Below are 144,179 nucleotides of genomic sequence, written 5' to 3'. Positions count from 1 at the left end.
ATAAAAAGGTGCCTGTGATCTCTCAAATCAACAAAATATGTTGGGAACACCGCACAGTACACGTCAGGACCCATCACGTGGATAAGCGTTGACTTCACCCCTCCGTTCTTCCTGGAAATGAGAAGCAGACAAGTTTTATAGCGCGAGGACTTGGGCTCCGGTTGTAGGTGGATGACGTTGTTCAGAAGGAGCTTTCTGACAGTGTCCTAAAGTATTCATCATCCAGGAGCTGCGTAACAGGCATGACACCGATCTGCTGCACTGGATGTCCTACCATACCAGAGAAGGTCCAGGACATCATTCTGCTCGAAGAACTTCACAGGAATACTTGTGACGTGAATTCGGTTTTTCCATACGTAGTACATGGACCTGTTTCTTGTCTGTGTGACGTCGCCATGTCTGTCATACACTGTGGCCAAAATTATGTAGACGTCCTTCAGGCGGTGCATGAAACTTCTGCTCTGCCCCAGTCACCTATGACCGGGCATGGGGGCACGTAGGCGCCTGAGTCTCACACTGCCAAACTTTGACTCTTCTGGATGAAATCCTACAGCAAGGTGAGCAGTGAATGTAAACCCCTCGCTGTGGCCATACATCCCAGCGGTGGGCTCCAAAGTGATCCGACAGTTATCACGATTTTACCAGTGGATAGGTGGCAGCCTGATAGAAAATCAGTTTGACAGAAGCCAGGAGAATCCTACATCCCGAAATACACAGCCTTAATGACAGTGAAGGGTTAATGTTAGAGAGGTTTTCCATCAAAAAATGTTGTTTTTTCCAATCCAGGTTAAATAAAACCGGCGGTTACTCTTTAACCCCTTCACCACATTGGGGTTTTTCCATTCTTGCCTTTTAGTTTTTTTTGCTCCCCTTCTCAGAACCATAACTTTTTTTCTTTTTTTTCCCATCAATATGAACGTCTAAGGACTTGTTTTTTGCGGGATGAGTTGTACTTTTGAATGACACCATTGGTTTTATCATATCTTGTACTGGAAAACGGGGAAAAAATTCAAAGTGCGGTGAAATTGCAAAAAAAGTGCAATTCCACAGGTTTTTTTTTTTCCTTTACCACGTTCACTAAATGCTAAAACTGCCCTTCCATTATGATTCTCCAGGTCATTACGAGTTTGTAGATACCAAACATGTATAGGTTCTTTTTCATTTATGTGGTGAAAAATCCAAAGTTTGTTAAAAAGAAAACCAAGCGTCTTCATTTTTTCGGGATCTGGGGACGGGTGAGGGCTTATTTTTTTTGCACACTGAGCTGACGTTTTTATTGATAGGATTTTGGGGTAGATCCGATGTTTTGATCGCCTTTATTGCAATATTCCAAAAAAACCTTAATTTTGGCGTTTTGATCTTTTTTCTCGTTATGCCGTTTACTGATTGGATTAATTCTTTTTTAATTTTGATCGGGCGATTCTGAACGCGGCGATACCAAATATTTTTTACATTTTTTTTTTTTTTTTTTTTTTTTTTTTTAATTTTGAATGGGGCAAAAGGAGGGTGACTTGAACTTATATATTTTTTTAATATTATTTAATTTTTTTTTCTTTTTACATGCTTCAATAGTCTCCTTAGCCCTGATATGTATTGCAGAAATGCTCATCTGCTATGAGCGCCGCCCCGCGATCATGTGATGGGCGCACCAATAAACGGGTCTTGTGACGCGCTTCTAGATCGGCTATTTAAATGCCGCTATCGGAGATTCTGAGCGGCATTTAATAAGTTAATAGTTGTGGGTGGATCGCGATTCCACCTGCAGCTGTTAGGGGCACATGACAGCTGATCAGATCGGCTGTCACGTGCCTGAAAAGGTACGGGTTCAGCGCCAGAGCCTGCACTAAAGAGGGGGAGGCGATCTATGACGTACCTATACGTTACAGGTCGTAAAGGGGTTGAGCTTGATCATTTTTATTTAATAAATTAATAGTAGACTAAATATGAAAATAAGCAGCTTTGCAATATATCAGAGAAATCAGCTTATTTCTCCTCCTGGACTGATGTTTCATTCTCAAATCCTGGGTACAATCTGTTTTCACTGAGGACACCTTTTCCCATTGCTGAGATAAAAGAATGACAGTTGGTGCCATAAAGATCTATAGAGAATTGTAAGGCTGTGTACACACTTTGCATTTTTTTTTTTCCCCCCCACACAGATTTGGTGCGGAAAATACGCAGCACTTTACAATAGCAGCAAAGTGAATGAGATTCCTGAAGTCTCGTGCACATGTTGCTCATTTTTTTTTTCTTGAAGATTTGCAGCAGATTCAAATCTACAGCATGTCGGTTCTTGCATCATTTTTGCAGCGTATTTCATTGGGATAAGTAAAAAAAAAAAAAAGTGCATACTTTACACATCGGGATTTCCAGCAGAAAATTCTACTTGCAATCCTGATGTGTTGGCAGGAAAAACACTAAATCCAGAACAACGTGCACATTGCCTTACTGTCCTTTTCAGGAAAACTGAAATGTCTGTGTCTTCCGCTAGCTCCTCCCTCCTCCATAAAATTTTAAAAGCACCAACTGCCATCTCCTATCTCAGTAATGGGAAAATCTGTCTTCACTGAAAACAGGTTTTACAGGAGGAGATGGAAGCAAATTTCTCTGATTTAATATTACAAAGTTAAAAATGTAAAATGATAGGCAACTTAAAAAGTAACCATCTACAGCTCTGGCAAAAATTGAGACCACTGCAAAATTTTCATTTTCTCTGATTTTCCTTTTTATAGGTCTATAATTTTTGAGAAAAATATACATTGGTGTTTTATTCTATAAACTACTGACAACTTGTCTCTGAAATTCAAAACTAAAAATTTTGTATTTATTTGCAGTAAATGAGAAATCGACAAAATAATAAAAAAGAAACCGTGCTTTCAGACCTCAAATAATGCAAAGAAAAGAAGTTCTTATTCATTTAGAAACAACAATACTCATGTTGTAACTCAGGAAGAGTTCAGAAATCATTATTTGGTGGAATAACCATGATTTTAATCACAGCTTTCAGGCGTCTTGGCTGCTTTCCACCAGTCTTTCTCTCTGTTTTTGGGTGATCTTATGCCACTCCTGGCACAAAAATGTAAGCAGTTCTTCTTTGTTTGATGGCTTGTGACTTTCCATCTTCCTCCTGATTACATTCCAAATGTTTTCAATGGGGTTCAGGTCTGGAGATTGGGTTGGCCATGACAGGGTCTTGATGTGGTGCTCCTTCATCCACACATTGATTGACCTAGCTGTGTGGCATGTGGCATTGTTGATTGACCTAGCTGTGTGGCATGGGGCATTGTCCTGCTGGAAAAAAACAGTCCTCAGAGTTGGGGAACATTGCCTGAGCAGAAGGAAGCAAGTGTTTTTCAAGGGTAACCTTGTATGCGGCTTGATTCATACATCCTTCGCAAAGATTAACCTGCCCAATTCCAGCCTTGCTGAAGCATCACCAGATCATCACCGATCCTCCACCAAATTTCACAGTGGGTGCAAGACACTGTGGCTTGTATGCCTCTCCAGGTCTCCGTCTAACCATTAGACGACCAGGTGTTGGGCAAAGCTGAAAATTAGACTCATCAGAGAAGATTACCTTACTCCAGTCCTCTATGGTCCAATCCTTATGGTCTTTGGCAAACTTCAGCCTGGCTCGCCTTAGCTTCTCATTGATGAAGGGCTTTTTTCTAGCTTTACATGACTTGAGGCCTCTAGGAGCCTGTTACCAACTGTTCTTGCCGTGCACTTCACCCAGTTGCCATTTGCCTTTTCTTTTGTAGGTCACTTGATGTCATCCTGCGGTTTGAGTGACATTCGAATAAGACGACGGTTATCCCGGTCAGTGGAGAGTCGCTTTCGCCCTCTGCCGGTCTGTAGCTTTGTTGTCCCCAATGTCTGCTGCTTGACCTTGTTGTAATGGACTGCCATCTTCAAAATTTTAAGGATGGAGGCAACATGACGCTCACTGTATCCCTCTGCTAGTAAAGCCAGAATTGAGCCCTTCTTTTCCTCACTCAAGACTTTTCTTTTCAACTCCTTTGGCATGGTTAAGTTATTTTTTCATAAAAATGACTTTGGGGCTATTCCTAGCACTTGTTTTGCCATCCAGCTTGTCCTATTGCAAGAGGATTGTGAAGACCACAGCAGTGTTTTTTTATACTTTCCCTCGTTACATAAGATTTGGTTCAGGTGATCACCTAATCAGAAGCACATTAAGTAGAATGAGGTGGACGGTGGTTGGAATTCAACTGACACTGGAATGGAATGGCTGTCAGACATGTAGAGATGGGGATTTGTCGAAAACTGTGCAGTGGTCTCTTAATTTTTGCCAGAGCTGTATGCTGATGCCTGTTAGCCGCAGCCCTTTGTCTTGACGGGGTGACGAAGGCGGTCAATCACTTGGCCACAGTAGTGTGAGCAGCCTCTTCTTACCTCAGCACCCCTTGTATTACCATTATTAGATCAGATAGACAGGGTGGACAGCAGCGTGAGCAGCCTCTTCTTGCCTCAGGACCCCTGGTATCTCCAGTATTAGATCAGATAGACAGGAGGACAGCAGTGTGAGCAGACTCTTCTTACCTCAGCACTGCTGGTATCTCCAGTGTTAGATCAGATAGACAGGGAGGACAGCAGTGTGAGCAGCCTCTTGTTACCTCAGCACCCCTGGTATCTCCAGGATTAGATCAGATAATCATGATGGACAGCAGTGTGAGCAGTCTCATTAAATCAGAATATCCACTGGGAGCACATATTCCTACACATGTAGAGAAGGGGGCAGAGCTTCTCTGCACATGCTCAAATGCTTCTGTCCTATCATCAATCTAAGATGTGGTCACAGGGTGCTGAGGGTTTCCATGTCTACCTGAGGCCAAATAATGGCCTCAGTGTCTGACAGCTATGATGGCCTGTTAAACACTTTTTATGGCAGGGGCTAACAGGCTCTATGTCAAGGTAAAACTGACAGGTCTAATGCACTGCAATACGTGAATATGGCCTTGTACTAAAGCAGCGATCAAAGAGTAATATTTTCAATTCCTATTGTGTGGGACTAAGTAAAAAAAAAAAGTTCAATAAAATGAGTAAAAATGTAAAAAAAAAACAACAACAACCCACAATTGTTATCGCTGCTTTCATCACAAGCTGAGCAATAAAATGGTCAAATTATTTAACCAGTTCAGTGAACACAGTAAAAATAAACAGTGAAATTCTGTTTTTTCATCATAAAGATGCAGTAAAAATGGCATACCAAGTCATAATAATACACACTAAAATAATATAATTAAAAGCATCAAGTTATTCTGTATAAACAAAGCCTCACACACCGTATAATCCAAAAAAAGACTCCATAAATTCCCAGTCCCTATCTGATGTGAGGAGACCCTTTAGCACCTTGACGTGTTTTTTTTTCCCCCACTGTTGTCTGGAGCTGCCAGGGGGTCAAAGTAAATTGTCCGATGGCTCTTGCTGTGCGTGAGTCGGCTCAGTGCAATACTTCCGTGTCCTAAACCCAGCGCCGCCTGTCCCCAATGGTGAGGTTCCCATACAAGCCATTTCCACAACATTTTTCTGCAACTGTGTTCTCTTGATTCCTCTGCGATAGGGCAGTGTTTTTGTTTAAATTATCATTCCCCAAAATTAGTTATCCCCTCCCCAGCCATAAGATAGTGGATAACTTGCTGATTGCTGGGGGTTTGAAGTCTTGGAGCCGCAAAGATACCGAGAAATGGACTCTTCAGCAGCATCCTTAATAGAGTGGAGGTGCATATGTCCACTCATTGTCTATGGGACTTTCTTGTACAGCACTCTGCTGTTTCCATCAGTCCCATAGACAATAAAAGGAGCGCCGGCCGCACATTCGCACCTCTGCTCCATTTGCAGCCCCGATCTCAAGACCAACCACTATGGACAAGGGTATATCTTGTTTTTAGGGGAGAACTAACCCATAATAAAGGTATGAATTCACTTATATACCTTATACGCACACGTAGATGGTTTGATGGGGATTAGAATGAGATGACAGATTGTCTTTCAAATAATGCAGGATTTACCCTATTCGTTTAGATCATGATTGCAGCACATCAGAGCATGATGAGAGTTGTAGTTTTACAAAACTAGAGAGCCACAGGTCAGGGACCACTGGAATAGCCTAAGGGTATAAGACAGCGAAGGGCAGAATTTTGAGTACTAATAATACTTCTGAACTTCTTTAAATGTCGGCTGCTCTGCTCTCATAGCTGCAGGAGGGGAAAAGTGACAACCAGGCACTCTATAGAGAAAACAGATGATTTATTACAGTTTCTGACTTTCCAGACTTGTTTATTCCTATGTAAAATATGGTTTTGTAGTTAGGAAGTATAAAATAATATGTCTAGTACTAATGTATTCTATGTTACATAGCGCCATATAGTGGCCATCCATGGTTCTGCATGTAGAAAAGCAAGGATACATTTATAGTTAAGAGTGTTAAAAATGCCTCTAAATATTCAAATAACTTAACAATCTAAAACTAATTCTGAATATCGCAGTCAGACTGCGGACTACGACGCACGGACTGATCTGAACTCCACAGTCTCGTATGTGCACTAATGTGGTTATCTAGTTCAGGACACACGATCAGTCTGTGAATCGCGATCAGTACTCGGATGATGATATACGGACATCTGAATTTGGCCTTAGTCTGTATTTTAACACTACTTACTGTTACTTCAGTATCTAAAGTTAGAGGGATTGTCCACTACTCACACAACTCCTTAATTCCAGGAGAGGCTACATTTACCCATTCGTGTGAAATGTCCATATGCTGACAATTTTTTTAATCTAACAGCACATGGACCAATAAAGTTTTAAAGAGCTGTTCACATATATCTGTGAAATTCACGAATCCAACTCTGAAGTCCTACTCAAGGGGTCTGTATGCTGTCCGAGAAAAAATTGGGCGGCCAACCGACACTTCACACGGATGCATGAATATTGCCTTTGGCCTCCTTCACACATCAGTGTCTCCAGTAGATGTGGTGACAGTTTTCACACGTACTGGAGACACTTATACAGGTAAACCCATTCAAACGCATGTCAGGTTATTTCCACGGACCATGTGTTCGTGGGCAAAACACGCTGACATGTCCGTTTTTTTGCACGCAGCAGGCAAAACATCTCGCACACGTGCACACTGATGACACATGGATGATGTCCATGTGTCATCAGACACTTACCGGCACCTTGGAAACAGCGGTATCATTCACACTGTTCCCTAGTGCCGGGTGTTGAATGCAGCGCACATCATTGTCGCCTGGTCTCCCTGAGATCAGCGCGAGCAGGCGACAATGATGGGAATTGTATTCAACACCTGCAGTGTACATTGTGTGTAAAATCAAGAAATAAAAAACAGTGCTCCCACCAATTTTTCTAAACCAGCAGAAAGCAGCCTCCTGCGGGCTGATATTGCCAGCTAGGGAAAGGGGCCATTAGCCCAAAATGTTCCCTGGCGATTAATAACAGCTTACAGCTGCTTGATTAGCATTTACTGGCTAGTTTACAAGGGGACCCCAGAAAATATCTGACATAGGGTCACATGAAATTTCTCATGGTGAACGGTCGTGACCTCAATGAGCTCAGCGCTAGCACCGTGAGAGAATTTCTCATGGTGCTAGTGGTGATCTCAGCGAGGTCACCGCAGTTCACCATGAGAAAATTCTCACGGTGCTTGAGTGGAGCTCAGTGAGGTCACAGCTTCTTGTGGGCACCACAGCTTCACTGACCTGCGGTAACCTGAATGACATCACCGCAGTGAAGCGGTCCCCACGGGCAGCTTAGTGTCTGCCTAGATTCATGATTGAGTGGTTGCATCTTGCTACTGCTCAGTCATGATTTACAGATGTCCCACAAATGGGTTATGACGTTAGACCTATGGTTTTCCATTTGGATTAGCTTCTCATGAGACAGCTGAAGAATGATTGTTTTTTTATTTTTTGTCTTTTACAGGTGACATTGGCTTCAATAGATTATCTTCTAGTGAGTATAAGTTTGCTTTTTTATTTTTCCTTTTTCCTAAATAAAGTGGAAAAAGAGGGATGAGGAGTTTTTCAATAAAGGAGTCAGTGTCATTATTTCAAATAAAGGTCTTTATTCTGTGTTTTTTTTTACTTACAATCTGACTATGGGGCTAGTAATGGGGGCGTCTTATAGAGGCCTCTCCATTACCAACTCCTGGGCTTGATGTCAGCTGGAAATACAAAGCTGACATCAACCCCAATCCTATTACCCCACTTGCCACCGAACCAGGGCAAGTGGGAAGAGCAAGGCTAAGTGCCAGAATTGGAGCATCTTATTGATGCGCCATTTCTGGGGTCACAGAGGGCTGATGTTATTAGCCTCCAGGGGGCCAATATCCATATCTCCTTCCCTGGTTATTAATATTAGCCCACAGCTGTCTTTTTAGCCTTTGCTTGTTAGAATTTATAGGGGATCCCTATGTCAATTTTTTCCTAGTATCCCCCCCTGTAACCTAGCCAGTAAACGCTAATCAAACAGCTGTGAGCTGTTATTAATAACCAGAGAACGTTTTGGGCTAATGGCCCCATTCCCTGGCTAGTAATATCAGCCCTCTGCTGGTTTTGAATAATTGGCAGGAGCCCACTCTGGGTTTTTTTTTAATTTAATTCTTGATTTTAAACACAATGTACACTGTGGGTGCTGATCACAACTCCCAATCTTTGTCACCTGGTCGCGTTGATCTCAGGGAGACCAGATGACAATGATGTGAGCTGCACTTAGTACCGGGCACCTGAGAACACTGCGAACTGTGCTAGCTTTTCTCAGGTGCCGGTACGTGTGATAATGATGCAGCACCCGTACAAAACACACGAACACGGACATTTCCGGTACTAGTTTTTCCAGTACCGGAAATATAAGGCCGTGTGAAAGAGGCTTTATGTATAGTGCCGTCCTTTAGTATATAGTGCACTCACTTATGTATAGTGCCGTCCCTTAGTATATAGTGTACTCACTTATTATGTACAGTGCCGTCCTTTAGTATGTAGTGTACTTTCTTGTTATGTCTAGCTCTGTCCTTAATTACAGTTTCCTCTCTTATTCCTGTCTTTCTCTCAAATCCGCAACATGTCAATTTCTTTTGCAGGTACGCAAAGTTTTATGTGCAGATTTTCACCATAGAGTTGCATTACATGCGGTAAATCCGCAGGTAAAAAATGCATGTGCATTTTTAGGGCATTTCCGTGGCGGAATCTCATGGAGTACGCATGTGATCCACACAGGACTGCATAAATATATTTTTGTCAGAGCCAAATACCAGGGAGTATCAATTACATAGCAGCTTTATTCAAGACATGACATATCAACAAGAGAAAAAATACACAAAGTCAAAAACCGGATAAATGCGCAAGTAACCTAATTTACTTAATAGGTGCATGAATGCTGCAGAAATTGTGCAACATCAAAACTCAGCAAAAGCTCATCGTGGGAACCTATCCTACATTGGTATAAAAATCATCATTCTCGGCACCACATCGTCCTGTGTAACCAGCTGCTGTGCAGCCAATAACAATATTATCTGAGCACAGAACATTCGTATTAAACATCGTTCTGTGCACATAGTGCGGTCGTCTGGTCTAAAGAAGACATTAAACATCCACCGATCATCTTTCATGTTGTCTAATGGGTGCAATTGTTCCGTGTAAACCTGACATTAGAACAGGTCATCATACAAGATGGAGATAGACGTGGGGAGATGGGTCACGTGAGTACAAGCAATACTCGCGTCTAAAGGCATCCCAGCTACACACGCCACATTAGTAGGTAATAAATATTACAGCATTTTACACACAATGTCTAAATATGGTAAAACCTGTTGAATTATTGAGTTCCCTGGATATTAGGTATGGCAGCTACAGACCACCAAAGTTGTATCATGTAACCTTGAGTCTAGGCAGGAGATCTGGAAAATTAAGCGGCACATAACCAAATAATTTTGGATTTGAAAGCAAAATGATGATGAAAAAGGGATGAGATTAAGGCCAAGATGTGAAAAATCATCTGATCTTCATCCGTTTTGTCACCCTAGTGTCTATATTTGTTTTTTACCGTCCATCTAGGAACCGTATGTATACATCAACAGTTTAAAATATACATGACAAATTACGGTTTCCTATTAATTGTAATGTGTTTGTTTTTTCTTGCGCCTCCATAGACTTGAACAGGCAATTCTCATCCGAAATATGGAAGAGAGTAGTGCATGCTGTGATTTTTTTTCCAGACGGAGCGAGTGTCATCTGAACAGTCCTATTGAATAACATTGGTCAGTTTGCTGTTTTACTCGGACAGCACACGTCTGTAAGGGCTTGTGCAGATGACTGTTTTAATTGGAAGAATGCTATCCGTCATTTTCACAGATAGCACTCATACCCATTTTAGTCTATAGGGCACATGTCTTGTTTTTTTTTCCTCGGACCGAGTGATCCAAGAAAAAAAACTGCAGCAAGCACAATTTGCCTCTGAGAATCGGATGGCACTCGCCCATTCATGTCTTGTCACGGGTGTGTCAAAAGTGACAGACAGTCGCCTTGCAGTTGGTTGCAAGAGATCTCTAAGTTTGGCATTACAGACATCATCTTAGCGGCTGTCTCTAGGACCCGGCGGCTACCTCCCTGTGGCTAATTAACTCCCTGGCCTGGGTGTATAAATACCTGGTGTGTTCTAGGTTGAGGTGCCGGCGATATTCATTACTACCTGTGAAGGCTTTAGCAAGAGTAGTACTTTGCCCTCCCTGGAGCCTGAGAACGCGTGCACATTTGTCTGGAGTCGTCTAAAGCTAAGCTATTTCCCCCTGTTTGTCCTTCCTTGTCTATAGTGTTTAGTGGAGATCAACTAGTGCTCATCTCCTCCCTTCTCTAGCCTGAGCCAAACGTCAGGGAAAGACAGGGCGAGGTACGCATGCGGCGATTTGTGAAGAGAGCCAATACAGGGACGTCAGGGGAGACAGGGTGATGCTAGATCAACCTAGGAGGTCTTCACTCCCCCCCCCCTTTCCCTAGAGTCTGGGCTCCCTTTCCCTATTCTCTTTGTGTTGCACTACGTCTTTCCCACACCTTGCGTGACAGTCTATAAAGATAAAAAATGGCTCAATATTAAATCAGTAACCAATAGTAAGGTTAAAACCATTAATATACAAGTACAGTAGTAAATGTTGCACAAAAAATAGGGATCAAAAGTCAACAATGCAAATATCCAAATACCAAAAATAATGAAGATAGAATCATAAGCTGATATTGCAAAAAGGGTGAGAAGGATCAAGAAATGCAAGGAAAAAGACCCAACAAGTTACTTTGACCCATGACTCAATGGTGCCCTATCCCCAACTTAAAAAAAATGAATTGTCTATGTTAATTGAGATTTTATGCTCTTCAGGGCCCCACAATGTTAGCATGACTCTAAAGCCACATTTACAAGATCAGTATTTGGTCAGTTTTTACCTCAGTATTTGTAAGCCAAAACCAGGAGTGGTTGATAAATACAGAAGTGGTGACGTGTTTCTATTATACTTTTCCTCTGATTGTTCTACTCCTGATTTTGGCTTACAAATACTGATGTAAAATACAGATCAAATACTGAACGTGTGAACATGGCCTAAAAGTCCAGGTTACAAAAGTGTGGCCGCCTCAGTTCTACGAAAGTAGATTCTGGACACTGTGGGACACCTTTCCTCGGCATCTATTCCTATCTTTCCTGGCGACTTCATATATCACCAAGTAAGTACATTATGTTCAGGGCTCATTGTCTATACTTTGTGAGGAGCTATCCTTGTTCTAAGACTATTGAACCAATGGAAGTAGAGCGGACTCTGCGGCTCTAAGGGATGCAGACTTTTTCCACCATGGAGCACTGGTTCCGTCTATCTTATTATTGAGTTTTATTAGTGATTTACTTGTTATGTTTTATTACAGTTCTGCTTGCTCATCAGTATGTGCACTAATTTCACTTGTAAAGTGTCCAGCATTCCAGTAATCTTGTTAGTATCTCAGGAGCGTCAAGCCATTGTTCTAACAGTCACTAGTCACATTGTGTGTACAAGGAAAATAGACCCACCAGAGCCTTCACCACAGGGGTTCTCACATGCAGTCACCAGTGATGGGCTTCTGAAAGATTTTTCATTCTTGCAGCTAAAAAGCAAAGGGGGAGGGTGTGAACACTTCTGCTCATCTAGGGGACTGATACCAGGAAGGGAGAGCAATAAGCCACATGTTTTAGTTAGAGAGTTGGTGGAATGACGTAGAAAGGAGAGGATCTAGGCTGAGGACCTGGAGCCACAGATGGATGGGCTATGGAAATCGGTGGCCGGATGGGCTGGACACACGTGCTACAATTGTGGGGTTTGTCATCTGGATTTGATAAACTTTCTTAAAAACTATGGCTGCTCGATAAATGGGCTTCGGTCATGTTATTTGTCATCTGGAGAAGCGTGGGATGTGGCTACAGACTATACTGGCGTGAAATACAAAATCTGTGGGTTAACCAAAAGTTGGGAGACTGAGTATCGCCTGGTACGGGGACAGTGAGACTACCGATCCCAGGCTGGGATATTGTGTGACTGAGAGCATTGTATTTTGGCCATTTTACCTGGAATTGTTATTGTTGCATCATTAACCTGCCTAGGTGATTATTACAACCCCCAACCTTAGATCTTCACAACTTTATCCATGGTTTTTGTACTCAACTTCTTTGTGCAATCACTGTTATCATTTTATGGTCGTTTATTTACGCACATTAGCAGACCGCTCATTTAGCAGCTTATTTGCACAAGTGGAAGTTCCGGTGCATATCTCATTGAATGAATAAAATGATATCTTGATATCTGTGATCTGATGTCTTATTCCTGAGAAATCAATGTTTTTCATATATGCAAATGAGGTCACTGGAGGCAGATTCTCAGGGAGATCTATGTCCGGCCCATAGATCTTAACAGCTCATTTGCATTTAAGAAACATGTGATTTTTTTCTGGAATAAGACCTCAAATTGCATATATCAAGGTATCATTTAATTCAACTTCCTATGACCTACATGCCCCTATATATGGCTTGGGAGGGTCGATCCAATTGACAGAGTACCTTTAAATGACGTGTCCCAATACTTTTGTCCATATAGTGTATATTTGGAAGCAATGTACTTCTAACTCATAGAAGCAGCAATAAGTATTGGGTCTTGATAAGGGTGTTTGTATAATAAACAAAAGTAGAAAGTTGATTGAGAAGATAATTATTAAATTATCATATTGCTTTATTAATAACTAATAGACAATATTACAGTCTATCCCTTTGATGGTATATATGTATCCTACTTGTAATTCCGGCTAATTTACTAAAAGATATTTTCCATATAATATACTGCAGGTCTACAGTGTAATCAATGATAACGTGTTCCCTGGTTGTCTCCTATGGAAGGAGTCGACTACTGAAGGTCAGTCTAAGGGTACTTTCAGATGAATGTATTTTCGGTGTGTGTGCTGTCTGTGTGGAAAACGGACCACAAATGGACTCAATCTTAGCCTATGTGGGCTATTATTTCCTTTGATCTTAGGTTGATTTACAGAGTAGACAGGTGCATGTATTTAGTGGCAGGACCGGCACTCCTCTGCTTTGTGGACTGGCACACAGAGCTGCATATGGAGCTAGTATGGTCCGAAATGTGCGGACTGGTCTTACTTTTTCATCGGCCGTATATAATCCTTGTAAAAAAGTTGCTGCTATAGGTGTTTATTTTTTATTTGTTGGCCAATATTTTGAAAGAGACTAATTAATGATAGCCTTAAAGAAGTTGTCCACTACTTCGACAACCCTTTCTCATACCCCACGCTTGTCCTCAATAAAATAAAAAAGCTTATACTCACCTCCCGTGCTGGCGCCATTCCAGCAGGCTCACTTGTCACAACAATCACACGGGAGCCACGGGTCCGCGAATGGCGATAACATTGGAACGGGAAGTGTGTATAGGCTTTTTTATTTTATAGGTGTCAAATATTTTGTTATAATTGTATTTTTCAACAAGACAATGACCCCAAACACACCTCCAGGCTGTGTAAGGGCTATTTGACCAAGAAGGAGAGTGATGGGGTGCTACGCCAGATGACCTGGCCTCCACAGTCACCAGACCTGAACCCAATCGAGATGGTTTGGGGTAAGCTGGACCGCAGAGTGAAGGCAAAAGGGCCAACAAGTGCTAAGCATCTCTGGGAACTCCTTCAAGATTGTTGGAAGACCATTTCCGGTGACTACCTCTTGAAACTCATCAAGAGAATTCCAAGAGTGTGCAAAGCAGTCATCAAAGCAAAAGGTGGCTACTTTGAAGAACCTAGAATATAAGACATATTTTCAGTTGTTTCACACTTTTTTGGTAGTATATAATTCCACATGTGTTAATTCATAGTTTTGATGCCTTCAGTGTGAATGTACAATTTTCATAGTCATGAAAATACAGAAAAATCTTTAAATGAGAAGGTGTGTCCAAACTTTTAATATATACTGTATATATATATATTAGACTCAGTGAACTAATTATTATCTCTAAGTGAACATCTGTGGGTTTGTTGTTGAATTCTTTTCTAGTTAGCTGATTTCTTTGCTCTCTCGTTAAAATACAGTAATTAGAAGTTACATCCAGTTGCACCTTTGTTTTTACCTATATAACTGCCATGGAATGAAATGAGGGTAGACATTTCGATGGTGTTCATTCTGTCTCCATGCTAAATGATCAATAAATAACAGATTATTTTACGAATTCAGGTGTAGACGATTTCTAAGGTGTGAAGCAAATTCCACTGACACATTTAGATCAAGAAGAGGTTGTCCTAGTAGTGGACAACCCCTTTAAATTTAGTTTAAATGGGTTCCCCGCTACTATAAAAAATAATCCTTTCTGCTCCAATGTCTGTCTTCGTCAGACATTATGATTTTCCTGTCCTGCTCCTATGTCTATGTTGGTGTATTTGTTCTGATCAGTATGGCGTACAACCAGCAAATAGTGCAGGTTGTACTCTTTCTGTTTCTCTGGAGGCCATGTGTTTTGAAAAATCTGAAACAAATTGGATTGGAAAGAGTTAAAGTTTAAGGGGTTGCCCAGGCTTGGAGTTAAAGTTCACAGTTACTCTATGTGACGGCAGACTTCTGAATCCTCATAGCGCACGCCCAGTCAGGATTCTCCGGCACGGAGAGCAGTTGGGCGCATGACCGCAAGTATGCAATTTACATACATGCAGTCACATGCCAACTAGATGTGCGCGGGACGTCTAGTTGGAATGTGGATGGAAGTATATAGGTACCAGAGAATCCTGACAGCTCACACTGTGCACACTGAGGATTCACAAGTCTGCATAAAGTGACTGCAGCCTGGACAACCCATTTCATGACCTAGGGTAGTATAAGACACTTATGGAGTATGAAGGGGCATATATTTTTTTCTGGGCCTATTAACTTTTATAGTAGTAGAGGACCCCTTTAAAAGATTATTCCCATTTGTGCCTTTCATGGCCAAGTTGGGAATAACTGCTTCTGTAGTTAGACACCTTATTTCTCCATGTCTACAGCATGGACTGGCTCTTCTTGTCATGAGCGGCAGATGTCTGTCCCAGGAATTCAAAGCAATTTATAAGAAAATTTGGCGTTAAATTATAGTATTTTTCTGCCACCACTAGAGGGAGCTCACTGCACATGAAATGTATTATTGAGTGCAACACTATCTGTGAAATGTAAATCTCTGTGATGAGCACATTGTAGTGGCACATTGTAAGGTGTCTTGCAGTAAGAAAGCAATGGGGGAATTTTTACATGGAGCCCGGTGGTTATTTGTTACACCTCTAATTAAAAAAAATAGTAATGAGTCTGCTTGTCCATGGAAACAGGCGGAGAGTGCATGTATTACTTCAATTTTCATAAAATACACTGTGTGCAGAATTATTAGTTGTAATTATTACAAGTTGTATTTTAGAGGATTATTTTTATTATTGATCGACAACTATGTTCTCAATCAACCGAAAAGACTCATAAATCTCCAAGCTTTATATTTTTGGAAGTTGGAGTGGTTTTTTTTTTAGATTTGGCTGTCTTAGGAGGATATCTGTTTGTGCATGTAACTATTACTGTGCAAAATTATTAGGCAACTTAATAAAAACCAAATATAATCCCATCTCACTTGTTTATTTTCACCAGGTAAACCAATATCAGTGCACAAAATGTAGAAATAAATAGTGATGAGTGAGCATGCTCGCTACTGCTCGGTGCCCGGCGCTTGCCGAGTATTTCCGGGATTGCTCGGGCGGGAACTCTGGTACCCTCCCTGCATGTTTGGCCCTCTTTAGAGAGCCAATGAACATGCAGTTTTTGCCTGCCATGCACTGTAATGCCGTAGCCATGTTGGTTGTGGGCATTACAGTGATTGGCTGGCCGTACAGCGTCATCGGGTCTATATCAGACCTGGCGCCGCCATGCTCGTCACAGTCACTCCGGATCAGACAGTGTAGGGAGAGCTGCTGCTGTGTCAGGGAGAGATTTGCTTGTGTATTAGGTAGTGTAGGGAGAAAAACCGTACATTACACATACCCATCTTAACAAACAGTCCTTCTGAGGACTAATCTATCTGCAGAGATATCAGGCAGGCAGGGTATATAGCAGACTGCAGTGCATATAGCACAAGAGGCTCCATTACAATTCTGCCTTCTGCTGCTGTTAGATATTTCTATACAAAGGCCCAGGTCTCAGCGGCCAGGAATACTTTTCTTTGGATATTAATCCTCATTATTTGCTTAAAAAGCAATCCAGAGAACACCATTTTTCTGCGCCATTTGCTTGTTGGCACTGCAGAATACAGCCAGATCCTTTCCATATTACAGCGCTAGAAATCCAGCTATTTAAAACTGTGTTTTCTCCGTCAAACTGATCACATATACGTTTTCAGAAAATACTGCCATTTCTGGCCTCCATTAAAAATTTCCTTTAGTGTGTCAGTGAAGCAATTCACAGCAGTTTGCTGTTCAAACTAGTTACCTACAGGCCAGGTATTTAAAACTCTGTTTTCTCCGTCACACGGATCACATACAGTACAGACCAAAAGTTTGGACACACCTTCTCATTTAAAGATTTTTCTGTATTTTCATGACTTTGAAAATTGGACATTCACACTGAAGGCATCAAAACTATGAATTAACACATGTGGAATTATATACTTAACAAAAAAGTGTGAAACAACTGAAAATATGTCTTGTATTCTAGGTTCTTCAAAGTAGCTACCTTTTGCTTTCATGACTGCTTTGCAGACTCTTGGCGTTCTCTTGATGAGCTTCAAGTGGTAGTCTCTGGAAATGGTTTTCACTTCACAGGTGTGCCCTGTCAGGTTTAATAAGTGGGATTTCTTGCCTTATAAATGGGGTTGGGACCATCAGTTGTGTTGTGCAGAAGTCAGGTGGATACACAGCTGATAGTCCTACTGAATAGACTGTTAGAATTTGTATTATGGCAAGAAAAAAGCAGCTAAGTAAAGAAAAACGAGTGGCCATCATTACTTTAAGAAATGAAGGTCAGTCAGTCCGAAAAATTGGGCAAACTTTGAAAGTGTCCCCAAGTGCAGTTGCAAAAACCATCAAGCGCTACAAAGAAACTGGCTCACATGAGGACCGCCCCAGGAAAGGAAGACCAAGAGTCACCTCTGCTTCTGAGGATAAGTTTATCCGAGTCACCAGCCTCAGAAAACGCAGGTTAACAGCAGCTCAGATTAGAGACCAGGTCAATGCCACACAGAGTTCTAGCAGCAGACTCATCTCTACAACAACTGTTAAGAGGAGACTTTGTGCAGCTGGCCTTCATGGTAAAATAGCTGCTGGGAAACCACTTCTAAGGACAGGCAACAAGCAGAAGAGACTTGTTTGGGCTAAAGAACACAAGGAATGGACATTAGACCAGTGGAAATCTGTGCTTGGTCTGATGAGTCCAAATTTGAGATCTTTGGTTCCAACCACCGTGTCTTTGTTCGACGCAGAAAAGGTGAACGGATGGACTCTACATGCCTGGTTCCTACCGTAAAGCATGGAGGAGGAGGTGTGATGGTGTGGGGGTGCTTTGCTGGTGACACTGTTGGGGATTTATTCAAAATTGAAGGCATACTGAACCAGCATGGCAACCATAGCATCTTGCAGCGGCATGCTATTCCATCCGGTTTGCGTTTAGTGGGACCATCATTTATTTTTCAACAGGACAATGACCCCAAACACACCTCCAGGCTGTATAAGGGCTATTTGACCAAGAAGGAGAGTGATGGGGTGCTACGCCAGATGACCTGGCCTCCACAGTCACCAGACCTGAACCCAATCGAGATGGTTTGGGGTGAGCTGGACCGCAGAGTGAAGGCAAAAGGGCAAACAAGTGCTAAGCATCTCTGGGAACTCCTTCAAAATTGTTGGAAGACCATTTCCGGTGACTACCACTTGAAGCTCATCAAGGGAATGCCAAGAGTGTGCAAAGCAGTCATCAAAGCAAAAGGTGGCTACTTTGAACAACCTAGAATATAAGACATATTTTCAGTTGTTTCACACTTTTTTGTTAAGTATATAATTCCACATGTGTTAATTCATAGTTTTGATGCCTTCAGTGTGAATGTACAATTTTCATTGTCATGAAAATACTGAAAAATCTTTAAATGAGAAGATGTGTCCAAACTTTTGGTCTGTACTGTATAAGTTCGCTCCAAACTCAGTCATTTGTAGTGAGCGTGGAAGATACTGTCCTCCATTTAAAATGGGCAAGAGACGTGGCAAGGGATGGGAAACTGGACGTGATGGTAATGGTGCTTGCAGAGGCCGAGCACAAGGCCTTGGGCAAGCTGAAATTGTGCCACAACAAACACCCACATCTTCTCACCTGACCTTCCTGTCCCAATTTCTAGGGGACCGCAGCACACCACTATTGAACCCAGAGCAGTGTCAAAAGGTTGTTGGTTGGATAGCGGATAATGCTTCCAGTCACTTAGCCACCACCACCACCACCCTGTCTTCCACACGGTCAAGTCTCAGTAGCCGTGATTCTGGACCGCATATTCCTCACCCTGATCCTCCTTCCTCCTACCATGCCGAGTACCAAGAGACGACTAATCCCACACTTGGACACTCTGAAGAGCTGTTCACTTTTCTATTTATAGATTCGGGCCTCTAGCCCGGTCCACTTGAACCGGGGCAAGAGGAGATTGCGTGTAGCGATGCCCAAATATTTGAGCAGCCACGGTCACACGAAGGCGACGGTGGGAAAGTGTCACAAGAGGTGGACGATATTGAGACACAATTGCCAGAAAGTCAGGAGGAGGACCAGGGTGCGGAAGTGGAAGACGAGTTGGTGGATGATATAGTAACTGACCCAACCAGGTAGGAGGACATGCAGAGCGAGGACAGCAGCACACAGGGGGAGGGAGGCAGAGCACCCCAACAGGCAGGAAGAAGCAGTGTGGTGACCGCAGACAGAAGGCAGGCAACCGTTCCCAGTAACACCAACACGAAGGAAGTTGCCAGTACAACTGTTAGGTCTTCCCGAGTCTGGTTGTTTTTTAAAGACTCTGCCGATAACCCCAAAAAGGCCATTTGCACCACCTGCCAGGCCAGCATCAGCAGGGGTGGAAACACGACCAACCTGACCACCACCAGCATGATCAGGCACATGGCAGCAAAGTACCCGACTTTGTGGGCCGAACCCCAGGGTCCAGGAACAGTGTCTGCGGGTGGCACCATTGCTTCTTCCGCTGTTGTGGATGCAAGCCAATCCCCTGTCCATGGTGCATGCGAAGACGCCTCCTGCCCTGCACATGTCGTTGCACACTCTCAAGTAGCAGCATCAGGAAGCACATCCATGTCCTTGTCCTAGCGCAGCGTTCAGTTGTCCATACCCCTGTTCTTGGAACGCAAGTGCAAATATGCAGCCAACGCCCCACAGGCCACATTACTAAATTCTCACATTTCATGACTGCTTGCGCTCGAAATGTTGCCTTTTAAGCTCGTGGAGACGGAAGCATTCCGCAACCTGATGGCGGCGGCCGTCCCTCGGTACTCGGTCCCCAGCCACCACTATTTCTCCCGGTGTGCCGTCCCCGCATTACACAAGCACGTGTCCCAAAACATTAGCCGTGCTCTCAACAACGCAGTTACCGGTAAAGTACACCTAACCACGGACACGTGGACAAGTGCTTGTGGGCAGTGACAGTACATCTTGCTGACCGCACACTGTGGAAGCCGGGACATGGTCGGACCTTGGGACGGAACACGTCCTCCCGACGCCAAGGATTGCGGGCCCTAGGTCAATCAGGGTTGCCCCCCACAGTCTACAGCTCCTGCACCTCATCCTCCTCAGCCTCCTCCTCTTCAGCCTCCATCTCGGAAATGACCACATCAGTCACAAGCTGGAAGCACTGCAGCACTGCCTCGGCCAAGCGGCAACAGGCTGTGCTGAAGCTAATATGCTTAGGTGAAAAACTGCACAATGCTGAAGAGTTGTGGACAGCTCTGAAAGAGCAGGCAGATCTGTGGCTCATACCGCTGAACCTACAGCCAGGCATGTTCATGTGTGACAATGGCTGGAACCTGGTGGCGGCTCTGAGGTGAGGCGAGCTCACACACATACCATATCTGGCCCATGGGCTTAACTTCGTGGTTCAGCGGTTTCTCAAATCCTACCCAGAGCTGCCGGATCTGCTTGTTAAAGTACGCCGCCAGTGTGCCCATTTTAGAAAGTCAGCTACAGCTTCTGCCGCCCTTGCAGTGTTTTAGCAGCATTTGCAGCTTCCGGCTCAGACTGGTGTGTGATGTCCCCACGCGTTGGAACTCTACACTGCAGATGTTTGAAAGGATTTGTGAGCAGAAGAGGGCAGTTGTTGAATACCAGCATCAACAAGGCCGTCGGTATTCAGTTCAGACTCCACACATAAGACCTCAGGAGTGGACATGGATGTCAGACATATGTACCATCCTCCAAAACTATGAGGACTCCACCAAGATGGTGAACGGCGATGACGCCATAATTAGCGTCACCATCCCGCTTCTCTGTCTTCTGAAACGCTCTCTGCTCACAATCAAAGAGGATGCATTGCTGGCGGAGCACGATGAGATGGAGCAAGGAACCATACAGGCTGATTACACACAGCCAAGCCTCATCTCATCCCAACGTGGATTGGGTGACAATGAGGAAGAGGAGGAGGAAGGACAGGAGCTAGTTTCATGCACTATAGACGGTATTACCTGCACAGCTGTCATACCGTCTATTCAGCGTGGATGGCCAGAGGACAGAGAGGAGGAGGAGGAGGAGGAGAGCATGGTCAGTCATCCTCTTGGTGAGGACACAGAAGTCCTGCCTGTTAGTAGTCTGGCACGCATGGCTGAGTTTATGTTATGCTGCCTCAAAATTTTGGGTGACAGTCATTACTGGTTGGTGACACTTCTAGACCCATGCTACAAGGAGAACTTTATATCTCTTATTCCTGAGGCGGACAGGTCTACAAAAATGGGGCAGTACCAGAAGGCCCTTGTTGCGGAACTATTAAAAAAATTCCCATCTGAAAATGCTGGCGGCAGAGGGCACACTTCGTTGGACAACCAAGGAGTACAGGCGAGAGAGACACAACTTTAATCCAGCAGAGGCAGGGCAACACTGTCAAAGTTCTGGGTGAGTTTTCTCAGACCCTCCCATCGCACAGGCCCTGAGGCGCGGGGTACTCTCACAAGGAGTGCAAAGTTTGGGAAGATGCTGATGGAGTACCTTGCCGACCGTACCAACGTCCTCCGTGATTCCTCTGTGCCTTATAATTATTGGGTATCCAAGCTGGGCATGTGGAATGAACTGGCTCTCTATGCCTTGGAGGTCCTGGCCTGCCCTGCCGCCAGCGTTTTATCAGAGCAGGTTTTTAGTGCCGCTGGTGGAATTATAACTGATAAGCGCATCCGCCTGTCAACTGAAAATGCTGACAGGCTGACTCTTATAAAAATGAACAAGGGCTGGATTGGGCCAGACTTCTCAACACCACCAAATGATAGCAGCGTAACATAAACTCAAATCCAGTGTCTTTTCTTGGGAGGTGTACTCCCATGCACCTTTTCACACCCACACATGGGTATACACTTCCTGATTTTGGCTATTTGCTCTTGATCTCCTCCATCTCCTCATCCTCCACCACCATATCACCAGGGTGACCGTGATGCAACACCCACATAAATTTTTTAAAGGGTGTTTATGATGCCTGTGAAAATTTTTTTTTATACAGTATGTTCATGTATACCCCCCAGGGGTAAATGTTTGTCAGCCCATACACTTAGTGCATGGGCATTACAAGTATAGGAGGCCCGCTCCTTTCTAATGGGAACATTTTTTTATGAGGCCCTCCTCCACGTCTCTTCCAAGGGGCATTGAAGTGCCTCCAAATTTTTGGCAGCCCTTGCATTCACTGCATAGGCCAACACTATGGGAGACTTTCTCCTTTCTAATGGGAATTTGTCGTTACTGTGGCCCTGCTCTGTGTGTCTTTAAATTCTTAGTGGGGTTTTTCCTAAAATTGGTCAGCCATTGGACTCACTGCATATCCTATAACTGTATAGCAGACTCTCTCCTTTCTAATGGGAACATGTCGTACTTGTTACTGTGGCCCTGCTCTCTGTATCTTTAAATTCTTAGAGGGGTTTTTCCTAAAATTGGTCAGCCTTTGGACTCACTGCATACCCTATAACTGTATAGCAGACTCTCTCCTTTCTAATGGGAACATGTCGTACCTTGTTACTGTGGCCCTGCTCTGTGTGTCTTTAAATTCTTAGTGGGGTTTTTCCTAAAATTGGTCAGCCTTTGGACTCACTGAATACCCTATAACTGTATAGCAGACCCTCTCCTTTCTAATGGGAACATGTCGTACTTGTTACTGTGGCCCTGCTCTATGTGTCTTTAAATTCTTAGTGGGGTTTTTCCCAAATTTTGGCAGCCCTTGCAGTCACAGCATGGGCATTACCACTATTGGAGACCCGCTCTTTTATAATGGGAAAATTTTTCTTTACTGAGACCCTCCTCTATGTCTCTTCAAAGGGGTATTGGGTTGCGTCCAAATTTTTGGCAGCCCTTGCAGTCACCGGATACGCAATAACAGGATAGAAGACCCACTTGTTAATAATGGGAACAACAAAGCATAGCCGGCTGATGGCTCTCTAACAATAGCTACAGCCAACTGCTGGCCTTTTAAGAATAGTAAAGGCCGTCTGATGTCCCTGTAAAAATAGGCTTTATGACTTTGAGTCCCTCCATCATAAATAAAAAAGAATGTGTCACACACCACACTGCCAGATAAGGTTGTAAAATGTTAAAATTACATTTCCCGGTGAATGTGACGCGCCCCCTGGGCCGTGTGTGGGGGAATACCCGGAGCCGGGTCTCTGTGTAATGCTGGGGGTATGTAGTCTCCGTGGCGGCGACCCGGTCCCGTGGCTCAGGGTGGATTGCGGTCACTGAGAACCGCTGAGGTTGATGTTGTGTGCGCAGCAGAGGGTAGTATAACTCCCCATGGAAGGAGTATAGCCTCAGGGCCGCGTGTGTAGATGGTGGGGGTGATGGTGCGCGGGAGCAACAGTAATGACTCAGAGTCCAGTGATGCAGTCCAGGGTCTTTACTAGCAGTTTTACAATCCAAGCCACTTCTGCAGGTAATGGCTGCCCACGTCGTACTGTGCTCACCAGGTGAGGGGCTCGGCCAACTCCCAGGTACCTTTGGAGTGCTTTTCAGGACCCACTTCGTGTGTCCTTTCTCTGGCCCGTTGTACCCCACAATTGACCACATTTCTGTCCAGCTGCCTTGGGCCTTGGCGGGCAAACGTATGTTCCGTTTCCCTGGGCCCTATGTGGTGCCTTCCTAACGGGTGTAGTGAGGGGCCGTAACATGTGCAATGCCACGGCCTCCGGTTACTAGCTGAGGGTAGTTGCTCTCCTCCACTAGATCCGGTTCCCTTTCTTGGCCTGACCCCCCTACTCTAGTAGCGGCGGGCGTACGGTGGCGATTGGCCGGTCCGCACCCCTGGAGTCCCTTCACTCCAGTCCTGGAGCCTCCTCCGTTCCTCTCCTTTCTGTTTTCTCTCTCCAGGCTCAGGCCTTGAGACTTGGCCTACCTGCGGAGCAGAGCCCGTGCAGAGTCCCTGCTCCCAGCCTTCTTCTCTCTCTGCTCTCTTTTCTCAGTCCTGGGAGGGCCTCACAGGCTAGGCCCGCCTCCGGAGCAGAGCTCCACAGAGGCCCTGCTCTGTCACTTCTTCCCTCTGACTGAACACTGTCTCTAAGATGGCTCCCACCTTTTATACCTCTCTCATCAGTGCACCCTGGATCTACTCTCCCCACCCACACACTACAGGGACAGTTGTGCTCACTCTTGGGAGCATTGTCGCTCTGCCCCCCCGGAAATGTGGTGTAGTGCATGTGGGTGTTAGGGTCCTGAGCCACACTCCATCTTTACCTGGAAGTGAGATATCACACCTCTGGGTGAGATGCAATACCTCTGTAGCGACCGAACCCTCGGGGCACTACAAATGCATTTGTCTTAAAAAATAACATAAAAAAACCCAAAACAATAGGATCTTTCTTTACAGTAGTATAAAAAACTGCATCACCAATTTAACCTCAATTTAATCACATTGTTCAGCTCATGCACCTCCTCCTCCATCTCCGAAATGATCACATCAGTCACAAGATGACAGCACTGCAGCACTGCCTTGGCCAAGCGCCGACAGGCTGTGCTGAAGATAACATGCTTAATGCTTAATTGACAAACCGCCCAGCGCTGCAGAGTTGTTGAAAGCTGTAACAAAGCAGCCTGATCTGTGGCTCTCACCGCTGAACATACAGCCAGGCATGGTCGTGTGTGACAATGGGCGGAACCTGGTGACGGAGAAATGACAGCCGGGGTAGATAAGGTTTCCCTCTATGCCAGTCCTTTCACTGAGCTAAAAAATATGGCTGTGGTGAAATACAACTCCCACTGAGAAGCTGTTTCAGATTGAAAAACATTGTGCCCACCAGAGGATTTGATTCTGAGGGCTAACCTTTCTCACCCGCTCAAGAGCCCCATAGCAGCTGCAAAGTTAGTGCTATCATGAACTCTCCTGAGGTAGAAGCCAAGGCACACCAGAGGATTCTCTGGTGGGACCATCCAACCCTGCTGAGAGGCAGTCCTGGCTAATAAAAGTGTGTGGGAAGGTTCCCTGACACTCTATGGCTGCTTTTTTACTGAAGAGGAAACACACGCAAACACGGGGAGAACATACAAAGTCTTTGCAGATGTTGTCCTTGCTGGGATTTGAACCCAGGATACCAGTGCTGCAAGGCTTCAGTGCTAACCACTGATCCAATGTGCTGCCGTTCCACCTCTAATATCTAACAGGCTGGAGAAACTTGCACCTACTGCCACTCTATCTTCAGCTCCTTTGTGAGAAAATATATTTGAGCAGCCACTCAGTCTACCAAATAAAATTCCTGAGAAGGAAATTGGGGATGGCTTCGCTAGTGGTACTGGGAGCAGTGCTAATACCATGGCGTCGTACCATAGTTTGCTGGAAATATTCCAGGCTGGTAGGGGGCAAGCAAATTCCCACAGAAAAGTACCAGCAGTAATGTTCAGGCCACATTTCAAGTGCAAGCAGCTTTAGAGGACTTCCTGGGAGAAATGACACGCAGGGTAGATACGGTTTCCCTCTATGCCAGTCCTTTCACCGAGCTAAATACAACTCTCAGCCAAAAAAGTCGAGGACTGACTCCGTACTGTCCCTGGCCACATTCACCTGTCCACGTGTTTGTGGTTAGGCGGTCCTTCCCAGTAAGTGCACTGGGGAGGGCACGGGTAATGTTGTGGGACCTGTGCTTGTGGAAGGCGGAGGCGATACTGGGAAATATAGTGGCGGCTGGGGACCGAGTATGGACACCCGGCCGCCGCCGGCATGAGGTTGTGAAAAGCTTCCGCCTCCATGAGCTTAACCCTCCGTCACATACAATAGGCCTGACAGGCACATCTCTTTTACTTTAATTTCTCCTTCCTCACCAGATTGTGTGGAAATCCCCTCCCTCCAGGTAGTCTCCTGTCTCTAGCAGCTCTGTGAAACCTCATACCACAGTTGGATTGCAGAGCTTCAGGAGGACAGATATAACTGTGCTAATCTCTCAGGCTCATTGTATGTGAACATGTCACACTCAATAAGGTTGGTATTTTATGTTTTTATTCATCACAATTGTTTATTTAGCTTGTTTTATGAATGTATAGCACAAAGTGCGAGGATATTTCATAGAAATAAGGCAGATTAAAAAAGAAAGTGTGCTGCTCAGGCATATACAGTAGTTCCCTAACATATATTCCTTCTCTTGCTTCAGATTATCTGCTGAAATGGAGAGGAAAATGTACAATTTATCAAAAAACCTTGATGTTGAGGAAGTAACAAACATGCTGTTAGATGATGCAGACCCCACACTGAATGAGGATTTAGGAGAGGAAAGTGAGATTGATTCTCATGATGAGGTGGAAGTATGTGAAGTGGATTCTGAAACAGAGCAAGATGGTGACAGTGATGAGGATGAAGATGTAGAATCTTATTATATGGGAAAAGATAAAAAAAAACAATGGAACAAGAAGCCACTCCAGAAAAAACGTAGGGAACCTCAAAACATTATTACTCACCTTCCTGCAGTTATAGGAACTGCAAGTAATGCAAAAACTGCAGTTGAATGCTGGAATAGTTTATTCACAGATGACATTCTGGACTCTATTGTCACATATACCAACCAATATATAGACATTATAAAGGACAAGTTCATCTGCAACAGAACCATCAAGGCCACAGATGAAATAGAACTGCATGCTTTTTTTGGATTATTATACCTTGCAGGAGCTTATAGGGCAAATAGACAAAGTTTGGAGGAACTTTGGAGTAAAGATGGGGATGGAGTTGAAAAATTTGGCCTTGTTATGTCCATAAACAGATTCAAGCTTCTAATTCGTTGCCTTCGGTTCGACGACAGAGCTACCCGAACCGAACGTAAAACACATGACCGACTTGCTCCAATTCGTGATATATTCCAAAAATTTGCTGAAAACTGTAAAAAAAGCTATTGCCCTGGGGAGAATCTCACTATTGACGAAATGCTCCCTGGTTTTCGTGGTAAATGTGCCTTTCGTCAATATATTCCATCAAAGCCTAACAAATATGGAATAAAAATGTATGCCCTTGTTGATGCCAGTAAGACCTACACTTACAACCTGGAAGTTTATGCAGGAAAACAACCAGAAGGTACTTACTGTGTCAGCAACAAACCCAGTGATGTTGTAAAAAGACTGGCTGAGCCCTTATTTGGATCGGGTTGCAATATAACAGCTGACAATTGGTTTTCAAATTGTGATCTGATTGATTATCTGAAAATGCAGAAGCTTTCATATGTCGGAACTGTAAGAAAAAATAAAAAAGAATTGCCTACACAGTTTGTAAGTGTGAAAGGGAGACAACAGTACAGCAGTATGTTTGCATTCCATAATGGAAAGGTTTTGGTTTCCTATGTACCACAAGCAAAAGAAATTGTACTTCTTCTATCAACACTTCATGATGATGATGCCATCGATCCTGGGACTGAGGCACAAAAAAAAACGGAGATAATTACATTTTATAATGCAACCAAAGGGGGTGTTGATACAGCTGATCAGATGTGCTCAACTTTCAACGTCAGCAGAAACACCAAACGCTGGCCAATGGTCATATTTTTTGCTATGTTGAATTTGGCTGGTATAAATTCACAAGACATTTACCTTGAAAACAAGCTTGAACCACTCCGTAGACGATTCTATCTGAAAAAATTGGCCCATGAACTAATGCTTGGAGAGCTACGCAGGAGAAGTATGAAAACAATCGGTATCCCCTCTCGCCTTCAAGTTCAGCTCAAAAGATTCCGCCCAGAAGATGATAGTGAAAATTCACCACCTGCACCACCTCCCAAAAGAAGGAGATGCACCACGGAAAGCGGAATCAGAAGGCTTTCTAATTATGAATGTCACAAATGTCATAATGCAATCTGCCTGACACATGCAAAAATGATGTGTAATTCTTGCTCTTTGCTCTGCAAGTGTAATTTTTCTGGGGAAACTTCAGGATCTAATTCTGATTGAATATGTGTTTAATAGTACTTAAGGTACCTTAAAATTAAGTTTGTTTCCATAAATTTTCTTTGTAGAGTTTTTTGACAGAGTCGAACTGGAGACTATTTGGCGGGAGTTTTGAAATGTTTGTATTTCAGAGTTATTAGTTTTATGTTAAGTAAATGGGTTTTTTTTGCACCTGATTATGTGTAGTCTCTTTTATTACATCCCTATGAAGGTCACTGATCACTTCTAGAGCACTGAAATTGCAAACATTAGATATTATAGGTATTTTTCTAGCCTGCGCCTGACAGTCACATTGTATGTGAACTCGTTAGAACCGATATTGTATGTGACGGAGGGTTAAAAGGCCATATTTCAAGTGCAAAGAGCTGCCCAGAAATCTGGCAGTTTAGTGTTGCGGCCAGTGGATGGGTGGGTGGCTGGCTGGCTGCATACTTGCACTTGCATTCCAAGTAACAGAAAACTAAGCAGATGGTGGCCTCTATCATCAGCATGGCCTCACCTCGGCACTATGAACTCTCCTGAAGGAGAAGCAAGGCCCGCCGGAGTCTCCGGTTCTCTGGTGAGCCCGTCCAACCCTGCCGAAAAGCAGCCCTGGCTAAGAAAAGTGTGAGGGAAGGTTCCCGGACACTCTATGGCTGCTTTTTTAATGTGGATCAGCCATGCTTATGCTTGTTATTTCTCAAAACGCATTACAGATCAGGCCATTGTCCAACTCTATATTCCAGAAATTAAATGCGCAAAGAAAGATGTGTGTGTGTGTCAAAGCACCACCGACAAGGACGAGTTGATGTTGGACGGGCTGCCTTTGTTTCAGCAACAAGCTCAATTACAGGACTTCCTGGGAGAAATGACATGCAGGGTAGATACGGTTTCCCTCTATGCCAGTCCTTTCACGGAGCTAAATACAACTCTTAGCAAAAAAAGTTGTGGACTGGCTCCATACCGTCCCTGGCCACATTCGCCTCTCCACGTGTTTGTGGTTAGGCGGTCCTTCCCAGTAAGTGCACTGGGGAGGGCACGGGTAATGTTGTGGGACCTGTGCTTGTGGAAGGCGGAGGCGATACCGGGAAATATAGTGGCGACTGGGGACCGAGTATGGACACTCAGCCGCCGCCGGCATGAGGTTGTGAAAAGCTTCCGCCTCCACGAGCCTAAAAGGCCACATTTCAAGTGCAAGCAGCTGTCAAAAATTTGGCAGTATAGTATTGCAGCCTGTGGGTGGGTGGGTGGCTGTCTGCATACTTGCGCTTGCATTCCAAGGAATGGGGTAGGGACAACTGAACGCTGCAGTGGGACAAGGACGTGGACGGTGATGGCTGCAAGTCTGCAACGACAGGTGCATGGTGGGAGGCATCTTCGCATGCGCCAAGGATCACTTATGATGGGCACACTTTTAAGCAGTGACCTGGGAGTCAGAGATGCTTCCAGAGGCCTTCCCCATGCTGTTCCCATGTCTTTTCAGCACTGTATGCATGTGTCTGATGATGTGTCACACACCACATGGCCAGATAAGGTTGTAAAATGTTAAAATGACATTTCCTGGTGAATGCATTTGTATTGGTTGAAAGCAATTCAAAAGTGCAAAAACGCATCAAAAACGCTACGTGTGAACATAGCCCAAGTTGTGGAGGAGTATTTTTGTTTTTCGTTATTTATTTTGCCTGATATACAAGTCATTACCCTGGAAAGGATGTTCCTTAACATATTTCCCAGGAAAATCCATTTTGGTTTAGTTTTTGTATGTTTTATTGTGAGTCCGCAAAAGTGGTGTAATACTCTGACCACGTTGCTGACAGCAGTGACCTGGGAGTCAGAGATGCTTCCAGGGGTCTTCCCCATGCTGTTCCCATGTCATTTGAGCACTATTCCCATCGATTTGGGCAATTTTTAGGTCCTCTGCAGACCGTTGGGGGGAGTCGCCTGAAAAATGCTCGAGTTTCCCATAGACTTACATTGGGCTCATTGCTCGGGTCGAGCACCCAAGTATTCCAATTTGCTCGACCCGAGCAACGAGTGCCCAAGCATTTTAGTGCTCACTCATCACTAGAAATAAACATTTCTGACATGCAAAAACAAAACCCAAAAGAATTAGTGATCAATATAGCCACCTTTCTTTATGATGACACTCAACAGCCTTCCATCCATATATTCTGTCAGTTGCTTGATCTGTTTTCGGTCAACATTGCATGCAGCAGCCACCACAGCCTCCCAGACACTGTTCCTCCTAGAGGTGTACTGTTTTCCCTCCCTGCAGATCTCACATTTTATGATGGACCACAGGTTCTCTATGGGGTTCAGATCAGGTGAACAAGGGGGCCATGTCATTATTTTTTCTTCTTTTAGACCTTTACTGGCCGCCACGCTGTGGAGTAGTTGGATGCATGTGATGGAGCATTGTCCTGCATGAAAATCATGTTTTTCTTTAACGATGCCGACTTCTTCCTGTACCACTGCTTGAAGAAGTTGTCTTCCAGAAACTGGCAGTAGGTCTGGGAGTTGAGCTTCAATCCATCCTCAACCTGAAAAGGTCCCACAAGTTCATCTTTGATGATACCTGTAGCATCGGCGTCTCTGCCCCTTGCTAGGCAGAGACGCCGTCCCACTCACCTCCCCGCTCCTGGCGCGGCGTCCTCCAGCGCTTCTCTCCCCGCTGCTGCCGGCGCGCGCTCTTTCCCCGGCAGTGTGCTTAGGGCGCGTGCGCGCTCCACCTCTCTTAAAGGGACCGCGCGCGCCGTCCTAAGGAATCCCCGGCCAATTGCCGGAGGACCTCCCATATATAAGTCACCTCCTCCAAAATGGAGGTGCCCCAGCAAAGTTGTTGCAAAGCATACTCACCTCTGCTTCAGCCCTCAGGTCCCCTTTCCAGCCTGACTACCAGTCCTGTCTGCCTGCTTGCCTTCCCTTCAGCCCGACAGTCTGTCTCCTGTATCCGCCAGTCTGTCTATGGGCAAGTCCACCTGCGGACCAGGAAGCACCTGTCAGTTACCTGCCTGCTACCTGCCGTACTTGCTAGCCCGCTTACCTGGGAGCGCTCACCTGCTACCCGCCTGCTAGCCTACCTGGAGGCTCCGCTGTCACTTGTCGTGACCACCTGCCTGCCAGCCAAGAGACTCTTACCCGCTCAGCCGTCACTTGCCGTGGCCACCTGTTACCTGCCAGTTACCTGCCTCGTCTGTCTGCCGGCTCACCTGGAAGCGCCCACCAGTTACCCGCCAGGTACCCGCCTCGTCTGTCTGCCCGCTCACCTGGGAGCACCTGCCTGTTTCCTGCCAGCCTGCCAGGAGACCCGGCCGTCACTTGCTGTGACCACTTCCTGGTAAACCTAAAGACTGCTACTTGCCCTGCTTCCTCGAACTGTGACCACCTGTCTGCTACCAGAGACTTCCGCCTGCTTGCCGTGTCCATCCGCCATACCGGTCAGTCCCAGCCATCTGACCCGTGGGAGCCACCTGCTCTCTTACAAGGTCGTCCCCAGAGTAGCACCTGGTCCCTCAGCCCGGATCCTCCCTGGTCACGGTGTCGTTAGCTGCCGTACGACCAGGGTCGGTTCGGGTGGATACTTAGTCACGCCCCTCTGGGTCCCTCCTTGCACCTTGGCACAGAGGTTCCACCATCCGGACCCGTAACAATACCAGCCCATACCAGTACCCCACCTCCACAATGCTGGCTTCTGAGTCGGAGTGGAGCTCTCTGCCCTTTACTGATCCAGCCTCTGGCCCATCCATCTGGCCCATCAAGAGTCACTCTCATTTCATCAGTCCATAAAACCTTTGAAAAATCAGTCTTCAGATATTTCTTGGCCCATTCTTGACGTTTTATCTTATGTTTCTTGTTCAAAGGTGGTCGTTTTTCAGCCTTCCTTACCTTGGCTATGTCCTGAGTATCGCACACCTTGTGCTTTTTGTAACTCCAGTAACGTTGCAGTTCTGAAATATGGCAAAACTGGTGGCGAATGGCATCTTGGCAGCTTCCCGCTTGATTTTCCTCAATTCATGGGCAGTTATTTTGTGCCTTTTTTGGCCAACACGCTTCTTGCGACCCTGTTGGCTCTTTGCCATGAAACGCTTGATTGTTCGGTGATCACGCTTCAAAAGTTTGGAAATTTCAAGACTGCTGCATCCCTCTGCAAGACATCTCACAATTTTGGACTTTTCAGAGCCCGTCATATCTCTCTTCTGACCCATTTTGCCAAAGGAAAGGAAGTTGCCTAATAATTAAGCACACCTTATGTAGGGTGTTGATGTCATTAGACAACACCCCTCCTCATTACAGAGATGCACATCACCAGATTTACTTAATTGGTAGTTGGCTCTCAAGCCTATGCCGCTTGGAGTAGGACAACATGTATAAAAAGTATCAAAGTGATCAAAATATGCATTTGCCTAATAATTCTGCACACAGTGTATATCATTTATTTATTAGAACATTCTACAAGTTTGGCACACAAAGAATTTCATTCCCATACAAAGGATGGCCCCATCCGGTTTTATTTTCTTATCACACTACAAAATAATTCACACCACAGAATCAAATAAAATCCCATCAGCCTCCTCCGGATAGGAAAGCTTTCCCATATACAGTGTTTATTTTCATTGGGGGAGGCTGATTGTCACAGGCAAGGAAATCTGTGCCGTCTGCGAGGGCGGCTCTTCACAAAGGAGGAGATCGGTGCTGAACGTGTAATACCAATGTATTACTGCCACAAAATCACGTCCCTAAAGCACTTGTGAAAATATAGGTAAATAGGACAACCCTTTTAAAGAGTATTCATCACCAGGTTAAAAGTGTCAAGGTCTTGCTCATATTTTATTCCCGCTGTTCTCCTGAGTATTCTGTTTTTTATTTTTTTAAAATCCACCATACGGTTCTAGAGATACGCGGCCTTTTTATGGTCTTTACTAAGGGGGCGTGGCTCACAGGACTCTTTGGGGCGTATCTTTAGGCTCTGCATTATTACCCTGTGAGCCACACCCCCTTAGTAAAGAACATAAAATTTAGCACTAAATAAAAAGGTCCATATCTCTGGAACCGTATGGAGGATTTTAAGAAAACAAAACAAGGAATACTCAGGGGATCAGCGGGAATAAAATAAGAGCAAAAACTGACCACTTTTCATGTGGCATCAGGTCCCCTTTAAGTAGACATTTCTGCTTGCTCCTGATGAAGCCATTTTAAACAGTCCAGGATTCAGATAGCCTGGATGGAGTGGGAGGCCGCCATCCTCTTCCCAATCTTGCCTCCAGACTTTATTTCAGTTTTTTTTTTTAAAGTAGATCTATTCACATTCTTCATTCAGATGCAGAGTACCAGAGGATCCTCTGGTGGCCCAGGCTATGACACAATCAAGGGTCCCAAAAGTAGCAGAAGAAGACACCATTTGGTGGTGACTTTGAAGCCAATCACTTGTCACTAAGGTCTATTTTTTCTGGATTGAGACACAAATAACCAAATATACCTTATTGATGATAGGTCCTTTATGTACAGAGGTAATAATGAAGGTTACGATGCAAGTTAAAGCTGGTGTAGATGGTGGGTGGGCACTCAAATTCATGGCGTCTGTTTGTCCAAATCCAACACTGCCATCTTCACTATCGTGGTGCCGGCAGGGAGGAGGTGCCCTGAGGTCTCCATATTGTTCATTTGGGGCTCTGTGCGCTTGATGGTGAAATACATTTTGATATAGGGAAGGGAACATGAGGAGTCCATTAGTTCTCAGCATTTCTTCTCCACATCACGCACGTCGTCTTCTTTTGATGCCTCAGATACTTGACTCTGTGAAAATGTTATAATGCATTACTTGGTGATCTGAGTTACTACTACTACTATATTCATAATAATGTAAAATGTATTATAGCCTGGGGGGGCGTCTCTCCAAAATATTATTAGACTATACAGGACAGCTGACTCTACAGATATATATAATTAGTTGTCAGCACCGGACATCTCTTTTAATAAATGATTTTATTCCACATAAAATAATAATGTATTTTCTAAGAAATCCGCCTTATGTGTTCCTCTCTTATTCCTCTTATAAATGTTTGAATGTATTCACAGCTGTCACCATTCCCAATTTTCAATAGTGTGTAACCTACACAGCCTGACACTGTCACCACTGATTGGAACATGTCTCTTTAGGGAGACAAGAGTCGCACTCCATTTTCAATGTATTCATACATTACCAGTAGTAATAGCAAAACTACAAGTTACCACAGTGTTATAAGAAATGAAACATTAATATTGTTACTTAAAGGGAATCTGTCAGCAGGTTTTTGCTATGTAATCTGAGGACAGCATGAGGTTGGGGCTGAGGCACAGATTTCTGGGATATGTCACTTATTAAGCTGTGTGCTGTTCTTTCAATACAATGAATGTTTTATCACCAGGATTTTATCACTGCCTGGACTACAATACTTCTTTTGGGATTTCAGGATATCAGATAATATGACCTCAATACATCGCTCACAATGGCTGTCATCAAGCTTTTTTGTGATTTTTGAACATCTTAATGTCTACACTGGCACAAAATCACAATGCTTTTACCCCTTCCAAAACTTTGATAGAACTGTATGTCAAAAACTGAAGCAACGTCCAGCACCTTCTGGTACAACCACATAATGGAGATGTTGCAGGCTCAGGAGCTGTGCCAGCATCATCTGTAGTATGAGCAGACTGTATTATACAGCGAGGCTCCGACAAAACTGCAAGAGGGAAAATGGCACCAATGGAAACTACAGCAAATCCCACAAAAAACAAGTCCTCATATACAGTGGCATGTAAAAGTTTGGGCACCCCTGATAAAAATTGCTGCTATTGTGAACAGTTACACAAGTTGAAGATGAAATGATCTCTAAAAGGGCTAAAGTTAAAGATGACACATTTCCTTTGTATTTTAGGCAAAAAAAAAATATATATATACATATACATATATATATATATATATATATATATATATATATATACACACATATATAATGTCATTTTTTACATTTTAAAAATGACAAAAAGGAAAATGGGCCAATGAGAAAGTTTGGGCACCCTTGGAGATTTGTGTATGACCAAGGTTTCAGACCTTAATTAGCCTGTTATGGTTACGGCTTGTTCGCTATCATCGTTAAGAGAGGCCAAGTGATGCAAATTTCCCAGCTTTATAAAAACTCAGCCTCCTCTAACCTTGTGCCAAAAAACAGCAGCCATTGGTTCTTCTAAGCAGCTGCCTAGCATTCTGAAAATGAAAATAATGGAGGCCCACAAAGCAGGAGAGGACTATAAGAAGATAGCAAAGTGTTTTCAAGTTGCCCTTTCTTAAGTTTGAAATGTAATTAAGAAATAACAGTTATCAGGAACAGTGGAGGTCAAGATAAGGTCTGGAAGACCAAGCAAAATTTCAGTGAGAGCTGCTTGCAGGATTGCTAGAGAGGCAAATCAGAACCCCCGCTTGACTACAAAAGACCTTCAGAAAGATTTAGCAGACTCTGGAGTTGTGGTGCATTGTTCTACTGTTCAGAGATACCTGCACAAATATGGCCTTCATGGAAGAGTCATCAGAAGAAAACCTCTCTTGTGTCCTCATCATAACATTCAGTGTCAGAAGTATGCAAAAGAACATCTAAACAAGCCTGATGCATTATGGAAACAAGTCCTGTGGACGTTGAGGTTAAAATAAAACTCTTTGGCCACAATGATCAAGGTATGTGTGTAGAAAAAAGGACACAGAATTTCAGGAAAAGAACATCTTGCCAATCATTAAGCATGGGGGTGGATCAATCATGCTTTGGGGTTGTGTTGCAGCCAATAGCACGGGGAACATTTCACAGGTAGAGTGAAGAATGGATTCAATAAAATGGCAGCAAATTCTTGATGCAAACATAACACCATCTGTAAAAAAGCTGAAGTTAAAAAGACTCGGCAAGAGAAAATAAACTCTAGTTGGCACTGCTCCATAGTATAACATTGGAGCGAGTGCTATCCTATGCAGTCTGAGTTACATGCTGGCTACTCACCAGTGTGAGCAAGCCCAAAAAGTGATTAAAAAGTTGTGGTTGATGGGGGAAAAAGTAAAAACAAAAGTTATGGCTTTCAGAATGTGGTGACGCAAAATATAATATTAAAAAAGGGATTTTTTTCTGTATTAAAGTAGTAGGATAGAAATGATGTACAATAAAAAATGATATTGTGGTACTGTCTTAAGTCAGAATAAGAATATTAAAAGTAGACCAGTTATATAAAAAAACACATTCTTGTTATCAAAATGTTAAAATATCTGTTCCCCCAGCTACCAATAAAGGGCATTCTATGCTCCATCAGGAGTTTCATATCCAAAAAAACATAGCTAATTAATTTAATTTGCAAATGAAATTATTTATCAAATGTAGAAAAATGCAGTATTTTAAAAATAATATATTAATATATAACCGGTCTCCCTTTCTTATTTAGTGTGCTACTTTTATTTCTGTTTTACTGTATATATATTGTTTATATACGCCAGAAAAGCAACAAAGGATTTACTATTTTGATTGACATATATTAGATTTATCAGTGGAGTGAAAAAGTGTTTGCTCCCTTCCTGATTTCTTACTCTTTTGCATGTTTTTCACACTTAAATGTTTCAGATCACAAAACAAATTTAAATTTTAAACAAAGATAACACAAGTAATCACAAACTGCAGATTTACATGAAGATCTTTATTATGTGAAAAAGAAATCCAAACCTACAGGCCCCTGTGTGAAAAAGTGATTGCCCCCTAAGCCTAATAACTGGTTGGGCCGCCCTTACCAGCATCAACTGCAATCAAGCGTTTGCGATAACTGGCAATGAGTCTTTTACAAAGCTCTGGAAGAATTTTGGCCACTCATCTTTGCAAAATTGTTATAATTCATGGCATATTTTATTTAATGATAGTGGTAAAATTTGTTCTCTATGACTTGCCTTTATTTGTGAACATTTCGGAAATTTAGCAACATTTTTTAACATTTTGCAATTTTCAAACTTTTAATTTTATGCCCTTACATCAGAGAGTTATGTCACACAAAATAGTTAATAAATAACATTTACCACATGTATACTTTACATGAGCATAATTTTTTAAACAACATTTTTCTTGTTAAGACGTTAGAAGGGTTAAAAGTTGATCATAAATTTCTTATTTTTCCAACAAAATTTCCAAAACCATTTTTTTAGGAAGAACATCACATTTGAAGTGACTGAGTGTCTTATAGTAAAGAAAATACCAAAAAATGACACTGTTCTAAAAATTGCACCTCTAGCTGCTCAAAACCACATTCAAGAAGTTTTAAACCTTTAGGTGCTTCACAAGAATTAAAGCAATGTGGAAAGAAAAAATGAACATTTTACTTTTTTCACAAAAATGTTACTTTAGCCCCATTTTTTTATTTTCACAAGAGTAACAGGAGAAAATAGACCCCAAACTTTGTTTTGCAATTTTTCCTGAGTACTCCGATATCCTATATGTGGTGGAAAACTAATTTTTGGGTGCAAGGCAGGACTTCGGAAGGGAAGGAGCACTGTTTAAAATTAGCTGGAATCGAGAGCGGGCCCCTGATGTGCCTAAACAGTGGAAACACCCACAAATTACTCCATGTTGGAATCTAGATCCCTCAACGAATTTATCTAGATGTGTGGTAAGCTCCATGAACCCACAGGTGCTTCACAGAATGTTATCATGTTGAACCGTAAAAAAGAAAAAAATTGATTTTCCCACAAAAATGTTGCTTTAGCCTCATATTTTTCATTTTTACAAGGGTAGCAATAGAAAACTGACTCTAAAATTTGTTGTGCAATTTCTCCTGAGTACGCCGATACTCTATATGTGGTGGAAAACTACAATTTAGGGCACGGCTCGAAAGGGAAGGCGCACCGTTTGAATTTTTGAAAGCAAAATTGTCTTGAATCAAGAGCGGATGCCATGTCACGTTTGGAGAGCCCCTGATGTGCCTAAACAGTGGAAATACCCACAAGTAACTCCATTTTGGAAATTAGACCCCTCAAGGAATGTATATAGATGTGTGTAATCCCCAGGAGCTTCACGGAATTTTATAACGTTGAGCCGAGAAAATAAAAAATCGCATTTTCCCACAAAAATGTTGTATAGCCCCAAATTTTTTATGTCTTTAAAGTTAACAGGAGAAAATGTACCACACAATTTGTTGTGCAATTTCACCTGAATACACTGATACCCTATATGTGGTGGAAAACTATTGTTTGGGCGCACGGCAAGGCTCCGAAGGGAAGGAGCACCGTTTGACTTTAGAATACAAAATTAGCTGAAATTGAGAGTGGATGCCATGTCGTGTTTGGAGAGCCCTTGATGTGTCCAAACAAAAGAAACCCCCCAAAGTGACCCTGTTTTGGAAACTAGACCTCTCAAGGAATTTATTTAGATGTGTAGTGAGCACCATGAACCCACAGGTGCTTCACACAATTTTATCACGTTGAACCGTAAAAAAGAAAAAAACTTGATTTTCCCATAAAAATGTTGCTTTAGCCCAAGGGTAGCAAAAGATAATTAACTCCAAATTTGTTGTGCAATTTCTCCTGAGTACGCTGATACTCCATATGTGGTGGAAGACTACTGTTTTGGCACACGGCAGGGTTCAGAAGAAAAAGAGTGATGTTTTCGAGCTCAGACTTTGAGGAATAGTCTGCAGGCTCCATGTTGCGTTTGGAGAGCCACTGATGTGCCTAAACAGTGCAAACCCCCCATAACTTATCGAATTATTGGAAACTACACTCCTCAAGAAATTATCTAGTGGCATAGGTATAGTAATGATAATAATGCTTTTGATTTTACTGGTGTTTGAATTTATAATGTGGTGGTATTTGTTAGTTGTGCGGAGTGCATAAGATTCTAAAAGTGTGTTGTGTCATCAGGGTAAAGCCAAATTTTATTAATTTATGGATTTAATCAATCCTTAATACAAGGGCCAGGTTTCTCTGGGCAGGTTTCACAATTGTGTCCTTTCGTATTCCCCTCTTGGAGAATACAGTGCTAGCCACCATTATTGGCACCCCTTAATTTTATTCATAGACGGTACAATTAGTGATGAGCGAGTTTGTTTGGTTAACACTTTCGGTGAGTATACTCGGGCAAGTAGCGAGCATCTTCAGCGTACTCGGTGATATATTTGAATCACTCTCGTGTGCATGATTTGCGACTGATTAACAGCGTTAATACATGTGAGGAATGCAAAAGAAACAAGCATTCCTCACATGTATTAAAGCTGTCAAACAGTCGCAAATCATGCTCATGGGAGTGATTCAAACATATTACCGAGTACGCTGAAGATACTCGGTACTCGCCCAAGTATACTCGCCGAAAGGGTTAACAGAACATGCTCGCTTATCACTAGGTAAAATATCTTTAGAAATAAATGAAAATGTACCAAAGTTCTATCCTCAGGATTTTTTAATTAGTGGTCCAAAGCAATACAACAATAAAACATTGTTTTTCAACTTCTATGTTGCAATTTCAAAGAAGAAACTGAATAAACAGCATGTGCAGCAATAAAGGCACCCCTAATTAATACTTGGGTGCACACCCTTTGGCATGGCAGCCTCCAAACATTTCTTGTAGCCATCTATAAGCTTCTTGCACTTCTTAGCTGGAATTTTCTCCCACTCTTCCTTTGCAGTTTATTCAAGCTCTTGAATGTTTGCAGGGTTCTTTTTCCCAATGGCAGATTTCAGCTCACCCCAAAGATTTTCAATAGGATTGAGGTCAGGACTCATTGCTAGACATTTTAAAAAAGTCCAGTTTTTCTTTTTCAACCACTTCTGTGTACTTTTGAATGTGTGCTTTGGGTCATTGTTTTGCTGGAGAACCCAAGTTTTCTTTCACTGAGTAAGACATTTCACTCTAAAATCTCTTGATAATTCTCTGATTTAATGATTCCCATGATACGGTCAAGGCCTCAGTACCAGACGCAGCAAAGCAACTCCACAACATTATGGATCCTCCACCATGCTTAACTGTTGGTAAGGTGTTCTTTACCTTATAAGCTTCATTGCATCATCTGAAAACAAACTGTTGCTTTGCATTGCCAAAAAGCTCTAGTTTTGTTTCATCTGTCCACAGAACATTTTCCCAGAAGGATTGTGGTTTGTTAAGGAACTCTTTGGCAAAGATCAGTTGTTCTTTTTATGTATTTTCTTCAGCAATGGGTTCTTCCTTGGCCTTTGCCCATAAAGCTCTGCTTGGTTTAGTGTGTGGTATATGGTGCTTGTTGAAACCATGACCCCAGAGTTTTCCAGGTTGGCCATTGGGTCTTTGGATGTTTGACGTGGTGTTTTTTCCACCATTCGCACCAACCATCAAAGACATATCTTGCTTAACATTGCACACTGTTGAAACTGGGATACCAAGGTCTTTGGTTTTGGCCTTATACCCTTTGGAAGTCTTGTGTTTGCTAATAATAGCAGTTCTGATGTCCTCAGACAGCTCCTTTGTATTCACCATTGTGACAAAGGAACAGGGCCTACCATGTGGCTTTTAAAATAGTGAAGTCATCATTCATTGGCTAATTCATGTCACATGGGCACTGAAAATTAATCACAGGAGAATCTCTTTTGTGATTTACCACATGCGAGTCAACATGGGTTTCCATACTAAATTAATGTAAAGGGCGCCAATTCCAGTGTCACAGCTAGCTTTAGGTTTTTCTATTTTCTATTTTTCCCTTCCATTGTTTTTGGTCTTAAATTATTGTTTATCATTTGCTCTTTTGTATTTAACATGAGTGCTCTATACAAAAAAACTGATTCATTTCTTTCAGGAGATATTCCACATTATGTACTTAAACTTCATGGGTGCCAATAACGATGAGCAGGACTGTACTCTGCACCTTTTTGTGTTCTTCCCTTCTTTGCTCACTGGGAAAATGTTAACCTGGTATGTTACGGACACCATGTCTTTCAGAAGTACTGGGACCCTCACCTTCCTGAGTGCCAAACATTAGTGCCCTTATGACTACCTCCTGATACTGAAGGAAGGTACCCGTATTGCCTGCACATCAAAACAGCACAAAAGCATTGTACAGTACCATCTTTACAATTTGCACGGCCAACTTTTTGAACCATACTTTAGCTTTTCATATGGCATTGTATGGTTTGAGTACATGATCTGACAGATCTACACTCCCCATTAACTTATTATAATCCAGGATGCAATCTGGTTTTGTGACTTCTGTTGTGGTACCTCGGACAGTGACAGTGGAGCTGTGGTCACGGTGTATGGTGGTCAAAATAAGGATATCCCTTTTGTCCTTATACTTGACCACAAGCATGCTTTTGCTGCATTGGGCTCTGCTGTCGTCCTTTCTAAGCAGTTATTCAATTAGCAACTTAGGGAGGCCTCTCTGATTTCTTCGCAAGGTGCCGCATGCAACTGTACCTCTGACAGAGAGAGTCTTGAAGAGTGGAATGCTGGTGTAAAAGCTATCTATGTAGAGGTGATGACCCTTATCCAGCAGTGGGTGCAGCAATTCCCACACAATTTTCCCACTCACCCCAGGACAGAGGGACGTTCAGGTGGGCTAATCTGGGTGTCTCTCCATTGGTAGACCCTAAATCTGTGGGTGTACCCTGAGGTACTCTCGCACAGCTTGTACAGTTTATTTTCATACCTGGCTCTCTTACTGGGGAGGTACTGTTGTAATTTAAGCCTCCCTTTGAAATGAACCAGAGATTCATCTATACAGATATCCCTTTGGGGGTTGTATGTCTCATCAAATTTTCTGCTGAAGTTTTCAATTACTGGCCGAATTTTATATAGATGATCCACGTTAGGATTGTTTAGGGGAGGATACTGCATATTATTACTATAATGAAAAATTTTTGGAATTCTCAAATTGTGTCCTTTTCAAGGTCATACAGAAATCTGGTGTGCTATATAGTAGATCAGTACTCCAGTATTGCTGATGCTCTAATTTTTTGACTATGCTATATGCACTACAATGCCCCAAAATGTCATAATTTCTCCAGAATTTACAGGGGTCCTTCTGGAGCGTGATGACATGAGATTTTGTGTGAAAAATTGATGGGCATACAAATTTGTCTGGGACTCCATGAGGACTGCCTCACTTGAGCATCTAAATCGGACGAGTGCAATGCCAGAAAACATCGCATTGCACTCTGACCAATGTTAGTAAGTGAGTCAGTGATCATCTGCGATCTCGAATCGGACTGAGAAAAAAATCACAGCATGCTGCGATTGTCTGCAAAAATCGGATCGCACTCGCCAATGCAAGGCAATGGGTGCAAGAAAAAAAATCTCACAGCACATGGACCATGCGTGTGCCGTCTGATTTTTACGCACACATCTCAAAGGAAACCAAACATTTCATCAACTAAGTACAGTAAATTCACAGCCCGAACAGTCAGAACAGAATAGATAGAATAAATATTTAGATAAATGTGATAGATAGAAATATGTCAGTGAGATGTATAATCAGTACTTTGTATGTGTAGTTTTCTGTACTTGTATTTAGCTAATAAATGAAAAAAATGGCTTGGGGTTCCCCTATTTTTAATAGACAGCTAAGAGAAAGCAGATAGCTGTGAGCTGGTCTTATTATTCTGGGTAGGGCCCAATAACCACTGAGCTTCCCAGCCTATTAATGTCCGCTCACAGCTGTCTACTTATCTGTCACGCTGTCTCTGTATACTGGAGGTAGGGGGCCTAAGCTGACCCTAAGCTGGGGCCCTGACTAATCCCTCAACCTGAAGGTACTGTTAAAGGTACAGAGGTCCAGGCCGCCAGCGTAACCCCTACCTCCTGAGGATCCCTGCACCTAAGTAATCTAGTCCTGAGAAGGACCCCGATCACAACAAAAGGGGACAAGTAATAATATGCCCACACACAGTACTTAGACGAACGAGACAGTACAAGGGAAAAACCAAAACCACCTTGCATACAAAAACTACACAACTACAACAGAGGGAACACCAACGGGAAAGGAGATAAATGATAAAGCGAGGAAGGGAAAAAACACTCCAAATACACTTATCTCTGAAACTCCAAATACCACGATCCGCTCTGTTAGTCTGCATGAAATGCTTTCACCGACACTTCCCTAACAGACCAGCAGGCATTTGAAGGAGTCTCACTACAGCAGCATTGATTGCAGCTGGGCGAGGCTGGACCTCGTCTAGCACAGAGAGAGAGAGAATTAACTCCCTCACTGCCGAAAAACACAAAGCACCAAAAAGTCAGCTGCGAGAAGTCAGGCTGTGTAATCGTGACGATCTTCGTGGCGACACACCCGTGACAGTACCCCCCCTTCTACGAGGGGCCTCCGGACCCTCAGGGCCAGGTTTATCCGGGTGAGTCGTGTGGAAGGCCCGAACTAATCGGTCTGCGTTAATATCCGACGCAGGAACCCACATCCTCTCCTCAGGACCATACCCTTTCCAATGAACCAGGTACTGAAGGGACCGGCGATTAAAGCGTGAATCGATGACCCTCGATACCTGGAACTCCAAGTTACCCTTGACCACCACTGGAGGGGGAGGTAAAGGTGACGGTACCACCGGTGCCACATACCTCTTAAGCAACGATCTGTGGAACACGTTGTGAATTTTAAACGTAGGGGGGAGGTCAAGACGGAATGCCACCGGATTAATAATAGAACTGATTCTGTACGGCCCGATGAACCTGGGACCCAGTTTCCAGGAGGGAACCTTAAGTTTTATATTCCTGGTAGACAACCATACCCGATCGTTCACACTTAGGTCCGGACCAGACACTCTCCTCCTATCAGCCATACGTTTGTATCGGTTCCCCATAGTATTCAGATTCTTCAGCACCCCTCTCCATACTGAAGCGAGTGATGAGGAAAATCGTTCCTCCTCAGGAACCCCCAAAGAGCCCCCCCTACTGAAAGTACAAAACTGGGGGTGAAAACCATATGCCCCAAAAAACGGGGACTTACCAGTGGACTCGCTCCGCCTATTATTAAGAGCAAACTCTGCCAGAGGTAAGAAAGAAGCCCAGTCCTCCTGGTTCTCCGACACAAAACACCGGAGATATGTCTCCAAGCTCTGGTTCATACGTTCCGTCTGACCATTGGTCTGAGGATGAAAAGCCGATGAGAACGACAAATGCATCCCCCGCCGTGCACAAAACGCCTTCCAGAACTTGGACACAAACTGAGACCCCCGATCAGACACCACCTCGGAGGGTACCCCGTGCAGCCTCACAATCTCCCCAATGAACACCTGCGCAAGAGTTTTAGTATTAGGGAGAGCCGGAAGAGCGATAAAATGTGCCATCTTGCTGAACCTGTCCACTACAACGAGTATGACCGTTTTACCCGAAGACGGAGGGAGGTCCGTAATAAAGTCCATAGACAGTTGAGTCCAAGGACGCTCCGGGATCTTCAAAGGTAAGAGGGCCCCAGACGGACGGGTATGTGAGGTCTTAGAGCGCGCACAAACCCCACAGGACGCGACAAAAGTTACCACCTCCTTATGTAAGTTAGGCCACCAAAACCGACGCGAGAGGAGATCCACAGTTGCTCTACTCCCCGGGTGTCCTGCAAAAACTGAGTTATGGTGTGCCTCGATCACCTTTTGTCGCAACTGATCTGGAACAAACAGTCTCCCCGGAGGTCCAACAGGGGCGTCCCCCTGAGCCTCCAATACCTCCTCCTCCAGCTCAGAGCATACTGCCGAAACCACCACCCCCTCCTGAAGGATAGGAATCGGGTCGTCCGTATTCCCGGCCCCAGGGAAACTACGAGATAAGGCATCCGCCTTTACATTTTTTGACCCAGGACGATATGTAACGACAAAATTAAACCTGGTAAAAAACAATGACCACCTAGCTTGTCTGGGATTCAGACGTTTCGCGGACTCCAGATATAGCAGGTTCTTGTGATCGGTGATGACGGTGACCGGATGGACTGCCCCCTCCAAAAAATGGCGCCACTCCTCAAAAGCTAACTTAATGGCCAAGAGTTCCCTATTGCCGACATCGTAATTCCTCTCAGCGGACGACAATTTTTTAGAGAAAAAGGCGCACGGATGCCACTTACCAGGGGACGAACCTTGTGACAATACTGCTCCCACCCCTACCTCGGAAGCGTCTACCTCTACAATGAATGGCTGTGACGCATCAGGTTGAATGAGTATGGGTGCCGAGGCAAAACATTTTTTCAAGGAGGAGAATGCTTGACAAGCCTTGTCAGACCACCTAGAAAAATCCGTCCCCTTTTTAGTCATGTCTGTGAGAGGCTTAACCATGGATGAGAAATTACGAATGAACTTCCGGTAATAATTAGCAAACCCCAGGAAACTTTGTAGTGCCTTAAGATTCTCAGGCCGATCCCACTCAAGAACTGCCCGCACTTTCCCAGGGTCCATACGAAAACCGGACGCTGAAACCAGGAAGCCTAAAAACTGGAGTTCCTGTACGGCGAACACACACTTTTCCCATTTGGCATACAGTTTATTATCCCGCAAGATCTGTAACACCTGCCTAACGTGCTCCTGATGAGACACCAGATCCGACGAGTAAATTAAGATATCATCCAGATATATGACAACAAACTGTCCCACCAGGCGGCGAAAAATGTCATTAACAAAGTGTTGGAACACCGCCGGGGCATTAGTCAGACCGAATGGCATGACAAGGTTCTCATAATGCCCCTCCGGAGTGTTAAACGCAGTCTTCCACTCATCCCCCTCCTTCATCCTAATCAGATTGTACGCCCCCCTGAGATCCAACTTAGAGAACCATTTGGCGCCCACGATCTGATTAAAGAGATCGGGAATAAGTGGGAGCGGATACGGACCGTAATCCGATTAAGTTCACGGAAATCCAGGCAAGGGCGTAGGCCTCCATCTTTCTTCTTAACAAAGAAGAACCCCGCAGCCACCGGTGAAGATGAAGGTCTAATATGCCCCTTAGCCAGACTTTCTGAAATATAATCCTTCATGGCCTGCCTCTCAGGACCAGAAAGGTTATACAACCTAGCTTTATGTAACTTGGCCTCAGGGAGCAGTTTTACAGAACAGTCATACTCGCGATGAGGAGGTAGTTCCTGGCACCCTTTCTCCGAGAATACATCCTCAAAGTCCGCCAGAAATGGAGGTAAGACCCAAGGAGTAACCGCACCGATGACCGTGTTCATGCAGTTTTTATTACAGAATTTACTCCATTGGCTTATCTCTCTGGTTTGCCAATTAATAACCGGGTTATGCTTAGTTAACCAAGGAAGGCCCAACACTATAGGAGTGGGAAGACCCTCCAACACGTAGCAAGACAACAGTTCTTTATGTATCGCCCCCACTTGAAGTTTTACGTCATGCACAGCTTGCAAAAAACTTCCCTGACCGAGAGGCCTGGCATCGATCGAGAATATGGGGATGGGTTTAGCCAACTCACTCAATCGCATACCTTGAACCCGGGCAAACCGAGCATCAACCAGATTAGCCCCGGCCCCACTATCCAGAAGAACAGATATCCTCTCAGTTCTCGTACCCACCACCTCCGCCGGTACAAGAAACTGAGACGAACCTAGGGACGAAATACCTACTCCCAGATTGCCGTCCACCACACAACCTGGGATCAACAGTTTTCCGACGACTCTTCACTCTGCAAGGGACGGGATAGACACCCCCCAATAAAATGTCCCTTTCTCCCGCAGAAGAAACACCTTCCTGTCTTATGGCGCACCACCGGTCCCCTCCCCCGAAATGATGTCCCTCCTAATTGCATAGGCTCCTCTGGACTGACCAGGGGAACCACCATATGAGGGGACCTTGTAGGAGGTGGAGTCATCACAGGGGATAGAGTTATCCCGCACCTCTCCCGAAGCCGTCTGTCAACGCGAATAGCAAGGGCCATAGCGGCTTCCAGTGACGCGGGAGAGTCATACTGTGCCAATACATCCTGTAATTTGTCGGATAAACCTTGACAAAACTGGCTCCTAAGAGCCGGGTCATTCCACTGGGTGTCCGTGGCCCACCTACGGAACTCCGAACAGAATTCCTCCGCCGGACGATCTCCCTGCTGGATCCTACGTAACTTAGATTCAGCAAGGGAGATCCGATCTGGGTCATCATATACGAGTCCCAGAGCAGCGAAAAACCTATCCACTGACTGGAGAGCCGGGGAGCCCGGGGGAAGAGAGAACGCCCAAGATTGTGGGTCCCCTTGTAGGAGCGAGATGACAATTCCCACCCTTTGTTCTTCACTCCCCGATGACCGAGGCCACAGCCGAAAGTACAACTTGCATGCCTCCCGGAAAACAAAAAACTTGACCCGCCCCCCAGTGAACCTGTCAGGGAGAGTTACTTTAGGTTCTGGTCCGGCTTGCTCCTGAGGATACAAAACCTTGGACCTAACGTCCGCCAGCTCCATGGACAAACTCTGCAACTGCCGAGCTAGACCGGCTACTGGATCCATGGTAGCTGGAGAAAAACTAAGTGGTCGGTGAAAATGTCACGCTGTCTCTGTATACTGGAGGTAGGAGGCCTAAGCTGACCCTAAGCTGGGGCCCTGACTAATCCCTCAACCTGAAGGTACTGTTAAAGGTACAGAGGTCCAGGCCGCCAGCGTAACCCCTACCTCCTGAGGATCCCTGCACCTAAGTAATCTAGTCCTGAGAAGGACCCCGATCACAACAAAAGGGGACAAGTAATAATATGCCCACACACAGTACTTAGACGAACGAGACAGTACAAGGGAAAAACCAAAACCACCTTGCATACAAAAACTACACAACTACAACAGAGGGAACACCAACGGGAAAGGAGATAAATGATAAAGCGAGGAAGGGAAAAAACACTCCAAATACACTTATCTCTGAAACTCCAAATACCACAATCCGCTCTGTTAGTCTGCATGAAATGCTTTCACCGACACTTCCCTAACAGACCAGCAGGCATTTGAAGGAGTCTCACTACAGCAGCATTGATTGCAGCTGGGCGAGGCTGGACCTCGTCTAGCACAGAGAGAGAGAGAATTAACTCCCTCACTGCCGAAAAACACAAAGCACCAAAAAGTCAGCTGCGAGAAGTCAGGCTGTGTAATCGTGACGATCTTCGTGGCGACACACCCGTGACATTATCCTTTACTGGTTATTAAAATGGGGGAACCCCCAAAAAATGATGTGCAAATAACTAGCAAAGGCTAAGCAGACAGCTGCGGACTGATATTAATAGGGTGGGAAGGTCAATGGATATTAGCCCCTTCCCAGCCTAATAAGACTAGCTCTCAACCACCCCAGAAATGGCGCATCCATTACATGTGTCAGGAATTCCAACACACAGGCGAGATGACAACAGGGAGATCACGCAATACCTCGCCGTTGCCGCCACGTCATCCGTCTTTCGTCCGGAGTCACGAGCACATGATCCAGACTACTCGCTACATGGATATCGGCAAGTGACCAGTGAGCATAGGGCGCTACACCTCGGGGATTCCAAAGCCTGGAATCCGTGTTTAACGCCTTCCGTACGGTCACTGTCAGCTTCGCGATAGCCCAATTATTATTAATATTCACTGCCACCACCGGCTGAGTTTGAAATATAATACAGGCCTGGCCGGACGCCTGCGTTTTGGTAGTGTATATGGCTTTGGGGGAGGGAACGATTACAGAACAAAAGAAACAGAACTATTAAATTTTATATTTATTTCAAAAGGGAGGCAGTGTTTAGGAAAAATATATACAAGGATGTTACAAAGGAGACATTAAAATACATAGGCAGCTACATAAAATAAACAGGGTAAAAAGAAGATAACTTACTCTATACGATCGCGGAGACGATTCAATATAGGTGGAGGAGGGCCTCCCCAGTTGGATCATGCTGTTATTGAACAGTACCCGTTGCTTATAATTCTTATTCCCCTCTGGCAATGAGTTCCCCTATCTTCTCCATGGGTTCTCTTATACCTAAGGGGAGATCTGCCAACACGCCCCTGGTGGTGACATCATGTGGGCCGGTCTCCAGCCTGTACATTTTTATTAAAAACGCTAACTTCTGCGATAACTCATCACTCGTTGATCGCAGAAGCTTGCAATCTACGCCATTTTTTCCCTTATGATTTTATCTTTATTTAGAGACCACAAATCGCATAGCTGCAGTCTGCTATTCTGGTGTTTTTGTGCTACAGCTCCCTAATTTTGCTTACAGCCCTGGAAAACTACATATACATTCCTGGGCTGATTTGGTCACTACACATATGGGTCCCGTTACTGCAAATTTTCCTTTGAGGCTCAGGAAGCAGCCTCACAGTTACACGCAAGTTAGGGCAAGCCAGCGTTTTAATTACCTCCTGCGTATTTCAGAGACAAGATGCTTGCTTCCTAACAAAGTTATAACACTCCTTGGCTGGCATTATTTGCATAAGCTATTTCTCAGGCGTGTGCTAATTGGGGCTTTTGTGCTGAGGAAAATGGGACAGCTCGGTGCTGACAAGTCGTGAGGGGAGTAAGGGAGGGGGGTGAACATCTATGTCAGGCAAATATGGAAGAACATTTTACTGACATTAATATTTTCCTGACAACATGCGTCAACTCGGTTGCTTTGTCAATTGGGGTGATGGTTTTAGAGTTGATGTCAGCTGTGTAATGTCCGCTGACATCAAACCCAAGGGTTAGTAATGGAGAGGCATCTATCAGACACCCCCATTTCAGACCCATAGTCAAAAGAAAGAAACATACATGCAAAAGTCGTTTATTTGTAAAAAGCACTCTCTGACAATTTCCATTTTTCCCCCATTTATTGCCAAAAAAAAGTAATCCACAGGGTCCGCCGCAATGCATATGGCAGTCCCACAATGATCCCTGTCTTCTCGTCCAGTGTATAGAGCCCTATTCAGAGAACAAAGCTTCACAGACTGGAGCAACAGCCACTACCGTATCTCACGCTGCCATCAGCGAGAACCGGCCACTGTGAACTGAGGTGTCGTCACTAAGGTTACCGCAGTTCACAGCTGCTATCTCAAAAAACTAATAATTAATAAATGGCTAAAAAGAATATGTGAAACCTTGATGCCAAAGGACAACTCAAGGACATATTTATTTTAGTAATTATTTCAATTAGGGCTCATTCAGACATCAATTTTTCACTTACGAGTGCAATTCATGTTTTTCACGTATAGCACTTGTACCTATGGGGTAGTTCACATGTCTGATTTTTTCCTCAGACCCAGTGGTCCGCACAAAAGCATGGAGACTTGTTCGATATTGCTCCGAGAGTCGGATGAAACTCCTCAATGAAAATCTATGGGTCCGTGAAAAAATCAGACAGTACTAGGATGCCAACTGTGTAGTGTCAATTTTCAAGGACTGTTTGATAGGAGGAGCTGGGAAAGACTCTATTAGTTTTATTTATCCAAAAAAAACTGATGAAACGCTGACCAAATCATGATAAAAGGATAGGATATTAGATAATACTGAGACTTACTGGTTTTATAGTCATGGGCACAGTACTACCAGTCATCGTTTCCGATGTGGACTTCTTGGAATAAAGCCTCCTGAACACTCTGTTGTACTCCTCTCGTACCTATAAATGAAAGATAAGTACAGCAGAGTTAAATACGGGAACCTTCAGTTAGACACTGTGTTCATTTTGGAAAAATGTAGGAAATAATGGGTGGTGAACCACCTGGCGGTTGAGCAGACAATGAACTACAAAGATGTAAACTCCTTGGAGACTATTGCAGATAGTGAAGATGTAGGACGCAACAAGATACTCAGATCCAAACTGAAAGAGGCCAATGATCCATGTACAGCCGAGTATGAAGAGCTGGGACAAGGCCTTGAATGTCAGCAGGCTGCGGGGAGAATAAGGGTCAAATTAGATAATTCCATATTTTCAGAATTTAATTCAGAGTTTATTATAGTGGTTGTCCATTATAGATAAAATATCGCCTATTTACAAAATAGGTAATAACTGTAGATCGGTCGGAGTCTAATAGCTGAGAGCAGCAGAATGGGGAACGTTCTTTAGAATTGATCCACAGTGCACATGCTCAACCTGTGCTCCAGTCACTACCTATGGGGATGCCATAAAAAGCCAAGAGTAGCACTCAACAGCCGCATAAAGATTGAATGAAGTGGGGGTTGGGCATGATCACTGCTGCTCCATTCTATAATGGATAAAAGTGCCGTATTTGACCAATCTATGTTGTTCCCAGCAGTCAGACCCTCACCGACTCATACATTTTCACCGATCCTGTGATTAGGTGAAAACTTATCTTCATTGGACAACCTCTTTAACTATTAAATTGCCCAAAGTTTCATCACACCTCCTCCCATATAGAATTGTAACACACATTGACTCAATTATTTATTTTATTCCTTCCCACCCCATCAATATGCACCAGACTTATTACGATGTAAACTTGTACAAATTTTCAAAAACTGCACAATATTGTCCAGTGTCACACATGATGAGAATCAGGGGCATAACGGTGGCAGTCACAGAGCATGCAACCCGGCCTGTAGAGTCAGGGGACCATCGATGTCAGTGCTATTTTCAGTTGAATGTGCGTCCTCAGACATACATTCAGCTTAAATGTGTTGTAGTGCAGAGAAGCACCAGCTCTCTGCACCACAAAAGCTATTCAGGCTGCCAGCCAATCAGATGCCGGCAGCTGATGTCTTCTGTGTACCAGGGGCGAGTAGTGCATAACATCATTGCCATGTGCAGCCCCCTGCATGTAAGTGGAGCAAGGTGAGGATACTGTTTTCGGCGGTATCAGAGACAGATGAGAAGAATGGTTTATTTATTTATGTATTTTTTTAAGATGTATTGGAAAAGAGCACCAGGACTGGGGACATTATCACAGGACTGGGGACATTATCAGAGGATGGGCAATATTATTACAGAATAGAGGCCAGGATGGGGGACATTACTACAGTAAAGGGCAAGGACGAGGGACGTTATTACAGGATCGAGGACATTATTATAGAAAAGGGCCAAGATGGGGGACATTATTACATGAAGTGGCCAGGATGGGGGACATTATTACAGGATGGGGGCCAGGACCTGGGATATTATTACAGGATAAGGGCCAGGATCAGTGACATTGTCACAACATGGGGGTTAGAAAAGGAGACATTATTACAGGACGGTTGCCAAGATGGTGGACATTATTACAGTATGGGGGCCAAGATGGGGAACATTATTACAGGATGGGGGATATTATTGCAGGAAAGGGCCAAAACGGGGGCATTATTACAGGAAAGGGCCAGGACGAACATTATTTCAGGGTGGGGGCAAGATGTAGGACTTTATTACAGGATGAGGGTCAGGATGGGGGACATTATCACAGGATTAGAGACATTATCACAGGACGGGGATCAGTACAGGGGGCATTATCACAAGATGGGGGACATTATTACAGGATATGGGCTAAGATGGGGGACATTATTACTGAATAGGGGTGAGCATGGGGGATATTATTACAGGATAGGGGCCAAGATTGGGTAAATAATTAAAAGATGGGGGTCAGGACAGAGGACATTATTACTGGTTTGCATCCATCTCACAACATTCTGGTGGAGGCCTAGGTCCAAATTTTGCACAGGGGCTCATATGACTCTCGCTACTCTATTGATGAGAATAATAGATCAACATCAGCTGTTGATTGTTTCCTAGTAGGAATAAGATATGTTTTACTACAGAGTAAAAAGTGACTCAAAACAAAAAAGAGATAAAAACAGCAAAGAAGGTGACTATGATATGTTATCATGGCATCATAATTTTATATGTTTATATACTAAATGACCATAAACCCAATGTTAATTGAAACTGGAGCATTATGACTCCTGACATCCAACAGGATTTTCTGTCTCGGGCTTACCGAGTATGTGTTAGAGTGGAGACATTAGCGTTTAGAGATGCCAACTTCTTTCTGAGGAGCCAGAATGTCAGGGCTAAGAGAACGAAATTAACCTAATGAAAGAGTCGAAGAGAAGGGAAGTAAGTTACCAAGATATAACAGAACGCAGAAGGGTCGAAAGTCAAGAAATATACCAGATACTCACAGAGATAAACATGCAGACTGGACCAAGGAAACTCCAGACATGACTAATTTTAAGCCAGCAACTAAATGGAAAAAAGAAGAAAACATAACTGGACATTATTATTTTTTCGTTGCTTCATCAGTCTTCATCAAGCTTCGGTTGCGAAGCTTGGGCTATGATGTCGTTGCACACCCCATGCAGACACTAAAGATTGTCTGATTGTCTACCAGAGACATTTATGAGGGTTATTGGCTTTAATCAACCAGAATTTCTCTGGATTCAACTAAGGACTTACTGTGTCTCTTCCCCATAACGATCTGGATATAATGATACCGATATAATTGTTATGATGACAGGGATTCCAAACCCAATCAGACAGACAAATGGGAAATGAGAGCGTTGCGAGTTCATATAGTTCACAGCCTGCAGGTTTCGGACAGTCAAGAAGAGAAGGATGCTTTCCAGAGTCATCCAGCAGAATGCACAGAGGAAGAGGAACTGTAGACTGCCCGCAATCACAGCGCAGAGGATCTGAAATGAAGACAATTAGGTTAGACTTTATTCACATTTGCATTTCCATTTTTTTGTTTTGTCCTAGAAGCAGAAAACAAAAAATAATGAAGAGAAAGATTTGTCGTGTGACACAGACAGATCTGCATTCTGCTACAAATATATTGTGGGCCAGGAGTCTGTGTCAGACTTTAGTCTGTGGCCATTACCTTAAGTGTGGCCATTAGCTGAAGTGTGAGAAATTTGAATTAATCCAGAATTGAACCTGAAGGGAACTGAAGGTAACTGGATACTTTGTCACAGTAAACAATGTTTGTCTTTGTTTTCACTCTCACCCCCTTAATCCTTCACTTCTTACAACCACCTATAATCCCTACACCTAGTAAGGAACTCTTCATCTCTCCCTCCATTCTCCCCATCCATCTCACCTCTTCCTCAGAGCTATTCCTCAGCATACAATCCTTTGTTTCCACACACAGACAGCCACCTCATGCCCTCTCCTGCTCCCAGCTACTAACGCCTTCTCTGCTCCTCCTTACTGCCGGCGACATCTCTCCACATCCCGACCCTCCTCACCACATCCCTATAATCACTTCCACCTCCTACCCACGATCCATCCCAAACTCTCGTAACCCTTCTAACCTTATACCCATCCGCCCAGCCCCTGCTTCCCCAGTCCCCCTAACAGGAGCTCTATGGAACGCTCGCTCCGTCTGCAACAAACTTTCCTACATTCACGATCTCTTCATCACTAACAAGCTTTCCTTCCTCGGCATCACTGAAACCTAGCTCACCCCCTCTGACACGGTCTCTCCTGCTGCACTTTCGTATGGCGGATTCCACCTCTCCCATACCCCCCGCCCCACCGGCAAGCACGGTGGAGGAATAGGTTTCCTCCTCTCAGATAACTGCTCCTTCATCCATATCTCACTGCCGCCCTCAATTACTCTCCCCTCTTTTAAGTGCACTGCGTGCGTATCTACTCCCCCTCCAACTGGCTGTCATCTACCGCCCCCCAGGATCAACCACCACTTTCTTTGACCACTTCACCACTTGGCTACTTCATTTCCTCTCCGTTGACATCCCCACTATCCTCATGGGCGACTTTAACATCCCCATTGACACTTTCATCTGAGCTGCCTCTAAGCTTCTATCCCTCACTTCATCCTTCGGTCTTACTCAGTGGTCTTCCACACCCACCCACAAAGACGGCCACACACTGGACCTCATCTTCACCCGCCTCTGTTCCCTATATAACCTCTCTAACTCACCACTCCCTCTTTCTGACCACAACCTACTCACATTCTCTACCCTCTCCTCTCCAGGGCAACAATCCCCACTCCACAAACTTGCATACCGTCGCAGAAATCTCAAACACCTTGACCTACACTCACTCTCTGAATCCCTCCTCCCTCTTACAGACATTAGTTCCCTACATGATGCAGATGTTGCTGCCACTTTATACAACACCACAACCGCTGCAGCTCTCAATTCGGTCGCCCCCCTCACACATACCAAGGCTCGCACAATCAACAGACAACCCTGGCACACCAGCCTAACTAAAGAACTGCAACGGGCCTCCAGGGTTGCTGAGCGTAGATGGAAAAGGTCCCACTCCAATGAGCACTTCTTTGCATTCAAACAGTCCCTCACTACCTTCAAGTCCACACTCACTGCAGCAAAATAAACATACTTCGCATCTCTCATATCCTCCCTGTCTAACAACCCCAAACAACTATTCAACACCTTCAATTCTCTCCTCCGTCCCCCAGTGCCTCCTCCCTCTCCTCTTATTTCAGCCGAAGACTTTGCCTCATTCTTCAAGCAGAAGATTGACACCATCAGACAAAGCTTTTGCCTAAAGCCCCCACAGCCCCTCCCCACACCTACTCAACCCTCTTCCTCCAAAACCACCTTCTCCACCATTTCTGAAGATCAACTTTCCTCTTTACTCTCCAAATCACACCTCACCACCTGTAAACTTGACCCAATCCCGTCCCACCTCATCCCAAACCTTACCACTATCTTCATCCCAACCCTAGCCCACCTCTTCAACCTGTCACTAACAACTAGTGTCTTCCCCTCATGCTTCAAACATGCCTCAATCACACCCATCCTCAAAAAGCCCTCTCTTGACCCATCCTCTGTGTCTAGCTATCGCCCCATATCACTTCTCCCCTATGCCTCAAAACTACTGGAACAACATGTCCATTCTGAGCTGTCCTCCCACCTCTCCTCTTGCTCCCTCTTTGACCGCCTACAATCTGGTTTCCGACCGCACCATTCTACTGAAACTACACTGACTAAAGTCACCAACGACCTACTAACCGCCAAATCTAAGCGACACTACTCTGTCCTCCTCCTCCTAGACCTGTCATCTGCCTTTGACACAGTGGACCATTCCATATTACTACAGACTCTCTCATCTCTCGGCAGACTTGGCCCTATCCTGGATCTCCTCATACCTAACAGACAGGACATTCAGTGTCTCCCACTCACACACCACCTCCTCATCTCGCTCCCTATCTGTCGGTGTCCCCCAAGGTTCAGTTCTAGGACCGCTGCTCTTCTCCATCTACACCTTAGGCCTGGGTCAGCTCATAGAATCTTACGGCTTTCAGTATCTCCTCTATGCTGATGACACACAGATCTACCTCTCTGGACCCGATATCACCTCCTTACTAACCAAAATCCCACAATGTCTTTCTGCTATTTCATCCTTCTTCTCTGCCAGATTTCTAAAACTTAACATGGACAAAACAGAATTCATCATCTTTCCGCCATCTCATTCAACCCCCCAACTGACCTATCTATCAACGTCAATGGCTGCCCACTCTCCCCAGTCCTTCAAGCTCGCTGCCTTGGGGTAACCCTGGACTTTGAACTCTCCTTCAAACCACATATCCAAGCCCTTTCCACTTCCTGCCGACTCCAACTCAAAAATATCTCCCGGATCCGCACATTCCTCAACCATGAATCTGCAAAAACACTAGTGCACGCCCTCATCATCTCCCGCCTTGACTACTGCAACCTCCTGCTCTGTGTCCTCCCCTCTCGCACCCCTCCAATCTATCCTAAACTCTGCTGCCAACTAATCCACCTGTCCCCCCACTATTCCCCGGCCTCTCCTCTCTGTCGATCTCTCCACTGGCTCCCCATTGCTCAGAGACTCCAGTTCAAAACCCTAACCATGACATACAAAGCCATTCACAACCTGTCTCCTCCATATATCTCCGACCTAGTCTCCTGTTACATACCCGCACGCAACCTCCGATCCTCACAAGATCTCCTTCTCTATTCCCCTCTTATCTCCTCCTCCCACAACCGTATACAAGATTTCTCCAGTGCTTCCCCCCTACTCTGGAACTCTCTACCCCAACGTATCAGACTCTCGCCTACCGTGGAAACCTTCAAAAAGAACCTGAAGACCCACCTCTTCCGACAAGCCTACAACCTGCAGTAATCACCACTCCACCATACCGCTGCACGACCAGCTCTACCCTCACCTACTGTATCCTCACCCATCCCTTGTAGATTGTGAGCCCTCGCAGGCAGGGTCCTCTCTCCTCCTGTACCAGTCGCTGTCACATTGTGTTCAAAATTATTGTAATTGTTCTTGTATTATACCCCTTTTTCACATGTAAAGCGCCATGGAATAAATGGCGCTATAATAATAAATAATAATAATAATCTGATTGACTTATAATGTGGTCCGTTGTCGTCCACCATGCTAGCCATGTTTTTACCATAGCAAATGAATAAAGTCTTCAATGCAGATATAAACTAAAGTCAGTAAAATATATGGTATGAGGTAATAATCATCGATGATCTATGTGCCAAGATAATGTGAGGACTAACACAAGGTCCTACAATGTGAGCATGAGTCTCGTACGACCTAAAGTCGTTGTCCAGATTAGAAAAAAACATCTGCTTTCTTCAAGAAACAACACAACACTTGGTAATAGGTTGTGTGCGACATTGCAAATTGGTTCCGTTTTCCAATAATAGCAGCAAATGGAGCTTGCTCCAATCGCTGCTGTCTAACCATTTAAATGTGGCTGTCGATCATTAGGTATATGCAACTAAAGCATGACCATAACATCCAGCTTCCAGACATTAAGAACTCTCTCATATCCTCATACCCGATGTTTAGACTTGTAAGGAGCCAAGGACCCAAGGGGTTGACCTCCTTTTTATTCACGCAGTTGCTAAGCAGGAGATGTTCCTCATCGCCATTGATAGCTGAGGCCAAATGGAGGACAGTAATACCCTCCCTATCAGAGGAGGATTGGAGAGAGGCCTTGACCTCACCGCAATATGTTTCATCAACAATTAATAACAAGCTAATCCAAATGTAAATAGTCTATCAATGCTACCTGACACCTAGCAGGTTATGTAAGATGGGTAGATCCACCACTACAGATTGCCATAGGTTTGGGGAAGAGGCGGCAGATTTTATACACTTGATGTGGTATTGCCCTCCTATTTGAGACTTTTGGAAATAGGTTATAGCTATCCTCACTGAGATCTTACAATCTCCTGTATCACTCTCCCCTAAGGTGTGTTTATTAGGAATCCTTGATGACAAGACCTGGCCTCACTACCCTCACACTCTTCTCATTGAAAAGTTGATTTGGCCCTTAAGGCTTTTGCCATGAGATAGATGGATGCAAGATCCCTGTGAATTTCACAATGGGTCAATATGGTAAATATTGCAGCTTCCTATGAGAGGGTTGTATATGGGAACAGATATTGTCCTCAAAAATTTGATAAGTTAAGTCTATAGCAGGGATGTCAAACACACAGAGGGCCAAAATGAAAAATGTGTCGTGGGCCAACCAGTATACAGTATAATGGGCCCCACATAGTCCTCCATACAGAATAATGGGTCCCACATAGTCCTCCATACAGAATAATGGGTCCCACATAGTCCTCCATATAGAAGGGACGCCACATAAACCTCTGTACAGTATAATGGGCTCCACCTACTTCTCCATACAGAATAGTGAGTCCCACATAGTCCTCCATACAGAATAATGGCCCCACATAGTCCTCCACACAGAATAATGGCCCCACATAGTCCTCCATACAGAATAATGGCGCCACATAGTCCTCCATACAGAATAATGGGCCCCACATAGTCCTCCATACAGAATAATGGCCCCACATAGTCCTCCATACAGAATAATGGCCCCACATAGTCCTCCATACAGACTAATGGGCCCCACATAGTCCTCCATACATAATAATGGCCCCACATAGTCCTCCATACAGTAAAATGGCCCCACATAGTCCTCTATACAGAATAATGGGCCCCACATAGTCCTCCATACAGAATAATGGCCCCACATAGTCCTCCATACAGTATAATGGCCCCACATAGTCCCCCATACAGAATAATGGCTCCACATAGGGGTGGTGGTTCTGGTGTTGCGGGCCAAATATAATCACCCTGAGGGCCAGATTTGGCCCATGGGCCAGAGTTTGACATGTATGCTCTATAGGCAAGGAGGTTCATTCTCTCATGAGTAGAATATGTGATATTTGGTACCTGACAGAGGGATCTTATGGTTTTGGTTAAGCCAAAAGACAATATCTCACACAGGTTCTTCAACAGAAAAAGTTATGGGTCACAAAAAAAATCAAAACACAAACCTAATTTGTTTAATAAAATTAAAAAAAAAACAATACATGTTTGGTATCCCCGTAATCGCTATGATATGGGAAATCATGTTGCCAGGTCATTTTTACAGCAAAATGAATACTGAAAGAGCAAAACTTAAAAAACAATGGTAACATTTTTCACCTTTTCATTACACTTTTTTTCACCATTTTCTGGTATGTTTTATGATAAAATGAATGGTCTAATTGGATCTCAGGTGGTGCCATCTTGAATCTGTGAGCGCAGCAGTAAGTTTACTTGTGCATCAGCAGACATTCAAGGGGTTTCACCTTGCAGGCTGGATGAATACTGAAGCATATCAGGGCTCTTTATGCCATTAAACATAGTGAATTGTATTGATGAAATATGAGCAAAAAGTAACCAACACCTTTAAACTGAAAGGAGCTGAGTTGCAATACCACATACAACCTGTGGACAGGTGTGGCACTGTTTTGGGAAAGAAGCAGTCATGTAGATCCCCCTTTAAAGTAGCTATAAACAGACCAAAGGCCTAAAGAATAAGAAACTGGATCTCCCAGTAGCTCTAGAAGTACTTCATGGAGCCATAATTACCTTATTCTGGGTTTGTTGAAGACCCACCAAAACGAGAAATTGGCCCAAGAACAGACATCCACAAAGAACGGTTAGAACGGAGGTGTGAGCGCTTCTCAGAGTCCGACAGAGGATGAAAGTAAGAAAAGAGAGACACAAGCAGACAAGAGATATACTCAGGCCGACGTGAGAGATCAGCCTTAAGCCAGTGTCCACCTAGAGTTGAGAAAACAAAGTCTTAGAAGTGATGTTAAAGGACGTTGTACTTCTTCTGATATTGAGAATTGTACTTCAACAGTCCTGAAATGCTGTCATTAGGGACTGTGCAACACAGTAGCATTCAGTAGCCTTGGAGTAATAAATGTACTTTAATGACATTATTTATAAGTATATTTATTTTTTTAGAAGAATTTGGAATGGTATTACCTATTTTTGATTTCCTTATGGATACTAATGTTACAAAATTTCATATACTTTACTGTGCAAATTGCCTCTTCAGAGAAAAAGAGGACTTGTACTCTATAGCGCCACCTATTGGAAGTAGCAATTCTACAAGTCACAATCAACCCTTTAACGAGTCGTGCAATATGACTTAGGATAAAAGCCAAATCAGAATCTCAATTTGCAGACACGGTGTTTCGGGCTGTTGGCCCTCGTCAGTGCAAAGTATGAGAATTGATTTGGCTAGAGAGGCTATGGACTGAGGTCTAAGGGGTAACGTTTCTCCTTGTGGAGAGTGACACACCAGCTCTGGCACGTCAAGGTAAGGAGGCTTATTCGCCATGCAATGCTCCTCTGGGAAGCATATACTTTACTGAAAATATTATATATGCCCTCTAGAGTCATTTCTGCTTTTTTTTATTGAATTTTTGTTGTTTTTAATTTCTATTAATAAAGATTGCATTTTAATAATATTTATGGTAAAACTTCATTTTTTTCATTGGGACTATACTCTTCATGAAGGATAATGTATTGCAAGGTCTGAAGTGCCATAGCGTTACTGTTAAGCCCCCGTCTCACATAGCAAGATCGCTAGCGAGATCGCTGCTGTGTCACGGTTTTGGTGACGCAACAGCGACCTCACCAGCGATGTCGCTGTGTGACACTTTGCAGCGATCAGGCCCCTGCTGTGAGGTCGCTGATCGCTGCAGAATGTCCTGGACCTTTTATTGGTCGTTGCCCTCCCGCTGGTCAGCACACATCGCTGTGTGTGACCAGCGGGAGCAGCGATCAGGCTGGTAACCATGATAAACATCGGGTTACTAGGGGCACACGCGCACTTAGTAACCTGCTGTTTATCATGGTTACGAGCCTGCTAAAGTGAGCGGTAACCTCCTGCTCACCGTAGCAGAGTGGTAACCATGATAAACAGCGGGTTACTAGGTGCGCGTGTGCCCCTAGTATCCCGATGTTTATCATGGCTACCAGCCTGCTCCTGCTTCCGATGTTTATCATGGCTACCAGCCTGCTCCTGCTTCAGCAGGCTGGTAACCAGGAGCAGGACATCGTGGAAAGATTCTTTCCACGATGTCCTGCTCCCCTGATCGTTGGGGAGCCTGCCTGTTTGACAGCTCACCAGCGACCACATAGAGACGCAGCAACGATCCCTGACAGGTCGTATCATTGTCGGGATCATTGCAGCGTTGCTAAGTGTGACGGGGCCTTTAAACTTGGACATTTTTGGGGATATCTAACATTATGCAGAGTGTCTAATGTCCACAGGCAGCATAATTACTCCTAAATAAAAATAAATAGGTAACAAGCCCAGCATTGTATTCATATCACCTCAATTGGAGTGGGTGCCATGATGACAGCAAAGGTGGAGAGATGTGTGCAGAGACAAAGTGTACTGTTCTCTTGCTCTGACTGACGAGTTTCACATCCTTGGGTTGACCACACTTTGGAGTCCCAAAATACGCACCGTGTAGTGTAGTGTTCTTTTACAGCCTATATGGAAAAAAGAGGTATAGATAGGTTACATAAAGTTATTTTTCATCTCACTGCTGATTTTATTGAAAAATAATCAATAATGGACAGGAAAAGGAAAATGGACAGTCAGTGGTCAAGTTGATATAACTTCTTAGTGGTCCTCTTATTATTAGATGAACCTGCACAAGACATCATTTTATTCCCATCCAATTGTTATGACCAGCTCCAAGACAGAATCATTACTTCTTTATAATGAATGTACGTGGCTACTTTCAGTCTATGAAGAAAACAACCCTAATTATTCATGATCCTCTAAATCTTTCCCGAAGATCATCTTTGTAATCTGGACCACAGTAGACAATTCTGCTATATGATTATTCATGTCTTCCAAGCCAAGCTTTCCTAAAATTTTATCAAGCATGATGGCCCATGTGCATATTATTGCTCCGTACAGCCTTATTCATGTGGATCCACAATGCGGCATTTTTAGACTTTTAGGTGAACCTACTGAACTTCCCATGGCAATGTATCCAGTGGACAATAAACCTAGGACCCAGAGCCACACAGAGCATCATACGATGACACATGGAGTGGCGATGCCTCTGTAGTAAGGAGCAGCAGCCAAGTATTATTTGTCTGTTATGGCTCAGTTTGGGGATTCGATCTGGTGACCTGTTGCTTCTTGGTCGGTTTTTCTGTCCATTGAGCTAGTGCTCTTTTCCTTCCCTGTCCACATGCTGATTGTTCCTATTGTCTTTATTCTCCCTTCTTGGTTTGCCCTATCACGTTCTGTGTGGGATGTTATATATTATCCCTTCACTGCACTTCCTTGCTGGTTATACTTCAAGGTGGATTTGTCCTAAGGAATTCCAGCCCTTTAGCAAAGGGATTTTGCCTGCTAGACTTACACCGCTTATATTCTTGCAGTGTGTCTGCTTGTCGTCCTTCCCAGAACCTTTTCCTTTTACCACTGTTAGATTTCTGGGAGGTTATTCTAGTTGCATTTATTTTTTGGTTCTCCTTACTATTCCCTCTCTCCCCTTTTAGGAATGTGCTTTTAGTTTCTCACCCTGGGTCTTTGTGTCCATCTGCACACCTTCCTCTCCTTTTGTTGGCAGTGAGTTGCGGCCTCCCCTCTGGTTCCTCCGGAGGCACGAGAAACTCCTCAACAGTGAAGTCCAAGGTGGTGTTTTTTTAGTTATGCAGCTAGGGATTTACTAGTCTGTACAGGGACCAGTTGGGTGTGGGTGCGGCTTCTCGCTATAGTAAGTCTTCCTTACTCCCTTTACCCATGTGTTAATGTGGTACGTGCATAACATTGTCCAAATCAGTCTTACGTATAGCAACCATACAAATCAAATCCATGAATGTTACTCAGCAACTAACATGACATATATAAGTTCTGGAAATTTCTTGTACTGACCATCATATGTGTCAAAGTGAAGTTCACTGGAGAGGCAAGGTTCTGTGTATTGCCACTTGTGATAGCGCCACCAACAACTGGGGAGATTATTTCTTCTCTAGATCTATTATCAGAATCCCCAAAAGCTGCAAGAATGCTGCCATTTAGCCTGGCGTTGAGACCTTTGTATGAGATGAACATGGCTCCACCTGATAAGCACAAAAATATTGCAGAATAAGCATGTGATCAAGTAATGCAATTGTAAGTCACTACAGTCAACTCCAGACTTACCACCTTTGAAGTTCACAAGTGAACACGGTACTTGCATATTGTTTTTATCAACTTCTAGAATAATGGAAGATCCTTTATCGCAATGCTCATCAGAAACCTTCATCTCTGCCTCTATAGAAAATAAAAAAGAGGCTTCATGTGATCATTTGGGTGTATTGGTCATACATATAGGTGCTATGTCATACTTTCTAAGATATTATTAGTCTTCTTATAATACTAGTCAACAAAGAACCAATTTACAATATACCACAGCAGGTCTGGACTCTGCAGTTATGGAGTCAGCAGAGTGTTGGTGACTTTTCTACCCTCTGCTCCTCAGCACTCGGCCCCCCGCTCTGTAATATTACACGGTCTCCACTTCGTGGCTGACTTTCTGCGGTTCCTTCCACTTCTCAATAATATCACTTACAGGTGATGGGGAAATATTTAGGAGGGAAGAAATGTCATGAACGGACTTGTTACAATTGTGACATCTCTACATAACTGGTTCATCAGTGTTATTTAGTCACTCTATGGTACACCATAAGAGGAAGAAGTACTGCCTAGGACATCATCCAAGCTATGGTCAGTCCTGATTGGTTTAAAAATATCTAATAAACCTCTATGAGAGCTGGTCTTACCTCCTGTTAGGAATCCCAGTTTCCTGAACACGTAGTCATAAAGATGCGTGGAAAGATCTCAGGAATGAGATCCTACATCAGTGTAGGGTCAGTACAGTGACTATTCATAGTTGTTGTGTAGGAAGGTGGCAGGTTGGCGAAGACGCCATGTCAATAAGGGGTTGATAGAGTTAAAATAATATGTTGAATATGTGTGTTGTGTACATCATAAGTTGTGTGATAAAGTTTTGCTGTGCTTTATCCCTATGGCTGTTATTATATGCCCGTTCTCCTACTGGCTCTGCCTAAGGCCGTCCCTGGGAATGCAGGAGGTCTGTCCACTAGGGGAACCATACAATAGGTAGGAATATAGTTTACATTACATTACTTAGACATTAGATAGTTAAGTCAGGGATTAGATCATCAGCTGGGAGGGGTTAGAACAGTTTTATAGAAAAGAATATCCGGGTTGCAGTCAGTTAGTTGGGGAGTTAGTCTGGGTGTAGTCCATGACACAGACACCCGAGTTCTGGGTCCACGGCCCTTACAGAACGGGACCGGTGCAGGTCCTGTACAAGAGAGAATAGAGTGTAGAAGGAAGGCTGAATGGACAGGGAGACAGGTTCCAGCAAGCAGATAAAGTGGTGAAGAAAGTGTTTTATCAGCGCAAGTTTTCTGACATAATGAGGACACGTTTGATGCTCGATCTGGATGCCGGCACAGTCCTGGGCTTAAAGCCTAAAAGAGGAACTGAGAAGCAGGCTTCTGTATCCCTCAGCAGAATTTCAGCTGGGTCGCAGAGGAAGTGGAAGATGGTGGGTCTCAGGACAGGACGAGGACGAAAACTGGAAAGGCCCATAACTAAGGGTACTTCACTAACAAAAGACTATGTCTTAATCTGTATGCTGCAGCCGTGTGTAGAAGAATTGCACAATAAAATGAGTCTGTTAATCCGGCCTTGTTTGAAGTCGGTTCCGGTCCCATGAACAATGTAACAGTGAGTAAAGAAAATCCTCCATCACACTACACACTCCACTCAGTCCTTTATAGAAGAGGGGACACAGGGTGAAGAGAACTCAGTTCTGGCCCACAGCATGTTGATACCGACCCTGTGCCTCTCCCCTTCAAGTGGCGCTGCGAGCAGGGTCAGGCCCTGGAAAGTGAAGAAAAGAAAGAAAATAAAGAAAGCGGGGAAACTAAGGAAAAAGAAGGAAGCAAATGCCTCAAAGGCGAAGAAAATGGTGAATAGTGATGAAAAGGAAGAATTCAGTACCTTAAAGGCGAACAGTGACTTATGTGCCAAAATGGTGGATTACATGATTGGCATTACAGACATCTTGTTAGAGGCTGTCTCTAGGACCCAGTGGCTACCTTCCTCTGGCTAATTAACAACCTGGCCTGGGTGTATAAATACCTGCTGTGTTCCAGAGGGAGGTGCCGGCGATAATCATTACTCCTTGTAAAGGCTTTAGCAAGAGCAGTACTTCTTCCTCTCTGGTGCTTGCGGACGTGTATGCATTTGTCTGGAGTCACTTAAAGCTAAGCAATTTTCACCATGTTTGTCCTCCCTTGTTGTCTTTAGTGTTCAGTGGGGATCGACTAGAGCTCATCTCTCCCTTCCCTAGCCTTAGCCAGTTGCCAGGGAAAGACAGGGCAAGGCACGTGTGCGGCGATTGGTGAAGAGCCAATATAGGGTCATTAGGGGAGACAGGATGACACTAGATCAGCCTAGGAGGTCTCCAATACCCCCTTTCCCTAGAGTCTGGGCTCCCTTTCCCACTTCCCTTTGTGTTGCACTAAGTCTTTCCCACACCTTGCGTGACATTATCGCTGGCCGAGCACATTTTGAAAAGGAAAAAAAACTGACACTTTGTTGTTTTTTTTTCTCTGTGTGCTTTTGGGCGTGGACTTTTCTTATTTTCCTTCTCCCTTGGTATGGGTTCAGTTGCAGAGCTCGCAGAGCACTTCTGCTGTCTGTCTCTGGAGGTGAATAACCTCCACTGTGAGGTTCAGCAGCAGCATCAGCGGTTACAGGTCGCCAATGGGATGGTCTCTGTAGGTAGGCCTGTCCAGCCTGAACCCAAGGTTGCCCTCCTGGACAGGTTTTCAGGAGGTAGGGACAAGTTTTTTGTGTTTAAGAAGGCATGCAAATTGTACTTCAAATTTCGTCCCTACTCCTCCGGTAATGAGGAGCAACGGGTTGATATTGTGACCTCTCTACTGCAGGGCGATCCTCAATCATGGGCGTTTTCGTTACCGCAGGACTCAGTTTGTCTCCAGTCTGTGGAGGGGAATTTTGGAGCTCTTGCCTTCATCTATGATGACCCTGACAGAGTCGCCTTGGCTGAGTCTAAGCTACATCGCCTTCAGCAGGGGATTCGGTCAGTGGAAACGTACAGTTCGGAATTCCGTAGATGGGCAACGGATTCCAAATGGAATGACTCAGCCCTTAAAAGTCAATTTTGTGAGGGGCTTACTAAAGAGTTGAAAGATGCGTCGGCTGTATATGATACCCCTCAGTCCTTGGAGGCTGCCATGTCTTTGGCCATACGTCTGGATAGGCGCCTTCGGGATAAACGGGTGCAACCTTCTTCTCTGGGGCCTTCTTGTCGGGGTTGTGTACCTTTGCCAAGGGAGCGGTCTAGGGGTGAACCAGTACTGGGGGAGGTGGAGGAGCCTATGCAGTTAGGGGGTGTCTCTACATCATACATCTCCTCGGAGATTCACAAGAAAAGAGGCATATGTTTTTTTTGTGGGAAAAAAGGACACTTTGTTGGGACCTGTCCTTCAATTTCTAAACAAAAGTTGACTCGTTTAACTCTGGGTAGTCTGGAGTTAGATTAGCAAGGGGTGCATTTGTGGCCAAACTGCAGATCCCGCTTTGTCCTGACAGCATAGGTGGTGCTAGAGAGCAAAACCGAAAAAAATTTCTGTTTGTTGACAGTGGAGCCGGGGTCAGCATGGTTGATGTCGAGTTTGTGAAGACTCATGGTCTTGCTTGCTGTGCTTTAGCTGAATCTGTTTCCATCTTTGTCATTGATTCGGCGCCACTTCCACAGAAAGCATTTACTCAAATTGTACAAAATGTAAAACTGAGGGTGGGGTCAGTTCATTGTGAAATAATCCCTTGCTATGTCCTGGACAATCTTCCCACACCTATTGTTTTAGGTATTCTTTGGCTTGTTAAACATAATCTGTTGGTGTATTGGCAAGCCAGGGAGATTATTGAATGGGGAGATTACTGCCATGAGAACTGTTTAAATATTTCCCTTGCTACTGTGTCTACGGAAATATTACCTGCTTTCCTGTCTGGTTTTGAGGATGTTTTTTCTGAGAAGGGGTGTCAGGATTTGCCTCCTCATCGTGCTTATGACTGTCCTATTAACCTGACCCCCGGAGCTAAAATACCAAAGTCCAGACTGTATAATCTTTCTGCCCCTGAGAGACAAGCCTTTAAGGATTTAATTGCGGAAAGTCTGGAGAAGGGACATATCAGACCCTCATCTTCGCCCGTGGCGGCAGGGTTCTTCTTTGTGAAGACAAAATATGGTGGTCTACATCCCTGTTTAGATTTCCGGGAATTAAATCAAATTACCATCCGTGATCCATACCCTCTTTCTCTGATTCCTGATTTGTTCAGCCAGGTTGTAGGAGCTAAGGTATTCTCCAAGCTGGAATTAAGGGGAGCCTACAATCTGGTTAGAATCAGGAAAGGGGACGAATGGAAAACAGCGTTCTGTACCCCAGAAGGACATTTGCAGAGTCTGGTTATGCCTTTTGGTTTGACCAATGCACCTGCGGTATTCCAGCATTTCATAAATTATATTTTCCATCATTTGGTGGGGAGGTTTGTGGTGGTCTATCTGGATGATATTTTGGTTTACTCACCTGATTTTGAGACACATCGGGGGCATGTTAAGCAGGTGCTCCAGATATTAAGGGATAACAAAATTTATGCCAAACTGGAAAAATGTGTTTTCGCTGTTCAGGAGGTGCAGTTTTTGGGGTACTTGTTGTCATCTTCATGTTTTCGGATGGATCCGAAGAAGATCCACGAAATCCTTGATTGGGGACATCCCGAGATCCAGAAGGCTCTACAATGTTTTCTGGGCTTTACTAATTTTTGCCGGATGTTTATCCAAAATTACTCTGTTATTGTGAAACCCCTTACTGACATGACTAAGAAGGGGTCTGATTTTTCCAAATGGTCGGATGCTTCCCTCCAGGCTTTTTCTTCCTTAAAGAATCACTTTGCCACTGCACCTATACTCAGTCAACCCAATGTTTCCCAACCCTTTATTGTGGACGTTGATACGTCAGATGTCAGAGTTGGGGCTGTGTTGTCTCAGGGTTCATCCCCTGGTCAATGGCGTCCATGCGCCTTCTTTCCTAAAAAATTGTCTTAGACTGAGAGAAATTATGACATGGGTAATAGGAAACTTTTGGCGATCAAATTGGCGTTCGAAGAATGGCGACATTGGTTGGAGGGGGCTGTCCATCCTATTAGTGTTATTACTGACCATAAGAACCTGTCATATTTCCAGTCAGCTAAACATCTCAACCCTAGGCAAGCCAGATGGTCCCTGTTTTTTACTTGGTTCAATTTTGTTATCACTTTTCGCCCAGGGGTCAAAAATGTCAAGGCTGATGCTTTGTCCCGGAGCTTCCCTGGTGTTGGTGACCATGAGAACCCTGCCCCGATATTACAGAAAGGGGTAGTCATTTCAGCACTGTATCCTGAACTGGAGGGTGATGTGTTGGAGGCTCAGTGGGATGTCCCTGCCTCTTGTCCTTCAGGAAGGTTATTTTTACCTTCTGATCTGCGCCGCAAAGTAATTAAGGAACATCATAACTTTGTGCTTGCTGGGCATCCACATGGTAAGGCAACCGCGGACCTTCTCTTTCGTCGCTTATGGTGGCCGGGGTTGCATCGGGATGTGGTTGAACACGTAGCTGCTTGTAGTATTTGTGCGCGCTCTAAGGTTTCGCATACCCGTCCGTCTGGTACTCTTCTTCTGCTACCTATCCCTAGTAGGCCATGGACACACTTGTCCATGGATTTCATTACTGACCTACCACTTTCTGCAGATAAAACGGTGGTTTTGGTGGTAGTAGACAGTTTCAATAAAATGGTTCACTTTGTCGCATTGCCTGTGCTTCCAAATTCCAAGACACTTGCTCAGGTGTTCATAAATGAGATCGTGAAGCTTCACGGGGTTCCCTCCGATGTGATGTCAGATTGGGGGACCCAGTTTGTTTCCAAGTTCTGGAAGGCATTCTGTTCTTGATTTGGGGTGCAGCAGTCCTTTTCCTCTGCCTTCCACCCTCAGTCGAATGGACAGACTGAGCGTGTCAATCAGAATTTGGAGACCTACCTCAGGTGCTTCATCTCCGAAAATCAAGAGGATTGGCCATCCTCCTTACCGCTGGCAGAATTTGCCATTAATAATCATCATCAAGAATCCACTGGCAGGTCACTGTTCTTCGGTGCATACGGTTATCTCCCACAGTTTGGTACCTTTAGTGGGGGAGGAGCTTCAAGAGTTCCTGAGGAGGAATGGTTTGCTTTGTCGCTCCCCTCGGTAGGGCAGGGTGTTCTGAGTAATTTAAAGATCATGAGAGACAGATATAAATGTATGGTTGACAGAAAACACCTGCCAGGTCCGGACCTGGTTGTGAATGACTTTCTGTGGTTGTCTACCAGGAATATTAGATTGAAAGTTCCTTATTGGAAGCTGGGACCTAGGTTTATTGGTTGGTCCCTATAAAATAACCACCATCATTAACCCAGCAGTGTTTCGTCTTGAACTTCCTCAGGCCCTTATGGTCCATAACGTGTTCCATAGGTCCTTACTCAAGAAGTATGTGGAACCTCTTGAGCCCTCACCTCTACCACCACCCCCAGTAATGGTTGATGATAATCTGGAGTTCCAGATTTTGAGGATTGTAGATTCTCGTCTCCAACGTCGTTCTCTACAATACTTGGTGCTCTGGAAAGGTTATGGTCCAGGGCAGAAGATGTCAGTTTCAGCATGAGAGGTGAACGCTCCCAGGTTGCTTTGCTCATTGTACACCTCTGAGAAACCTGGTCCTGAGTGTCCAGAGGCCACTCGTAGAGGGGGGGGGTACTGTCCAGGGTGTGTCAGAAGTGACAGACAGTCGCACTGCAGTAGGTTGCAGGAGATCTCTATGTTTGGCATTGCAGACATCTTCTTAGAGGCTGTCTCTAGGACCCATCAGCTACCTTCCTCTGGCTAACTAGCACCCTTTCCTGGGGGTATAAATACCTGCTGTGTTCCAGAGGAAAGTGCTGGCGATATTCATTACTCATTGTGAAGGCTGTAGCAAGAGCAGTACTTCTTCCTCTCCTGGAGCTTGAGGACGTGTGTGCATTTGTCTGGAGTCATCTAAAGCTAAGCAATTACCCCCTGTTTATCCTCCCTTGTTGTCTTTAGTGTTCAGTGGGGATCGACTAGAGCTCATCTCCTCCCTTCCCTAGCCTTAGCCATGCGCCAGGGAACAACAGGGCGAGGCACGCATGTGGCGATTGGTGAAGAGCCAATATAGGGTCATTAGGGGAGACAGGTTGACACTCGACCAGCCTGGGAGGTCTCCACTCCCCCTTTCCCTAGAGTCTAGGCTCCCTTTCTCTCTTCCCTTTGTGTTGCACTAAGTCTTTCCCACACTTTGCGTGACACATGGTTCCCAAGATGGCAGACAGCAACGTGAATCCCAAGATGGTGAATACCACGGGTCCAAGGAGAGATCCTGCCCATCGTGGGTGTGGTAAGAGACCAAAGGCACAAAAACTGTGTGCACGGCCCACCAGACGACCAACTTCCACGAGGCGTTAAAGATCCAAGATCCATCCCAGGAAAGGTGGAACCACACAGAAGAAGACACGTGCCGCTGCCCGCCTTCGGGAAAATCCTCCATGAATAGGAGGAGGTTCCTATGGTGGCCGCCGCACACTGGGAGGCTATGCCGCGTCCGGAGCTGGGCCTCATTCAGCACGAGATCCGGATCATGTACTGGAGCCAGATGAACGGGGAGACCAAGATGCCTCCACTGGAATTCTCAACACCAGAAGGTCGGTACACCTCCCCTGGCCTGTTGGAATCCCCTCAGTTGTCCGAAGAGGAAGAAGAAGAGCTTCCCCTTCCTGCCCTGTTTCCCCTGTGTGCTCCATTGACTCAGCCTATTTCTGCCCCTTGGCCTACCCTTGCCCCTCGGCCTGCTCCTATCCCCCCAAGTCCCTGTCACGGGCCACGCCCACAAACTTTGACTGGGATCACGGGCGCTGGGACCCTCCTATCCCGGAGGTGTCATCCTCCCTCGGCTTCCGCTGGCTGCGGGAGCTTCCCGACGTGGTAAAAGAGAGAATGCAGGCCGATGCGTTGGCTAGAGAGTGGCTAGCAGGACCAACATGGGCAGCGTTCGAAGAGCAGTGTACGGAAGGCCGCGTGGTGGACTTTAACCACATCCGGGTTTATGGGCTCATTAAGGAGCAGGGGACCGGAGACAAGGTATACGTTAACCGGGCAATGGTCAAAGGAGGCACTCTTCTCTACCGCCTCCACAGTCTATATGTAGGGGAGAAAATCCTCTTTATGAAGGTCTGGTGTCAGAAGGGCTAGTACGTGGTGGGTGTTACGCATCCATCCACTGCCGAAGAGGCCGCCCGCTGCGAGGAGGAAGCAGCATTTGAGCAGGCTCACCGACGCCAAAGGCGACACCCACCCCCACCTGCTGAGCCCATGTGCTGGCCCCCCGACACACAGATACCAGTCCAAAAGACTAACATGGGCACACAGACATACGTCATAGAGCCCAATGTCTCTACACTCACCCAGGCCGATGAGGCCAGAGCCCCTGCATCTGCGGCACCGCAAGCGGCCACACCCAAAGTCTACATTAACAACTCTACTAACATTGTTATGATCAGGACTGACGTCCAGGAGATAGACAAAGGGAGAGAGAGGTTCCTCAAAGCCCCATGGAAATGGGACCATGCTCCCTCTTCAAATTCCTATGTGTAGATGCTCCAAGATGAGCACTTTAAGAAGAGGAAAAAAGTGAATGCTTTTTTTCTTGTTTAGTTGTTTTTTTTCTCCTGGAAGCTGTCCCACGTGGCCGAGTTTGAGGCCATTCTGAGCTGAAGTTCTATAGCTCTGCAGTGCTAGTCCTGTACAATTTTCCCTGGCGGGGCATTTGCCACCTGCAGCTAGTTACTATTCAAGGGCCTGTTGCCTTGCTGCTAAAAACTGGACATGGAAACTTTGGTCGGGCCGTTCTGCCAGCGGCCGACCAAAGTTACTAAGACAAAGACGTCGTTCACGGGAGAAGAAAAGGAGGGTTTGGAGACACCGTGTCAACAAGGGATTGATAGAGTTAAAATAATATGTTGAATATGTGTGTTGTGTACGTCATAAGTTGTGTGATAAAGTTTTGCTGTGCTTTATCCCTATGGCTGTTATTGTATGCCAGTTCTCCTACAGGCTCGGCCTAAGGCCGTCCCTGGGAATCCAGGAGGTCTGTCCACTAGGGGAACCATACAATAGGTAGGAATATAGCTTACATTACATTACTTAGACATTAGATAGTTAAGTCAGGGATTAGATCATCAGCTGGGAGGGGTTAGAACAGTTTTATAGAAAAGAATATCCGGGTTGCAGTCAGTTAGTTGGGGAGTTAGTCTGGGTGTAGTCCATGACACAGAAACCCGCGTTCTGGGTCCACGGCCCTTACAGAATGGGACCGATGCAGGTCCTGTACAAGAGAGAGTAGAGTGTAGACGGAAGGCTGAACGGACAGGGAGACAGGTTCCAGCAAGCAGATACAGCGATGAAGAAAGTGTTTTATCAGCGCAAGTTTTCTGACATAATGAGGACATGTTTGATGCTCGATCTGGATGCCGGCACAGTGCTGGGCTTAAAGCCTAAAAGAGGTACTGAGAAGCAGGCCTATGTATCTCTCATGGGGAGAATTTCAGCTGGGTCGCAGAGGAAGTGGAAGATGGTGGGTCTCAGGACAGGACGAGGACGAACACTAGAAAGGCACATAACCAAGTGTATTTCACTAACAAGTCTTAATCTGTCTGCTGCAGCCATGTGTAGAAGAATTACACAGTAAAAGTGAGTCTGTTAATCCAGATTTCAGGTCTTCTGTCTTGTTTGAAGTCGGTTCCGGTCCCATGAACAATGTAACAGTGAGTAAAGAAAATCCTCCATCACAGTACACACTCCACTCAGTCCTTTATAGAAGAGGGGACACAGGGTGAAGAGAACTCAGTTCCGGCCCACAGCATGTTGATACCGGCCCTGTGCCTCCCCCCTTCAGTTGAATACTTGGAACCATTATATAATAGTTAAAGAGGTTGTCCACTACTTTTACATTGATGACCTTTCCTTAAGATAGGTCATCAATGTCTGATCTGCTTGGGTCCGACACCCAGCACCCCGTCGATCAACTGCTATCGGAGTTGGCGACGGCTGCCGGCCAGAAGTACTCACTTGCCAAGCTGCTCCATCTTCTGATAGTGGCCTCTGCAGGGTACTACACATCCGTCTCCTATTGATTTGAATAGGAGGCGGATGTGCAGTACCAAACCCCTGCCACTACCTGAAGACGGAGCAGCTCAGCAAGTGAGAATTTCTGGCCAGCTGCCACTACTGCCAACACCGATAACCGCTGATCGGCGGGGGGTGCTGGGTGTCGGACCCAGGCAGATCAGACATTGATGACCTATTTTAAGGGTAGGTCATCTTCCCCCCAAAAATGGCGTATATGGTCCTCCCATACGCACAATATTGGTAATACAAGTTTATCTACTCACTGATTTCAGCGCTGTTTATTTGTTGGTCTCTGGGGTCTGAAGCAAAAGATGCAAGTAGTGAAGTTTCCACTTTCTCGATTACAGCAATGACAAGTGTTTGGAGTTTGGTGGAATTGAATGTTTTCAAAGAAGTTTGATTGAGAAGATTAGTGATCTGAGTCGCCACTTTCTATGAAGATGAGGAAATTTAGGATGTTTAAAAGCAAGTCCAATAACATTAGGAAAAGATTAAATACAAATACCTTTAAAAATAACTCTAGTGCTGTCTACCAAGATATACGGCAAATGTCCCAAGTCATCAAACTAATTATTGCACAAACACTGGTGGAATTTCAAGCTCTTGGAAAATATCCAAAAGGGACCCGAACTATCACAGACCTTCTCATAAGGATCCAGTACGCCCCAATACCCGACACATCTAACAGTGGGATTTCTATACATTTTTCGGGTCTAATTACTTAACGTTCATCTCATCAGTCCCACAGAAATTGTGGGATGTACAAGGGGCGTTCATTAAAGATTTCCCCTGACCCACTTCCTGTGGACTGAGAGCAATGAAACTTAGCACAGTTATTAATCCTTCTCAACATGGGTGCCACCTAGGGACACACACTTCTCCGATCTCTTTAAGCAACTGTAAACACCTCCCTTGTAGAAGTCGACAGGTTGCTCCTAAATCCACGTTGGGACTTCAGAAATCAGAATCTCATCATCTCGAAAATGCTTGCCCTTCAAAAATAACTTCATTGTTGGGAAGAGGTGGAAGTTCGATGGTGTGAGGTCGGGTGAATAAGAGGGAAGCGGTAGAATTTCAAAGCCACAGGATCATACTTCCATTTGGGTAATATGTGAGTTGTGAACTGGTGCATTGTTTTGCAGAAGGCGGACAGCTTTGGTGAGCATGCCACGTCTCTTGGTTTTCATGGCCTCCCGCAATTTCTGCAGCAGTGAAGCATAGTATGCCCCAGTGATCATGGTACCCTTTGCTAGGAAATCCATCAATACTACTCCGTGCTGGTCCTAAAATACTGTAAGCATCACCTTGCCTGCCGAGGGTTGGGCACGTGCCTTCTTTGGAGGCGGTGAGTCATGATGCTTCCATTGCATCAACTGGACTTTAGTCTCAGGATCATAGTGATGGACCCAGCTTTCATCCTGTGTGATCAGTCTGACCTGCCTCCTATTTTACCTAGCCCCGCACTACTAGATGCATTATGTAAAATAGGAGGCAGGTCAGTGAAGGCACAGGGAAGAGCATATAGCTGAATATGTATGCAGAGCCCTAGATAGAGCACTCCCCACAGGCCGCCCCAAAGCATGAGCATATCATTATCTCCAAACTGAAAGTAAAGATTACACAAGAACCACAGGACGGATTTCATCAACCAAGGTTTCATATTAATCAGTGTAATGTCACCCACCTGACAGTGTATGTAACTTACTGAGCACAATCCTGCTGACAGGTACGCATTAAAGTGGAGTAAAAGTGTGACACCATTGTTCTCAGCAGCCATCTGGGAGTCTGAGATGCTTCCAAGGGTCTTTCCCATGCTGTTCTCCTTCCATTCAGCACTTTTTCCATCCTTTTCAGCATTTTCACTGCCCCCCAAGACCTCATTGTAGGGTCTGCAGCAAAAATGCTTGGATTTCTCATTGACTCCCATTATACTCATTACTTAAAACGAGCACCCAAGCATTAGAAATTGCTTGGTTTGAGTAACGAGTATCCGAGCATTTTAGTGCTCGCTCATCTCTAATTAACATGCCACAACAGTTGAGAACAAAAAATGAAGCATTATTAAAGATAATCTTAAAGGGAAGCTGTCAGTAGGATCAACCCTCCTAAGTCGTCTATATGGGCACGCAGGTCATAGGAAGTTGAATAAAATTGTTATATAAAAATTATATAAGATTATAATGGGAAATAGTAGATTTGTGGATTTTTAATTAGGTCCCAGGAGCAGAACAATAGGGAATAAAAATCTTACAAATCTCATCAGTTCTTTTCTTACCTCGACAGAAGTGTTGGTTTTATTTCTCTCACAGGCATTTTCTGTAATATTCTCAATGGATTTCAAGAAGACGCACAGCGGATCCTATAGAAAAAGTAACCAAAGTGTCTAAAAATACATATACACAAAATACCCTAATATCAACTTATTCTTCTGGTGTGAAGCTTTAACACTTCATACTATAAAATTGCCATGTGAGTGAGGCCCAGCACAGCAGGTGCAACTGCAGGAATCCCCTTCTGGCATTATAATCAGGAGAGAAGCACCTCTATCATACCCTGTATATTTTCATTTTAAATTTAAATTATATGTACAACTTTGCAGTCATAAATGTAGAATAAAAATAAGCAACTTTGCAAATGGTCTTGATTAAAAATAGCTTATGTTTTGTGTATACAGCTCCTATGTTGACCTATTCGTCTACACTGTAACAGACTACAAACAAATCCTGTGTAGTCTGATCCTATTTTACTCTCTGTCATCTCTTTTGACAACCTACAGACAGTAAAGGTGATAAATAGAGGAGAAAAAAAGAAGATCAGACTACTCAGGACTTGTTCGTAGTCTGTAATACTTAAATCTGCATTGGAGCTGTATACACAAAACAGGATTTTGTTCATCTAAACAAATTTCAAAGTTATTTCATTTATTACTATTATTTATTATTATAGCATCATTCATGCCATGGCGCTTTACATGTGAAAGAGATATACATAGCACAAACAATTACAATATATTTGAACAATACAAGTCGGCGACTGGTACAGGAGGAGAGAGGACCCTGCCCGTGAGGGCTCACAATCTACAGAGGATGAGGGAGGATACAGTAGGTGAGGGGAGAGCTGGTTGTGAAGCGAATGGTGGAGCGAGGGTTACTGCAGGTTGTAGGCTTGTCAGAAGAGGCAAGTCTTCATGTTCCTTTTGAAGGTTTCCACGGTAGGCGAGAGTCTGATGTTTTGTGGTAGAGAGTTCCAGAGTAGGGGGGAAGCACGGGAGAAATCTTGTATACGATTGTGGGAAGAGGAGAAAAAGGGGAGTAGAGAAGGAGATCTTGTGAGGATCGGAGGTTGCGTGTTGGTAAGTACCGGGAGACTAGATATATGGGGGAGACAGGTTGTGGATGGCTTTGTATGCCGTGGTTAGGGTTTTGAACTGGAGTCTCTGGGTAATGGGGAGCCAGTGAAGGGATTGACAGAGAAGAGAGGCCAGGGAATAGCAGGGGGACAGGTGGATTAGTCGAGCAGCAGAGTTTAGGATAGATTGGAGGGGTGCGAGAGTGGTAGAAGGGAGGCCACAGAGCAAGAGGTTGCAGTAGTCGAGGCGGGAGATGATGAGGACGTGCACTAGTGTTTTTGCAGATTTGTGGTTGAGGAATGTGTGGATCCTGGAGATATTTTTGAGTTGGAGTTGGCAGGAAGTGGAAAGGACTTGGATATGTGGTTTAAGGGAGAGGTTAGAGTCCAGGGTTACCCTGAGGCAGCAGGCTTGCGGGACTGGGGAGAGTGGACAGCCATTGACTTTGATGGATATGTCAGTTGGGGAGGTTGAGTGAGACATTGGAAAGATGATGAATTCAGTTTTGTCCATGTTAAGTTTTAGAAATCTGTCAGAGAAGAAGGATGAAATAGCGGACAGACATTGTGGGATTTTTTTTAGTAGGGAGGAGATATCGAGTCCAGAGAGTTAGATCTGTGTGTCAAGAGCATAGAGGTGATACTGAAAGCCATGGGTCTCTATGAGCTGCCCCAGGCGAAAGGTGTAGATGGAAAAGAGCAGGGGTCCTAGGACTGAACCCTCGGGGACACCAGCAGATAAGGGGCAAGATGAGGATGTGGTGAGTGAGTGGGAGACACTGAATGTCCTGTCAGTTAGGTATGAAGAGATCCAAGATAGGGCCAAGTCTGTGATGCCAAGAGATGAGAGAGTCTGTAGTAAGAGGGAATGGTCGACTGTGTCAAAGGCAGATGACAGGTCCAGGAGGAGGAGGACAGAGTAGTGTCGCTTGGATTTGGCAGTTAGTAGGTCGTTAGTGACTTTAGTCAGGGAAGTTTCAGTGGAGTGGTACGGTCGGAAGCCAGATTGGAGGCGGTCAAAGAGTGAGCAGGAGGAGAGGTGGGAGGACAGTTCAGAATGGACATGTTGTTCCAGTAGTTTTGAAGCATAGGGGAGAAGTTATATGGGGCGATAGCTGCACAGAGAGGATGGGTCAAGGGATGGCTTTTTGAGGATGGGTGTGATCGAGGCATGTTTGAAGCATGAGGGGAAGACACCAGTTGTTAGTGACAGGTTGAAAAGGTGGGTTAGGGTTGGGATGAGGATAGTGGTAAGGTTAGGGATGAGGTGGGACTGGATTGGGTCAAGTTCACAGGTGGTGAGCTGTGATTTGGAGAGTAAAGAGGAGAGTTGATCTTCCGTAATTGTGGAGAAGCTGGTTTTGGAGGAGGAGGATTGAGTAGGTGTGAGGAGGGGCTGTGGGAACTTTAGGCAAAAGCTTTGTCTGATTTTATCAATCTTCTGCTTGAAGAATGTGGCAAAGTGTTAAGCTGAGATGAGAGAAGAGGGATGAGGCACTGGGAGATGGAGGAGAGAATTTAAAGTTTTGAATAGCTGTTTAGGGTTGTGAGACAGGGAAGATATGAGAGATGAGAAGTATGTTTGTTTTGCTGCAGTGAGTGTGGACTTGAAGGTAGTGAGGGACTGTTTGAATGCGATGAAGTGCTCGTTGGAATGGGACCTTTGCCATTTCCGCTCAGCAACCCTGGAGGCCCTTCACAGTTCTTTAGTCTTGTTGGTGTGCCAGGGTTGCCGACTGAGTGGGCGAACTGTGGTATGTGTGAGGAGGGCGACCGAATTGAGAGCTGCAGCTGTGGTGGTGTTATATAAAGTGGCAGCAGCATTTGCATCGTGTAATCAACTTATGCTTGTGAGAGGGACAAGGGATTCAGAGAGTGAGTGTAGGTCAAGGTGTTTGAGATTCCTGCAAGGGTGTGCAAGGTTTTGGAGTGGGGCTTGAGCACCTGGAGAGGAGAGGGTAGAGAATGTGAGTAGGTTGTGGTCAGAAAGAGAGAGAGGTGAGCTAGAGAGGTTAGATAGGGAACAGAAGTGGGTGAATATGAGGTCCAGTGTGTGGCCATCTTTGTGAGTGGGGGCAGAAGACCATTGAACAAGACCGAAGGAAGAAGTGAGGGATAGAAGCTTGGAGACAGATGAGTGGGAAGTGTCAATGGGGGTGTTGAAGTCACCCATGATGATAGTGGGGATGTCAGCGGAAAGGAAATAAAGCAGCCAGGTGGTGAAATGGTCAAAGAAGGTGGTGGCTAGTACAGGGGGGCGGTAAACGACTGCCAGTTGTAGGTTGGAAGGAGAGTAGATGAGCACAAAGTGCACTTCAAAGGAGGGGAGAGTAATGAAGGGTGGCAGTGGGATATGGGTGAAGGAGCAGTTGCCTGACAGGAGAAAACCTACTCCTCCACCATGCTTGCCATTGGAGCAAGGGGTGTGAGAAAGATGGAATCCACTGTACGAAAGTGCAGCTGGGGGAGGGCGTGTCAGAGGGGGTGAGCCAGGTTTTGGTGATGCCGAGGAAGGAGAGTTTGTTAGTAATGAAAACATGGATGTATGAAAGTTTGTTGCACACGGAGCGAGCGTTCTATAGAGCTCCTGTTAGTGGGGCTGGGGAGGCGGGGGCTGGGAGGATGGGAATAAGGTTAGAAGGGTTGCGAGAGTTTGTGACAGATCGTGGATAAGAGGTGGAAGTGACTGTGGGGATGTGGTGAGGAGGACCAGGATTTGGAGAGATATCACTGGTTGTCAGAAGGAGCAGGGAAAGTGTTAGCAGGTGGGAGCAGGAGAGGGCATGAGTTGGCTGTCTGTGTTTGGAAGCACAGGAGTGAATATTGAAGAATAGTTCTGAGGAGGAGGTGAGATGAGTGGGGAGGATGGAGGGAAAAATTAAGAGTTCCTTACTATGTGTAGGGATTAGATAGTTTGTATGATTTGGAGAAGTAAGACAAGATTTTTTTGCAAAAGTACTCATATCCTTTAAGAAAAGTTTTCTATGGTATGTATGACTACACAAGGATCTAGTAGCATCACATACCATGCTATTATGTTTTTCACATTTCTCGAGTTCCTGCTCGGTGCTGGATTCACTGTGACATCTGTCATACCCTGAAAAGAGAGAAAAAAGAAGGTAAGCAGTTCATTCTCACAATTTAGGGGCTCCGACTTCCAATTAGATGTAATTAAGTATTTATTAGTTTATTTTTTTTATTTACAGCAGAGATGGGACAAGTTCTGTTGGTGCCCAAGGTGGTGGTTTTCAAATGCACCACACTACCCTCCTCGATAGACAAAAATTAATATAATTGGTCCAAGTTGCAAATATACTGTAGGACTTGACTTTTTTTTCATCCATAAATTGCACCTTCCAAGGTTGACCTAGTGAACTGCCAGCTCCACCTATGTAGCGCCCCGAGGGTTCGGCCGCTACAGGGGTATTGCACCTCAGACCGGAGGTGTGATATTCCACTCCCAGGTAAGGATGGAGTATGGACCAGGGCTCAGTTAGCTGCATGCAGCACACACACCCCATTTCCGAGGGACAGCTCAACGGTGCTCCCACTAGACAGAAGTGCAGGCACAACAGACCATGTCCCTGCTGGAGTGGGGAGGGAGGGGTGGAACACCCAGTGCTGTAGGGGCAGATAGGGGGCGGTTCCTGAGCGTAGGAAGGAGCCCATTGGTTGCTGGTCACCTGGGCTCATGGCTAGAGGGAGGTATAAAAGGTGGGCACCATCTTAGATCTAGGGTCAGTTCTGTGGAGAGGAGAAGACAGGGAGCAGCAACTCAGGCTGAGTGCTGCTCCAGAGGCAGGCCTAGGGAAGAGGCCAGGGCCTGAGAGGAGAAGGAGAAGTGGGCCTGGAGAAGAGGCCGAGGAGGAGGTGAAGGGGAGCTGAGATTCTGGCTCATCTCAGCTCCAAGAGAAAGGAACAGAAACAGAAAGGAACTGCAAAGAAGGAGAGACAGAGAAACAGAAGGGCTCAGGAACAAGAAGGTGGAAGGGACCCTAAGAACCCACGAGAATCCAGGGTGCAGGGTCAGGCAGATTAAGGGTACCGGATCCCAAGTTGGTGGAGGAGAAACAACCCTCAGCCAAAGACCGGTCGTCGTGATCATATATTGGTGCGACACCTCATCAAACCTGCTAGGAAGGCACCATATAGGACAGCGGAGGACGGGGCCCACGTTTAACCGCACAGGTCCGCGGCAGCTGGACAAAAGTGGGTCACTGGTGAGGCAGGCCAGAGAAAGGATAAAAGGGGGTCCTGTGCCATGCTCCTGAACTGCCTGGGAGTTGACCGAGCCCCTCACCTGGTGGACGCAGCACGGCTCGGGCGGTCACTGCTGGCCGAAGTGACCTGGAACAAACGAACTGTGAGTAAAGACCCTGGACTGTAACTTGTTGTCTGTGTGCTCCTTCGCGCCTCCAGCACTATCAGCACCGGGACCCGCACTACCATCACTCCCAACATCCACTACACTGCCCTGGGGCTGCACTTTTCCCGTGGGGAGTCACATCACCTCAGCTGCACCCATCATCAGCCCCAGCGGACTGCCTTGCAGCGGCGGTTCCTAATAACCGCAATCCACGGGTGGCGTAGTCGGACATTATTTGGAGCGCATAGCAGACTACCATTGGCTTGACCACCCTGAGCCGCGGGACCGGGCCGCCACTACTACTACCCCCATCGTTCCCCTATCGCCCGGATCCGCGTGCCCCACGGCCCAGGGGGCGAGTCAGCTTTGGCGTAGTCGGCAGGATCATTACCAACCCGCCACAAGCGGGTATTGCGTGCCTGAAGAAAATTGCACATGTACCTTAAAAAGAAGTTTCCCGCCGTCCGGAGTCGTTTCCCGCCATCCGGAGCCGATTCCCGCCATCAGACGCCATCTTGGACCGTTTCCCGCCATCTTCATCCGTCTTTCCCGCCCTGGCAGAGCGGACGCCATTATGTGCGCACCAAAAGACAGCAGGAAGCCACCTCCCATCGTGGGCCAGGTCCCAGAATGGCGCCAAAGAAGGAGCCCGCCCCCACCAGCCATGAATGCAGCAGTGGAGATGTCCATCAACATGGGGGGGCTGCCCCTGAAAGTGATTGTCAGCAGAATGCCCCAGGACCACCCCCTCTGGGGGCGGAGAGAGAAGAAAACTGTGGGGCAGGGCGCAGTCTGGATCAGTCTGGCCAGGCCGCACCCGGAGATGGAGGGAGAAACCAGTTCCGGTACCCTGGCAAAGGGCCTGCTGCAAGCTACACCACCATGCAGCCTCACCGAGCTGTTAGCCCATCTCCCCAAGGAGGACCCCGAATATACACGGGCGGCGTTGGAAGAGCTGGACCGGAGGATGGTCCGGGCGCAGCAGGACGTGATCGCCGGATGGAAGAAGGAAGTGGCCCGGCGGGCTGTGATCCTGCAGCCGAAGGCGCCATCGACGAGCAGCGCACCAGCCACCGAGGGCAGTGAAGGCCGAGCGGAGGCCGAGGACGACGCCGCGGAGGAGGCCGTGACAGCAGAGGCAGGTAACGGAGACGCCCCTGCACTGAATCCTGAGGCCGCCGACCTGCCCCTGCACCCCGTCACGGAGCCCAACGCACCGGGACCCGCCGTCGACACCGTGCCCCCACCGCCATCAACCGGCCCCCAGGCCGCAGACGCTGCCAGTGAGCCCCGCCCCACGCCGTACCCTCTGACCCCGGGCGTGCTCAGCCAACCGCCATCGCAGGCCCGGCCGCAAGGCCCTGCGCCCCCGGGCGCCGCTGCCCCGACGGAACCCCCTGCACCTGCTGTACCGCCCTTGGGAGCAACCAGGAAACGACCAGCACGGGCCTGGTCGCAAGGTCACGTGCCCCCGGGCGCCGCCAACCCACCTGCGCCCCCTGCTGCTGCAGTACCACCACTGGGCGCGGACTTCTTCGCCCAATACACCACTCCGGATGGGCTGCCTTTCATCTGGCCCCCCGAGTTTGTCAACCCCCGCTTCCGGAGGAGCCCGTCCGCGGAGGTCGAAGTACCCTCTGAGCCCCTCATACCTGCTCCGACGCCTCAGGAAATCCCCCAGCTGCCATTGGAAGATGCCCAGTTTGAATGGGACCCCACAGGGGAGGACCTGATGGGGTTCACGAAAGAAACGCGAGCGGGCGCAGCTGAGCGGCGGGAGGCCTGCCGCCAACAGCTGGAGATGTTTGAGAAGGAGCAGCGAGAGCGGCAGGTGAAGCAAGAGAAGCTGCAGGTCCAGAGCGCGGAGCAGAAAATGAAGGCGCGACGAGATCCCCGAACTGCCCGCAGACCCCGAGTCACCGGGACTGTGGTGAAGTTCCAGATGGAGCGCGGCTGGGGCTTCATCCGAGACCATCAGTGACGTGTTTGTGACAAGGAGAGATGTGGAGGGTCACCTACCGGAAGGCCATCGTGGGCGGGATCTATTCCCAGGCGACGTGGTGTCTTACACCCGACACCAAGGCGTGAAGGGGTGGTACGCCCTACACGTCCGCCGAGTAGTAGAGGAGGAGGAACAGCACTACTCGGACGCTGAGTACCAGGAGGGCCCGGACGGGCCTGAAGATCCGTATGAGGAGGAAGAAGGAGCGTCACGAAGACACCGTTACCAGTGAACGGTCAAGTGGCATTGTAAATAGTTACCCGTAAGGGTGCAAAGGAACTGTGTGGGACTGTTTCAAATTGCGTGTGGTCCCCGTTGGGACTGATATAGGACTGTGTGAACGTTATGCCCTATCCCCTAAGTAACCTGGCTGAGGACTGAGAGCAGCCATCCCTCTTCCCCTAACAGGCTGAGGACTGTGAGCAGCCATTCCCCTATCCCCACCGGCCGAGGACTGGGAACGGCCAATCCCATGCATATAGTTGCGCTTCTTAAAGCGCCCCCTACTGGTTTTATACAAGAACCGCAACGTCTACCTCAAAGTTAAAATGGACTGTTGCACCTTTAAAAAGAAAGAACGCCTGGTCGCAAGTTGCACCGCCGCCAGGATCCAAGAATGTGCTTTACTTAAAAAAAATGTTTTATGTGAAAAGGTTTTATATGCTGCTAAATAGTCATGTGAAAGTTTTCTATAATGTTTTATACAAAAGAGTTCCGGAAGTATTGGAAAAGTTTTCTATAATGTCTAGTGAAAAGAAAAGTGTGTCCCATAAAGGGAGTTGAACCGTAATGTCTGTTTCTAATGTAAAAAAAAGTTATTGAAAAAGTCTTTGCATGTCCTGTAATCAACTGTTTTTGCTCTTTTCCAGCCCGAGGACGTGCTGTGCTTTACCAGGGGGGAATGTAGCGCCCCGAGGGTTCGGCCGCTACAGGGGTATTGCACCTCAGACCGGAGGTGTGATATTCCACTCCCAGGTAAGGATGGAGTATGGACCAGGGCTCAGTTAGCTGCATGCAGCACACACACCCCATTTCCGAGGGACAGCTCAACGGTGCTCCCACTAGACAGAAGTGCAGGCACGACAGACCATGTCCCTGCTGGAGTGGGGAGAGAGGGGTGGAACACCCAGTGCTGTAGGGGCAGATAGGGGGCGGTTCCTGAGCGTAGGAAGGAGCCCATTGGTTGCTGGTCACCTGGGCTCATGGCTAGAGGGAGGTATAAAAGGTGGGCACCATCTTAGATCTAGGGTCAGTTCTGTGGAGAGGAGAAGACAGGGAGCAGCAACTCAGGCTGAGTGCTGCTCCAGAGGCAGGCCTAGGGAAGAGGCCGGGGCCTGAGAGGAGAAGGAGAAGTGGGCCTGGAGAAGAGGCCGAGGAGGAGGTGAAGGGGAGCTGAGATTCTGGCTCATCTCAGCTCCAAGAGAAAGGAACAGAAACAGAAAGGAACTGCAAAGAAGGAGAGACAGAGAAACAGAAGGGCTCAGGAACAAGAAGGTGGAAGGGACCCTAAGAACCCACGAGAATCCAGGGTGCAGGGTCAGGCAGATTAAGGGTACCGGATCCCAAGTTGGTGGAGGAGAAACAACCCTCAGCCAAAGACCGGTCGTCGTGATCATATATTGGTGCGACACCTCATCAAACCTGCTAGGAAGGCACCATATAGGACAGCGGAGGACGGGGCCCACGTTTAACCACACAGGTCCGCGGCAGCTGGACAAAAGTGGGTCACTGGTGAGGCAGGCCAGAGAAAGGATAAAAGGGGGTCCTGTGCCATGCTCCTGAACTGCCTGGGAGTTGACCGAGCCCCTCACCTGGTGGACGCAGCACGGCTCGGGCGGTCACTGCTGGCCGAAGTGACCTGGAACAAACGAACTGTGAGTAAAGACCCTGGACTGTAACTTGTTGTCTGTGTGCTCCTTCGCGCCTCCAGCACTATCAGCACCGGCACCCGCACTACCATCACTCCCAACATCCACTACACTGCCCTGGGACTGCACTCTTCCCGTGGGGAGTCACATCACCTCAGCTGCACCCATCATCAGCCCCAGCGGACTGCCTTGCAGCGGCGGTTCCTAATAACCGCAATCCACGGGTGGCGTAGTCGGACATTATTTGGAGCGCATAGCAGACTACCATTGGCCTGACCACCCTGAGCCGCGGGACCGGGCCGCCACTACTACTACCCCCATCGTTCCCCTATCGCCCGGATCCGCGTGCCCCACGGCCCAGGGGGCGAGTCACCTACCAGTCAATGTAAATAGGTTATCCAACTTAAATTAAAAAAATAATCATAAAGACAATTAAAGGAGTTGTCTCAAGTTTGGAAGTTAGGGGATCCATGGGCTCGAAGATAACTTCCTAATCGCTGATTGTCAAACGACTGGAACTTTCACCGATCCTGAGAACCGGTTCTTTAAAGAGCCCCATGCGAATGGAGCGGTGGTCCATCATATTCACTCCTGCTCTATTCATTCTTAATGGAAGTGCTGAAGACCAGCTGAGTGCTGCGCTTAGCTATCACACATTTAAAATGAATGGAGTGGAGGCACACATGATCAACCACCACTCCATTTGCATGGGGCTTTCAAGAGCCCTGGTTCACAGGTTCTGTGGGGACCACAGCAATCAGTAAGTTATCCCCTATCACAAGGATAAGTGATAACTTCCAAACTTAAGACAACCCCTTTAGTTGTATAAATTAGTAAACGAGACATTACTCTCCAAATTGAAAACCCTCATTGCTCTAGCTTATGCCACTCCAGTGCTGTCAACTGGGATCAAAAGTGATGATATGTTGTTCTTAGGTCAGCTTTCCACTGAGGCCTGCAGCCGATAGGTAGCTCTTATGGGATGTCATCGAATGTGCATCAAATAAAGTCCTGTTCCAGTCACCTGACCACTACATCTGGTCCCGATGGAGAGCACTGGAGCAACCTCCACTGGAGCGATGGGGGAACAGCCAGGAGCTGATAGCTCCATTTATTGTCTTATTTTATTATTTTATTAACTGCCTTAAAGGGGTTTTCCCACAAACAAAAGTTCATTTAATCAATAGATATTGGAATAATAATAAGTTCCACAATTGGATGTGTTTAAAAAAATGTTCCTGTGCTGAGATAATCTTATACATGTGCCCCTGCTGTGTACTGTATAATGGCTGTGTCTGACCGTACAGGAACATGGTCTGATCATACCACAGCTCCAGGACAGGAGCTAGGGAGAAAAATTATACAGACATTACAGCACAGGCTCACAAATGATTCTTTCTTTTAAGTAAAACATTGTTTAAAAACAGGCAGTGAAATGTATTAACTCACAAAAAGAATCAGCTGTTATCCCGTTCTGTAATGTCTGTATACTCTTTTGCTCCCCCCTCCACCCAGGAGATGTGGTATGATCAGACTATATCCCTGCACGGTCAGACACAGCCATTACACAGTACACAGCAGGGCACATTTATAAGATTATCTTTGCACAGGAACATTTTATTTAAATACATTCAATTGTTGAAGTTATTATTATTCCAAGATCTATTGATTAAAATGAACTTTTGTTCATGGGAAAACCCCTTTAAGAGGAGTTTCTTTTTAAGCTGAGAGTCACAGACTCCCCATTCTGGTGGTTGGAGGACGCCAACATTTTATCATAGAAAGTGTACATACAAAATGAGAAAATCATTGCAGCTTTCTTCCAGAATCACACCAGGGTTATGTCTGGTATTACAACTCAGCTTCATTCTGGTTAAAGGGGCTGAGCTTCAATACCACACACAACCTGTGCAAAGGTGTGGTGCTGTTTTTGGGTAAAAAACTAATGTATTTTTAAGAGCAATGGTAATGTTTCTGAGGGAGAGTCTCATCCACTGCAGGTATTGTTTTATTGGCGGGCTTGCTGACACTATTTAAGGGGCATTCCGCTGGCAATGTTTATGGATAGTGCTGTTAATGGAGGCACTGTGGGTGTTGTTTCGGACGGACTGCATTTGTGGTCATTATCTCAAATCTTACTAAAAATTGTTTCTACACATCAGTTCTCCTTTTTGGATTTAGGAAGTTATGTGATTTATGCCTTCACATAATCTGCAGTCAGAAAGGAAGATTGTTACGGTAACAGTATGCAAACTCTTGTGGGATACTTGCCATATGCTGCGTCAGGAGAAATACACATTATTTGCTGCACACAGCCCTATATACTGAAGCCATTCAATAGTGAAAGGATCATTTTTATTGACCGGAATAGTGCCGCCCCCCTTGAGGGATTGAGGGTGTTGTTCTTGCAGCCATTCACATTTTATGTCTGTTTTTTTCCTCTCCCCATCTGATATCACGTTGCCCGATAAGTGCTCTTCCCCTTGCTTTCAAGTACTTGTTCATATATATAAAACTAGTATTGACCAAATGGACCACCATCTAATGTTGTTCGGCCAATGTCAGATAAAAAAAGGTTGCCATGTTGAATTGAAAAAAATAAGGGTTATGTGGTTCTCGAAGAAAATAAGGTATCTGGCTGCGCCTTACTCCCCAACCTGCACTTAGAACACATTGGATGAACCAAGTGTGCACGCGTATGGGAATCTCTGAAGAGATAGTGATGAACAAGCAGTCTGCTGGCAGCCATTGAATGGAAGGATCCTGGACTATAGGGAAAGATCCACATGGGCTTAGAATCACCATGTTTGGATCCTATTTCATATATCAGTTTGGTGTTGGAGGAACATTTTTCTGCCAAAAAATTGTTCTCTAGGGTGAGCATTGGCGTTACTTAGTGACTTATAATGTAATGTTCCAAAGGGAAGGTTAAATCATCTGGACAGTGACAGGTGGGACATTGGATTTTAGTATCCATGTGACCCACCTGTTATAGTTTTCAAGAAGGTCTTCTGGGGTTTGTCAAAATTTGAAAATTTCTCCTGCTCTGAAGGTGCTGATCCTCCTATTTTATGTATGTTTCCATCATTCTTCTTCTAGCCACTACGTCTTTATTAGAAGGAGAGGTAACATACTAACGTTGTCTATATACTGATGTTGACTTTACATTTAAAGGTTTAAAATTCTTTCATGTCTGCTGTTAGTTATTTGTGAGTGTAATATTCTGCTGGGTTATGTATGTGATGTGGAATCCCATATGTATGGGCATCTTTAGGTCTTCAATACCATTTAAGGGAAAGAATATAGCTTCCTAGAAGGGTTGATCCCCAAGTGGATACCCTAAACATTTTCCTCTGAACAGCTGGTATAACAAGTAAGTAGGTTTCCAGCACCAGTAAGATTTGTTTTTTCTTCATAAATAACTCTATAAACCACAAAATCCTTTTGCTTTGGTCAGAGGAACATCCTGTTCCACCACTGCTCAGTAATATATCCACCACTATTTTTAAAATGAATGATGGGAAACCATGTTGTACTTTCCTATTGACCTCCTGACATTTACAGTATATTCTGGAAAAGGCAAACTTATGGGCTCTTGATGAAAATGAAAACCTGTCCACTTCTTTATAAAAACACAATTGAGGGGTGTTAGACAAAATGACGATTGAGTGCTAGTACATGGACATGAGTGGCACGGTTTGGAAAATAAGCAGTTATGGAGTTGAGTTGCAATACCAGTCACCAAGTAAGAAAAGTAACAGAAAACTGGATTTTCTTACTTCTCCTACAGCATTTAACACTTTCCTCTTATAGCTTGGAAAATACTTCCATCTTATATGTCTTCCACGGTGAATGGTCCTACTTTATTGTTGGTAGAGATCAGTGTCCACCACAGGTTGGCACAGCCCAGTGTGTTTTTCCATTTTTTCAGGAAGGACAATGAAATGTGATAATTGTATGAATTCTAAATACTAAGGAAATCAGAATCCTAGAAATCCTAAAGTCATGTGATACTTAATATCTAACTTATGACCAGATTGTAATAAATAGAATAAATCATTGCAAGAACTGGAACTTCACATTGGGTTAATGACTCTTATGAAATGCCCACCTGATGGTGGTGTTGGAGTTCCTTGTCCTTCCGTGGTTTTTGGAGGCATGATGTGTGATGTTTCTGGTAATTTTATTGCTGATGTGGTTAGTGGGTTGTAGTGGGTTGTTTCTCTGACCCTCTGATGTGTGTACGTTGTTGTAGGGGTTCCCATGTTCACACTCGGTGTTAGCAATGGACCTGTGGTAGAGATTGGGGCTGATGATGAAGAAGATGTTTTAATAAAATCTCAGAAAATCAAGTTTTGCTACCCCATATGCTATGTTTCACACTAACTTCCCAGTAAAAAAAATCTCTACCAAATCATTTTCCACAGGAAAAATATAATTGAAGCCTAGACATCTCCACTTATTGACAGGTGGGAGTGTTCTTGTTAAGACCCGGGGTCTTCCATGGGCATATCACTACTCAGACAACACAGGGTGAGGGTAAAACAGTGTGGCAGTACTTTATTGAACCACAAAGCGGACAATAAACACATTGAACAGTCTAAGCAAGTACCCAAGATGGTGCAACATTATACAGTCCTTACCCTTCTGCTGGCCCGCCGAGGATAGAGTAGCTGCGATTTCAGGGGTTCCAGGGCCGACTACCCCCAACAGTGGCACCCCGCTTTTGGCGGGCCCCCAAAGCGAGAAGGTAATGACAAACTTAGGAAACTAGCCAAGAGCAGTGAAGTCTGGGGCCAGGCGGCCTGATTGTCCCAACCTGGATTCTTCAAGACATCTCTGAGGGTTCAGCAATGGTCAATGGAACTGATCTGTAGTCCTTCAGCTGGGGCCGAAGTCCCATAAGCTGACAAGCTGTAGAATGACTCAGAATAAAGGCAGAAACCCCTTTTTTATATGTCACAGTTGTCCTTGCAGCCATCATTCACAGGTCAAGGGTCAATGATCAAGGTGGAAGGGGCTCATGACTCATTGATTAAGCATGTTATCAACTTGCATGGTTTGGTATAATATGTAATCAGCATATTATCACAGTATTGCTCCATGTTTCTATCTTGCTCTCAACTCAAGTGTCAACTTTCAGGATTATTCAAAGAATAGCCTGTTAACCAAAGTAGAACACCAATGCATAAGTCAACATGAAGATAAAAGCATATACAGTGCATTGTGAAAGTATTTAGCCCCCCCATGAACTTTTCTACCTTTTGCCACATTTCTGGCTTCAAACATAAAGATATAAAATTCTAATTTTTTTGGGAAGAATCAACAACAGGTGGGACACAATCGTGAAGTGGATGAAATTGGATATTTTAAACTTTTTTAACAAATTAAAAACTGAAAAGTGGGGCGTGCAATATTATTCGGCCCCTTTACTTTCAGTGCAGAAGTTCAGTGAGGATCTCTGAATGATCCAATGTTCTCCTAAAGGACTGGTAATGATAAATAGAATCCACCTATGTGTAATCAAGTCTCCGTATAAATGCACCTGCTCTGTGATAGTCTCAGGCTTCTGTTTCAAGTGCAGAGAGCATCATGAAGACCAAGGAACACACCAGGCAGGACCGAGATACTGTTGTGGCGAAGTTTAAAGCCGGATTTGGATACAAAAAGATTTCCCAAGTTTTAAACATCTCAAGGAGCACTGTGCAAGCGATCATATTGAAATGGAAGGAACATCAGACCACTGCAAATCTACCAAGACCCGGCCGTCACTCTAAACTTTCATCTCGAACAAGAAGACTGATCAGAGATGCAGCCAAAAGGCCCATGATCACTCTGGATGAACTGCAGAGATCTACAGCTGAGGTGGGAGAGTCTGTCCATAGGACAACAATCAGTCGTACACTGCACAAATCTGGCCTTTATGGAAGAGTGGCAAGAAGAAAGCCATTTCTCAAAGATATCCATGAAAAGTCTCATTTGAAGTTTGCCACAAGCCACCTGGGAGACACACCAAACATGTGGAATAAGGTGCTCTGGTCAGATGAAACCAAAATCGAACTTTTTGGCCACAATGCAAAACAAAATGCTTGGCGTAAAAGCAACACAGCTCATCACCCTCAAAACACCATCCCCACTGTCAAACATGGTGGTGGCAGCATCATGGTTTGGGTCTGCTTTTCTTCAGCAGGGACAGGGAAGATGGTTAAAATTGATGGGAAGATGGACGGAGCCAAATACAGGACCATTATGGAAGAAAACCTGCTGGAGTCTGCAAAAGACCTGAGACTGGGATGGAGATTTATCTTCCAACAAGACAATAATCCCAAACATAAAGCAAAATCTACAGTAGAATGGTTCAAAAATAAACGTATCCAGGTGTTAGAATGGCCAAGTCAAAGTCCAGACCTGAATCCAATCGAGAATCTGTGGAAAGAGCTGAAAATTGCTGTTCACAAACGCCCTCCATCCAACCTCAATGAGCTCGAGCTGTTTTGCAAGGAAGAATGGGCAAGAATTTCAGCTTCTGGATGTGCAAAACTGATAGAGACATACCCCAAGCGACTTACAGCTGTAATCGCAGCAAAAGGTGGCACTATAAAGTATTAACTCAAGGGGGCCGAATAATATTGCACACCCCACTTTTCAGTTTTTAATTTGTTAAAAAAGTTTAAAATATCCAATAAATTTCGTTCCACTTCACGATTGCGTCCCACTTGTTGTTGATTCTTCCCCCAAAAATTAGAATTTTATATCTTTATGTTAGAAGCCAGAAATGTGGCAAAGGCTATGTGCCCACGATGCAGAAATGAAGCAGAAAATTTCTGCAGCATTTCTGCATCTCCCTGGCAGAAAAAACGCATGCAGATTGTGCATGCGTTTTTCCTTCCAAATACATGCGGATTTGAAGCTTATTCACATGCGTTTATGCATGCGGATTGACAAGCGCTTTCCAGGCGATTTTAGCATCACTTGGAAAGTGCTTGACAACTAGGTCACACTATATAAATCCATGCAAACCGCATGGATTTATATAGTGTGACCGTAAGAATGTTTAAAAATAAAAAAATAAACCTATACTTACCTTCCGATGGCCCGGCGTGTGTTGCAGCGCTTGTTCCTGGCTGCCAGCTGATCACGGGACACTGCACTGAAGGGCCTGCGGTCACATGACTGTGACGTCACCGCAGGTCCTTCAGTCCTGCCCGCAAACACAGAGGAGGAGACCGGGGGCCGTCGGAAGGTGAATATAATCTTGTTTTTTTTATTGTAATCTTTTTTTTACAGGTACAATGGTACCCAGGTCTGGATGAGAGTCTCCTCTCCTCCAGAACTGGGTACCATCCGCACATTGAAACGCATATAATCCGTGAGTACAAATGTACTGACACGGATTATATGCGTCTCAATGCTAGTCAATGGCGGTGATTACGCCGCGCTTCTGCAAAATTAATGAACATGCTGCGGATTTTTGAGCGCAGCATAAACGCTGCGGAAAAATCTGCAGCATAGGCATAGAACTTGCCGAATCCCCTTGGGGACCATGGGGGGCGGATTACCTAACGTTTAACAAGCGTTTATGCTGCGGAAATTCCGCAGCATATACGCTTGAAAAACGCTACGTGAGCACTTAGCCAAAAGGTAGAAAAGTTCAAGGGGGCCAAATACTTTCACAATGCACTGTAGCTCTTGGCTTACTGAATCTGTTTGGCATAATTAAGAAGAAAAGCTGTGTCGTCACAGTTCTCATATAACCATTCACAAAATTCCATTGAAAAGATAGAAGATGTCCCAGAGTCAAGGCTGACATTTTTTTTCCATAGTCCAAGGACCAAGCCCAGATCTTGGTGTTAGCAGTGATCTTAGGAAAGATAGTCCTCTACGGGCAAGGAGATAAACATCCAAGGTTCCCTCTAACTAAGAAAAAGGATTGATGTCGCCTGTTCAACTACACTTGAGTGAGTCAAAAGAAGGTGTTTTGGTCATGACAAGAGATCATGACTATGGCAGCAGATTGGCAATTTGACAAATGAGAAATTAAGTTTTGTTTTTGTGAAAAATAAGCAGATTATTTTATGACTAAACTGCAATAGCAGACACAGCCCATGGACAAGAGTGGCAGTGTTTCAGAGAAACAATCCATTTACAGTATTTAATTTAAGAAGAAATGGTGCAGAATTTGTTCTAATGCCACATTTAACAGTATATTATTACCGTATTTTATGGTTAGCAGTGGAGTATAGCATTTTCTTTTCCATTTGACATGTAACCCCTTCTAGAAAGGACAATAATTATTTTTTATTATTGACAATGTCATTATGTTATTAATGATAGTGGATAATGCACTACAATAATCGGCATAGGTTGGTATGTTCTTCTGTTAGATTAGAAATAAATAGGGAAATTATATGAATGTTTAATATTGTAGCACCCTGAGGACTCGGCTGCTACAGGGGTATTACTCCTCAAGCCAGAGGTGTGGTATTCCACTCCCGGGTAAGGATGGAGTGTGGAACTGAGCTCAGATAGCTGCATACACTACATACATCCCATTTCCGGGGGACAGATCGACGGTACTCCCACCAATATATGTGCAGGTACGATAGTGTCTGTCCCTGGCTGGAGTGGGAGGGGGGTGGAACATCCCAGTAGTGTAGGGGCAGATAGGGGGAGCAGTCTGGGTAATGCTAGGAGCTCATTGAGTGCTGGTCACCTGAGCTCACACATAGAGGGAGTATATAAGGTGGGCACCATCTTAGGACAGGGTCTTTTGTAGAGTGAGTCAGAGGAGCAGAGCAGAGAAGCTCAGCCAGAAGGGCTGACAGGGAGTTGTGGTTCCGGCTGGGCCCAGCTCCAAGGCCAAGTCTGAGAGAGAGAGAGGAGTCAGAAGGACCCAGAGAGAAGAAGAAGGAACCCCAAGACCCCAGAATACAAACGGCAGGGTGAAGGGTTGGCACCCAGGGTACCGGATCCCAAGCTGGCAGAGAGAAAAGCACACCTTAGCCAGAGACCGGAGGTTGTGGGCAGGATCTGCCACGACCCTCACTAAATCCACTAGGAAGGCATACCAAGGATAGGGTCAGGGAACCCAGAAGAGGTGTACCCACCAAGAGACCCGAGGGAGCCGGACATAAGTGGATCCCTAGTGAGAACGGCCAGAAGCGAGGGAAAGTCAGACAGGAGCTCAGGACCACGCTCCAGAATTGCTTGGGGGTTGGCCGAGTCCAGGACCTGGTGGACGCAGCACGGCTCGGGTGGTCGCTTCAGGCCAGAGTGACCATAAGAACACCCGTAAGTAAAAAACCCCTGAACTGCACAGCCCGACTCTGAGTCTTCTTGCTGGATCATCCTGCACCTTCACAACCACCATCCTCTGACCCCCTGAGGCTATACCCCTCCCGTTGGGGGTTATACTATCACAGCTGCACACACACCACCAGCCTCAGCGGACCCTTCTGCAGCGGCGGCCTTTTGACCGCAAATCAACGGGTGGCGTAGTCGACACTAAAGAACATTTAACAACATCTGTAAAGACTGCCACACACTGAGTTTGACACCCTGGGCACGGACCGGGTCGCCGCCACTCGGAGACTACAACCCCCATCTGATCCGGCTCCGGGTAATCCCCAAACAGCACTGGCCCAGGGGGCGCGTCAACTTTGGCGTAGTCGGCAGGATTTCGTGCCCACAACCACCGGGTACTGCGTGCCTGAAGAGAAGTTCAAATTTACCTTAAGAAGAAGTCTCCCGCCGGTTCCAGAGGGTCCCTGCTATGGGACGCCATCACGGATCGTTTCCCGCCGGTTGCCCGCCATCTGCAGCTTTTTCCCGCCATCCACGGAGTTTCCCGCCACTGGGAGACGATTCCCGCCATTTCCAGAAGATTTCCCGCCTTGGAAGAGCGGACGCCATTATGGGCGTGCCAGAGGGTGGCAAGAGGTCACCTCCCATCGTGGGCCAGGTCAAGGAATGGCGCCAAAAGCGGAAACCGCCCCCACCAACAGAGACTGTGATGCTAGAGATGTCCATCAGCGTGAGAGAACTGCCCCTGGAACTGACAATCACAAAGTTGCCCCGGGACCACCTTCAATGTGGGCGGAGACAGAACAAAAGAGAGAAGATGGGTGCAGCCTGGAGGAGTCTGGAGAGAGCGCACCCGGAGACAAGAAGTCTGGAGAGGACTCCGGAGGAGCCGTACCCGGAGATGGAGGGAGAGGCAGGCAGCACCGACCCAGTGGTCAGGAGCCTGTTGCAAGCGACAACCCCAGAAGGCCTGGTGGAGATCCTGGCACAGCTCCCCCGAGACCGGGAGCATGCACAGACCGCACTGGAGGGCTTGGCTCAGAGGATGGCCTGAGTGCAGCGGGACGTCCTGGCCGCATGGGGCAGAGAGATGGCCCTGCAGGCAAGAACCTGCCAGCGAAGCACGCCACCCGAGACGAGGAGACAGACCGCCTCTGAGGATGGTGCAGGAGGAGTGAAGGCCGGAGACGGCGCCGAGGAGGGAGCTGAACAGATGGAGGCAGGTAAAGGGGGCGTCACTACCCCGAGCCGAGAAACCGCGTGCCTGCCCCAGCTCCCCGTCGCAGAGCCCGAAATTCCCCCTGCCGTGCCCGTCGCTGCATCGTCACCGCTCCAGACAAGGCCTCAAGCAGAAGCCGCGGCCGCGACCCCTGTGACGTCACGCGCCTCAACCCTGAGCGCGGCAAAGCAGGAAACACCACCGGCCTGGTCGCAAGGTCTAGTACCCCCGGGCGCCGCAGTACCAACAGCGCCCTCTACCTCCACTGAGCCACCGGCCTGGTCGCTGGGCCAAGTAACCCCGGGCGCCGCCGTCTTCACGGTGCCCTTTACCTTCAGGGTGCCCCAGGCCTGGTCGCAAGGCCTGGCGAACCCGGGCGCCGCCACCACCACCGCGCCCTCAACATCTAGAGTGCCGCACCTGGGTGAAGATTTGTTTGCCCAGCACACGTGCCCGGATGGGCAGCCCTTTGTGTGGCCACCGGAGTTCCACCATCCCCGACTCCGGAAAGAAAGACCCCTAGATGAGCCCCTGATTCCGGTTCCGAAGCCCGTTAAGATCACCCCACTCTCGTTGGAGGAAGCGCAGTTTGCGTGGGACCCCACCGGAGGAGACCTCATGGGATTCACCCAAGAGACTCGGGCAGCCGCAGCTGAGCGTGCGGAGTGCTGCCGGCAGCAGTTAGAGGTCTTTGACCGGGAGCGAAGAGAGAGGCGGGTCCGAGAGCAGCGGCTGCAGGAACAGAGTGCAGAGCAGAAGAGCCGGACCAGGAGGAACCCCCGTGCAGCCCATGGTCCCCGTGCCACCGGGACTGTAATTAAATTCCAACTGCAGCACGGTTGGGGTTTCATCAGGGATCATCACACCCCCGGCGACGTCTTTGTCACCAGAAGAGACGTGGAGTCCCATCTGCCGGAGGGACACAGAGGTCGTGACCTATATGTAGGGGACGAGGTCACGTTCACCCGGCACAAGTGTGCCAAAGGACCCTACGCTCTCCATGTACACCGGCTGACGGAGGAGGAGCTACGGCGTGAAGAGGAGCAAGAGGACCCGGACGGGTCTGAAGGAGGAGCAGGAGTACGCCGTCATTAAAGTACGGTAAAGAGACTGTACATAGTTACCCGTCAGGGTATATGCCATGCTGCTAACTTAAAATATAGTCCCCGTTGGGACCAGCAAATTGAACTGTTCCAGTGTGTCCCATCTCCCCACAGGCTGAGGACTGTGAGCAGCCATCCCTTTTCCCCACTGGTCGAGGACTGAGAGCGGCCACCTTCCCTTGTATATAGTTGCGCTTTCTAGGGCGCCCCCTACCGGTTTTATAGGAAACTGTTGCTTTTACTACAAGAGACTGTCGCACTTTACCCGGTCACAAGTTGCACCGTGGCCGGAGGAACAAAAATGTTATATGAAAAAGTTTTATGCTGATAATATATGATGTTTTATATGTTTATGTTTTATGAAAAAAAAATGTATGTTTATGGATGTTTATTCTCTTACAGCCCGAGGGCGTGCTGTGATTTACCAGGGGGGAATGTAGCACCCTGAGGACTCGGCTGCTACAGGGGTATTACACCTCAAGCCAGAGGTGTGGTATTCCACTCCCGGGTAAGGATGGAGTGTGGAACTGAGCTCAGATAGCTGCATACACTACATACATCCCATTTCCGGGGGACAGATCGACGGTACTCCCACCAATATATGTGCAGGTACGATAGTGTCTGTCCCTGGCTGGAGTGGGAGGGGGGTGGAACATCCCAGTAGTGTAGGAGCAGATAGGGGGAGCAGTCTGGGTAATGCTAGGAGCTCATTGGGTGCTGGTCACCTGAGCTCACACATAGAGGGAGTATATAAGGTGGGCACCATCTTAGGACAGGGTCTTTTGTAGAGTGAGTCAGAGGAGCAGAGCAGAGAAGCTCAGCCAGAAGGGCTGACAGGGAGTTGTGGTTCCGGCTGGGCCCAGCTCCAAGGCCAAGTCTGAGAGAGAGAGAGGAGTCAGAAGGACCCAGAGAGAAGAAGAAGGAACCCCAAGACCCCAGAATACAAACGGCAGGGTGAAGGGTTGGCACCCAGGGTACCGGATCCCAAGCTGGCAGAGAGAAAAGCACACCTTAGCCAGAGACCGGAGGTTGTGGGCAGGATCTGCCACGACCCTCACTAAATCCACTAGGAAGGCATACCAAGGATAGGGTCAGGGAACCCAGAAGAGGTGTACCCACCAAGAGACCCGAGGGAGCCGGACATAAGTGGATCCCTAGTGAGAACGGCCAGAAGAGAGGGAAAGTCAGACAGGAGCTCAGGACCACGCTCCAGAATTGCTTGGGGGTTGGCCGAGTCCAGGACCTGGTGGACGCAGCACGGCTCGGGTGGTCGCTTCAGGCCAGAGTGACCATAAGAACACCCGTAAGTAAAAAAACCCTGAACTGCACAGCCCGACTCTGAGTCTTCTTGCTGGATCATCCTGCACCTTCACAACCACCATCCTCTACATCTGACCCCCTGAGGCTATACCCCTCCCGTTGGGGGTTATACTATCACAGCTGCACACACACCACCAGCCTCAGCGGACCCTTCTGCAGCGGCGGCCTTTTGACCGCAAATCAACGGGTGGCGTAGTCGACACTAAAGAACATTTAACAACATCTGTAAAGACTGCCACACACTGAGTTTGACACCCTGGGCACGGACCGGGTCGCCGCCACTCGGAGACTACAACCCCCATCTGATCCGGCTCCGGGTAATCCCCAAACAGCACTGGCCCAGGGGGCGTGTCAACTTTATAGAGGTTTTCTGGGCTTTTGATTTTGAGGACCTATCCTTATGATAGGTCAACAGATCACTGTGGGTCTGACACCCAACACTCGCACCATCCAGCTGTGAATAGCTCCCCTGGTGGCCGGATGAACACATTGAACGAAACTGCACTGCGAAGCTCCATTCAACATATAATGGTAGCTGCTGAGTACTTCGCATCATATTCTATTCAAAAGAATAGAAGCTGCTCTGCAGTACACAGCAGGGTCTGCTTCAAATTGAATGGAGCTTCACATTACTGCTCCGTTCAATGTTTATATCTGGCCACCACCGGAGCTATTAACAACTGCATGGTGCGAGTGCTGGGTCTCGGACCCCCACTGGTCTGATGATTTATGATTTATCATCAACGTAGGTATATTAAATGCCCATTTAAGTAAAATCCAAGAAATCCTAAACTTCTAAACTCATGTTGCATTTGGCAACTTGTCAATGAAATCTACAAAAATCAAGGAAATAATTAACATCTCACACTAAGTAGATGACTCTTTTGCAATACCCACCTCTTTGTGTTGTCGGATCTACTGTACGCACGCTTCCCATGGTCCTGTATGATGTCAGCAATGGACTAGTGGTGGTACTTGGGACTGATGAAGAAAATGTAAGAAATGTTTTTTAAGAACGTTTCTTAGCATAGCCATCAATGCATGTTCGTTTGTGGCACGATCACACTATTGAGAACAATGAAGGAGTTTCAGCATTCTAATGTACACTACAGCCCATTGGTTTTCCTTGTTGTTGGGGGTCCTGAGTCATACATTGATGTTCTATACTAAAGACAGAACATCAAGACAAAATATCAGAATCCTAAAAAAATACCTTTAATTTATACAGTTTTCTTACCTGCACATACTCCATCCAGTTTCACTAGAGTAACACAGTTATTTTGTTGTGTGCAAATGTCATTGCAGTGGCAGGCTTGTGAATGACAAGAGGCTCCAGCAGGACAATCTGAGTCATTCGTACATTTATCTGCCAGAAACAATTATATCAAAATTAATTTTGGACAGACTCAGAGTTAAACTGGCTCACCTGATAGGCTCTCTTTAAAGGGATTTTCCAAATACCCAATGCTAAACTTTGTGCACGTCTATGCACAGCCGCCATTCCTCTAGGCTCCTCGTCTGCAGCAGTAAAGAGTTTCCTAAACTAACCACGGCTGTCAGACATTCATACATGTGGCCCCATAATGAAACTGAGCATTCATCACTGGTGACTACTATTGTTTTTTTTAATTAGATATGCAAGAAATTATCTAACAATTTAAAGGGGGCGCAGATCCCAACTAAAATAATCAGAAACAGATAGAGGTGTTTTTTTTATCAAAATTTAAAAAATCTTGTGAAAAATTACATTAGAAACCCCATAATGGGAAGTGTTGAAAAAATGGAATCCAAAGAATGAAATGTTTATTGTTACACCACATCAAAGAGTTTTTTTGTGTTGGGTATGGCCACATTTATACCAGACTGATCCCGGTTTCACACATTTTACTTGAACTCAAAAATTTCTTAGGCATATAAGGGACTATTGAATTTTGGCTAGGGGACCCGTGGTTAGTTCGCACATTGTAATCTGTTCTCGGACCATGAATATTGGACTTCTGAAGCCTGCCTAAATGTTACTATAACCTGATGGCCAGATTCTTACCTGTACATGCATAGAGCCTTTTGTCATTTAGCTTGGCAACAAATCCATCTCTACGACAGGCACATGGGGAAGTATTTCCATTCGTTTCACAGACCCCTGGAGGGTAAACATATGGTTCAGTGAGAGTATGAAAACAGGTTATAGGATTATCCTTCCCATAGCCAATCGGGGGCCTTCACAGGTATTTGTAAAAAAAAGAAAGGGTCATAGTGAAACACTGGTTTTCTTTAGGTGGTCACACTATAACCCAATATGGGCACAGTCAATTTTGTTACCGAGGTGATAAGACTTGGTGATGTGAAGCCCAGGAGATGAGGCTCCAGTAAAGTAGTTGCTGAGAATTTTTTTAATGGGCTTAGATGTTTGAGTCTGGGTTTTAGGAGTGGCCAGAGAGCTGGGTGGGACTGGCCGTTCCTATCTTCACTCTGTAGTTTGAATGGCCTATTTAAGGCAGCTCAGCTGCCTCAGAGTCTGTCTTCGTGTGAAGGTGGAAATACCTATAGTTTGCTGATCACTTTTGTCTAGAGGCGCACTAGAAGTTATCCCAACTGTAAAACGAGTGAGGCCGCATTGCTGGACACTGTACTGCCATATGGACTGTTTTTGGTTTTTGTTAACTTTGATGCTGGAGAAAATGCTGTTTTCTGTGTATACCGCTGCCTGAAAGAGAGGATCTCTAAAAGGGGTTCTCTTTTTCAAACAACTTTTTTTTTCCGTCTAAAATATCTCCTGATGAACTATATAATGTCATATAATAGGATGGGGACACCCCATTATGAAACCAAACAAGAAGTGGTGAAAAGTTAGTCAAAAATTTCTAAATTTGCACCAAATGTATCATCTAGTCTGAGCCACTGGTATATTTAGCCCATTTTAGGGCTGTTTTCTCTAAAGCCCCCAATACAGAATATAAACTGTAGCTGTCAGCTGAACTATCTTTTGGCCAATAGCTCTCTCTCTACTGAGTCTTCTACATTGGGAAAAATAAGTATTTGATACACTGCTGATTTTGCAAGTTTTCCCACCTACAAAGAATGAAGAGGTCTGTCATTTTTATCGTAGGTACACTTTAACTGTGAGAGACAAAATCTAAAAATAAAAAAAACAAACAGAAAATCACATTGTATGATTTTTAAATAATTAATTTGCATTTTTTTTGCATGAAAAAGGTATTTGATCATCTACCAACCAACAAGAAATCTGGCTCTCACAGACCTGTTAGTTTTTCTTTCAGAAGCCCTCCTAATCTGCACTCATTACCTGTATTAATTGCACAATTGCACCTGTTTGAACTTGTTACCTGTATAAAAGACATCTGTCCACACACTCAATCACACTCCAACCTCTCCAAGATGGCCAAGACCAAAGAGCTGTCTAAGGACACCAGAGACAAAATTGTACACCTGCACAAGGCTGGGATGGCCTACAGGACAATAGGCAATCAGCTTGGTGAGAAGGCAACAACTGTTGCCACAATTATTAGAAAATGGAAGAAACACAAGATGACTGTCAATCTTCCTCGAGCTGGGGCTGCATGCAAGATCTCGCCTCGTGGGGTATGGATGATACTGAGAAAGGTCAAGAATCAGCCCAGAACTACACGGAAAGACCTGATCAATGACCTGAAGGGAGCTGGGACCACAGTCTGAAACATTAACGTTAGTAACTCATTACATAGTGTAATGCAGCAGCTTGCTAGCATTACTGTAAAAGGTCCAGGATGTGTTTTACCTGACCATGTACCTTCCCCTTTAACTGACTGGTCACATGACTGTGACATCACACAGGTCCTGTATGCACAGTAAAGCTCTGTACACATGACTGGGACAGCACACAGGACCTATACACACAGCTGACTGATCACATGACTGTGACATCAGCAAGGTCCTGTCAGTATGTGGGTGTCTGTGCACAGGATATATAAACCCTGGTGATTTGAGACAGGTGTGTTCGGTGTGAGACGTGAGGCCTGTGCTCCGTGTGTGTGGGACACCGTTTGTGAGAGGCCTAGTGAGGCCGAGAGTGAAGCCTGGCAGCCTGAAAGGCCGAGCCTGGATCCTGTGCGTGGATGCCAGTGGCCTTTGAGGGAGAGCCGGCTTGTTGAGGAACCCTGAAAGGCGCAGACTGGATGTCAAGTGTGGAAGACATACCAGTAGCCTACGAGGGGACGACGGCTAGAGACCCCTACCTGGGAAGCCACAAAGCCACAGTGGTGGCAAGCGTAATGGACTGAGACAGCTAAACCTGGCAAAGGTAATACCCTGTGCTATATGGACATTGTGATATGAACATTGCTATTTTTACCTTGCCGTAAGCTGTAACCTGGAGCAAGTGGGCCTGTGTGCCACTTGGCTCATGAACATTGTGTTAATGTGTGTCGGCGTGCCACGGAGTTGGACCCGGCGAACTGTGGCTTATGAAGTAATAAACTGCAGCATTGTGAGAAAATACGTAAAGACATTGCACGTGTGCATTGATTGACGCAGCGAAGCGAGTAACCCCAGTATGATGACTAGCGCTGCCTTAAAATAGTCATGGAATAAAATCCTGCAGGGCACGCAAAGGTCCCCTTGCTCACGCCAGCACATGTATAGGACCGTATGAAGTTTGCCAATAACCATCTGGATGATCCAGAGGAGGCATGGGAGAAGGTGATGTGGTCAGATCAGTCCAAAATAGAACTTTTTGGTATCAACTCTGCTCGCCATATTTGGATGAAAAAGAAGGATGAGTACAACCCCAAGAACACCGTCCCAAACGGGAAGCATGGTAGGGGAAGCATCATACTTTGGGGGTGCTTTTCTGAAAAGAGAGCAGAACGACTGCTCCGTATTGAAGGGAGGATGGATGGAGTCATGTATCTCGAGATTTTGGCCAGCAACCTTCTTTCCTCAGTAAGAGTGACTCGCCCCCTGGGCCGTGGAGCACTCGGATCCGGGCAATTAGGGAAACGGTGGGAGTAGTAGTGGCAACCCGGTTCCGTGGCTCAGGGTGGTCAGGCCAGTGGTAGTCCGTTATGTGCTATTGATAATGTCCGACTACGTCACCCGTGGATTTGCGGTCATTAGGTACCGCCGCTGCAAGGCAGACCGCTGGGGCTGATGAGGTGTGCAGCTGGGATGGTGTGACTCCCCACGGGAAGAGTGCGGCCCCAGGGCAGTGTAGTGGATGGTGGGAGTGAAGGTGGTGAGAGTCCCAGTACCGGTAGTGCTGGAGGCGCGAAGGAGCACACAGACAATAGGTTGCAGTCCAGGGTCTTTACTGAAACAGGTAAACTGACCCATAAACAGTCCCAGCTAGGAGGGGACCTGGATGTCTGAGAGCAACGGGGAAATTGGCCCTGGTCAGGGTGAGGGTGTAGGCCTACCGTGCTTTCTGCGCTCCTTCTGGCTATCTCCTCCTGATAGGGTAACAGCCCACGTTTCCGAGCTTTCCGTGTATTCTCGCCTGTATGGCCTGCGACGTGGGTTCCTTTCTGCTCCCAGCCTTGTACGGCTTTACTGGTCCCTTCGGTTGTGGCAGGGCCTCCAGGCTTCTTAGGCCAAGGAATATACAGTCCCTTGCGGACTGGTTCTCTGCTGGGGGATGTGGAATCCTTCCAGCCTCAGACACCAAAGTCTGGTAAGGTCAGTCTCTGATTTGCCAAGACAGGCTCTCTTCGCCTCTCGTCTCTGGCTGGTGGCTCTCCTACTGCCACACTTCCTCTTAGGTGCAATCAACTTTCTGTCCCTGCTCCACTCTGGGACACGTCTCAGTGCTGAGACAGGCCATCCAGTTCTCTCTAACCCTGTCCCCAGCACCAGCTTTTATAGGGGCAGCCTGCTCCCCCTACTGGCCTGAGACAGGAGGCATTGCATGCTAATGTTCCCCTGACCAGAGAACCTCCCCCCTGCTCTCAGACACAGCTTTAATACATTTTGTGGCATCCAGGCCAGGGTGACACATTCCCCCCTAGTGAAATTTAGTACTCCGGGACTAAACAGTAAACAAAGACAATATGCATAACAATAAAACATTAATAGACAGACGACGCACAAATTGAGTTCTTAAGGTCACAGTGTGGCCTGTGACCGGGTGTCCATATCACCAATACAACGGGGAGCCTTAACCAGGTGGGGGTCTGTCCTACCCCAAGTCCTTCACAGTCTTAGTTCATTCCTGGGTTAGGCTCCGAACGCAGTCCATACAAGGTCCCGGTTATAAAAAGTCCATAACCTGTGAGTCCTTACGGTAGCTGCAAGAAACTGAAACACACTATTAATAATCATGCAGGTAACTTGGCAAACATTTCAACATTTGGCAACAGGGTTATTTACAATTTAGTGCATCCTATATTCTCCAGCGAGCGGGTATCTGTCCCTTTGTGCTTCTGGTTGACCTCCTTAACCCACTGTCTGGTGGTGGACTGACCTGGCTTTCCCCACTAGCGTTAGGGGTACAGCTACCAGCTGGGTGTACAGGTAGGGCAGGCAGCTGTCTGCGGGTCCTTTGGCTTACCGCAGGCATGGCAGGCTCACTGTCAGCAGAGGGTTGACTCTCCTGGGCTGCTGGTACAGGCTCTTCTGCCTCTGGAACCGCTTGCTCCTCTTCACCTTCTGGCTCTGGTGTTGGTTGTTGCTGTGCCGGTTGCAGGAAATGCAGGACAGGTACCATTATGGCATCATTTATGCGAGTCCAGGACTGAGGGAACTCTCCGAGAACGGTGCTGATCATTTCTTCCTTGTCCTCTGCGGGTTCAAGGTCACTCTGATCCTCTTCTGCACTACGGAGTTGCTCGGGGCACCTTTTGAGGTGGTCTCTGGAGACGGTGCTAGTGGTTTCTCCTCCGTCCTTGGTGATCACGCGCACCTTCGGGTTGTCGTGGTCAGACTGCAGTACGGTGTAGGGTTCCCTTTCCCACTGGTCGTCCAACTTATGTAGCCTTCTTTTTCGCTTTAGGACTTGCTCACCAGGTTCTAGGGGACCAGCAGGGGCGTGTTGATTGAAGAGTTTTTCTTGCCTCTCTCTCACCTGGGCCAGGCTCTTCTCCACACTCTCCTGTACCTTCTTGTACTGCAGTTGCCTTTCCGTATCCCAGTCCGCATCCGGGGAGGTGTCCTCAGGTATTAGGACTCCCATCTCCAGGTCTACGGGCAGCTTACCTGGTCTAGCTCGCATCAGGTAAGCCGGGGTGCAGTTTGTAGCATTCACCAGGATATTGTTGTATAGGTCTATCAGGTCCGGCAGTTTTTCTGGCCACAGGCTGCGCTCCTCCAGGGGCAACGTCTTTAGGAGATCAATGACTATGTTGTTCATCTTCTCACACATCCCGTTGGTTTAGGGGTGGTAAGGCGTTGTACGAATCTTCTTACAGCCATAGAGGTTGCAGAACTCCTGGAAGATTTCAGCCTCGAACGCTGGACCCTGGTCTGTCAGGACCTGTTCCGGATACCCTTGTGGCCGGCAGAAGTATTGCTGGAAGGCTCTGGCCGCTGTTTGGGCTGTCAAGTCCTTTACCGGGACCACCACTAGAAAACGGGAATAGTGGTCCACGATTGTCAGGGCATAGATGTATCCTGACCGGCTGGAAGCCAATTTGACATGGTCCAGAGCTACCAGCTCAAGAGGCTGCGTGGTGACGATGGGCCTCAAGGGTGTCTTCTGGCTGGCACGGTCCTTCCTCCTTAGGTGACAAGGGCCACAGTCTCTGCACCATTTTTCTACAGCTCCTCTCATGCCGACCCAAAAGAACCTTCCTCTTAGCAGGAACTCCAGTTTCTTCCAACTGAAGTGTCCCGCTCTGTCATGGTAAGCCCCCAGGACCATAGCTGCATCCCGCCTTGGGACCACGACTTGCCAGGTCAGCTCGTGCGTCCGGTGGTTAACAATACTTCTGCACAACTTGCCTTCGTAGAGGAACAGCTTGCTCTTCTCCTTCCATAGCTGCTTGGCTTCCTCTGGGGCATCTGGATCTAAGCGGGCGTCTTCCCGGGTCAGCAGATCTTTCACCAGGCGGACTGCAGGGTCACTATCTTAGGTCTCGGCCCAGCTGTGGTGAGGTAGGGGATTGATCATCACAGTTGATAGATCCTCCTCCTTCACGCGGTGAGAGTATTGAGCGGCTCCATACCGGTGAAACGCGGGGAGTTCTACCTCCTCCAGCTCTTCTGGGTCTTCGTCACCTTCAGGTAAGTGAGGCATTCTTGATAGGGCGTCCGCGTTGGCATTGGTTTTGCCGGCCCGGTACTTGATCATGAAGTCATAGTTGGAGAGACGGGCCATCCACCGCTGTTCTAGGGCACCCAGTCTTGCATTGTCCAGGTGTGTCAACGGGTTGTTGTCCGTGTACACTGTGAACTTTGCGGAGGCCAGGTAATGCATGAAGCGTTCCGTCACGGCCCACACCACCGCCAAGAATTCTAGCTTGAAGGAGCTGTAATTCTCCGGGTTCCTCTCGGTGGGCCTCAGCTTCCGGCTGGCGTATGCGATCACCCGTTCTCTGCCCTGTTGGTTTTGGGACAGTACGGCTCCCAGTCCCACATTACTGGCATCTGTGTGGAGAATGAAAGGCTGGCCAAAATCAGGGTAGGCCAGGATCTTGTCCCCTGTGAGGGCCATCTTTAGCTGGCGGAAGGACTCCTCTTCCGGTTTATCCCACTTGAAGGGCGGCTTTTGGCTCCTGGACTTAGACTGTCCAATCAGGAGGTCCTGCATAGGAGCTGCCATCTTGGTGAACCCGGGGATGAACCTTCGGTAGTAGCCTACCAACCCGAGAAACTGTCTCACCTCTTTGATGTTCGAGGGGCTTGGCCAGCTCTTGATTGCCGTGACCTTGTCAAGGTCGGGGGCCACTCCTTCCGCACTTACCACGTGCCCTAGGTACTGGACCTTTGGTTTCAGCAGGTGACACTTCGATGGTTTCACCTTCAGGCCGTAGCCTGCCAGGGCTTCGAACACCTCGGCCAGGTGCTTTAGATGGTCCTCGTAGGTTTTCGAATAGACGATCACGTCGTCCAGGTAAAGGAGGACCGTCTCGAAGTTTCGGTGCCCTAGACAGCATTCCATCAGCCGCTGGAAGGTCCCTGGTGCGTTGCAGAGCCCGAAGGGCATGCAGTTGAATTCGCTCAGTCCCATCGGGGTGGTGAAGGCGGTCTTCTCCTTGTCAGCCTCTGCCACAGGAACCTGCCAGTACCCGCTAGTAAGGTCCAAAGTAGAAAAGAAGTTAGCAGATTTTAGTGCGGCTAAAGACTCCTCTATTCTAGGCAGCGGATATGCGTCTTTGTGGGTGATACGGTTGATTTGTCTATAGTCCACGCACATTCTCATGGTGCCGTCTTTCTTTTTTACCAGAACCAGGGGGGCTGCCCAGGGGCTACAGCTATCTCTAATGACCCCAACTTCTTTCATTTCCCGCAGCATACCCTTGGCGTTCTGATAATGTGCAGGGGGTACAGGCCTGTGTCTCTCTTTTATTGGTGGGTGGCTCCCTGTGGGGATGTGGTGTTCTATCCCCTTTACTCTGCCGAAGTCTAGCGGGTGCTTACTAAAGACTCTCTCGTACTCCTGTACCACCCGGTAGACTCCTTGTTTTTGGGGCAGGGGAGTGGAGTCAGCACCCACATGGAGTTTCTGGCACCAGTCCTCCTTTTGTTTCTGGGAGCCATTACCCTCCGCCTGAGGAGATGGAGGCAAGGGTTCCACGGCCCTGATAGCTTTGTGTTCGACCACAAACATCTTGGCGAGTGTAGCGTACCTGGGTAAGTGTACCTCCCTCTCCCCAATGTTGAGGATGCGGACGGGCACCCGCCCATGACGGACATCAACCACCCCCCGGGCTGTCAAAATGGTGGGCCTGCTGTCTGAGTACACGGGTTCTACCATGGCTTGGTAGTCTCTACCTCTCAACCCGATTGCAGTCCGACACCAGATCATCATTTCACTTTTGGGAGGCATGGAAACGGGGAATGGGTCACTCAGTCTTACGCTACCGATCTCACCACCAGACAGTTCTACCTGCTGCCGTCTCATCAGGGCTTTTATCTCCTTGTTGAGGACTCTCTGTTGGCTGGAACTAGCATTCACCGCCACCTGTTGTAGAATTACAATTACCTCTGAAAGACAATTTTCAATTACATTAGTACCCACAGTTATTTTAGGGTGACTTTCACGTCGGTCAATGTCCACAATAATCACTCCCTGTGCCGGCAGTTCAACTTTACCAATCTTAATGGTCATCTCCTTGAACCCCATCTGCGGCACGGGTAAGCCATTACTGGCGATGATGCTCAAATTACTGTCTGGATACCGTGTGATATCAGCATCAGTCCAATACTGCTTAAAAAGTACATAAGGGATAGTGGTTACTTGCGACCCAGTATCCAGCAAGGCACTCATGGGGATACCGTCCAGCACCACGGGTAAAACCGGGCGCCCCCCAACGTACTTATCACGCCAATTATAAGGGCCTGGTGATCTTATGCCTGGGGGTTGGCCCTCTGCCCCAGGTTGGACCCGTTTAAATTACAGTACCTGGAAATGTGCCCGGGCTGGTTGCATCGACGGCAAATGGGCTGTCCATCCTCTGCGTAGCGGTCTGTGGGCCTCCCTCGGACGCCACGGGACATCCTCCGGACTTGAAGCCAGCTCGATGGGTCTTGCCGGGTCCACTTGCAACGCCTGAACGGTCCTGGTCAACGCCGCGACGCTCCTGGTCAGCTCTTGGACTTGGTGGTGCAGGTCTTTCGACGGGGCTTGGTTCAGGGCCTGTGCATCAGCCTCCACGGAGTCCATAGAGGAGGGCGCCGCCTCCTGGTGGTAGGTGAGAGCAGGGCGCCGGGGGTTTATAGCGCCACTGGTTGCAGATTCACGGAGCACCCTTATGGCCCTGTCCTTAAATTGGGCAAAGGTCAGGTCGGGGTTCTGAAAGAACATGAGGCGCAGTTGGGCCCTGTGGGCGCTACACAGCAGACCTTCTATGAATTGTTCTGTTAGCAGCTTATCCGTTTCCTGCACACTGCCAGGGTCAGTTTGTTGAATAGCCCTCAAGGCTTCCTGCAGATTTAGGGCATAGTCTCTGATGCTGTCCTGTGCCCGCTGCTTACATCCATAGAACCTCATTTTAATCTCAACGGAGGTATGTGTGTCAAAGGTACCCCGCAACCGGGCCAGAATACCCTTCACAGTTCTTTTCTCCTCAGTGGGCCATGATTTTACCTCCCTTTGGGCTGCGCCAGTTAACTGCCCTGTTAGTATGCTGACCTTCTGTTCCTCTGTCAGGTGGTAGACTTGGAACAAACTGTACAGCCTTTCCTTAAAGTCAGTTAGGGCATGGGGCTCCCCTGAGTATTTGGGCAGCCAGGCCGCTCCAGGGATGTAGGGCAGGGAAAAGGGCATCACCGCTGCTGCAGCTGCGTTGGTGGTAGTGGGCGCCTCTGTGTCCGACATCTTCCTCCCCCCTAGTTAAGCGAGGCCTACCTTCCGACGATCCTCTTCTGTAGGCCGCGGCTCCGCTGCTGCTGCTCTGGACGAGGACCTTGCGTCGCGTCCTGATGACGTCAGCGTCGCTCTCTCTCCCTTCCAGGACCTTGCGCAGCGTCGGTGCGTGGGGCGGAGCTTCGGATCTCGCGCGGTTTTGACGTCCACGCCCCTCTTCTTCCCGCGCGGCGTCCTGAAGATGGCGTCCGATGGCGGGAAGCAGCTGCGGATGGCGGGAAGACGGCGGGAAACGGTCCAAGATGGCGTCTGATGGCGGGAATCGGCTCCGGATGGCGGGAAACGACTACGGACGGCGGGAAACTTCGCCACAGGTAAGTTACAAAAGTCTTTTTCAGGCACGCAGTACCCGGTGGTTGCGGGCACAAAATCCTGCCGACTACGCCAAAGCTGACTCGCCCCCTGGGCCGTGGGGCACTCAGATCCGGGCAATTAGGGAAACGGCGGGAGTAGTAGTGGCAACCCGGTTCCGTGGCTCAGGGTGGTCAGGCCAGTGGTAGTCCGTTATGTGCTATTGATAATGTCCGACTACGCCACCCGTGGATTTGCGGTCATTAGGTACCACCGCTGCAAGGCAGACCGCTGGGGCTGATGAGGTGTGCAGCTGGGATGGTGTGACTCCCCACGGGAAGAGTGCGGCCCCAGGGCAGTGTAGTGGATGGTGGGAGTGATGGTGGTGAGAGTCCCAGTACCGATAGTGCTGGAGGCGCGAAGGAGCACACAGACAATAGGTTGCAGTCCAGGGTCTTTACTGAAACAGGTAAACTGACCCATAAACAGTCCCAGCTAGGAGGGGACCTGGATGTCTGAGAGCAACGGGGAAATTGGCCCTGGTCAGGGTGAGGGTGTAGGCCTACCGTGCTTTCTGCGCTCCTTCTGGCTATCTCCTCCTGATAGGGTAGCAGCCCACGTTTCCGAGCTTTCCGTGTATTCTCGCCTGTATGGCCTGCGACGTGGGTTCCTTTCTGCTCCCAGCCTTGTACGGCTTTACTGGTCCCTTCGGTTGTGGCAGGGCCTCCAGGCTTCTTAGGCCAAGGAATATACAGTCCCTTGCGGACTGGTTCTCTGCTGGGGGATGTGGAATCCTTCCAGCCTCAGACACCAAAGTCTGGTAAGGTCAGTCTCTGATTTGCCAAGACAGGCTCTCTTCGCCTCTCGTCTCTGGCTGGTGGCTCTCCTACTGCCACACTTCCTCTTAGGTGCAATCAACTTTCTGTCCCTGCTCCACTCTGGGACACGTCTCAGTGCTGAGACAGGCCATCCAGTTCTCTCTAACCCTGTCCCCAGCACCAGCTTTTATAGGGGCAGCCTGCTCCCCCTACTGGCCTGAGACAGGAGGCATTGCATGCTAATGTTCCCCTGACCAGAGAACCTCCCCCCTGCTCTCAGACACAGCTTTAATACATTTTGTGGCATCCAGGCCAGGGTGACACAAGAGCATTGAAGATGGGTCATGGCTGGGTCTTTCAGCATGACAATGACCCAAAACACACAACCAGGGCAACTAAGGAGTGGTTCCGTATGAAGCATTACAAGGTCCTGGAGTCACCTAGTCAGTCTCCAGACCTGAACCCAATAGAAAATCTTTGGAGGGAGCTGAAACTCAATGTTCCCCAGTGAAAGCCCCGTAACCTGAAAGATCTGGGGAAGATTTGTATGGAGGAGTGAGCCAAAATCCCTGCTGCAGGGTGTGCAAACTTGGTCAAGAACTACAGAAAACTTCTGACCTATGTAATCGCAAATAGATGTTTCTGTACTAAATATTAAGTTCTGCTTTTCTATTGTATCAAATACTTATTTTATGCAATAAAATGCAATTTAAGTATGTAAAAATCATACAATGTGATTTTCTGGATTTTTTTTAAGATTCTGTGTCTCACAGTTGAAGTGTACCTAGTACCGACGATAAAACTTACAGACCTCTCCATTTTTTGTAGGTGGGGAAACTTGCAAAATTGGCAGTGTATCAAATACTTATTTTCCCCACTGTATATACAAGAATGCTCGACTTGGTCAAGCACTCTAATGTTCTTTATGAGAGAGCTACTGCCAGACATCTATGGCAGAGGCTTATCGCTGGGCAAAAGAAAGGATCGGCAGCCCAAATTCAGTAATGCCAGATCCTTATATACCCCAACATGTCGGTGGAGAGTCGGGAGGCCCCCACATACATTGGACTGTTGACAATACTAGTCTAATGTGTTTGAGGGCCTTAAAATTTATATTATATAAATAGGATTAGTAAATGTGATCCATCGTTTTCATCTCCCGGTGTGTTTTTGGCAATATTTCTTGAGATTGATAAGAAACTAAGGACCTACATTTATAATTTGTCTAGCAAGGGCTCCAGGGTTGCAGAAGCGCCCCACCCTGGTGACTTTTGTGGTGGGCCAAAAAACATCTCTACAACATAAAGCGTTATCAGTATTATAAAAGGTACATAGTAGGTATTGTCCCATTGCAGCTTTAGATGAAGACCAGAAGAGAGGTTCCACCTAGCTACAAAGGTGATTGTGCCTAAGAAACCTGAGAATTCAGTGATTATAAAATAAAATAAAAAAATCACAAAGTAAGTTGATGCACAGTACCGAGACACTCTCCACCTGGGTAAGTGATGCTTGTCTTGTCCTTCGCATTGTAGAACTTTTGGTCACATACACAGTAGTAGCCGACGTTTGCCTCCTCACAGGAGGAATGAGTGGGACACTGATTCTGAGATTGATTACATTGAAGAAAATGGATCGCTTTACCGGGCACAAACACAATTCCTACAGTAAGGAGAAATCAACAACATGTTATCTATAAAACTAGATGAAGTATACGGTATATACAGTAATGTCAGTCTTTAAAATATAATTTCCAAATAATATCCTCAACCTCTATATTACTATTATCCATACATCCCTATAATTATGCACTAACTCTATATTACCTGTAATAGGATCAGGGAAAAATGGTTTCTGGTGTGTATATTCCCCCTAGGTTCTTGTCATATTCGGTGTATATAAACCAGTCAGGCTGATTGGGATTAAGGTGGCCGATTCACTAAAGCTTTTTTGCCAGATTTCTGGAGATATAAAGGTTTGGAAAGTCGCACTTTTTACGCAAATGTGAGGTTGTGCTAAAATTTGGGACTTTTGGCAAATTCATGCTATTTTTGCACCAGCTCTGACAAAGTGGGCGGAGATGGGGCGGGGCGTGGCGAACCCCCTTCGTCAAATTCATGATAAGTGGAGGCGTTCTCTACACCACATATCGTACTCCTGCAGTAGCTGGAGTAAGATTTATGGTGAGGTTCATACAGCAATGTACGCCACTATGCACCTCGCCTAATTCATTAAAAGGCATGAGTGTCACAGTTCTAAGTGTAAAAGGATCATTAAAATGATCTCTGTACTGTCCCCTCATATATTTATACATTGTAGTCAGATTGCCGCTAAGCCTCAGTTTTTCCAAACTGAATAACCCCAAGTTTAATAACCTGTCTTGGTATTGCAGGTCACCCATTCCCTTAACAATCTTGGTCGCTCTTCTCTACACCCGCTCTAGTTCAGCTATGTCTTTCTTATACACCGGAGACCAGAACTGTACACAGTATTCTAAGTGTGGTCGCACTAGTCACTTGTATAGAGGTAAAATTATGTTCTCCTCGTGAACATCTATGCCTCTTTTAATGCATCCCATTATTTTATTTGCATGCCTTGGCAGCAGCTGCCTGACACTGGCCACTAAAATTGAGTTTGCAATTTAGTACATAATTATACATTTTATTTTCTCTGCCCAAGTGCATAACCTCACATTTATCTACATTAAACTTCAATTTCCCTTTCTCAGCCCAAGCCTCCAGCTTACGTAAATCCTTGTGTAATATTAAATTGTCATCCTATGTGTTAATTACCTTGCAGATTTTAGTATCATCTGCAAATATTGCAATTCTACTCTGTATGCCCCCAACAAGGTCATTAATAAATGTGTTAGAAAGAAGAGGGCTGAACACTGACCCCTGTGGAATCCCACTCTTGGGTGAGGTTTTGTCTTTCTTAGGAAAATGTCTATGTGGGCAGAATTATTGAGCAACTCTTGGTGTGCAAAATAATTATGTAACTAAATGAAAAACATAAATTTTCCATCTCAATTATTTACTTTCTTCTGTTATAGTGAGAATAATAACCAAACAACTGAAAGCATTCAAATCTAAATTTTTGACATGTAAAATGTAATATCTGTGACCGATATAGCCCCCCTTCTTATCAATAACAGTCATAAGCCTTCCATTCATGGAGCCTGTCAGTTTCCTTATCTGTTGACAATCAACTTTTTTGGGCCACAACCTCCCAGTCACAGCTCAGAGAGGTGAACTTTTCGGTTTTACTTCACCGTAAATTTCCTTTTTAAGAAGGGCCCACAAGTTCCTAATAGGGTTTAGGTCAGGCGAGGAATCTGCGATGTCATTATTCTTTCATCTTTAAGGCCTTTAGTAGCAGACAAGCAGTGGACACTTTCATTCTTCGACGTAGCACTGTCCTGCATAGAAATCATGGTTTTCTTGAAATATTAAGACTTTTTGACTTTTTCCTGTACCACTACTTGAAGAAAGCGTCTTCTAAAAGCAGGTAGTAGGTTTGAGAGATGATTTTGAGTCCACCTTCAACCTAAAAAGGTCCAACTAGCTCATCTTTAATAATACAAGCCCATAGCAGTGGTGTGTGAGTCGAATTGAGGTCTGTGCCCATTACTGATCCAGCCAGTGGCCCATCCATCTGGTCCATCAAGAGTTAATCTCCTCTGATCAGTCCACAAAACCTTTGAAAAATTTGTCTTGAAGTATTTTTTGGCCCAGTCTTGACATTTCCGCTTTTGTGTCTTGCTCAGTGGTGGTCGGGTTTCAGCCTCCTTACATTGGCCATGTCTCTGAGCACTAAACACCTTGTTCTTCTGGACACTCCAGGGAGGTTGCAGCTCTGGAATATGACAGCACTTGAGGATAATGGAATCCTGGTCACTTCATGTTTGATTCCTCTCAAATCCTTTGCAGTTAATGTGCTTCTTTTTATTCTCAACACTTTTTTTTCAACCTTGTTGACTATTTGCAACAAAACCTTTGATGGTTCTGTGATCACGTCCCAATATCTTAGCAATCTCAAAAGAGCTGCATCCCTCTGTAAGACTGGTAACAATTTTTTAATTTTCAGGGTCAGGTACATCTGTTTTTTTGGCTTCTTTTTTCCCAAGGAAAACAAGCTGTCTAATAATTCTGGTGATGTATTTCTGTACTGATGGTGGTTCGGGTGATTTATTCCTGTTCTGTAGATGGTTCTGGTGATGGATTCCTGTACTGATGGTGGTTCTGGTGATGCTGTATTTCTGTATTGATGGTGGTTCTGGTGATGTAATCCTGTACAGATGGTGGTTCTGTTGATGCTGTATTTTTGTACTGATGGTAGTTCTAATGATGTATTCCTGTACTGATCATGGTTCTACTGCTGTTTTCATATATTGTTATTGGTTTTGTATTAGGTTAACTGACAAGTTATGCTATTAAAATATTGGGCTGTCTGACAAGTTAAGGATTGCTACATCTGTATTTATGTTAGGTCTATTCATTGTAAATTTAAGCCCTTTAGAATGCCAAATTGTAACAACGTTTTTAATATGCGCACTGTCAGGAATCAGCTCTGCATTTAAGTAGCCACAGAACACCTACTCAAGCTGTTTAAGCTGTGTATAAGTGGGGTGGAGGCGTCCCCAAACTGAATTTTTGCACCGGGTTCCAGAAAAACCTTAATTAGCCTCTAACATCACTATAATTATACAATGCCTCCATGTTACAACTACATTACTACAGTTATACTCTGCCTCTATATTATCTCTACATTACTTTAATCATACACTGCTATAATTTTATCCCCTGTATCATTGTAATCACACACTACTTCTATTTTACTTCCCATATCACTATAATCATATACCGATTCTAGATTATCCCCGATATCACTATAATCATAATCTCAGCAACAAGATAAACCAGTTCACCAGGTATAAATGCACATTTTCTCAGGCATGTACCATGCTCCTGGGAATCATAACATGTACATATTAACAGGTGGCTAGATTCATTTTTGCAACCATTCGTATTCAAGATACAACAAGACACTAAAGATGTCCTGCGCAATATTCATGATATGAGATAGCATCGCGGCTGTACTTGGTTGAGCCTTGACGTCACCTCTCTTTATACATCCATCCTGCAGAATATAGTGGTCAGGGTTATTAAATTTCATTTGGATCTTTATAGCTTTGGTTCAGAGGACTCAAAGGAATTTATTTTGCAGGTGTTTTTTATGTCTAAGTTATTTTTTTTATTTAATAACTACTATTTGCAACCAAGGGGCACCTAGGGGATAAAATGCTCACCTTCTTTAGCTAATCTTAACATGGCAGTGTGGAAGGAAAGGAACATTTACGCACTATACAATCTTTTTTTGTAGAAGTATATAGTGGTATGGTGGATACATTGATGATTTGTTACTTATCTGGTGCAGGGATGTATCTGACATAAGCCTGTTCATAACCCTCTATATTATTTTTTTTATTATTTTGATTTGCATCCCGAAAGCAATATTAAACTATAGGGATACATAGCATTCATGAAACAAACAGTGCTCAAGTAGGATTCCAATCCGTGGTACAATATAACAAAGACAGCTTGGCACTCAATTGTAAATTCTGAATAAAGTGTTTTTTGCAGCACTACAATAGTGCAATAGTACACATATGATATTTTGGTCTTGACAAAAAGATGCTATGGATAGTCTTTCCCTCATTGCTCCATACTCAATCCGTATGTCTAAGGAAGGTGTTTTTGTTAAAACCAAAACGTCACAAATATACTCTCTTTAACTGCAAAAAATGAAAACACTTTATTCAGCATTTACAATTGAGAATCAAATTCTCTTCATTATAGTGAATGCAAAATGAAGTCACTTTATAAGTAATCTTGTTTTAAAATGTTATATAATATTTCATCTGCAGAGTGTTTATGAATCCTTTATCTAGCTCATATGCAAGTTGCCTCTTCAAAGAGGAAGAGAACTTGAACTCTATTGCCAACTATTGGAGGCAGAAATCCTAAAAGTCAATATCAACCTTTTAATGAGCCTTGCCATATACATTTCTCAAAAAAATAAAGGGAACACTCAAATAACACATCCTAGATCTGAATGAATGAAATATTCTCATTGAATACTTTGTTCTGTACAAAGTTGAATGTGCTAACAACAAAATCACACAAAAATCATCAATGGAAATCAAATTTATTAACCAATGGAGGCCTGGATTTGGAGTCACCCCCAAAATTAAAGTGGAAAAACACACTACAGGCTGATCCAACTTTGATGTAATGTCCTTAAAACAAGCCAAAATGAGGCTCAGTATTGTGTGTGGCCTCCACGTGCCTGTATGACCTCCCTACAACGCCTGGGCATGCTCCTGATGAGGTTGCGGATGGTCTCCTGTGGGATCTCCTCCCAGACCTGGACTAAAGCATCCGCCAAGTCCTGGACAGTCTGTGGTGCAACGTGACGTGACGTTGGTAGATGGAGCGAGACATGATGTCCCAGATGTGCTCAATCGGATTCAGGTCTGGGGAACGGACGGGCCAGTCCATAGCTTCAATGCCTTCATCTTGCAGGAACTGCTGACACACTCCAGCCACATGAGGTCTGGCATTGTCCTGCATTAGGAGGAACCCAGGGCCAACCGCACCAGCATATGGTCTCACAAGGGGTCTGAGACATAGAGAACAAGGGCACCAGGCTCTCAGGGAGTACTGATCCCTTTTCTTTTTCATAATTCAATATATTTTAATGGGGCTCTGAATAATAAACATAGAAGAAAAATCAATCCACCAAAAACTTGACATTTTTAGACATTTTCCTGACTTTCATATAGAGCCCACATAATGGCCATTACCTAACACTGCTACTTCATTTAAATGCCCCTGACACATCATACAGTATATACGTATTCAGCATCTCTGTATTACACAGTACACAACCAGCCACCATATAACTTTCTCCCACACGTCCAAATGATTCCCCCTGCAACTTACCTCTGACTGGACAGCAGCTCAAGATGAAGCAGAGACCTGTGGAAGAAATAATCTGTTACATATAGCCATGTCTAGAGAAGCAAGCTTGAGGTACTGTGCTATAGAGCAGTGATTTTCAACCAGTGTTCCGCGGCACACTAGTGTGCCGCGACACATGGTCGGGTGTGCCGCGGGGAAAGTTCCTCAAACTATGGTGCCCCCTGTGTTTTGTTTCCCGGCAATGCGCTCGATGCGCAGTCACGCCTTCTTACAATGTAGGAGACGTGTACAATAACACATGCGCAAGCTTTGAACCTCGCGCGACTTAATGACGTCACCGAGGCCGGCGCGTCATCCTGAGAGTGGAGAGACTCTCGCATTTGCCCGCCGCCAAGGTAATGCCCGCCAATAATGCTGACTATATGTGCTTTTGCCTGAGTATATGAACTGTTGGCAGAATACTCAGCATATGAGCTGGTACTTTTAGTACTCCAGCAGTATACTGCATATAACAATGAGAAATGTAAAATGAGAAATACTATAGTCATGAGGCTGGAGTACTACAAGTATCAGCTCATATGCTGAGTATATGAGCTGGCACTTGTACTCTGGCCTCATGGCCATAGTACTTCTCATTGTACCCCTTTATATTGCAGTATATGAGCCACATAATAATCAGCACCATATACTGTGGCGCTGTACAGTGCACATCACCACAGTATATGATGCTGATAATCATGTGCTCATATACGTGGGACTGTATTTATGAGGTTACATGGGATTGAATATATGAGGGGGTTATCCTTTTTTATTTCACTTTTTTAAAATAAATAATTTATTGAAAGGACCTCTGCCAGGCATATTTCACTCTTGAGGGCTAAAAAAGTAGCTCTTGTGGTGGTAAGAAGCTGATTTAAAACCCCCAAGAGTGAACTCCGTGAGAGTTGTATGTGACGCGCCCCCTGGGCCAGTGTTGTTGGGGATACCCGGAGCCGGATCAGATGGGGGTTGTAGTCTCCGAGTGGCTGTGACCCGGTCCGTGCCCAGGGTGTCAAGCTCAGTGTGTGGCAGTCCTTACTGATGTTACTAAAGTTCTTTATGTCGACTACGCCACCCGTTGAATTGCGGTCACTTCGGCCGCCGCTGCAGCAGGGTCCACTGAGGCTGATGGTGTTTGTGCAGCTTAGGTAGTATAACCCCCAACGGGAGGGGTATAGCCTCAGGGGGTCAGGTGCAGAGGATGGTGGTTGTGGAAGTGCAGGGAAGATGGTAATGAGAGTCAGAGTCGGGTTGTGCAGTTCAGGGTTCTTTACTTACTGCTGTTCTTGTACTGGTCACTCCGGCCTTGAGTGACCACCCGAGCCGTGCTGCGTCCACCAGGTCCTGGACTCGGCCAACCCCCAAGTAGTTCTGGAGCGTGGTTCTGAGCTCCCTTTCTGTCCTGTCCTCGTCTCTGGCCTTCCCCACCAGGGATCCACCTATGTCCGGCTCCCTCGGGCCTCTTGTTGGCGAACCCTTGCCTCTGGGTTCCCTGACCCTATGCGTGGTCTGCCTTCCGGGTGGATTTGGTGGGTGGCCGTGGCAGATGCTGCCCACGGCCTCCGGTCTCTGGCTGAGGTATGCTGTAGCCCCCACCAGTTTGGGATCCGGTACCCTGTTGCCAACTCTTCACCCTGTGGTTGTATTTGGGCTCTCAGAGTTCCTTCTTTCTCCCCCTCTGGGTCTTTCAAACTCCTCTCTCACTCTTGGCCTTGGGGCTGCTCTGCTCCTCTGCTTTCCTCCACTGCTCTGCAAAAGACTGACAGACTGACCAGCCTTCTACAAAAGACTCCTCTGCAAAGACTGATGTCTCACTGACTGACCCTGATCTAAGATGGTGCCCACCTTATATACTCCCTCTATGTGTGAGCTCAGGTGACCAGCACCCAATGAGCTCCTAGCACTACCCAGACTGCTCCCCCTATCTGCCCCTACACTACTGGGATGTTCCACCCCCCTCCCACTCCAGCCAGGAACAGACACTGTTGTACCTGCACATTTCTCCAGTGGGAGTACCATCGGTCTGTTCCTCGGAAATGGGATGTGTGTAGTGCATGCAGCTAACTGAGCTCAGTTCCACACTCCATCCTTACCCGGGAGTGGAATATCACACCTCTGGCTTGAGGTGTAATACCCCTGTAGCAGCCGAATCCTCAGGGTGCTACATATGTATGGAATAATAAATGATATTAGTACCGTTCTTCAGCAGTCATGTCCTGCTTGAATTGACTCTAGTGGCGTAGCACTTGGCAGCCGGCTCTATTCTACTTATAGAGAAAGCTGAGTGCTACGTCACTAGTGTCAATTCAAGCAGGAAATGCAGACCGTAGTAATATAAGTTATTATCACACACATACAGCTCTCGCAAAGTTCACTCTTGGGGGGTTTAAATCAGCTTCTTGTCACCACGAGAGCTGCTTTTTAAGCCCTCAGGAATGAAATATGCCTAGCAGAGGTCCTTTAAGTGTGGCAGATAATGTAATACTCTTCTATTTTAGTGTGTGGCTGCGCACACTATCTCAGCAGTGATGGAGAAGTATTTGAGAATGGAAAAGGCAAATGCCGAACAGGACCCTGGACACAATTCTAACCGAAATGAAGGCCCTAGTATGAGAGTTCGACAAAAGAAAAAAGACAAGACGGTGAGCTCAAGGCAATACAGTGAAAGCTATCTTTCATTTGGATTTACTTCCACTGGGGATGCGACAGCACCAACACCACTGTGCTTGGTGTGTGGTGAGAAGCTTTCCAATAGTGCTATGGTGCCAAGCAAACTTAAACGCCATCTCCAAACGAAACACCCTTCCGTTCAAAATAAACCGATGGAGTATTTTGTACGCTTACGTACAAACAATGAGAAAGGGGCAACTTTTTTGAGAAAAAGCACAAAGGTTAAATGAGAGAGCCCTCAAAGCTAGCTACCTTGTTGCTGAACTCATAGCTAAATGAAAAAAGTCCCACACTGTGGCAGAAACATTAATACTACCAGCTTGTAAAGCTATTGTAAATGAGATGCTTGGCCCTGAAGCAGCTAAAGAGATAGCTAAAGTGCCTCTCTCTGATAACACAATTGCCAGAAGGATTGATGACTTGTCTGCGGACATTGAAACTGTTGTTTTGGAAAAGGTGCGCATCAGTAAGAAATTTGCCTTGCAACTTGATGAGTCGACGGATATCAGTGGACATTGTCAGTTGTTGGCCAATGTGCGTTTTGTGGATGGTGAAGCCATTAGAGAAAACTTCCTATTTTGCAAGACACTGACAGAAAAATCAACAGGAGAGGCAATGTTCCAAGTCACATCGGAATATCTTGATAAAAGTGGACTTACATGGGAAAACTGCACAGGTGTCTGCACTGATGGAGCCGCAGCCATGGTCGGGCGCATCAAAGGCTTTGTAAGTAGGGTTAAAGAAAGAAACCCAGATGTTCTTGCTACCCACTGTTTCTTGCACCGTGAGGCCCTTGTTGCAAAGACCTTACCAGCAGATCTAGCTCCTGTGTTGGATGATGTTGTGCGCATAGTGAACTTTGTGAAGACGCGACCTTTGAGATGTCGCTTATTTGCGTCTTTGTGTACAGAAATGGGAGCGGAACATAAAATCGTATTGCTCCACACGGAGGTCAGTTGGCTGTCACGCGGCAAAGTGCTGGCCCGTGTGTATGAGTTGCAAGAGGAACTTAAAATATTTCTTACAAACGAGAGGTCCGATTATTCAAAGCTGCTTGCAAGTGATGAGTGGTGTGCAAAGCTGGCATACCTGGCTGATATATTTCAATATCTGAATGAACTAAACACACGGATGCAAGGTCGAAATGAAAACCTGCTTACAAGCACTGATAAAATGAACGGATTAAGTTTAAAGGTGCAGCTCTGGCAACAACATGTGCAGGGTGGCAACCTTCAGATGTTCCCACTCACCAAGAAACTGCATGATGACAATACTGCTGCAATGTGCGAAGCGATTGGCAGACATTTGAAAACTCTTGAGGAGAAGTTATAGTTCTATTTCTCTTCAGCCTTCACAGAATGCCTTGACTGGGTTAGGGACCCATACAGCTCATTATCCGTTGCTGGAAAGGACATGACTTTAAAGGAGCAAGAGGAACTCGTTGAACTGAAGCAAGATCGCGGTTTAAAGCTAAAGTTTGCTGATCTTCCTTTGGACAGTTTTTGGTTATCTGTTGCCAAGGAGTTCCCCATTCTGGCCAACAAAGCTATTTTGACATTGCTCCCATTTTCAACCACATATCTATGTGAGCTGGACTTCTCAAGCTTGACTGCGATAAAAACTAAAAACAGGGAGAAACTGAGAACTGTTGAGGAAGAGCTTCGTGTGTGTCTTTCCACCATTCCTGCCAGGATATCCCTTTTGTGTTTATCGAAACAGGCCCAGGTTTCACACTGAGTGAGTAAAATAAATTTAGAATCTATATTATTAACTATATGTATAATATGACTGTTTTAGTGTCATTTTGTGCTATTTTGGTTGGTGGTGTGCCCCAGGATTTTCTAAGTATAAAAAGTGTGCTGCGGCTCAAAAAAGGTTGAAAATCACTGCTATAGAGGCCATATTATGGCCATAGCCTCCAGACTCCTTGTGTTTATGCTAAACCAAACTGAAATCACCGTATGAGTCAAGGTGGTACATATATGTGTACTGAAACCTGCCTTAGCGTGACAGACATTACATATGTATTAATGAGAATACAGATGGATGTAAAAAGTCTACAAATCCCTGTTAAAATACCATGTCATGTAAAAAAATCATACAAAGAAGAATCATTTCAGAACTTTTTTCACCATTAAAGTCACCCATAATCTGTACAAATCAGTTGAAAAACAAACTAAAATCATTTTGATGGAGAAAATAAAAATAGCAAAGCTAAAATAAAGTGGTTGCACAAGTGTGAACACTGTCTTATAATTGGGGATGTGGTCTTCAGAATTATCCAGTTATAATTAAAGTCATGTTATATAGTAGTCAGTGCATCGCTGTCATCATTTACACTGATTTTGATTAACTTCATATCAAGTTTAGCTGTTCTGGTAGGATTTACCTGACATTTTCTTAGTGGCATTTTACAGCAAAAACCATAAACAGCTTAAAACACAGCAAAAGGATCTCATTGTTGAAAGTTATCAGTCAGGAGAAGGGTACAAAAAAAATTCCATGGCATTAAACATACCATGGAACACTAAAAAGATGTCATCAAGAAGTGGCTTAAATTTGGGGCAACAATGACATTACCTAGAATTGATATTCCTCAAAATTTGAGGAAATGACAAGAAGAAAATTGGCCCAGGAGGCTGCCAAGAGGCCCACAGCAAGATTAAAGGAGCTGCAGGAATTTCTTATTGTGTACTGCATGTGATAACAATCTGTATTCTTCACATGTCTGGACTGTGGAGTACAGTGACAAGATAGAAGCATTTTCTTGCAAATAAAATCATACAAGCCTGGCTATATTTTTCCAAAACCTACATCAAGTCTGCTAAAAGTATGTTGGAAAGCTTGCTATGGTCTGATGAGACCAAGGTTGAACTTTTAATTCCAAAAAAGTATGTTTGGCTCAACGCCAACACTGCACATCACCAAGAGAACACCATACCCACAATGAAGCAGGGTGGAGGCAACATTATGCTTTGTGGCTGTTTTTCGGCAGCTGGAACTGAGGCTTTAGATGAGGTGGAGAGCATTATGAACAGTTCCAAATATCAGTAAATTTTCCATCAAAACCTTCAGGCTTCTGCTAAAAAACTGAAAAGGAATTTCACCTTTCAGCACGACAATAACCCTAAGCACACCTCCAAATCAACAGAAGAATGGCTTCACCAAGAGAAGATTAAAGTTTGAGAATGGTTCAGCCAAAGCCCAGTCCTGAATGCAATTGAGAATCTATGGATGACCTGTAGAGGACGCTGTACACAGGAAATGTCCTTGCAATCTGACAGACGTGAAGCACAACTGCAAGGAAGAGTGGGAAAAGATTGCTAATTCTAGATGTGCCATGCTGATAGAATCCTACCCAAAAAGTTCAAAAGGGACTTCAGCGAATTATTAGTTTAAGGGTGTGCATATTTATGCAACCACATTATTTTAGATTTTTCTCTATTTCCACCAGAAAATATTTCAGTTATTTTTCAGTTGAAATGTAAAGATTATGGGTAATATTAAAGGTGGAAAAAGTTCTAAACTGATTCTTCTTGGTGTTAAGGGAGGGCAATAACCCTTCACGGTTGACCAAGTGAGTGTCAAATTATTAAATTATTATGTTGATTGCAATCCACAGGAAACCAAACGGAAACAATGTTCTGTATTGGGAGGACTCAAAGAATCTCTGATCCCGTTTATTTTGCTTAGCATTTTATATTGTTTTGAGTATATCAAATAGCCAATCAACTCTACAGCCATACTACAATACTATTGGCTAACTGATGTTAGTACAATTATTACGGAAAACACATATATGGTCATATTATCATTGTTAGTTTGAAGCACTATGGAAATTTTACAAGGTCAAACCTGGCCTAAACAAGTTAGATAACAGTGTCTGACAAAATGTTCTCTTGAGAAAAAGTTAGTGTGAGAGAAGTTCTATGGGAAGAGAAAGAAAGAATGTATGTTATGCAAGAAGTGATAATAACATGATTTTAAAGCGAGTAGACAAAATGGAGTTGCTCTAGCATGAGTATCAATATGTCCTTTACATTGGTATGATTTTTTTTATACATATCTATTTATTTTACTCGCTTATAAATAAATGATGCATAACAAAAACCTTTAACAGGTGTTTGTGCAGACTTGTCATATCCACTTTATATGAACCCTATTCACACACAGCAGGGGAAATATGGGAGGAGCTTCTGTAGTTATTCAATACAACAACGTGGGAAAATAATACTACTAAATCCTTTTTATACCCAGGTGCATAAAAATGCAAATATAACCAGATGGTCGCTAGACAAAAGTGAGTCTTGCAAGAAATGTTTTGCTTCTTAAAAAAAAAGAAAAGAAAAAGATATATGGCCTTTTAATGTGTGGCACCCCAGGGGTCTGGTTGCCACAGTGATAGAAATATTACGTCTGGGAGCAAGTGGGAGGTTTCCTGGTCAGGAGCCCTTGAACATGCAACACCTCCTGTCCCAGGCCAGATAGGGGAGGAACCTGCCCTATATAAACTGGATCTCGGGCGGGGTTAGTGAGAGTCAGAGTCTAGGAGTCAGGAAAGACACAGGGAAAGCTACAGCTAGGAGCTCTGTAGGAGCAGGAGCTGAAGACCAGGGGCTGGAGCTAAGGAAAGCTCGCCCTGGCAGAAAAATCTAAGAACCGGACAACGGAGTCGGAGGCTGTGGGAACCTCCAAGTTCAGCAGCAGAAACCAGCCGGCAGGGGATTCCAGGTCCTCTGGCCATAGAAGCCCGGAGGCTCAGTCACGAGCAAGGGACCAGCACCGCCATGGAGGAGCGGACGCTATCAGGAGGCCCCAAGTCACCAGCCATACGGGTGAGCACCACACGGTACACTCAGGGACGTGGGCTACTTCCACTCGCTTACGGCAAGGTAGCCAGGAAGAGTGCAGACAGACGAGGAGGCCTACAACTCCACCTGGCCAGGGGAGCTCCTGCTTGCTCACAGACTGACCAGGCCCCTTACGCTAGCCAGTACTCCCGGGAGGGTCTGCCTTAATATCATCAGTAAAGACCCTGAACTGCACTGCAAAGACTCTGAGTCGTTCCTGCTTTCTCACCGCATACAGCACTACTAGTACTGGGACGCCCGTGCACCATCACTGCCATCATCCACATTCCCTGCCCTGAGGCTATACTCTTCCCGTGGGGAGTTATCTCATCTTTTGCTGCGCACACCACACCAGCCTCAGCGGACTGCCTCACAGCGGCGGTACACCCTGACCGCAATCCACGGGTGGCGTAGTCGGACAATTAACCTAAAACCCATAAAAGACTGCCACTGGTTTGACCACCCTGAGCCACGGGACCGGGTCGTCGCCACGGAGACTACAACCCCCAGAGACCCGGCTCCGGGTATCCCACACATGTGCACACACGGCTCAGGGGGCGCGTCAAATGCCATAGGATAAAGTCTTTCTATTCCGGTTCTCCTCACTTTTCGTGTACTGGACAGTCACAAGTCAGTATATTCCCCAGGGCCTTGGAATGCCCTGGGACTGAGAGTTCAGATTTAGGCTGAGGTCACATATACATTACCATATCTACGGGATTTGTATCTCACGAACTTCAAATATGGCAGTAGTAGATTTCATTGGGACCATGAACCCTGATTTACATGGTGTCCACATGAAAAAAAAAATCATAGTGTGCCTAATTGAATGTCATTTATTGTGCCCAATTTTTTCTAGATACTTTTTGCTTTTGGTGAAACCTCCACTTGAGATTTTGAACCCTTCAGACGTAGGCTTCTTTAGAGCCTTTTACAAGCCCATACTGTGATCAGAAGTTTTTTTAAAGGACAGGTCTACATATACATGAGGATTAATGTAAAACATCAACCAATATCAGCATTCACACAGCTGCATGTTTTTACGCTTTTGCTCATCCAGGTGCAAAAGTTAAAAATTAAAAGTCACACAACAACGCACAAGAATGGAATCAATCACAAGTCCTTATTAAAAGGTAAAGGGGCCCAGGGCCATTCCAGGACTCTCCAAACCAGTAAGCTCTGCAAGGACAAGTGGCTAATACTCACTGATCCCAATAAAACTTATCCGTGCCCAAATAACTGCTTGTACTGCAGCCCAAGCATCCCCCTTGGTAGAGCCAGGATCTCAAGAGCAGACCTAGATCACCAGGAGGGAAACCTCAACCAAAAATCCATCCACTGACAGAGAACCTCTTGACATATTTTCATTACACATCTCCAAAACAGGAATTGTTTAGTATTGTAACCACATTTAGAAACATTTCTACCAAGTTCCATACAGATGTTTCAGATTTGTTATCCCTCATTAGTGCAAAATAGAAAAACCATAACCTCAAAAAATTAGGGATGGTGGGCAGTCAGACAAGCTAATCAGTAAGGGTATAATGATGGGAAGTTTGGGCTCATTCCAAATCATTATGATATTACTGTGTATATTCTAAGGAATATATTTTAGCTCTAGTCGGAACTGGTGTTTACAAATGTTTCATTTATGTACTTAATGATCAAGCACTAGGATCGTACAAAAGGATATATTTGTAATTTTGGAAATACATAAGTCATTGTAGGTGACCCCCTGTCCCCATGTCCAGATCTCCTACGTTTGTATTTGTCTCCATCATTTTTGGGAAGAAAATGTAGAAATCCAGCTACTCACCATAGAACAGGAGTCTTCTCGAGCTCTGCATTATGACCAGAGATAAAGAGAAGTGAGAGAGATAATAGAGAAATGTTCTCTGCACCCATATCCACCCATGTGATAACTACTGTTACATTGTACTTCCTTCCGAAAAAAAAAAGTAGTGACTCATAATTAAAAGAAATGTTATTTTTTGTGAAAGTCCAGATCTGCTACTTGGCCAAGGCAAGGGTTAAGTGGTGGTGGGCAGCTGCCTATTGGTCAAATTATAGTGAATGTCACAATGTACAGTCTTTTAAGCAATCAGCGGGGGTCTCTCAGGACACACAACCCCACTCATATACAGTCCTGTGCAAAAGTTTTAGGTAGGTGTTGAAAACATGCTGCAAAAAATGCTTTAAAAAAATGAACAAGTAATAAGTTATTTTTTATTAATTAACAAAATGCAAAGTGAATGAACAAAAGAGAAATCTAAATTAAATTATTATTTCATGTGTACCCCTTTTGCTTTCAAAACAGCATCAAAGCATCAAATCTTCTACTTATACTTGTCACTTCTACACAGTTTTTGAAGGAACTCAACATCGAGGTTGTGTAATATGGCGCGGGAAGGTAGCAGTGGTCGAGGTACTCTGTTGCGCCCCGGCACATTACATGAAGGTGGGGATCCTGGCTGGGCCTGTGGACTTGTGCTGTGAGGTCGTTATGCCTTTGCAGGCCGCATCTAAGCGGTGGCGCTGGTTTGCCTGGACCAGATGTTTCACAGTTCAATGATGGAGACCGCCATTCAAGAATAAACTTTACTGAACGGGGATTTAGTAGGGGATATATACAGTGGCATGTAAAAGTTTGGGCACCCCCTGGTCAAAATTACTGTTATTGTGAACAGTTAAGCAAATTAAAGATGAAATGATCTCTAAAAGACCTAAAGTTACATTTCCATTGTATTTTAGGCAAAAAAATTAAAATATTTTCATCTTTTACATTTTAAAACTTACAAAAAGGAAAACGGTCCGATGCAAAAATTTGGCCACCCCGCATGGTTAGTACCTAGTAGCACCCCCTTTTTGCAAGTATAACAGCTTGTAAATGCTTTTTGTAGCCAGACAAGAGTCTTTCAATTCTTGTTTGAGAGATTTTCATCCATTCTTCCTTGGAAAATTCTTTCAGTTCAGTGAGATTCCTGGGTCGTCTTGCCTGAACTGCTATTTTGAGATCTAGCCACGGATTTTCAATGATGTTCAGTTCAGGGGATTGTGAGGGCCATTGTAAAACCTTCAGCTTGCGCCTTTAGAGATAGTCTATTGTGGATTTTGACACGTGTTTATGATTATTATCCATTTGTAGAAGCCATCTACTCTTCAACATCAGCTTTCTTACAGATGGTGTTATGTTTGCATCAAGAATTTGTTGAAATTTCACTGAATCCATTTTTCTCTTTACCCATGAAATTTTCCCCGTGCTATTGGCTGCAACACAACCCTAAAACATGATTGATCCATCCCCATGCTTAATGGTTGGTAAGATGTTCTTTTCCTGAAATTCTGTGCCCTTTTTTCTCCTCACATATCATTTGACCACTGTGGCCAAAAAGTTCTATTTTAACCTCATCGGTCCACAGGACTTGTTTCCAAAATGCATCAGGCTTGTTTAGATGTTCTTTTGCATACTTCTGATGCTGAATTTTACGGTGATGATGCCGGAGAGGTTTTTCTGTGATGAAGGCCATATTTGTGCAGGTATCTCTGAACAGTAGAACAATGTACCACAACTCCACAACTCCAACCACAACTACCACAAATCTTTCTGAGGTATTTTACAGTCAAGCAGGGGTTCTGATTTGCACCTCTAGCAATCCTACGAGCAGCTCTCACTGAAAATTTGCTTGATCTTCCAGATCTTATCTTCACCTCCAGTGTTCCTGTTAATTTCTTAATTACATTTCAAACTGAGGAAAGGGCAACTTGAAAAGTTTTTCTATCTTCTTATAGCCTTCTCCTGCTTTGTGGGCCTCTACCATTTTCATTTTCAGAGTGCTAGTGTCAGAAGTGACAGATAGTTGCCCTGCAGTTGGTTGCAGGAGATCTCTATGTTTGGCATTACAGACATCTTCTTAGAGGCTGTCTCTAGGACCCAGCGGCTACCTTCCTCTGGCTAATTAAGACCCTGGTCTGGGTGTATAAATACCTGCTGTGTGTCAGAGGGAGGTGCTGGCGATATTCATTACTCCTTGTGAAGGCTTGAGCAAGAGCAGTACTTCTTCCTCTCTGGTGCTTGAGGACGTGTGCGCATTTGTCTGGAGTCGTCTAAAGCTAAGCAATTTTCCCTTCTTTGTTCCCCCTTGTTGCCTTTAGTGTTCAGTGGGGATCGACTAGTTCTCATCCCCTTTCTTCCCTAGCCAGGGCCAAACGTCAGGGAAAGACAGGGCGAGGTATGCTGCAGCGATTGGTGAAGAACCAATGTAGGGACGTTAGGGGAGACAGGGTGATATTCTATCAGCCTAGGAGGTCTCCGCTCCCCCCTTTCCTTAGAGTCTGGACTTCCTTCCCTCTTCCCTTTGTGTTGCACTAAGTCTTTCCCACACCTTGCGTGACAGCTAGGCAGCTGCTTAGAAGAAACCATTAGTGCTATTTTTTTGTCACAAGGCTAGAGGAGGCTAAGTTTTTATAAAGCTGGGAAATTTGCATCACCTGGCCTTTCCTAATGATGATAGTGAACAAGCCATAACCCTAACAGGCTAATTAAGGTCTGAAACCTTCGTCAAAGTTATCTGAGCACACAAATCTTCAAGGGTGCCCAAACTGTTGCATCAGCCCATTTTCCTTCCTGTAATTTTTTAAATAAAAAAATGACAGTATATATATTTTTTTGCCTAAAATACAAAGGAAATGTGTTATCTTTAACTTTAGGCCTTGCAGAGTTCATTTCATCCTCAACTTGCTTAACATTTCACATTAACAGTAATTTTGACCAGATGTGTCCAAACATTTACATGCCACTTTACTAGGTTGTCAGGGAAAAAATTAAAATCAATAAGTCATCTCCATAAGGAGACAAATCTGACAATCCAAACCCCTTTTGGAATTAAGACCTCACACCTTCTCTGCCAGATTTCTAAAACTCAACATGGATAAAACAGAGTTCATCATCTTTCCACCCTCTCATTCATATCCCCCATCTGAACTATCCATCAACGTCAATGGCTGTTCACTCTCCCCAGTCCCACAAGTTCGCTGCCTTGGGGTAACCCTGGACTCTGATCTCTCCTTCAAACCACATATCCAAGCCCTTTCCACTTCCTGCCGACTCCAACTCAAAAATATCTCCCGGATCCGTTCATTCCTCAGCAAAGACTCTGCAAAAACACTAGTGCATGCCCTCATCATCTCATGCCTCGACTACTGCAACCTCCTGCTCTGTGGCCTCCCTTCCAACACTCTTGTGCCCCTCCAATCTATCCTAAACTCTGCTGCTTGACTAATAAACCTGTCCCCCCGCTATTCCCCAGCCTCCCCCCTCTGCCAATCCCTTCACTGGCTCCCCATTGCCCAGAGAATCCAGTTCAAAACCCTAACCACGGCATACAAAGCCATCCACAACCTGTCTCCTCCATACATCTGTGACCTAGTCTCCCGATACTTACCTGCACGCAACCTCCGATCCTCACAAGATCTCCTTCTCTACTCCCCTCTTATCTCCTCTTCCCACAATCGCATACAAGATTTCTCCCGTGCATCGCCCCTACTCTGGAACTCTCTACCCCAACACATCAGACTCTCGCCTACCATGGAAGCCTTCAAAATAAACCTGAAGACCTACCTCTTCCGACAAGCCTACAACCTGCAGTAACCACTGCTCCACCACATTACTGCATGACCTCCTCTACCCTCACCTACTGTATCCTCACCCATCCCTTGTAGACTGTGAGCCCTCGCGGGCAGGGTCCTCGCTCCTCCTGTACCAGTTGCTGACTCGTTTTGTTAAGATTATGTAAATGTTTTTGCTATGTATATCCCTATCACATGTAAAGCGCCATGGAATAAATGGCGCTATAATAATAAATAATAATAATAATAATAATAATGGAACATATGGGGGAAGAGAGGAAATTAGTTATAGCTCGGAAGAGAAAAACTCAGAAAAACTCATTAAAACAATGTTTTAAGCAGCGGCACCCTGCAGTGGCCAGGTAATGAAATAGGAAATTCTCTGGGAAAACAGACAAGAAGGCTGAGATCTGTTTAAAAAAATGATATCTGCCCCTCTCCCCCAGGCAGAAGCTCCAATGATGAAAGAAAACTGAACAATGGCAGACAGGCCGGCTCCGGTGTTCAGATAGGAACATTGGGTTTTGTATCAATCTGATATTTATAGGATGTAGATTTTCCAGGGTCACAGCGAAAGGATGGACGTGACACATTCCCTCACATCGTCGTGGGGCCTCTAGAATCCCTCCAATTGAATAACTTTCTGATAGATTGTGCTATATTTGTCATATTTGGTTTCTATGTAATGGTAAAATCATGATAAAAAATATGACTCCAATATTTAACGCCTGTGATCTTCAGAGGCGAAGATATCTTGTAAGTTGGGGATCTCACAAAATTTTAACATGCCCAGAACATACCACAATCCGACCCACATTAGGTCATCAAGGGGAGGTGTGTGGGCATAACTTAGGAGCTAATAAAAAGCCTATACCAATTATAATCCTTGTTCAATGCCAGGAAGATACATTGCTATGTAGGCTTGACCTACGTTTTCACCGGACGTTTTCTCTATTGCAGTGCTTCCCTTCGCTAAGCTCTGAGCCATTTCTGTGACCAGTGTTTAGTAAGTTTCTTTTGTTATCCCTGTTTATGTCATGTAATTGTATATACCGTATTGTTTTGTTTGCATTCTGTATCATCTTGTAAATTTTTTATAAATGCTGCCTATGTTTCTGTATTAAATATAAAATTTAATAGCTCTGTTCCTCTTGCTCTGTAAACTGCACCCTGACGCCATACGGTACCTGTAACAGGTGTCCAATCGGCCCGTATAAACGATTGGTGGGGGCAGCTAGTAGTTTTTTTGTTATTGTAGAGCTGGCAGTGACCATACCGTGGTATATATATATTCCATGCATTGGGATCGGAGGTGTACAGACCATATGCTCACTGTGCTCACTGTGAGTTCCCCAATAACCGGCCTAGTAGTAGAAGCAGCCTCAACCTCATACATCACTCGTCAGACAATTACATAATTGTCCTGATGGCTGGAGGCAGTAGAGTTGCATTCTCCTGACAAAAAGGTAACAGCGGGTGGATCTGTGTGAACACTCCGGTGTCATATGTGACAAAATGGTAACAGTGGTGGGATTGGCGTGACCCCGTCCCCTCTTTCTACTTCACCACAAGCCAGCTTTAACACTACAGTCCACTTTAGCATGAGTCGTTTACACATTATGGAGTACCGCATCCCTCTTTCCCTTTAAAGTGCTAGTATGGCCGGTAATGCTGGCGCTACAGAACTCCCACCAGGGACACTTTACTGATTTAGTTATTCCTGCTACCTTCTAGTGTTATAAGCTCGGAGTCTTGTGGCTAGGAAGATCACTCTGTCTCTTAGTCACTTATGCTCCAGGTCTTGCTATCCCCTTTTCCTTGGTCTCCTCTCACTTAGTGTCATGCCAGAATGCAGCGCTGCTCACCTTGGACCTTTAGGTCCACTCACTATGCACTCCAAGCCCTATCTGCCTCTCTGATAGGAAATTGTCATTTTCCCTGTAACTTAGCCCCTCCCACTCTGGGCTAGTCCCAAATATTACTATAACTATCCCTATGGTCAAATGACACATATTACCAACATCACTTACATTTAAGCGCACATCACAATTCACATTACATCACATAACATATCACACCACATAACATTTCCAAACAATGACAATAAAACTTGTTTCTTCAAAAGGGAAATGTAGTCAGCATATCCATATGCTTGTTCCAAACATCTTGGGGAACTAACCACAGATTTTCTGTGGATGTCGCTTTTGCAAATTCTTCTGTTTCTTCATGACAGACTCGATGAAATTGATATCAGGGTTATTTGGGGGCCATATCATCACTTCCATGACTCTTCGTTCTTCTTTACACTAGCGATAGTACTTAATGACATTGTCAGTATGTTTAGAATGGTTGTCCCACTGCAGAATACATTTGGAGCCAATCAGATGTCTCCCTGAAAGTATTGCATGATGGATAAGTATCAGCTTATGTTTGTCAGCATGGAAGACTCCAAGAAATGGGCAACATTGAAGACAACATTGAAGACAATAGTTACAGTGGTTGGCCAGATGAAAGATACATCATGCTTACTTCTCTTTGAAATGAGATGTCCAGGAGTGTTATCAGCTCAGAACTTGCAGCAACCAGTGGAACCCATCAATCTACTGTTTGGAGAAGTTTGGTCACAAGTGGTCTTCAAAAAACCATAGCATCAATGTGGAAACAAGACCAAACAACTAAAGTATGCACGAAAACATAGGAACTGGGGTGCTGAAAAATAGCAGCAGGTGCTCTTGTAAGCTGAATTAAAAAAGAGGTGGTTCCAGCATCCTCTTATTATTTAAGTTAAAATTTGACTTTTAATTGAAAAATTTAAAATATAACCAAAACATATCAATAAGATAGGAGAGAAGGGGGGAGTCCTTACTCTTGACTAAGAGCTTCATAGCTTGAAATGCGTAGACCTGTGTCATTTTAACTTTTCCTCCCTCTCCATTAGTGTTGAGCCACCCCCGTAGTGTTCGAGTTCGGTTCGGTTCGTCGAACACCCGTGTGTTCGCCGAACTGTTCGTCGAACTGTTCGTCGAACACCTTCGAACACCGTTAAAACCAATGGCAGGCAAACAAAAACACATAGAAACACATAGAAAACACCTTCAAAGGTGTCCAAAAGCTGACAAACTGCTCAGAAGACATAACTAACACATGGAAAAGTGACAAGTACATATAGTCATGCGAAAATAAAAGAGGTGGAGGAGTAAAAGGAGGGGGAGACACAGATATAGGCATGTCATGCCCTTCTAAAATCCAAAAAGTGAGAAGCCGACACGGCCAGTCCGCTCCTGCCCGTGCCACCTCCGTGTCGCCGGGTTTGTGCCAGAGCCGCGGTGAACCCTGACGGCCAGCCCCCCTCTCCCAATACTGGTGCCTGTCCGCTGGTGGGTCGAGCGAGCCCCCCTGTGGTGGAGGCAGCTCTAAGCTTTTTAATTTAAATTGTCTCTCTAATTTGAATGAATACACTTTAAATCCATTTACAAGGATCTATTGGAGGGCAAGTCTCATGCCAGCAGCCGCGTAATTCCAGCTCCAGTAGCGTCCACTAAAGCTGCTGCAGTTAAAAAGCTTTTATAAGGATCGAGCTCGGCTGTCCACCGCAAGGCATCCTACTGCCAGTCCCAGCCCCTATGCCTTGGGGTGCCTCCTGATGCTCTTCACTGAGTATCCCGTGGTCCCGAAGCATTTCCTTTGAAAAAATGAAGTGTCCAAACTACAGGTGGTGTAGCTTGCTTAACAGCCGGGATAATCCGCTGACTAGCAGACCCTGCTACTAGGCACAAAGTATTTCCTGGGCTAGATGCAGTTAAAAATTTGTAATTAGATACTCTCGTTGGATGCTGAGAAAGCATTCCATAGAGTCTCCTGGCACGCCATATATGATTCTCTTAAAAAGCTTGGGGTAGGGGTCTAGGGGACCCTTTTATAGCCAAAATCACGGCCCTGTATCGCAATACGTCACCTAGGCTGAAGATAAATGGAACTGTAGCACCCTGAGGGCTCGGTTGCTACAGAGGAATTGCACCTCACCCAGAGGTGTGATATCTCACTCTCAGGTAAGGATGTAGTGTGGATCAGGACCCGACACCTGCATGCATTACACCACATTGCCGTGGGGCAGGGCGACCAATATGCCCCTGAGATGGGCACGACAGTCCCTGTCCCTGGCTGGAGTGGGGGGAGGGAACACTGAGGAAGGGGAACCCTGTAGTGCAGGAGCAGGGAGGAAGCAGTTCCTGGGTGCATTGAGAAGGGAGTATAAAAGGTGGGCACCATCTTAGTTCAGTGCAGAGAAGTCTGAGCAGAAGTGGCAGGGAGCATGGGCTCTGCATGAGCTCTGCTCCGGAGGCGGGCCTAGTAACAGAGGCCCAGGCCTGGAAGAGGGAGAAGGAAGGAAGAGGAGCGGAGAAGGCTCCAGGAACGAGGAACGAAGGGATCTCAGGGGTGCGGACGGGCGAGTCGCCACCGCACGCCAGAATCCACCTGCGTGGAGGGGTCAGGCCAAAGGGGGAGACCGGTCCCCGAAACTAGTGGAGGCAGGAAACGACCCTCAGCTAGAAACAGGAGGCTGTGACATTTTATGTGGCGCAGCCCCTCGCTACACCCGCTAGGAAGGCACCACATAGGGTCAGGGAAACTGGCGCCAAGTTTACCAAGAGGAGGCCCGAGGCAGCCGGACAGAAGGGTTGGTAAGAAAGGCCAGACAAAGGACACACAAAGGGGGTCCTGTGAAGCACTCCAAAGTTATCTGGGAGTTGTCTGAGCCCCTCACCTGGTGAGCACAGTACGACGTGGGCAGCCGTTACCTGCAGACGTGGTCTGGATAATAAGAACTGTGAGTAAAGGCCCTGGACTGCATCACTGACTCCGTGTCATTACTGCTGCTGCCCTGCACCATCACCCCCATCCTCCGCATACAATGCCCTGAGGCTATACTCCTCCCGTGGGGAGTTATGCTACGCTCTGCTGCACCCACAACACCAGCCTCAGCGGTTTGCCCTGGAGCGGCGGTTCACTCTGACCGCAATCCACGGGTGGCGTAGTCGGACATTTAAACATCAAAACCACATAAATAGTTCCGCCACTGGTTTGACCGCCCTGAGCCACGGAACCGGGTTGCCGCCACGGAGACTACAACCACCAGCATCCACCAAAAAGGGTCCGGCTCCGGGTGACCCAAGGCCCAGGGGGCGCGTCAGAACATTTTCATCACCTTTCACAATCACCAATGGGACAAGGCAGGGATGTTCTCTGTCCCCTCTCTTATACATCCTAGTGACGGAGCACCTGCTCTCATCAATTCGCCATAACCCCAATATTAGGTGGATTGAGGTGGGAGGCACCGAGTACAAGTGCTCTCTATTTGCTGATGATGTCCTAGTATATATCACTCAATCACATATATCCATCCATGCTGTTATGGCTGAAATAGATCACTTTGTTACATGGTCAAATTTTAAAATCAATGCAGCGAAGTCTGAGGCCCTCGATGTCTCCCTCCCCAAATCCATATAGGATTCCATCCAGTCCAACTTTCCCTTTGCCTGGCCCTCACAGGGTATCAAATACTTAGGAATTCCTATTCATAGAGACCTCTCCCATCTATGTTATCTTAATTTTGGGCCCTTTATTGAACAACTCCATACAGACCACGGTTGGCAAGTTAGAACTGTAAGATTCACTACGTGAACCACTGGTGTTTTGTGGAAAAGCACATGTACACTGTGTTCCAAATTATTATGCAAAAAGTGTTTAGGAGTGATAAGGGAAGAATTTGTTTGTTTGTCAGTTAAACTCATTGATGGTGATGTGTGTCAGGGCTCTTTATATCACTGTAAGCAATTGTAGACACCAGTGCTAATTAGTTTGGCAGGTGTGTCCAATGAAAGGCAAGACTACTTAAGAAGGCTCTCTCACATTATTCAGCAGCCTACATTTTCTGCCAAAATGGGAAAGAAAAAGGATGTGTCGGCTGCTGAGAAGCAACAAATTGTGGAGTGTTTAGGTCAAGGCATGACTACAATCAACATTGTGCGATGATCAGGATGAAGTGTCTTGGCAATCAAGAAGTATGTAGCTGATTCACAGTACACACGTGTGCGTGCTGATAAGGGCAAATTGAGGACTCTTTCCTACAGGCAATTACGTCAGGTTGAAAGAGCAGCGGCAAAAAAGCCTTGTCATAGCAGCAGACAAGTTTTTGAAGCTGCTTGTGCCTCCAACGTCCCCCGAACAACAAGATGCAGGGTCCTTCAGAGGTTTGCAGCTGTGCATACGCCATCCTGTCGACCTCCTCTATCCACTTCACACAAGCAGAAACGGCTCCAGTGGGCCAAACATTACATGAAGACTGATTTCAAAACTGTTTTGTTCACGGATGAGTGCCGTGCAGCGCTCGATGGTCCAGATGGATGGAGTGGAGGATGGCTGGTTGATGGACACCCCACGCAAACACGGCTACAGCGCCAACAAGGAGGAGGTGGAGTAATGTTTTGGGCTGGAATCATGGGGAGAGAGATTGTCGGCCCCTTTAGGATCCCTGAAGGCGCTAAAGATGAACTCCATAATGTATGTGGATTTTCTCAAACAGCACTTCCTGCCATGGTTCAAGAAGAAGAACCGTGTATTTCACAGCAAGATCATTTTTCTGCATGATAATGCACCATCTCATGCTGCACATAAAACATCTGCATCCCTGGCTGATATGGGCATAAAAGGGGACAAACTTATGGTGTGACCCCCATGCTCCCCTGACCTCTACCCCATTCAGAACCTTTGGAGCATCATTAAAAGGAGTGTCTATGATGGCGGGAGGCAGTTCACATCTAAGCAACAGCTCTGGGAGGGTATTCTGTCCTCATGCAAAACAATTGAAGCAGAAACCATCCAAAACCTGACAAATTCAATGGACGAGAGAGTTCAGAAGCTCCTTTCGAACAAGGGGTCCTATGTGAAAATGTAACATCACCTAGAATAAAGTTTTGAGTTGAAAACTGTTTGATTTCAGTTTCTAACAACCTGCTAATGCTTATAATTTCAAAAATGACCATTTTTTTGGTCTTTATTAAAATGAAAAGGTTGATCGAAAAGTTTGGGGGATCTAAGAGTGTGGCAACCCAGTAGTCATGATTACTTCGAATTCTGACAATATGAGGGTCATGCTGCAGGTAGTGCAGCAAGAAGGCACTTATGTGTCTTGCACATCTCGGAGCCCCAAAATTATTTTCCGGGCTAGATGCAGCTAAAAATTATTTTTAATTTTAAATCTGGTGGAGCTTATTATAGATGGCCTAATAGGATCAGTGCTGCACACTGCTACAAAGCCCAAATTATTTTCCAGTCAAGATACAGATAAACATGATTAGTAATTTGAAAGCTTAAAACGGTTGGTAGGGTGATTTTAAACAATCATCAAGCTTTTACTCTCCCCAGGATGACACAGGGGTAGAAAAGTCGTTTCGGATCCATGATTTGTTCATCTTTATGAACGTGAGTCTGTCTACATTATCAGTGGAGAGCCGCGTGCGCTTATCTGTCAGCACACCACCAGCAGCGCTGAACACACGTTCAGACAGAACGCTGGCTGCGGGGCATGACAAGATCTCCAAGGCGTAAGTGGCTAGCTCCGGCCATTTATCCAGATTGGAAGCCCAAAAAGAGCAAGGGTCCAGTGACACAGTCGTGGCTTCAATGTTTACTTGGAGATACTCCTGTACCATCGTCTCTAGGCGTTGACTATGTGTCAGACTTCTTGTCTCCTGTGGCCTTGCAAAGGATGGGCTAAAAAAGTGGTGAAATGATTCCGCAAAATTGATGTTACCACCAGATACTGTGGTTCTGTTACGGTTTGAGTGCTGAACACTTGACGGTCCCACGGTTGGCAAGTTGGAACTGTGAGATTCACTACGTGCACCACTGGTATTTTGTGGAAAAGCACATGTAAGATTCTGCAACAGTCTCTGCTGATACTCCTGCATGCGTGCATCCCTTTCTATGGCAGGAATAATTTCTGCAAATTTACTTTTGTACCGGGGATCTAACAGTGTGGCAACCCAGTAGTCAGGATTATTTCTAATTCTCACAATTCGAGGGTCATGTTGCAGGTAGTGCAGCAAGAAGGCACTCATGTGTGTTGCGCATCCAGGAGCACCAAGTCCCTGTTGTGTTGGTGGCGAGGTAACAATCATGCTTCCTTCCTCTGTCCTCTCCCCCCAACCTCGCACAACAGAAATGTGATCAAGGTCTCCCTCATCTGATGAGTCTTCCATCAGTTCGTCCTCCACTTCTTCCTGGGCTCCTGCACCTTTCTCACTAGTTTGGCTGCTACCATGCGCCCTGGTAAAACCATCTCCCCCACCCTCACATGCCTGCCGCCTTGGTGCTGCCGACCGTCTGGACCTTGCAGATGTTAGCCCTTCCGCATACAACTCCTCCTCCTCTACTTCCTCCACCTCCTCTTGTGCCACCACCTGACTCCGAATTCTGTTTAACATGTGCTCCAGCATGTAAATCACCGGAATAGTCATGCTGATAATGGCATCGTCAGCACTAAACATCTTCGTCGCCATTTCAAAACTGTGCAGAAGGGTGCATAGGTCCCTGATCTGAGACCACTCCTCCAGCGTGATTTGCCCCACCTCTGAATCTCGTTGGCCCAGGCTATACGTCAGAACGTATTGCACCAGGGCTTGTCGGTGCTGCCACAGTCGCTGCAACATGTGCAGAGTTGAATTCCACCGGGTAGGCACATCGCATTTTAGCCGGTGAAGTGGCAGGCCCAACGACTTCTGTAGAGATGTAAGTCGCTGAGCTGCGGGATGCGAACGGCGGAAGTGAGCACACAGCGACCGTGCCCTCTGCAGAAGGCCATCTAGTCTGGGATAGTGGGCTAAAAATTGCTGGACAACCAGGTTCAACACGTGAGCCATACAAGGCACGTGTGTGACATTGCCCCGGCGAAGGGCCGCACCCAGGTTTGCAGCATTGTCGCACACGGCCTTCCCTGGTTTCAGGTCCAGTGGAGACAACCATTCATGAAATTGGTTCTCCAGAGCTGACCACAACTCCTCAGCTGTGTGACTCACATTTCCCAGACATTTCAATGTAAAAACCGCCTGATGACGTTGAGCCCTACTGCCAGCATAGTAAGGAGGTGTGCAGGATCTCTTCTGCGCAGTTAGAAAGCTTGTGGCATGACCAGACAGGCTTTGGGTGCAGGTGGAAGACCGAGAGGAGGTTGAGGAGGCAGAAGCAGTGGAGGAACTTTGACATAAAGAGGATTGACGCACAACTCGTGGGGACGGCAAGACTTGGACAGCAGCCCCTTGTCCTGCTGTCACCATAGTTACCCAGTGCCCAGTCAGCGACATGTAACGCCCCTGTCCATGCCTACTCGTCCAAGTGTTTGTGGTGAAATGCACCCTGTCACACACAGAGTTTCTCAAAGAAGCGGTGATGTTGTGTGCGACATGCTGGTGGAGCGCAGGCACACCTTTCTTTGAGAAGTAGTGCCGACTGGGCATCTGGTACTGGGGCACTGCGACGGACATAAGGTCTCGAAAATCCTCTGTGTCCACCAGGCGGAAAGGCAGCATTTCTGTAGCCAAGAGCTTGCAGATGGTGAAATTCAACCTCTTAGCTTTCTCATGGCTAGGAGGAAATGGTCTTTTACTTGTCCACATCTGAGGGACCGAGGGCTGGCTATTGTGCTTAGACGGGGTTGATAAGGGTGTCCCCGGCAAACTGCCGGTCTGTGAGGAAGATGCAGGCGGACATGTTAGGTTGCCTTGATCCAAAGGTGGTGCTATCGATGTCGGACAGCGCTCAACACCTGCTGCTGTTACCACCTCCAAAGAAAATGATGACCTGCCAATCACGCTGGCTGTTGCGGGTAAAGAGGTGGCAGGTCTGCGCCCCAAAACAGGTGTGACTGCTGTCCCCCCAGTCACAGAGGATGAAGAGGCCGCGGATGCACAAGATATGGCAGACGGTGGTTGGCCCGGCCGGCTAGGCCGCATTGTAGCACACTGAGCTTCCCACTGCAACTTATGCTTCATGTCCATGTGCCGGTTCATGCATGAAGTACTCAAACTATGTATTTTTTGGCCTCTACTTAGCTTTTGCTGACAAATGTTACAGATAACACGAGTTGGGTCATCTTTATCGATCTGAAAAAATGCCCAGGCTATGCAAGGCTTAGCACCCATGCGACCTGAAGAGCCACCACGACTTGTGGTGAGAGGCAGAGTTGTGTTTGAGGATGCAGTTGTTGACGTGCTTCCAGTACTACGTCTCTGTCCAGGAAGGCGCAACCTGACCTCGTCGTCACTAGCATCTTCCTCCACCTCCTCTGCTGACCTCATCTCTTGGCTGACTGTGGGTTGACAGTAAGTGGGATCTCCAACCTCATCATCATCACCCTGTGCGTTATCACACCCGTCGTCCTCAGAGCCAACCTGTTCCTGCCCTGACAAAAAACTAAAGTTGTCGCTCCAATCAGGTATTTGAGTCTTATCATCGTCTTCCTCATTGTCTCCACCAACAGGAGTTACAGTTTGGAAATGAGGGTCTACATTATGGTCAGAACCTTCTGCGTCTGGTCCTGGATCCGACTCATAAAGATTCTGGGCATCAGTGCAGATCATTTCCTCGTCTGGATTCACAGAAGCGCTGGAGTCGACCTCTGATTCCCAGGCTATAGTATGAGTAAACAGCTCTGCAGACTCAACCATCTGTTCTACCTCATACTCAGACGGGCAGCTGGAGATTTGGGAGCTGTGAGGAAGCAAGTGCGATTTGGGTGACACCTTTGAGGACTGGAGTATTTGTGATGTTGAAGTTGATGTGGAGGAGAGCCCACTTAAAGGAGCACTTGATATCCGTTGAAGCACCTGCTGTTTTTGTGCCTCATCTGGAATTTGTAGCGATTGGCGTGGCCGTAAGAAAGGGATCTTATCACATTGTCCGCTAAAAGAAGTAGACATTTTAGTTTGGCTGGAAGATGGTCTTTCTTCTGCAGATGTTACTGTTGCTTTAACACCTACCCCACGGACACAACCTTTTTTCCCCTTCCCAACACGCCTATTCCCCTTTCCAACAGCAGCAGGCCTTTTTCCACTCATTTTGGTGGTTAACTAATTCACAACTCTGGAGTTGTTTGCACAAAAAAACAATGGATGGTAACCGAGCAGAGCTGAGTGGCCAAACTGTGGTATTAGGCCAAAACTATTGGCTGGGTTAGATGCAGAAAAAAATATATTCAGTTTGCAACCTGATGGAGGTCAGTATAGATGGACTAATACAACAAGTCCCACACACAGCTAGAAGCCCAATATTTTTTCAGAGGTAGATGCAGAAAAAAATATATTCAGTTTGCAACCTGATGGAGGTCAGTATAGATGGACTAATACAACAAGTCCCACACACAGCTAGAAGCCCAAATATTTTTTCAGAGGTACTGTAGATGCAGATAAAAATTAGTTTTAATTTGCAACCTGATGGAGGTCAGTATAGATGGACTAATAGAGAAAGTCCGACACACTACTAGAAGGCCAAATATTTTTTCAGAGCTAGATGCAGAAAAAAATTATATTCAGTTTGCAACCTGATGGAGGTTAGTATAGATGGATTAATAGAACAAGACCCACACACAGCTAGAAGCCCAATATTTTTTCAGAGGTAGATGCAGAAAAAAATATATTCAGTTTGCAACCTGATGGAGGTCAGTATAGATGGACTAATACAACAAGTCCCACACACAGCTAGAAGCCCAATATTTTTTCAGAGGTAGATGCAGAAAAAAATTATATTCAGTTTGCAACCTGATGGAGGTCAGTATAGATGGACTAATACAACAAGTCCCACACACAGCTAGAAGCCCAAATATTTTTTCAGAGGTACTGTAGATGCAGATAAAAATTATTTTTAATTTGCAACCTGATGGAGGTCAGTATAGATGGACTAATACAACAAGTCCCACACACAGCTAGAAGCCCAAATATTTTTTCAGAGGTACTGTAGATGCAGATAAAAATTAGTTTTAATTTGCAACCTGATGGAGGTCAGTATAGATGGACTAATAGAATGATGCTATGCCCAAAAGATTTTACTTCACTAGGTGCAGTAAAAAAATTGGTATTCTATACACAGGTGGTATATCTTGCAACACAGATAGGCTACTCCACTGACTAACACACTCTGCAATAGGCCAAAAAGGATTAGCTTTGCTAGATTCAGCCAAATGCTGTGAAAAAAACTTGCACAACACTGGCACAGACCTGCCTGGCAAAAACTGATAGGAACTGATGTAACCTAGTCCTGAAAAGGACTGCAATTACAATTAGTCTTTACTCCCACAACCTATCTATTTAAGAGCACAGACCTCCCTGATAAAAGTCGTAGGAAATGCTGTAACCTAGTCCTTAAAAGGACTGCAATCACAACTATTCCCTACTCCCAAGCTATCTGTAGATTTGTGCGAAAATTGGCTTGAAATTAACAAGGTATAGCGCACACAGCAACAGCGGTGCCGTCTAACACGCAGCTGCAGCAGTGAGAAAATGGTGGCGACGGGGAAAATGGCTTGGTCTTATAGGGCAAGGACATGTGACATACACTGCCAATGACACATGCCCTTGCTTGTGTGAAAAAAAGCACTTCGCTCCGTGTGTGCGCTGCTGATAGGCTGACAGATTGCACCTCCCCACTGCAAATGCGGGAAAGAGAAAAAAAAATGGAGATCTTCATTATTCCTGCAGAGATCCATCCCCTGCCCCTCCCCCCACCCCGCTGTACACTCAAACTGCGTATTAACATTAATTTTCATCATTACTGAGAAAAAATCCAGTTATGATTTTGGTGCACGAACAGTTATCGAACATAACCTCGAACAGCCGAATTTTTATCAAATTGTTCGTGTTCGCCGAACGGCTCGAACACCGCCCAAAACAGCTCGAATTTGAGATTGGCGAACAGTTCGAGTAGAACAACGCTCATCTCTACTCTCCATGTCCCCCCTTCTCTCCTATCTTATTGATATGTTTTTGTTAGCATTTTAATTTTTCAATTAAAAGTCATGCTTTAACTTAAATAACAAGCGGATGCTGGAACCCCCTCGTTTTTTCTTCTGCCTACTGCCTAGCTGCTGGTCTGGAGTCCATGCACCGCACCTTTTCAATGCAGGTTTCAATTCAA

The 144,179-nt window shown here is 45.7% G+C and overlaps 1 protein-coding gene across 5 annotated transcripts; it reads right to left on the bottom strand.

Annotated features, from left to right (window-relative positions):
• Positions 1 to 32,565: 32,565 nt before the first annotated feature.
• On the bottom strand, positions 32,566 to 127,318 carry LOC141166797 (adhesion G protein-coupled receptor E3-like). 5 transcript variants are annotated; one of them, XM_073653832.1, is made up of 20 exons: positions 127,186 to 127,302; positions 117,832 to 117,867; positions 112,310 to 112,489; positions 100,251 to 100,346; positions 99,444 to 99,572; positions 99,104 to 99,187; positions 89,373 to 89,570; positions 80,052 to 80,122; positions 75,953 to 76,036; positions 73,941 to 74,109; positions 63,507 to 63,617; positions 63,237 to 63,424; positions 61,670 to 61,831; positions 59,906 to 60,100; positions 53,456 to 53,691; positions 53,182 to 53,242; positions 52,998 to 53,089; positions 50,795 to 50,963; positions 50,594 to 50,692; positions 32,566 to 33,936 (listed from the first exon to the last, which is right to left on the bottom strand). In XM_073653832.1, exons 1-20 carry the CDS (start codon positions 127,214 to 127,216, stop codon positions 33,877 to 33,879), a joined length of 2,451 nt encoding a protein of 816 aa, XP_073509933.1. In that variant the 5' UTR covers positions 127,217 to 127,302; the 3' UTR covers positions 32,566 to 33,876. The 5 variants fall into 5 exon arrangements, with proteins under 5 accessions (XP_073509933.1, XP_073509936.1, XP_073509935.1 ...); XM_073653835.1 differs by having other exon boundaries at positions 89,373 to 89,552; XM_073653834.1 differs by having other exon boundaries at positions 112,325 to 112,489.
• Positions 127,319 to 144,179: the final 16,861 nt, after the last annotated feature.

Source organism: Phyllobates terribilis, unplaced genomic scaffold (assembly GCF_046119375.1).
Source record: "Phyllobates terribilis strain yellow unplaced genomic scaffold, ASM4611937v1 Scaffold_11__3_contigs__length_659146591, whole genome shotgun sequence".
Taxonomy (NCBI): Eukaryota; Metazoa; Chordata; class Amphibia; order Anura; family Dendrobatidae; genus Phyllobates; species Phyllobates terribilis.
The sequence above is the reverse complement of the archived record's forward strand: the minus strand, read 5'-3'. Positions and strand labels throughout refer to the sequence as shown.

Coding starts and splice junctions, on each gene's coding strand:
- LOC141166797 (XM_073653832.1), bottom strand. CDS start 127,216: ATGCAGAGCTCGAGAAGACTCCTGTTCTATG. Junction 63,425..63,506: donor ACTTGTGAACTTCAAAGGTG/GTAAGTCTGGAG, acceptor TGTGCTTATCAG/GTGGAGCCATGTTCATCTCA. Junction 33,937..50,593: donor TGCCCATGACTATAAAACCA/GTAAGTCTCAGT, acceptor ACATTTTCACAG/AGTCAAGTATCTGAGGCATC.